General features: G+C 34.1%; 1 protein-coding gene across 1 annotated transcript; it reads right to left on the bottom strand.

The window, feature by feature from the left end:
- Positions 1–22392: 22392 nt before the first annotated feature.
- LOC133326371 (paxillin homolog 1-like) lies at positions 22393–68122 on the bottom strand. The gene is made up of 4 exons (XM_061535022.1): positions 68008–68122; positions 61769–61957; positions 24919–25114; positions 22393–22732 (listed from the first exon to the last, which is right to left on the bottom strand). The coding sequence occupies exons 1-4, from the start codon at positions 68120–68122 to the stop codon at positions 22393–22395; spliced, it is 840 nt and encodes a 279-aa protein (XP_061391006.1).
- Positions 68123–144179: the final 76057 nt, after the last annotated feature.

A 144179-nucleotide genomic window follows, 5' to 3' on the forward strand; every position in this document is an offset into this window, starting at 1 on the left:
TGTGTGAAGTGCTTGTCACACAGACATACAAGTATTGGTGGATATGCTGTATGTATATGAAAAAATCCTTGTTGAGCTATTGAATATGCGTAGAAAAAACCGAAAGAGCTCAGACAACAAATATGGCGTATGTTGCTCCACCGCCCTCAATGTTTCCCTGTCATAAGGGCTTTTGTTACCTTTGGTAAAGAAAAAAAGTTAAGCCTCCACCTCCTTACAACCTCATAAAATTTTATGAAAACAAATGTTAAAAGACAAGTGTCAAGCCAAAAAAAAAAAATCTGTGTATGACAGTGAGACTAAAGGACCTTACTTCATTTGTTTTAAAAACATTTTTCACGTTGTTTCTTGAAACCTCCAGAGTATCCCCACTTTCCTCCCATTGTGTCTTGAAGAAAAAGAAACCATATATTTTCTCTGATTATGAAGCTGATGATGGCATTGATGTTTTAGCTTGCCTCTTTGCAAACTATTACAGCTCATTGAGAATCAACAACAGCAACAACAACATGCAACCAGACATTCATCCATCCATCTAACCCATCAACTATCCATCCTTCCATTCTACTGATGATGACTAGGAAGACTTAGCCAACTATCTACACTTCGAATGGCCTCCTATCTACACGGTTGCCTATCTATCTAGCCTACCTTGTCTTGTATTATGGCCTATCTTTCCTTTTCGTCCGTCCTTTTGTCTGTCTGTCGTTTTTATTACTTATTTGATGTCATTTCATTTTCTTGGTCTCCCGTAGACCATTATCAGCCCCAAACAACCCTTAAGGCCATATCTCCTTTAGCATTCAAAGTTAGGGCCCACCAAAGAGTATCCCAGTCTCAGCTATTGTTGGGAAGTGGAAGGGGGGTCAAACAGCAACAATCATTGTCTTTAAGTTGGTAGTTGTTATTCTTCCTTATTTTTGTTGCCTCTTGTCGTAAAGCTTATTGGGGTTCTTAAACTCAACTTCAGTCATTTTTTTGCTAGCAAAGCACAAACCATTCTCTTGCTGGGGCCAGATAGAAGGGGAGCTGCTGTTCCAATCAGTATTCCCTGTGAAACGATGATACTCTGATTATGGTTATGACGATGATAATGATGATGATGACGGTGACGACGATGAGGATGGTGGTGTGGTGTTGCTTGGTTGGTTGGCTATACTCTGGCTTTGGCATTGGTGGTAATGGTGGCGGTTCGGTTAAATGCGATTTCTTTTATCTCAGCATGAGATCTTTGCCATTGGTTCGTTCGTTTGGATGGTTGGCTGGCTGACTGGCTTTGGCTGTTTATTTGTTGTCTGCACTTGGCTTTGCTTCAATGGCAATTCATGACAACAACAGCAGCAACAACAACAACAAAACTAAAACAAGGCAACACAAAGAAACTGTCTCAATGAAGCCCAAACGAATATTCATATCAAAAAGAAAAAAACAACAACAGAAGAAGAGGAAGAATAATATCAAATGTCTGTAAACGTGCCTGCCTTTTACTTGAGTACTACAAACTTCTACTACAGCTACTACTGGTGGCTTATCATCCAACAACAAACAGCAGCAGCAGCAACAACAATAAGGCAGATACGTGCGATTCCATACAATCATCCATCCATACATAAATATATACATATATATGGACACATAGCCAGTCAGTTATACACCCAAAGTTGATATAGGCAAATACATTTGTCATGGTGTCTGCAGGAAGTTTTTTGTTGTTGTTCTTTTTTTTTGGCAATCTTTCTGTGGTATAATTTTTATCTTAAACCCATGATATTGCTGTTTGTGTAAGTGGGGAGTTGAAGTTTGTATTTTGTATTTATAGGGGAAAAATTAAGGACCTACCATCAGCTGAAAATCGAGAAAGTAGGACTTAGACTTATGTTTCCAATACCAATAATGATGACCATTTAGGCCCGAATTTTCTTTTTTTATTACTAATTAATATATTTTCAGTTCGAAATTTCCTATATTTCTTCACTCCATTGTGGTTTTGTTTTATTTTTCTGTGTTTCTTTCATTTCTCCCTTATCCATTCATGACGCCCTTACCAATGTCTTACTCTCTCACAAAAGAAGATTTGCATATGTTTTATTATAAAAAAAACACGAAATAAAAGGATTTTCAAATGCTGCTGTCTAAACAAGCCTTTTCATACACAAACCTCCATTTGTGTGTATATAAACCTATCGATTTCAAATCGAACTGCTGATCATGATGTTGTAGTATTTTAAATGCTCTGATTTTATTTTCTTGTATGGACATTTGCCATTCATATCCATTGTTGTGGAGGATATTGGAATAATGGCCCTTTTATGCTTTATGACCAAAAATACCAGAGGATATAAATTATTTAAAGAAAAAAAAATCATGATGGCACCCAAATGCAAAGAGATTTTCTTTTAGTTTCCAAGCAAAACTGAAGGTTTTCAAATATTTTTTTGTGAGGGTGAGGATTTAAAAAAAAAATATTTCTTTTTTTACAAAAGCCTTAAAAGACGTGGATTTAATATTAAAATAACTATGTTAAGGCCGAACTAGGGCCTGATTTTCAAAGAATTGCACACGCGTCGGCTTTTTACATTTTTTTCTAGAAAATTTAAATATTTGTAATTTTTTAAAAGCATGGATTGTAAAAAAATAACTTTTTTCGAGGCCTACAAAATGACTTGGTTTTGAAAATATTTTTTCGAGGTATAACAAATACCACTAATATTTATATTGAAAAAATTCACGTGCTCCAGAACCAGAAATTTTAATATATATTATACTAGCATATGCCCTCTACTTCGTTAGCGAATGTGGGAAATACTTAAATATCTATTAACATATTATTTTATTTTCACAGAAAAGTGCATATGCCAAAAAAAAAAAAAAAAAAAAACTAAACAATCCAGACAATAATATCGACCATAAATTTAATTTTAGTACCAAATTTCATGAATCGAACTCTAAAGGTTCACCCAAATCCAAATTTTACCAAATTTAGTTCCATTTAGCACACATTATTTCCATAAGTACCCTCCTCCATAATCCAACAAAACTTACTGCAAACCCCGATCCTACACCCACATAATAATTTCAAATTTCAGGATTCCAACTCTATCGGTTCATTCACAATTCAAATTGTACTAAATTTAGTACACAGTAGTACGAAATCCAAATCCAAGGTTCAAAATTCCAACTGTCGGTTCACCCACAATTCAAATTGTACTAAATTTAGTACACAGAGGTGCCAATTTCCAAAACCAATCCTACACCCCCACAGTGATCCCAAATCCAAGTTTCAGAATTCCAACTCTATCGGTTCACCCACAATTAAAATTGTTTTAAATTTAGTACACAGTAGCACGAATTTCCAAAACCTCCTACATACCCCAACCTTACACGCCAACAGTGATCCCAAATCCAAGTTTCAGGATTCCAAATCTGTCGCTTCACCCACAATTCAAACTGTACTAAATTTAGTACACTTCCTAAATACCCCAATCATACACCTCCACAGTGATCCTAAATCAAAATTTCAGGATTCCAACTCTGTCGGTTCACCCACAATTCAAACTGTACTACATTTAGTACACTTCCTACATACCCCAATCCTACACCTCCACAGTGATCGTAAATCAAAATTTCAGAATTCCGACTCTATCGGTTCACCTACAATTTAAATTGTACCAAATTTTGTACACATTAGTACAAATTTCTAAAACTTCCTACATATCTCTTCCACCTCAACAGTGATCCTGACTCCAAATTGTATGTTTCCAGCTCTATTGGTTCACCAAAACTTCAAATTGTACCAAATTTAGTACCAATAGGTATTAATTTCTTAAACTGAATCCTGACCCCAATCCTACACCCCTTACAATGATCCTGACTCCAAATTTCATTGTTCGCGCTCTATCGGTTCACCCAAATCCAAATTGTACCAATTATAGTACGATTTAGTACTTTTCGTACACATAAGTAAAAAGTTTTCAAAACTACTTACATATCTCAATCATACACTTCGACGGTAATGTTAATTTCAAATTTCTGAATTCCATCTCGATTTGTAGCTCCAAATTAAATTTGCACCAAATATAGTACCATATAGTACTTTTCGTACACAAACGCTTTCAAAACCATATCTTTAGATAGACTCTGCATCTCAACCCTAATTCGCATTCCAAATTTCAAGTTTTTAACTCTATCCATTCACATGCTACGAAATTGTACCAAATTAAGTACATTTTAGTACTTTTCGGATAGTTATAGTTCGAATTTCCAAAAACCCTTTGGTACATCTATCCTACACTCCATCAGCGACCACCAAACGAAATTTCAGAGTTCTAGCTCTACCGGTTCCGGGTCAAATACAAATGGTATCACATTTAGTACATTTTAGTACATTTCGTACCGTTATAGTACGAATTCCCAAAAACCCAGCCTTATCTGTCACCTTTGGAAGGTTTCAAAGACATAAAGGTTTAAAGTTTTTAAAGGCGTAGATTTTTTACAAATATTTTTTTTCCAAAAATTTTTATAGTCTCTATAGTCTTTTTTAAATATTTTTTTTTCAAAGACTTGGGTTTTTTTAAATATATTTTTTTCGAGGTTTGTCAAAGGCGTAGATTATTTAAGAATATTTTTTCCAAGGCTTTTCAAAGTCTTTAATAGTTTAAGTTATCGATATTTATCAGAGTATTATCTTTATTTCGATTATATCTTTCTCCCACATATCCACTTTTTTTACATTACTCCCCCCCGCGTCCCACAAACCATAAAAACCAAATAATGTCAAAACACGCTACCAATGACGTTCGTACGTACTGTGCTCTGACCGAGCACACAACCATATGACGACCCCCAATACGACATTTTCAACATTTGACCTAAGCCACGAAAAAGCCACAACAACAGTGCGTTTATATGTTTGTGAGTAAAATCCAACAGCAACAACAACCAAAACAACGATAATGATGAGCAGACCAGTGTAAAACTGAAGTGAGGTGTTTGAAATGGAGAAGAGGAGATATACACAGAGCTAACACTTTTTTTTATCGATCTGGGGGTCACAGTCAGTCGAATGGATGGTCTCTGGCTTTGTTACATACTGCTACTCCTCCTATACAACAAAAACAACAGCAACAACAATTGTATTGTATTCTGTTATGTGCCACTGATAATGATGATGATCATCATCATGATGTTTATGTTTTACAATGTAAAAGTGTATGTGAGTGTGTGTCAGAGAGGGTACGTGCGTGTCAGGCATAAATGTTACAACATTTCAAATACACCAACACACACTCGTAGCAATATATCTGTAAGCTTATTTCTCCCATTGCTCTGTATGTGTGTATCCTCATCAGTAAAAACGGTTGCTGGCCATAAATGTCCAAAGGTATGGATGGATGAATGCTCCTTATTGTCGATGTTGTTGTTATTGTTGCTGCATGGCATTCAAAGTTTGGTTTTTGTGGCACAGAAATAAAATAACAGGCCAGGACAGTTTTGCAAAACAAAACAACAACAACCTTACAGAAGGCATCACTGTGGCAAACAGAAAGAAAGAAAAAAACGTTTCCACACTTGCTTTACAACATAGCCGAGAATCACACACAATGACCTCAGCTGGTAATGTGGCAGGCCATTGTTGCTGTTGTTGTAGCTCTTGCCTTGGCTGCTGTACAATAAACCTAACTGTTGTTTTTGTTTATTGTGTTGCTGGGCTGTTGTGGTCATTCATCCATCCATCCATTCGTCCATTTATCCACTCCAGTACCATCATCACCGTCAGGCAGTAGCAGCCGCCTTACCATTATTTGGGTGCTTATGTGGGTGTCCATTTTATACGGTTCTCTTCTCTAGCTGGCCATAAAACGTTATGGCTTTCCTACATGTTTGTTGGCAACATTTACAACACAACACCATACCGAACAGCAGCATCAGCCACATCAACAACAATAAATGCCAAAAGCAACAACATTTATGTTTGCCATTGTTGTTTGTGGAAAAAATAAATCGTAAATGGCCAGGAAAAAAAGGAGGCCGCCTCACATAGCTCACATTCGACACTTTGACCATTATTCCCGTAACACACAACAACAACGACAAAAACCCTCATTCACTTGCAGCAACAACAACAAACATTTTTGGCTTTAAGCAAATGATGGCTTTGCTTGCCTGGCCGCCTGGCTGCCTCTTTGTAAAGGCATTACAAGTTTTTTTTTTGCTTTCTGTGGCAATTTTCATGGAAAAATTGTTATCGAACTCAAAGCTGAAATCATAAAGCGTTTGTTGTTTTTTCCGTTTTGTGTTTGACTTAAATAACGCATAAATTTTGTTGCCTCAATAGTTTTTGGGTAGCGACGAATATTAACCACAAAAAGCGTTTAAATACTAAATGCGATTCGATTCTTTGGTTACGCCTTGTCCTCCATAAATATTGGGGGCAGTAATAGAATTTATGACTAAGCTTAGCTACGAGATTTGCTGCGAATTTTAGGTATGGGACAAAAGCTTTAAAGATATCGTTCTTGGGAAAAATAAATAAATGGGAGATATAAAATATATCTCCCATTTATTTATTATTTTATATAAAAAATATTGTGACATTTTTATAATAATAATATTGAAAATATACACAAAAATTTAAATGATTTAGTGAGTTTTGATTATTGTTGCCTTTGTGGCGTATGATTTATTTTAATAACAAATGCAATGAGGCGTATGATTCATATATTAGTTATACGCTCTATAATGTCAGGAATTAAAATTGAGCATGGAAGGTATTTAAAAGGTTTAAATTTTTTAATATATTTGAGAGAATATTCAAAGGCACATTGATATATTTATGAAGGCCTACAAAAAGCCTGGACTTTTGAAAATATTGTTTTTTTTTTCAAATTTTCCCATGGTCCTGAGAGTTTTAAAAACTTTTTTAAAAAACCGTTTTTAATACTTTTGGAATTTTAATTGGTGTCTTCCTTTCATGCCGTTGTGGCGTATGATTTATTTGAATAACAAATACAATAAGGCGTGATTCACATATTAAGTATACGCTCTATATTAAAATAAGTCATAGAAAGTCTTTAAAATGTTTAAATTTTGTAAATATTTTTGCGTGAATATTCAATGACGTTTTTTTAATATTTGCGAAGCCCTACAAACATAAGCTTTAATTTTTTTGTAAACATTTTCCCATTGACCTGCAAGTTTTAATAACAATTTTTAAATGATTTTTTTAGTATTTTATTTTAATTTGCTTATGCCTTCCCAATAAACGGCTATCAAAGTGTTAATTAAGTTTTTATATGAATAGTTTTGGATAATCGATTCTGATTTTTTAATAAAATTTGTAATAATTTTTTAATAGTCATACTGGAATAAAAAAGACTCTCTGAACTTCTAGTGTTTTGGTGTGGACTTGTGAAAATTATTTCCTTTTCAAAGAATATTGCAGAGTTAATTCTTCATTATTATATTGGGTTTGGAGGGTTTGTCTTGAAAATAGTCGATTTGCATCGGGTGCGTATAATTAATATATAGAGTATCCGACTCTATGGGTATTATTTGTTATATTAAAAACATGGAGCGTATGCTTAATATATTATGTGTACGCCGTACTACGTCTTATAATAATATTAAGTATAAGACACAGTCGAAAATATTCTCGGAAATGTTCTAAACTTCTGTTTCTAATATTAAAAAAAAACAAGTATATTTATATTTTGAACAGAAAAATAATAATTTATTAAAAAATTCAACAAAAAATAGAAAATATTATTTAAATTTGTTTACATCTTTTTTTTTAATTTTCCGACGGCATTGTGAAAACTCAAAATCCCATTCGCCCATAAAAACATTTAATTCTAACATCAAATTCGTCCTTTGTGTGTGTTTGTACATTTTTTCTCTTCAATTACCACATTTTGACCATTGTTGCGGTTCAATCATTTTGCCAATTTTTATATACGTTTGTGGTTTTTATTTTCTGTTTATATGAATTTTTTTATTGTTAATTTGTTGTTCAATATGCAAGCAAAGCAAAACAAACAAAAAAGTAAATTTACTGTTTTTTGTTATTGTTATTGCTGTTTGAAACCAGATTTTTACTCTGTAAAGCGATGTTTCTTTGTTTTCGTTTTGCGGTTTTAGGTGTTGTGGTATTATATTTTTTGTTTTCTGTGGTGTATGGCATTTTAGACATGTTTACGGCCATTGTATCAGTTTGACATATTCGCCATTTTTCAAACCGAACTGTCAAAATGTTACACATGCACACGAACACAGTTGCAAATTATCAGAACAAAAAAATTATAACACAAAAGAAGACGTAAATAAACTGAAATATAACAGAACAGTGGGGAACAAATTTCAAGGAATGAAATATTTTAAATATTTTCAAAATATGATGGAATTTTATTTTGAAATTTTATAAGAAAATTTAATTTTAATTTGTAAGAAAAATATATTAAAATGTTTATGGGAAATAAAATAAAAAAAATCCCAAACGGCAAACATTTTTTAATAATATTCTAATGCCTGGATTTTTTAAAAGCCATGGGTTTTTTAGGAAGGCAATGATTTCTATGTATGATTTTAAGGGCTATCAGAGGTAGAAGTGCTATTTTTTAAAGTATTTGCTAGCCTCACAAGCGGTGATTTTTAATATTTTAAAGGACTATCAAACTCACTAAATTTCTTTATCAATAAACTATTTTTCGAGCACTTTCTTTAAAAAAAAACTATTTTTCGAGCACTACCAGAACAATAAACGTGAATTTTATAAAAATTATTTTTCAATAATTATAAGACCATTAAATCAATGATTTAAAAATTAATTTTTCAATGGCATTGGGACTCAGAAGAGTGGATTTAAAAAAAATGTATGGGAGTAACAGACCAATAGGCGTGCAGCTGTAAAAATATATCAAAAGACGCGGTTTTTTGAATGACTGTCAGATACAAAACACGATACTTTCCTTTTTTATAGGGACATGATTTAGTTAAAAAAAATATAGATTTCATATTAGGGCCATAAATTTGGATCTTAAAAACTTTGAATTATCAGTAGGTTTGTTTTTTTTTATTTTTCATGACTATCATAACCATTAGAAGGGATATTTTAAAAAGTATTTTTCACTGGATAAAAAAGCAGGTTTTAGAAATAATTTTTTTTTTTTTTTTTTTTTTTTTTTGAAAACGTTCTAAGCCAAAGATGACAGTTTTAAAAAATATTTCTCAAAGACTTTCTGAGCCAACAAAAGGGGTTTACAAATTTAAACTCAACAACATTTCGGGGATTTTTTGAATTTAGTTTTCAATGATGTCTTTAACTCGAAAATCATTATAATTTATCATTATAATTTACCGACTTCCCGTCGGTTTTTTAGAATTATTTTCCAGGAATGTCATGGCTCAAAGTGGGGATATTTTAAAAATTATTCCGCATATACATCATAGACGGGTATTTATTTTTAATCGCTTCGGGGTATTTGGAGTTCACACACATAAAAATTTAACATCAACGATTTAAAAAAAAATATATTTGTCTATGACTTCAGATTTCTAATATAGGGGTTTGTATGCTTTTGAAATATGAATAGAGCTCTGGCATATTACTTATTTTTCAGAGGATGTACTAAATAGCAGACATAGGGTATTATCATTTATTTTTTTCAGGGCTTGAGTTCCCATACGTTCAGAAGCCCTGAGAACGCAATGGCTCTGACATATATTCTTTTAAAAATATTTTTAAAGTAACATCCTTTTAATGAGGATAATCAGTTCCCAAGTATGGATTTGTTTGTGAAGATTTCGTGAATGGCTGCTTGGAATTTGCTTTATTTAATTTTTTAAGAATTTTTTCCAATCACTTAAGGAGTCATTGAAGTGTGTTCGCATAATTAGTTTTTTAATTTAATTATTTCTACAGACATTTCCAGAGTCTCCATTACCAAAGTTGATTTTTTAAGGCTGTCAGAGACATAAAGTTGCAATTTCTTTATATCGATTTTTTATAATTTGTATTACTGTTTTTTTTATTTACTTCGATGAACTATTTTAATGTATTTATTTGTTTAAGCATTATTATCCTAAATTTAATTCGTTGTTTACTATTATTAATATTTTTCATGAGCTTTCAGTGTCTATTTATAATGTTTCTTTTTTTTTAATTTTTCATAAACGCTGTAATGTTATTAAAAATCCCTTCGGAGAATTTTTATATGGTATTTTTTAATTTTTAAAAAGTTACCGTCGCTTTAACATCGTTATTTTCTTTTCCACTCCATTCAATTGTTTTATCCGTTTTCGTCTAGCTTTATTGAACGATTTCCATGGATTTTCTTTACACACATTTGTCAATGACATATCACACATTTCAATTGAGTATTTTCTTTCCGTTTGTTTCATACAATTTATATTCCTCCTTAGATTTCAATATTTTTTTAACAAAAAATTAATTTTCAACATTTTTTACTCTAAAGAAATTTTCCATTTCACTCCTTTTTCCAACCGCTTGAACGCCACAAGAAAAAAACTGAACACCGATTTTTCAATAAATATAGTCCGTTACACGTAATTAACGCAATTAAAATCAAAACATTAATGACCTTATGGAGTACATATAAAAAATGAACACCTTCTCGACTAATTATGTTAATTGTAAATACATACATTCATCTACATGTATATACATACGTATATAGATATATAAAATATAACATATGTGTGTGTGTCTGTGAGTGAGTGTGTGAGTCCTCACATTTGCCTTTCATCCTTTTGCTTTTCGCTAAATTCAGTTATGGCTACATTGGAGAAAACTTACACTTTACTCCATGCATTGTAATGGTCCTCTAGAGTGGTATATATATGTATGTGTGTGTATCTTAAAATTTCCAATACATACACTATGACGAGAAGAGATTCATAGGGTGCCACTTAAATATTTGAACTCCCACAGAGTTTTATGGGGGAGCAAAAGATAAGAAAAAAAAATTGGTGGAAAATATATAACTCAAGGAAAATCTCCCAATCTCTGAGAGAGTCAAAAGCACTTGAACTCAAAAATAAAAACCATGAAAGGGAGGCTTGACGCCCTCTATTTCAGAAGGGGGAGAATTAGGAAAAAAGCCAGCCATTTTGTTGAAAACAGAGTCCTACACATACACCCACAATTTTTAACTACTGAGAGAGTAAATCTCTTTTAATGCTCTCACTTGATTTTTGGGGGGTTTAATATAAAACTCCCCAAAGAAACCGAGAGTGTAGAGGGGAACTAACCACAAAAGAGAGTCCAGTTTCTCCCAAAGCCAAATAGGGGTTTATTTTTCCTGCGCAGTCTCCAATACGAAACATGCGCTTTATTGTCTCCACATTTTTTGTTTGCTCTCACATTATTCAAGCGAAAATCAGCATCCTCTTAGAGGATTTTATAAGTCCCTACACTTCCCTCCTCCCCTTTTGTGTTAAACTTTAACAAGCTTTAAATTATCGGGTAAAAATTTATATATTTTTTCCACATATTAAAGTTCGTCAATGTAAGGACTTTAAAATGACGAGCCATGGCAATAACAGCAATAACAACAAACAAACACACAGAGGGAAAAAAAGTTTTTTTTTTCAAAGTTGAAGTACTTGCAGAGCAGCAGCAAAAAAAAAAAATAATTTCAATAGCCATGTCTATATAAGTATGAGTATACATGTGGTTGTATGGATGTTTGTAAACTTTAAAAAAGACAGGCAAGCAGGCAGGCTTGCTGGCAGTCAGGTCGGCATTTAAAACCATAACTTTGTCAAATATAAAAGCCATAGAAGTAGCCGAGTAGCAAAAGTTTGCCAAACAATAAAAATCCCACATGTTTGACACCCCGTCTCCATCTCCTCCTCATCATCATCTACATAACTTGTCTATGACATGTGTTAATTCCTTAAAGACTAACATGAATGAAAATTTAAATTTTATTTATAAGATTAAATATTTAATAGCAACAACAACAACGACATTAAGTAAAAATTTTATAAATTTATTATTTATTAATTCAACATCACACTTGTTGGCAACGAAATTCAAAGAGCATCCGAAAGAAAGCCTCAAACCACAGACATTCTAGACAGGTTATGACATTTATGGCAATTTGAGATATTTCTTTGCTATGAAGTTTTTTCTTTCATTCTATTCTCAGGCAACACCTGATGGTCATCAGTTTCTGGAGGGAGGTTTTCTTCGGGGTATATAAAAAATTTATTCAAAGGATGTCGTATTAAAAATTAAATTTTTTTGGGGCATAATTTTCAGACTGTTATCGGGCTTAGAAGGAAATAATCGTTGTTAAAATTTATGAAACTGAATAAAAAAACAGGGTGACGTGTGACGTTAAAAAATTCCAGGTGGCGTATGACTATTTTTAATATAAAAAGCTAGGTGGCGTATGACTGTTTTTAGTATAAGATGCCAGGTGGCGTATACTTTATGTACACAAAACACAACCTACCATCAGTCGTAGATTTTTTTAAATATTTTTTAAACGACTATTATGATGCTTAGATTTAAAATAAACTACTATCACAAGGATGTGCTGTGTGTACATAAAAATATTTAAAAAAAATACGCCTTATGTTAGTCCATTAAAAAATATTTAAAAACAAGTAAGGAAAGTTCAAAAGTCGGACGGGCCGACTATATGATACCCTGCACCACATTGATTACATACAAGAGATGTTAATATATACAATATCCTGTAGATAGAACAGACATAGAATCTTTGGAGGACCATTGAGATGGAATCGGGCGAAATTAAATGTGATATCTAGATAGATTTTGAACCAATTGAAAAAAACCCCTTACACATACCACTCTGAAATCAATGAAAAATTGCATGTCAAACGGCCATACTTGGATTCTTTGGTGTACCATTTGTATGAAATCGAGTAAAATTATGTATGGGAGCTAAACATAAAAACATGGACCTAGTTGAACAAACGTTATACACCATTTGCTTTTTGTTTTCACTCTATATTCAATTTAATACCCTCTGAAAATTTCGTGTAGGCCCTTCGGTCCACCACTTACATAAAATCGAACGAAAATATATATAATCAAAATCTGAACCGACTTCAACAAACCTTATCACACATCATTTCTTTCCTCAATTGCATTCGCTATGCAAAATTTTGCTCAATCGGACAAATATTGAGTGTTTGGTGTATCTTTGACAAAATATCGGACGAAACTATATATGGGAGCCAGCAACGTACACAGGATTTCATTCCGAGGGGGGGCTATATATAAATCTGAACAGATTTTAACAAAACTTCGCAGACTTCAGTCTGGACCTAATTGAATACTCTGTGCAGGATTTTTTCCCAATCGACAAATATTGGGAGTTTGGTGTATCATTGACAATAAAAATATAGGACAAAACTATATATGGGAGCTATATCTAAATCTGAACCGATTTAACAAAACTTCGCAGACATCAGTCTGGACCAATCGGAAAAATGTTGGGAGTTTGGTGCATAATTTACATAAAATCGGACGAAACTATATATCGGAGCTATATCTAAATATGAACCGATTTTTCTCCAATTCGTCCTTGGGCCAAATAAGTGAACTATGCTAAATTTCATCCAAATCGGACGAATTTCATCCAAATCGGACGGACGGACAGACAGCCATGCGTAAATCGACTCAGAAAGTGATTCTATGCATATTCTCACAAGGAACCATGGGCATATCTCGATTCCTTTTGCCTGTTACCCTGTATGGTAGTCGCTTAAAAAATATTTTTTTAAAAATCTACACCTTATGGTAGCCCTTAAAAAATATTTTAAAAAGATCTCCTCCTTATGGTAGTTTAAAAATATTTTTAAAAACTCTACACCTTATGTATGTCGTTAAAAATATTATTGGCAGTCCTTTAAAAAATATATTTAAAGAAATGCATATTTTAATTATTCCCAAGATAGTCATTCAAATTTAAATGTCTTATGGCGTATACATTCTTTCATATAGTATACGCCCCATAAACTTCGTATTAAAATAACTTATACGTCAATGTGCATATATGTAAATGTTTAGTATGTTAACAAAAAAAAAATAGTAAATCAAAATTTACCTTAGCATTTAAAGCTATTTAATCTTTCAGAAAATTGATGTTTGAATGTAAATATTTTCTCAAAATGAATACTGCCTTGAATGATGTTTTCTTCCTCTAACTAACTACAGAAGACTATTTAAAAGTCATCAATTTTCATATCCTGTAGCAATGTTTTGCTTCTTCTTTTGTGCCGCAACAAAAACAAGAAGAACAACAAATACACAATCACATACATACATCTATATATTTCTTTCGGAATAATGTCAAGACAGTATTTGAATATCATTTCCGCTTTAATAAGTTTATGCTCACATTCAAATGCACAAACACGTACACTCCTATATACATCGAGATAGATGGAAAACGAAGGATGTACGTGTCTATCTTGGGAAAATGTGAATAACATAAAGTTAAAAGAAATGAGTATTTAGATGTGTTTGTGTCTAGCTTTATGCATTTCCGTTGCTTTAACTTTGTATGTGACTCGATGTGTGTGAATACAAACAGCAGGCTTCTTCGGTTCTGTTTGTCTACAACTGTCTTGCCAAGCACTGAGGAGTTACTCTTCTCAAGGATTTCACAGCATTGCAAGCACCTTGATTGTACACTCCCAGAAAGTATTTATCTGGATGGTGTATTCGCTTGTGGTAAACATCAAAGCTCTGGCAAATATTTAGCTTCTTAGCAACAACCTAAGATGTTCATTGTTGGTAAGCACAGAGAGGTGGAGATGGAAGTTTTTAGACTTGTCCATCTTTGGCTTTAAATATTGGCATTTTGTTATGGACTCACACACACACTGCCACACACAAGTACCTGGAGAAAAGGATTTCAAATTTTTGTCTCCATTTTTGAATAAGCCACTCATACCACACTTATCGTCCTCTTTGTTGCCTGGATGGATGGGATCTCCACTTAGTATGAGTGGATATTTTGAATACTTTCTGCACACACACACACACACAGACACACTCACACATAGAAGGTATTCAAAGAAGTTTGTTTGCAGCACTGGAACAGGATAAATGTGTTGCATGCTTTCATACGAAGGTTCAGCCAAGTGTGTCTGGGTGTGTGTTTTCTGTTTATGACAAACTTTTACTTTATTGCCTTAATAGCCGGAATCTACTATTAAAATGGTAGGTAGATAGGTATGCAGTTGTTGTTGCTATTGCAAAGAAAAGAAAACGTCTTTACAAACAAACAAATATGTACACAAGGTATACAGGATGCATGCTCACATCCACATATGTATGTGTGTGTGTGTTTACATATATGGAAATAGCTTAAATATTCTAAATCTATGCCATATATAAGTGATGTCTGCAGGAGAAGGAAGGCCGGATTATTTGTGTGCATTTTTGGGTACTAAGCAAATAGTAACAAAATCTTTATGTTATCTTATGGATGGAGTGTGTATTTTAAAATCAGTTGATCTACAACGATAATGTCCCTTAGGTTTAAATTAAATCCTTAGGCGTAGAATTTTTGAAAATATTTTTTTAATTTGTTTAAATGATATTTTAGTGAACTACCCCAAAGCGAGGATTTTTTTAAAATATTTTTTACACAACTACCATAAGGTAACATTTTTAAAAAATGGCGTAGATTTTTTTGAAAAAATGTTTAAGGCATAGATTTTTTAAAAAATATTTTTAAGGCGTAGTTTTTTTAAATATTTTTAAGGTGTAGATTTTTTAAAAACAATTTTAAAGGACTACCATGAGGCGTAGATTTTTTTTGAAATATTTCGAAAAGACTGACATAAGGAGTAGATTTAAAAAAAAAATTTTAAGGACTACCATAAGGCGTTGATTTAAAAACAAAATAAGGACTACCATAAGGCGTAGATTTAAAAAAAAATAAGGACTACCATAAGGCGTAGATTTTTGAAAGTAGTTTTTAAAGGACTACCATAAGGCGTAGATTTTTCAAAGTAGTTTTTAAAGAACTGCCATAAGGCGTAGATTTTTGAAAGTAGTTTTTAAAGGACTACCATAAGGCGTAGATTTTTCAAAGTAGTTTTTAAAGAACTGCCATAAGGCGTAGATTTTTGAAAGTAGTTTTTAAAGGACTACCATAAGGCGTAGATTTTTGAAAGTACTTTTTAAAGGACTACCATAAGGCGTAGATTTTTGAAAGTAGTTTTTAAAGGACTACCATAAGGCGTAGATTTTTGAAAGTAGTTTTTAAAGGACTACCATAAGGCGTAGATTTTTCAAAGTAGTTTTTAAAGAACTGCCATAAGGCGTAGATTTTTGAAAGTAGTTTTTAAAGGACTACCATAAGGCGTAGATTTTTGAAAGTACTTTTTAAAGGACTACCATAAGGCGTAGATTTTTGAAAGTAGTTTTTAAAGGACTACCATAAGGCGTAGATTTTTGAAAGTAGTTTTTAAAGGACTACCATTAGGCGTAGATTTTTCAAAGTAGTTTTTAAAGAACTGCCATAAGGCGTAGATTTTTGAAAGTAGTTTTTAAAGGACTACCATAAGGCGTAGATTTTTGAAAGTAGTTTTTAAAGGACTACCATAAGGCGTAGATTTTTGAAAGTAGTTTTTAAAGGACTACCATAAGGCGTAGATTTTTGAAAGTAGTTTTTAAAGGACTACCATAAGGCGTAGATTTTTGAAAGTAGTTTTTAAAGGACTACCATAAGGCGTAGATTTTTGAAAGTAGTTTTTAAAGGACTACCATAAGGCGTAGATTTTTGAAAGTAGTTTTTAAAGGACTACCATAAGGCGTAGATTTTTGAAAGTAGTTTTTAAAGGACTACCATAAGGCGTTGATTTTTGAAAGTAGTTTTTAAAGGACTACCATAAGGCGTAGATTTTTGAAAGTAGTTTTTAAAGGACTACCATAAGGCGTAGATTTTTGAAAGTAGTTTTTAAAGGACTACCATAAGGCGTAGATTTTTGAAAGTAGTTTTTAAAGGACTACCATAAGGCGTAGATTTTTGAAAGTAGTTTTTAAAGGATTACCATAAGGCGTAGATTTTTAAAAGTAGTTTTTAAAGGATTACTATAAGGCGTAGATTTTTAAAAGTAGTTTTTAAAGGATTACTATAAGGCGTAGGTTTTGAAAGTTATTTTTAAGGTAACCCCACCCATTCTCGATTTTAATTTTTCAAGATTTTCAATGGGCTGGTAAATCAATACCAAAATACCAATGCTTGTTAAGGTTTGTAACTTTGCACATATATATTTGAAGATTTAAAAGAGAATTTACAAAAAATGTTTGTTATTGCTTTGTTGTTGTTTTTAGTAATTAAAGAAAAGTCCTTATTTTTGATGGCGGGCATGATAACTCCTCACTGGAACATCAGAATCCGAAAATTCCAACGGTGTTAGAAAGAGTACATGTCTGGCTCTCGTATGAACTAGGATTATTGACTTCGCTCTAAAATTAACAAAATGGCGGACCTTTGAAAAAATATTTTTGGAAAATCACCGATTTTTGACCAAAAACCAAGTTTAAAAATAAGGAAGATCTTCACCGATGGGCTTGATCCTAGCTATACACTCACAGAGAAACGTGTAAAAATTTGGAATCGATTGGGTTATTAGTTTTTGAGTTATCGTGCCTGCCATTCGCAAAAGAGAATAACGCGTTTAAAGTTTGAGAAGCCCTTTATCCGTCACTTGATGCTGACACAATAAATCGGCTATATCTTCAAGAGTTCTTGAGATTTTCATTTGAAATTTTGTAGAGACATTCTTGAACTAGTGTAGAATCGAATTAAATCGAAAAAAAATTTTGACCCCGTGAATGGGGGGGGTCCCTTTAAAGGTCCACATTAAAGCATCGATTTTTTACAACTATTTGTAATTTCCGTAAGTCTCGAAAAAAAATTATTTTTATGTTTTTATTTTCTAGTTTTGTAAATTTTTCCACAATCATTACTCATCTTCAGAAAAGTATTCTTTCAAATTAGTTTTCAATTTTCCAACTCTTATCTCTGGGATATATAATTATTTTAATTTTTCAGTTTAATTGTTAAATTGTTTAGAGGCAATTATCCGAACGTCGTGCACGGCATTATGACATTTTGTTGTTCTTGTTGTTGGTGGTGGTAATAAAACAAAATCGTTCATCAAAAATTATCATAATTAACCGCACTTATCTAACAACAAAATATGAATAACATGGAACGGAATGGGTCACTAAATTTTGCAAAATGATTTTCATACACCAACAACAACAACAATGTAAGGCTTTATGTGTGGAGAGATAAATGTCGAAATGATGGATCTATGGTATTTTCTAAAACGCCAAACACGCACACACACACTCACATAAATGTATACAAATTGCAAAACTATTATTTGTTACTTTTAGTTGATGTTGTTGTTGTTGTTTTATTTTTATTGCTATTGATAAATATTCCCCAAGTGTTATTTAGTAAAATTGCTTAAATGCGATTTAGCGTCGACGACTAAATGCATTTTATCATAAAACTAAAGCTAAACAAATAAGCCAAACACACGCATGTGAACGTGACGCACACACATACACTCACACACATTATCAACAATAACAATGCAAAGCTAACATTATAAAAGCGTCACACACTAACACCAATAATAGGTATCAGACACGCACACACGTCCACAAACACACGCATACACATTTCATCCACACTGGGAGAAATAGACACGCATATTTGCAATAAAAGTGGGAATAATGTATACATGAATGTGTGTAGGTGTGCATGAATGTATGTACGTGTGTATGTGTGTGTCTGAACATTTTAAGTATTTGTACATTTTGCAATTTAAGGTTGCAAGTTATTGTTGCCGGTATTTATGTTGCTGCTGCTGCCACCATATAGAGAGATGCACTTTACAAATACACTCTCATGCACACATACACACACACTCACTCACACATATTTCAACACAGCCATACAAATATTTGCATGACAAACAAACAAAACTATGAATGGCTAAAAGAAGAACAATGTGATGGAACGAACGAACGAACATCACATCACATTGAATATGTATGTAGTTATGTGAATGTGTTGGTCGGTGTATGTGTGTGTGTGTTGGAGTGGAGCCTTTGTATACATTTCTATGGCATTTACATTTTATATCCACAGTCTCATTCATGGCCTTCTCATGAAGTTTAGTATTGTTGTTATTGCTCTTATTGTCGTTGTTAATGTTTGGGTACACTTTGCATGTTGCAACATTTAAACAACAACAACAATGACAATGGGGTACAGCAACAACAACAACACCAACAACGAGAAGGCTACCATCGACAAACAGTCGATTTAAATTATTAGTTTGGTTAAAATTGTATAAAATCTAAACAAAATTTTACTAAATATTTATCGCAGACACATACACACACAGACTCAAGCATAGAGATATAACGACCAAATAGGCAAAATGTGGGACAGTGGTTTCAAATGTATATGAGAGCCTCAGACTATGTTTAGGCGTATAAAAATATTTGAAATGGTCTAAAATAAGGCGTAGATTTTTTAAAGAGGGTTTCTTAAGGGCGTAACTTTTTAAAACCTTAAAGGCTTAGATTTTTTAAAGAGGATTTCTTAAGGGTCTACCATAAGGCGTAACTTTTTAAAACCTAATTTTTAAAGGCGTAGATTTTTTAAAGAGGATTTCTTAAGGGTCTACCATAAGGCGTAACTTTTTCAAACCTAATTTTTAAAGGCGTAGACTTTTTTAAGAGGATTTTTTAAGGGACTACCATAAGGCGTAACTTTTTCAAACCTATTTTTTAAAGGCGTAGATTTTTTAAAGAGGATTTCTTAAGGGACTACCATAAGGCGTAACTTTTTCAAACCTATTTTTTAAAGGCGTAGATTTTTTTAAGAGGATTTTTTAAGGGACTACCATAAGGCGTAACTTTCTCAAACCTATTTTTTAAAGGCGTAGATTTTTTAAAGAGGATTTCTTAAGGGACTACCATAAGGCGTAACTTTCTCAAACCTATTTTTTAAAGGCGTAGACTTTTTTAAGATGATTTCTTAAAGGACTACCATAAGGCGTAACTTTTTCAAACCTATTTTTTAAAGGCGTAGATTTTGATTTTTAAAGGACTACCAAAAGCCTTGATTTTTAACGGTCTACCAAAAGCCTTGATTTTTAAAGGACTACCACAGGGGTAGATTTTTTAAAGGGCTATGAAAGGCGTAGATTTTTAAAGGACTACCAAATGCATAGATTTTTAAAAGGACTACCAAAGGCGTAGATTTTTTAAAGGACTACCAAAGGCGTAGATTTTTAAAGGACTACCAAAAGCCTTGATTTTTGAAGGACTACCAAAAGCCTTGATTTTTAAAGGACTACCAACAGCCTTGATTTTTAAAGGACTACCAAAAGCAAAGTTTTTTAAAAGGTTTACCAAAGGCGTCGATTTTTTAAGGACTACCAAAAGCCTTGATTTTTAAAGGACTACCAAAAGACTTGATTTTTAAAGGACTACAAAAAGCCTTGATTTTCAAAGGAATACCAAAAGCCTTGATTTTTAAAAATATTTTTTAAAGGACTACCAAAGGCTTTGATTTTTTAAAGGACTATCTAAGGCGTAGATTTTTTAAAGGACTAAAAAGGATTAGATTTTTTGAAAAATATATTTAAGGGAATAAGATGGTGTAAATTTTTTTAAAAATATTTTAGGTGTCTAATGTAAGGCGTTGATTTTTATACCCTACACAACTATGTTGTCAGGGTATTATAGCTTTGTGCAGCCCCAAGAGTTTGTAACGCCGCGAAATGTAGGTCCTAGACCCACCTCTAAGTATACCGATCGCCATATCTCGACTAGCTGAGTCGATCTAGACATGTGTGTCCGTCCGTCTATGAACCAATGTCCGCAATTATGAACAAATCTTCACGAAATTTTGCATGTAAGATGGGTTCTGGCTAATGAATACCCCTATTGTTTTTGGTAAAGATCGGTTAATATTTAGGGCATGAAATGGACCAAACACTTTATATTTGTCTAATTTACTGGTAGCTCCACAGGCCGAATTATGGCCCAAACACCGCGAATTTTTGCATGGAGAAGGGGATCGGGCAGAGAATAAAGTTTTGATAAAGATCGGTTTTGATAAAGATAGGGCAATATTTAGCGGGTCAAATGGACTCCGACTTTTGTGTGAAAAATTACAAAATTTGTATTCTATAGCGTATAGATTTACCCCAAAAGGACCCAGACCCGAGAAGTTGACAATATATTCACGAGGAGTTGTTGGCCTTCAAATTGATACCAATTACTTTGTCTTATGTACTCGGATGTGTGAGTTACACTTAAATGTTTACAGGTACTTACGTACTGAGATATTATTTAGTAAACCATTACCACACTAGAGGTCGGAAATATAGCGCTAATCGCTTTAAAATTGTCCATGAGGATCCAGGTCAAGGACAACGCCTATAATTTCTACGATGATCGGATAATAATATTGGAATGAAGTGGACCGAAAACGTAATTTTTTGTGTTTTTTCGAGTCGATCTATAGGCCACAGTTGAAAGCACAACACAACATAACTCACGGTAAAGGGCATCTGGACAAGTAATTAAAAGAGCTGTACTGAATATTTGTAATATTTGTTGACCTCTAGTCGGCCAAGAGGGTGCAAATATCGCAAAATATTGCCCAAGCTATCGAACCACAGAAAGTTAGATTTTCATGGAAGTTGTGTAGGGTATCATATGGTCGGCCCCGTCCGACTATACTGCTCTGCTCACTGGTTTAAAAATATTTTTTAATAGACTGCCATAAGAGTCAAATTTTTAAAAATGTTTACAAATATATTTTTTTTTATTTTTTTAGATTTAGATTAAAAAAAAAATTGGAATGCAATTTTCCTCTGCGGAACCACAGTCTCATACATAATACATTGTCGTGTTAAGGCATGGTGTGGCATAAATGATGTGGCATGACATCCATCCACAACAACGACAACAATAACTACAACATCATCATCAACAACATCCATTCATGTCTGGATTGTTGCAGCTGAATTCAATGTTGGCAATACACAAACGTGTGTCAGACACACACACACACTTACACAAATGAATTGGGTTTGAAAATGAATGGGAGCATGGCAAACAATAGCATGGAATATACATAACACGCCAACACTTTGATATGAAAATATTTGTTGTTGCTGCTGCTGTTCATCTTTGGATATTTTCACAAAAATATCGGTAAAGATTTGGGTACACAGAACACAGAAAGGCCCTAGAATTTCAAGACGGAACATACAGAGGCCATTTGTGTCTCTATGGGTGTGTGTGATAATATCTACTACTCTCGCTCCTTCTTGCAGCTAATTAGCAAGACGTTCAACTTCAGTGTGGATTTGTAAATATGTATTGGTAAATATGCATCTTGGAATAAATATATGTAAATATCTTGATATTAAAATGGGGTACTTACCGCTCAACGAATTATGGCCACATATCGACGGCGCTTTGCCCAGCAAATAGTCATCCTTGCAGATATATTTATTTTCGTCCAGTACATAAAGCTGTTCGCCGGTACTGAGCTGTTTATGGCAGATACAACATGTAAAACAATTGAGGTGAAACACCTTATCACGAGGTTTCCTAACGAGATCGGAGGGAGCAATGCCTTGGCCGCAGCCACTACATTTTGTGCCATAGCGTCTGGAAGAGAAAGAGAAGAGAAAAAATGGAATACTTGAATAAAATGGATGGAAAAAATCGCATCACAAATCAATCAACACTTCGTTCGAACCCAATCAACTATACATGACACTCATCATTCGATTAAATCCCTATTCTCGATTTAAAAAAATAAGAATCCCATCAAATCATGGCATATCTTGTTTGCAAAATTATTTTTACTTTTTCTTCTCCCCGATTTTATTTAGCATGCGTTTCCAGCACGAATACTGTTGATGCTGCTGCTCCAGCTGATGATGACAATATTGACATTCTCAGTTGTTCAAACAATGCCTGAATTGGAAAAAATAATATTAAAAAAAAACTTAGCCACCTGAATAAAAAATAATTGAAGGACATCGCCATAATATTATTTTTTTTTCTACCTTCTGATATACTTCGTCGATTTTTTTCATTCACAGGTTTAAAATCACACATCCTTTTTTCTAACGATTTTTCTATGTTTATTGTTCGTGTTTTAATTGATTTTTCTTTATTTAACTGAGTTAGTTTTTTTCGATCACTTTTTCTATTTGTGATTGCAAAAAAAGAATAGAAATCATCGCTTTGCATGCAGATGAACAAATAAAACGAAATTAGTTAGATATCTGCGTATGTGTGAGGGTGCTTAAATACTCTAAACAACTATTCAATAGAATTGAAAAAATGGGGTTTAAAGGAAGTGTTTCGATGTAGATTTTTTAAATAGTTTTTAAAGAACTGCAAAAGGCGTAGATTTTTTTTAAAAACCATATTTCGGAGACGTACCTACTAGGCATAGATTTGCTTTCATAAGGCGAAGATTTTTAAAAATATTTTTTAGCCCAGCCATAAGGCATAGATTTTTAAAAAATATTTTTGAAATGAGGCGTAGATTTTTTAAATATATTTTAAAGGTCTACTATAAAGCCTAGATTTCCTTAATATATTTATAAAGGCCTACTATGAGGCCTAAACTTTTTAAAGATCTACCAAAGGCGTAGATTTTTCAAACATATTTTTTAAAGGCAACAAATGTTACTTGCCTACGCCGATGACATCGACATAATTGGTCCAACATTGAGAGCGGTAACATCCACCTTTGAACAAATTGAAAAGAAGTCTGCAAAGTGGGTCTGGCAGTAAACTGCGAGAAGACCAAACTGATGGTATCAACGCGCAAGACATCCAGTAGACTCGGACCAACTGTGGAACTTGAGAACTACAGCTTCGAGGTAGTTAATGATTTTATATACCTTGGTACCGCCAAAAATAAAACGAATGACATCAGTTTTGAAATTCGGAAAAGGATTGTGATGGCCAACAGATGCTACTATGGTCTCAGCAAACAACTCAAAATCAAGGCCACCTCCCGCCAGACCAAACTCACATTCTACAAGACGCTGATACTACCGTAATGTTATATGGATCTGAAGCATGGATACTTCGACAAGCAGATGTGGCAGCTCTTGTAGTGTTTGAGAGAAAAATTCTCCGAAAGATCTATGGGCCGATCTGAGTTGACGGTGAATATCGCCGTCGAATGAACCATGGGTTGTAGCAGCTATTCTCGGACATCGACATTGTTAGACGTATTTAGCTGCAGCGTCTACGTGGGCTGGGTCATGTTGTGAGAATGGATGAAGATGTCCCAGCCCAGAAGGCATATAAAAGCTGATGGTTCTCGCAGAAGGGGAAGGCCAGGAATACGTTGGAAAGATCAAGTCGAAGACAATATCGCCAAAAATTGTCATTTAAATTGGAAAAACTACACAAAAGACCGACGGACCTGGAAAACTTTTCTAAGCTCGGCATATGGAACGAAAGTTCTGCCACAATCCAGCTAATTAAGTAAGTACGTATTTTTTAAAGGCCTAATATGAGGCATAGATTTTTTAAACAAATTTTTAAAGGGCGTAGATTTTTTAAAAATATTTTTAATGGCCGTAGATTTTTGAAAAATATTTTTAAAGGGCGTAGATTTTTTAAAAATATTTTTAAAGGGCGTAAATTTTTTCAAAATATTTTTAAAGGGCGTAGATTTTTTCAAAATATTTTTAAAGGGCGTAGATTTTTTCAAAATATTTTTAAAAGGGCGTAGATTTTTTTCAAAATATTTTTAAAGGGCGTAGATTTTTTAAAAATATTTTAAAAGGTCTACTATGAGGCGTTGTTTTTTTTCTACTTACCTAAAGAAATCATTCCTACAGTATAGTTTCGATTCTCTACTAAAGCATTTATCCGTTAAAGGCTGAAGGCATTCACAGCAGCGCACGCAGGACGCATGCCAACCGCGTTCTAAAACATTTAATAAAAATTTATCTAAAATTGGTTTATTGCAACCAGCACAGGGGTCGCCAACACCGACCGGCGGCTCACTGCGACCTGGAAAGAAGAAAAAATTAAGAAGAAGAGAAAATATTAGAATTTTTGGAAAATAAATTAAAAAGGGATAAAAAAATATTTAGGCATAACTGATGAATATTTTTTTCTAAATTCCTTGGCTTGGATTTTTTATTAGAAATTAATTAATATATATATTATGTAACATCCCACGAATATATATATTTTTCAGTAATCGTAAGCTGGGTTTAAAATAATTTTTTAATAACAAATATTTTACCAATTCAAAGGTATGATTTTTACCAATACAAAGGTATGATATTTTCCAAAAAAAATGAGGCCTGGGTTTTTGAAAAAAAAAATATTTTTTATAAGTTTTTTAATACGATTTTTTTTTAAATATTAAAAACAACAATAAAAATTTGATTCGTGAATTTTTTTCATGAACATATGTTTAAAATTTGATTTTTTTATATCTTTCAAAATTATGTTTGGTGTGGATTTTTAATGAAATATTTTTTAAAAAGATTCCAATAAAAATTCTTGTTGTATGTTCTTTCATCCTGAAAATTTACAACTAGGGATCACATCCATAATTTCCCTCCGTTCATATCGTTTCTTTGTCCAACTTTATTGCCCCCCATATCAAATAACACTTTTGGCTTTTGTTCGAATATTGATGCTGTTGTTGTTGGCCATAACACCTTAAATACACATTAATGAGCATCATTATGTTATTGTGTGCAATCGACACGACTCAGGTCGCTTCGAGATATTTAAAAATTGTTACCAAATAACAACAGCAAAAACTACAACAATGTGTGTGATTGAATCAGGGAGCCCTTTTTGGAAATGATTAACCCTAAAACTACATAAGTGGGACATTTCATCAAACAATTCTGCATTTTTACGAAGACCTCTTTTAATTTCCCCAAAACAATTTCCAAAAATAAGGATTCTGTTTTTCGTTTTTCATAGACCACCATTCATTTGCCTTCCAAGGGTTAATCATATATATCCTTCGTTGCCTAATTAGCTGCAATTTGTGGCATCAAAAACTCCACCTCGTCGTTGCCTGCACCTCCTTCTGATGATGATAATAATAATCGAGCAACTTGAGTATCCGCAACAAGAATAAACAGTAGCTGTTAAGTGTTACGCAAATTTAAACTGTTGGGCCATTTGAACAACATGTAAACCCCAAGAAATGCATACACAGACACACACATACCCAAAAACAAAAATAATGTGGAGCATATACCAAAAAGCTGCAATTACCATTAAATACAGAGAACGTTTAATTTATGCCATTGCTTTAAGCTACACACATTTTTTTGTGAGCAACTCTTCAAAAAGATTCCAAAGCATCCATCATGTGTTGGAGTTGTCCAGCAGTCAGTCAGTCATTCATTCATCCATCCATCTGACCATTTTCATGCTGGTGATGTTGCTGTTGTTCATCAGCATGCTTATAAAATCATTTTAAATGCCAACACCTTGACTGAGAATAGTTTTCAAAGCCAAAAACTGTTTCAAAATGCTGATCTGACGATCTGAGTGAATGACTGCTAAGTGCAGAATTGGACTTCTGATACTTGATGCGTATTATTTACATATACATGTATGAATGAGTGGGAATTAACTTATGTATGTATTTGGGAAATAATAGTCAAACAATGAGCAGCCATTCTCGTTCTAAGGAACAAGCAGAAACCCCAAGAGCTATTTAAAATGGAGGGTGTTTTGTTGAACAGCTTCCACTTTCAGAGCTGGCGGGTCTGAAGGTGGTGGTAGGGAGTAACCGTATTTTTGGTAAAAACACATCCCAAAAGTGCAACCGTATAATGACATGGTGTCAAATACTTTATTTAGCTTTAGCTACACCAAAAACAAAAAACCACAAAAAATTCTTGGTCTTTATCTAACCGCCAAAGGGGCAGCTTCTGTCCAGCATCATCACCCTGGTCATCGTCATCATCATATCATGACTTTCTGATAATACTTTTGCTGACGAGTAGAATTGAGAGCTCTCTGGCGAAACAGAGGGTAGGAAACTCAAGACAACAATGCTGCACACACACCGAAAAAAGCCCCAAGGGTAGTTAATGAATGTGCTGGAGCTCTATGCGGCCACAGAAAGACGTCGACGACGATAAGTCTGAATGGCCAAGGCAACTTCATTTAAACACCAACAACAACACACACACAACCTGATGTTGTTGCTGCATTCTCCTGCCATGGTCATAATTTAAACCATTTGTATGCCAACATTTTATCGCTTTAAGTTTCAGTTGTTCAAAAAAATGAGAAGAAGAAGAAATTTATGATAAAACTTGAAAATTAAAATCACCTGAAGAAACAAAAGCTGAAGGAGCCATTGAAGAGTATTTCGGACCATGGTAAAGTTTTAGAGTCATTTGTTTTTCATTTTTTACTGTTGTTGTTTTTATTTTGTGTGGAAGGGGAGGAGGAAATCATCTAATATTCGTTTTTTTCTGATATCCGGAGTTATGAGTTTTGTGGTTTGGCAATTTATTGCCAATTTGGGGAAAAAAAAATAAATAAAATTTGAAAAAGAGGCGTTGACCTAATAAAACAAATTCCGGAGCAGACCAAATAAAACAAAAAAACAACTGAAGGCTTCGTTAAGTTCGGCAGGGTCACACATATTATACCCTCCACCATGGGATGGGCATTTCAAATACCTGTAATCGTTCGGATCAGCAACGCACACAGGATTTCAGATTTCGCCGTTGCAAACATAAATTTACTGTGAAAAAATTCATTTCGCCGGCCCCACGCTTGCGTCCATATTTCAGATATATGGCGAGCTATGTTATGGTAAAATTTTGGTTGGAAGATTTGACACCCAATGAGAACCGAATTAATGGCAATTGGGTAAACCCTGGCCATAATCTACAAATAACCGTAAAAAGGGAACTATGTTAAAATGGGTCAGAATTTATATTTCATGTTAGGAACCCCTTAAATGAGCATCATTATGTTATTGTGTGTAATCGATAAGACCAGGTTCCCTTTCAGATATTTAAAAATGTTACGAAACCCAACAGCAAAAACTACAACAATGTGTGACTGAATCAGGGAGCCATTATACTTTTAACCCTAAAACAAACTTCCCACAAATATCTGTAATTTCATGAGGACCTATCTTTGTTTCCCCAAAAAATTTCCAAAAACAAGGTTTCTGTTTTGTTTTCTCCGAGGCCACCAATCGCCTTCTATATATCTTTCATTGCCTAATTTATGTTAGGAATATCCCAATGTGAATTTAAAATATAAAACTACAGCCAATTTGGCTGAAAAACCTTCCCAAGCTCCCCAAAATGATAAATGGGAGCTACCCTAAAAAGTGCAACAACATTGATAATTAAAAAAAAAATATTTCGAACTCAATTCTCAATACAGACTCTACAGGAAAAACTGATCTTAAAAGTTTGAAATTTATTTGACAGATCTCTTAGAGGGTGTTTGGAATTTTCCCAAAATTTTTGCCTTCTAATAGGGATACCCAGGAATTTTTCACAAGTAAAAATATAACCGAGAAGTATTTCACATCCAAAGAATATATCCTTGCCTTCACCCCTTCCCTTTCCCCCCAACCCACCATCATCCTGCAGAATATATATTAACTAAGCCAACTTCACAGACATTTTGGGCCATTGTGTAGACGCGGTACCACCCATTTTCAGCAATCAACGAACCAACCGACCATTCATCCATCTATCCTTCATCTAAATTTTGCAACCAGAAGAAGCTCTTTTATATTCTTGAAGGAGTAACGTGAAACATTTCTTTTTTGTTATAGTTTTTTTTATTTTTTTAAGAAACTGTCAAAATTGACGGATGTCATCAATCAAAATGTGTTTTGGCAAATCCATGCTTCAATGTTTTATGGCTGTCTGGCAACGTAAGGCCTCCTATGTAACCTCGTGAAATGAAAAAAACTCGAAAAAAACTCAAGGTTAAACAATGTGAGAAGGCAATCGACTAACAACAGCAGCAACAGCTACAACATCAGCACTTTGTCTACAACAAAGTCGGTAGCAACAGTTTAAAGCGTATATATTTTTATGGCCAGTAATTATCGACGTAGTTTGAAGGGTGCAACAAGAAAAATTACGAACAAATATAAATAAAATTAAACTGGGAACTAACTAAGCTAAAAATGTGGAATTTTTAGGACTATTTTAAGACTTGCAAAGGACTATACGATATTTTAAAAGGACTACATCTCAAAACATTATTTGTGGTAAGTCCAACAAATTATGTTTTGAGCTATAGTTACAAAATAATTGTTCCAAATTTCAAGACATTCTTCGAACACAAAACTCTGGTTAGTCTCTAGTATAATATCTATAAATATTCAACGCTTTACGGGACCTCAGCTGTAGGCTGTTTTGACTGCATGAGGCTGTTTTGACTGCATAAGGCTGTTTTGACCAAAAATAAATATCCTTCAAAAGAATTATGATTCAAAAATCTGCAATAATTGATGTTAATATTTTCTTTAATTATAAAACACGACACTAGTAATTTATGGGAGGACCTGGAAGGTGTCAAATGCTTATAAAGAATATTGACATACCTAACAACGATTTATGAGGATTTTTTAACTACCTTTTGAGACGTATTTTTTAAATTAATTTTTATTGGCATAGTAAGTTTTTAAAGATTTTTTGACCATAACTGAAACCTCATGAAACATTTCATAGCGATCAGCGCTATATTTTCGCCCTCTAGTGTGGTAATTGTTTTTTTAATAATATCTGCATACATAAGCACCTGTAAATATTAACGTGTAACTCCCACATCCGAGTACATATCACAATATAATTGGTATCAATTTAAAGGCCTCTTGGATATACTATCAACTTCTCGGCTATAGAATACAAATTGTGTCATTTTTCACACAAAAGCCAGGGTCCATTTGACCCGCTAAATATTGGCCGATCTTTATCAAAACACGTATGTTTATTCGTTGGCCTAATCCATGTAAAAATTCGAGATGTTTGGGTCATAATTGCGGCCTCTGAAGCGATCAGAAAAACCGATGAAAATTAAGTATTTGGTCGTGAAAATTGGTCCATAACTGTGGACGGACGGACACACATATCTAGATCGACTCAGCTAGTCGAGATATGACGATCGGTATACTTAAAGGTGGATCTAGGACCAATATTTCGCGGCGTTACAAGCTCTTGGGACTGCACAAAGCTATAATACCCTGACAACATAGTTCTGTAGGGTATAAAAATAAAAAATAATAAATTTCAGAAGCTATTCTTCTTCTTTTTTCAAGGCGTGGAATAATATTTAAATATTATTTAAGATTCGAAACACTATTTAAATAACTTTTTGAAGATGCAGAATAATAAAATTTACTCATTTTAAAGGTAACTTCATAATGCCTCTCTCATAGAAGTCCTGCTCTCTATTTGCAAAAAAAAGCTAGTATTCGACTTTCACAATTCTCCATAGATACCAATTTTTTACCATTAAATAAATTTTGCAAACAAAACAGTGCATGGCGGATGCATTAAAACTTCCCAACCAAGCTCTTTAAGTTTCTAGCGATTCGCTGTAGATGGGCGTGACCTAGCGTAGTCCTGGTGGAACACAACACCTCTCCTGTTGGCCAAATCTGGCCGTTTCTGGTCAATTGTAAATGGTTTAAAACAGTTTTATAGGCGATGTTACGACTGCTAACATGCCAGTCAACTTCGATAATTTCTCCGATTTTATCGACATTTTCGACGACCGGCCTACCTGTGCAAGGTGCATTTTAAACATCAAAAATTCCTGATCGAAATCTACGACACCCAAAATTGCACATAATTGGCTGTTACAATATCGGAATCATAAACGCCATTCAAAATTTTATCCACTTGGCGCATTTTCGCCTTTGTCAAAGAAAAATCGTAAAAAGTAGCGAATTTTCTCATTGTTTACTTCCATTTTTAACACCCTGTAACTCACAACTGAATGCACCAAACCAAAAACAAAAAAATATTTTTTTTACTGCGAAATGTCACCCTTCCAAGAGCATCATTCTGAAATTGTTTGATCGATACCTTAAGAGAAATCTATCAGTACAGTCATCTGCCGAAAAAAATAATGGATTTTTTTTTGTCCAACCTAATATTTCAAATATTTTTTCAAGCATGGATTTGTTATAGTTTTTTTTTAAGAATAATTTTAAATTTATTTTTTTAAAATAATTTTTTTTTGTTGGAGCTTGAGTTATTTATAAAAAATATAAATAATTTAGAACTTGTGTTTTTCTATAATTTAAATTTAGACCAGTCCGCGGAGCGGTATAGTCGGATGAGGTTGTTTCAGCGGTTCTGTATTCTAATCAATATTTCGTGATATTTGCACCCTCTTGATCAATTATAGCTCAACTTTCTAATCCTGACATATTTTCCAAATCTTGTTTTCCCGAGATGAATATTTACGCCATGAAAAACTGTTGTTACTTTTGATCACCGTGTAAAATATATGATGTTCTGCATATAATAATGGCCTATAGAGTGACTAGAAAATCTGACAAAGAAATATTCAGGTTATTGTACCACCTAAATATCATCTCAATATCATCAATATCACCTTGACCATATCCGGAACTTCAAAGCGATCCGCGCGAGACTTCCTCCCTCTAGTGGGGTAATATTAACCCAGATAACGCCAGAGATTTTTATGAGTATAGATTATTAAAATATTTTTTATAAGGATCGACGTATTTTAAAAATATTACATTTGAATTTAAAGCTTTGAATTTAAAGCGTTGCAATTTTTAATATATTTGAATTTAATTTACAAATGGTTGATATATATATTTTGTTCATTTCTTTTACTTTCTATACCTACCCCCACTTTTCTCAAAACTCCGCAATGTGTAAATAAAGTATCACAATTGCATCGCATATGCATTATTCATATATTGTGGCCCAGACACCATAAAACAAAAAAAAAACTTGTCGCAAATTGTGGCACAATTTTTGTCTGCTGCTTCTAGCTGATGTTGTTGTTGCTGCTGCTGGTGTACGTCATAACATTTTTCGATCGATGATCAAGAGCAACTAATTTTGCATAATTTTTGGGCTACCGTTTAACGAGTAATTTTTGCAAATTACTTCAAAAAAAAAGAGCCCAAGGGGCCATAACGAAGAATGGTAGCGGTAAAGAAATGTTCCGGAGCACACATAAGATAAATAACAACGAAAATATATGATCATATTTTTTTCAAAAGTTCTTTTGTTTTCCACTTTAAATCTAATGTAAATGACACCCCGACTGTGCTAATTCCCTGTCAAATGCCCAACTGTCAACACATGCTACAGTTGGTTAATTCTTCACGTAAATAAAAAGACAAGAATGGCGGGTAAAAGAAAAAAACTTGAAGACTTTTCATTAAGCCCGGGAAAATAATGCCATGATTTTTTGGTGTGTTACATTTGTGTGTAAGACAAATAGTCAGGGGGATTTTTCTTCTCATTCTGTTGCCACTAAGTCCAAGTGTAGAAGATGTTGAGGAGAAGGAGTAAAGGGAAAAATTATGTAATTAATGTTTAGAAGCTACCAGTCATCATAATAGCCATCTACTTCGTCGTCTTCTTCCATAAAGACAGCTGGTGTATGATTCTTTAGAATATTTTTTTTTAAACCGAGCTTGCATGTCGCCACAGTGCCCAAGCCATTCTCATTTACACCGTTCATCTTTTGAAGCCTGCAATATGTATTTTTCTTCTTCTTCTCATATGCAACTGAAAATGTTCCGCCGTTGCTTTGATTCGTGTGAAAAATCCGCTTGTCTTGGGGTCTTTTCATGAAAACAACAGTCATAATTTACAACAATGTTCGTTGCGGTTTTGAGGAGGGGCGGACGTTTAAAGGGGATGGGAGGTTTATAAGAACGTTGAGGTTTACTGAAGAGAGGCTAGTGGTGTTCTCAAGAGGTCCATGCTTTATTGAAGTTGATATTGTGTCGATGTTGTGGCTGTTTGCCATACCAAACAAATCTCAAGTTCATGATCTTATATTTTTCCAGTCGTTGCTGTTTTTGTTGCTGTTGTTGCTGGCATTTGATGGTGTTACTGCCAGTGAGTGACTCCTCCTTTATTCAGGCGGCTATGCTTCTGTATAGAGATTTTAAGCGGCCGTGCGCATATCTTATTCTTCTTCAACATTGTCCCCTTTGACCAGAACACGTACCACAAATCCACCACACAGAGCCATCCACCATCATAGCGAACAGCAGCAGCAACGTGTTTCAGTTGGTCGGTGGTTACTGTGGCCATACTTATTTTTTGTCATGGGGCCACAGAGGTTCGTAGTCATCTTCCCCTTCTTTTACCTCCCCCCCTCTCTCTTTTTTCCATCGTTTCCACATTACATGTCCATGTATCCATGTTTTGCTTGCCAACCAAACCATACGGTTCGCAATGATGGTCATTGCAATGGCTTTTGTTCGCAAGTCCTTCTGTATGATTCGTTTTTATTTTTTCTACTCTTCTTCTTCTTGGTCGTGTTGTTGTTGCTGTTCTTGTTGTCTAGAGCTTTGTTTGTTGCCTCTGATTCCACTTGAGATTTGTTTGGTTTGATTTCAGGGCACTCAAGTATTCCGCTGCTGCATAGCAATTGGTTCCAGGGGAGAGGGTTTTCATTTCGTGGCACGGCAGCATCAGAAGCAGCTTCTTTACGTTTTTCATATCATATCTGTTTTTAGGTTCGGAATTGTTGCCATTGTTGAATGTTCGTGAAGCAACAGCAACAAAAAAATAATGTAATCCACCCATTTTTGTCCAAAAAACCGACTCCTTGTCTTCATCTTTCATTTTATGGTAAAATTATTCTAGGTCCCCGAACATCTCCCCAACCAAAGCGAACCACCACGAACCGACTCAAACCATTCACATGAATGGATTTGTATAGCGATGTTTTTTGCTGAATGGAGACCAACAACAACAACAACAAAAAATATATATCAGCAGAAATCAACATTACGATTTTTGTGGTTGTTGCTGTTCTTGCCGTTCGTATTCCTCATTTTCTTGTGCTGTTCGTTTTGTATTGGACTTCAGTGAAACGTGACTAAAATGTATAAGCCAGAATTTTCACCAGACAGCCAGTGAAATACACAATAAGCCATGGTAGCTTTAGTTATTCTGTTTTTTTTTTTTTTGGTAGTATCACAGTGCCACCATCTCATCTGCAGCTGCAGCTTCAGAACTTCGTAACATGGCAAGCAAGCAAAACCCTGCTTATTGTCCTGAATGCCAATGCAAGGCTTCTTTTCTTAGTTGGTAGCAGGGCCATCATACCACAATCAGAGGTTTTCCTTCATTTCTATGCTAAACATGGAAGTTGCATGGCTACCAACATCAAGTGAATGCAAAAATTCTCCCCAACATCTATTGGCCGAACCATATCCATATTGCATACCAATCATTTGAAAATACTCATTATCTATGAACGATAAGTGTTGCTGTTACAACTCAAACCAGTTCACAAAAGAAACGATTACAAAAGATTTGTTTGGGTTTTTTCTTTTCAAACTCCCTCTCCCAACCAACCATGTCACAACTGACAAGATTGAAGAGTAAACTTGTCTTAGACTTAAAAGAGGAGGATGACTACCACGAAATTTTTCTGCACATCTTCTATTGATTTGTAATGGTAACGAACGACGATCAACCGACAGAAACCCATGACATAGACAACTCTTGGCGAATTTTTCTTCAAATCATCAGTCACGGCTTGAAGGAAACCGAACCATCACTTCGTTTTTTTTTTCATTTTTGGTTTGAAGACAAGAAGACTTCATGGTTCATCATTCGATGATTTAGGTAAGCACATCTTCAGCCGGTAATGAATATTCTAATGGATGGCGAATAGCCGCCGATCAGCTCGGAGAGAGGCCAAACATATTTACACCAACAGAACAAATGCCGACACCTATCAAAAGACAGCAGTCAGGAAGAAAACAACGAAATTAAGGCGGCAGCATCAGGTGAGTGTTCGGCTTTTATGAAAAGTTCACGACAATAATGACTTGATGATCACGATGATGTCAAGAGCGAGCATCAAACAATTGAAGCCAAGGAAATCAATGTCACAAGAAGGCCAAGGAGTGGATATTTTAGAATTTTATATTTTTTAAATTACTTTCAGAGGCAGAGGGGTTTAATAATATTTAAAAAAAATATTTTCGAGGCCTAATGAAAAGAGAGTAAGAAAGAATTTTGAAAATATTAAAAAAATATAATTTTTTGAACGGCAGAAAATCCCCTGAATTTACATTAAATCGGGCGAAAATATATATGGGAGCTATATCTAAATCTGAACCTATTTTCACGAAACTTAGCACACATAATTCTATGCTCAATTAAGTGCGATGTGCCAAATTTCGTGCAAATCGGAAGGTATAGATGGACGTTGGTGCACCATTTACATTAAATCGGACGAAAAATATATATGGGAGCTATGTCTAAATTTGGACCGATTTTCATGAAACTTAACACACATCATTCCAGACCGAATTCATTACGCTGTGCTAAATTTCGTGTTAATCGAAAGATATATAGGGACATTGGTGCACCATTTACATAAAAGCGGACGAAACTATATATGGGAGCTATATCTAAATCTGAACCGATTTTCACGAAATTTAACACAAAATGGTTCTAGACTTAATTCAGTAAGCTATGCCAAATTTCGCGCAAATCGAAGGATATATAGGGGCTTTGGTGCACTATTTACCTAAAATCGGGCCAAAATATATATGTGAGCTATATCTAAATCTGAACCGATTTTCACGAAACTTAACACACAGCATTCTAGACCTAATTCATTAAGCTGTGCCAAATTTCGTGCAAATCGAAGGATATATAGGGACTTTGGTGCACTATTTACATTAAATCGGACGAAAGTATATATGGGAGCTATATCTAAATCTGAACCGATTTTCACGAAATTTAACACAAATTGTTCTAGACTTAATTCAGTAAGCTATGCCAAATTTCGCGCAAATCGAAGGATATATAGGGGCTTTGGTGCACTATTTACCTAAAATCGGGCCAAAATATATATGTGAGCTATATCTAAATCTGAACCGATTTTCACGAAACTTAACACACATCACTCTAGACTTAATGTAGTACGCTATACCAAATTTCGTGCACATCGAAGGATATAAAGGGACTTTGGTGCACCATATACATAAAATCGGATGAAAATATATATGGGAGCTATATATAAATCTCCACCGATTTTCACTAAACTTAACACACATAATTCTAGACACAATTCAGTAAGCTATGCCAAAATTCGTGCAAATCGAAGGATATATAGGGACTTTGGTGCACTATTTACATTAAATCGGACGAAACTATATATGGGAGCTATATCTAAATCTGAACCGATTTTCTCGAAACTTGTTATACATCATTCTGGATCTAATTCAGTACTCTGTGTTAATTTTCGTGCAAATCGAAAGCTAATTAGATACTTTGGTGCATCATTTACCTTAAATCGGACGAAATTATATATGGGAACTATATCTAAATCTGAACTGATTTTTCTTAATTTCAATAGGGTTCGTCCTTGGGCCAAATAAGTGACCTATGCCAAATTTCATCCAAATCGGATCATAAATGCGACATGTACTTTGTTTACAATTTATCATGGATAGACGGACGAAGGGTCGAACATGCATAAATCGATTCAAAAAGTGATTCTATGCATATTCTCAAAAGGAACCATGTGTCTATCTCGATTCCTTTTGCCTGTTACGAACATACGCACAAAGACATAATAACCTGTATCACAGTGTGGTGAAGGGTATACAAATTTAATATCTACCCAATATTTTTGAGGTTGAGGTTTTTGGTTGGATTTTTTGAAAATAGTTTTTGTAAGCTTTATACCAAGCTTGAATCTGTTGAAATAAGTTTTCAAATTCAATTAAAAATTCAGAGTAATAGAGGCCTGTAATGATGTTCAAAAAAATATTTTTCAAACTCTAAGACTCGATTTGAAAAATTTGATTTATTTTTAAAGACATTTATTAACAACCATAACGATAAAGATTGCATATATTCTCCAGAACAAAATTTTTGGACTTGAATGGTGTATTTACAACATTTTAAGGCCCTGATGACCCCCGTAAGCCCCAATCCATAAAATCAGAGTTGAAACAGTAGCAGCAGTCGTTGCCTTGAATTTTTTGTTTGTCTTTACATTTTTTATTTGGATTCCGTTTAACAATCCATACAAGAAAATGCATGTTTTGCCAATGATAAAAATGGTATGAAGTAGCAGTAAAAGAAGAAGAAGAAAACACACAACAAAAGGGAAACAACATGAAGAAGAAAAATAAACATTTAGATGTAAGAGAGATATTGGAAGTCTCTGTACAAGGATATGAAGAAAATAATACAAAAAAAAGGCAAGGTATGGAAAAGAAAAACACTGGGTTGTAGATATGAGAAAGAAAAAAAAAACACTGAATTGTAGTCACAATATAAATAAAGGAGTTGTACCCCAGTACTAAGGGTTTCGAAGAGTTATTTAAATAATAAAATTTACTTCTGTTCAATAGAAATGGTAATCTGTTTTAGATTAAATTTATATTTGAATTAAAAAAAAACTCCAAAGCAACCAAGGATATTTTTTATCAAAATTTCCATTTTATGGTTCGATATGTAGTCGAATTTCTTTATGTGATTCCAAGAAAACCTAAAGAGAGAATAGACCACATATCGAACCATAAAATGGAAATTTTGATCAAAAATCTCTTTGGTCGCTTTGGAGCTTATACAAGAAGATGTACATAAATGCTTCTTAATGTAATTTCAAAATTTAGTATTCTTTTGCTACTGATTTCTGTTTAATATAGTTGGATCTTAAAAAAAATATTATTTTATCCATTTTCATAACCCTACAATTTTCCGACAACCTAAAATCTAAAGGAACACAAGGAAGGCGTTACACATATGTTTGCTGATATGAATGGCGAACATGCTTTTGTTGTAAACTTTGTATTTTTTTCTGTCGTTGGTTGGTTTTTTTTCCTTCTCCTCAACTTGATATTGCACTGAACAAACAAATGGCAGTCGAAGTCGCTGTTTATCGAAGCTATACGTAGAAGATAAAGGCAAATGGCAAAGCCATGCAATGTGCAATGAACCAACCAGCCAGAGCGATAGGAGGATGTTCGTACTACTTGGTTCCTTACAATAACAACAACAACGACAATATACAAAAAAATGTATAGCCAACAAATGTAAGAGTGTATGTGTGTGTGACGTTTTTTCTTCCTCAGAACTGAAACTACACGTACAAGCCCAAGAAATATTGTGTGCCAAGTTCTTGTTTTTTTTGTTCTGGAAAAAGTTTCTTGAACGTAAGATAAGCTTTTGCAGCACAGCAAACATTTGAACGGAAAACAGAGCACATACTTGGTTACTTTATATCTTTCAAAAAAAGGAAAACACACACACTCACTCACCACCCTGTATAGCTCTTTGCATACGCAATTGGAGGACACATACACACATATAGTTATTTATATATGTATATAGGTATGTGGCATATATTTTAAGCAGCCACAAATATATATTCTTTTACAAATGGCAAAAATGGAAAATGCCATTTAGACAGTCATACAGACAGTTTCAGTTTATGATGAAAAAAAAAATAAACCGCAAAAGCTAAAATGTCGACAATCTTTGATGGTGGTATTCAGATCAAACAAAAAACGAATACAGCAACAAAACATTGTTATTGTAGGCTACAATAACAACTACTGAATACCAACAATGATGATGGCAAACAATGAAAAACAAAAAACAACAAAACTCATTTTTTGCCATTGTCTTAAAAAGTTGTGTGACAATGTCTGTGCCTATTTAAAAAAAAATGTGTATGTCTCATGTATCTGATGTGTGTGTGTGTGAGTTAGAACAATCGTAAGCCAAGACATATCATTTCTTGTGATTGTAAGTTTCGGGAAATAAAATGGCGTTTCACATTAACGATAAGGTATGGGGAACATGTTAAAACCTTTAAGCAAATTATATGTAAAATATCTTCTCAGTGTGCGATGATATTAATACAAACTTCGAAATCGAAACTTGGTATCGAAATTTGTATTGGAGGGCTTCCAGATATGTAAAGTTGGGGAAAAATAAATCCATTAGGCTGGTTCGTTGGAAAATGTCGATAAAATCGGAGAAATGATCGAAGTTGAACGGCATGTTAGCAGTCGTAACATCGCCCAGCGGCTAAAAATCTACCATAAAACTGTTTTAAACTATTTACACAAAGCTGGATGTTTTGGTGCCACTCTAATTAACCGAAAAAAATAGAATGGATCGAATTTCCATCTGCGAAGCCTTGGCCAAACGGAATGAGATAGACCCATTTCTTAAACGTATGGTGGATGGAGTTAAGAAAAAGGGATCTCATACGATAACCCTGTCCAAAACGATCGTGGTTAAAGGGCGGTGAAGCACCTCAAACGGTGGCCAAACCAGAACAAACGGCCAGAAAGGTTCTACTAAGCATACATACAATTCGTAATAAAAAAACAGTGAGCGGAGCAGTATAGTCGGACGGGGCCGACCATACGATACCCTACACTACTACCACGAACTCTAACTTTCTGAGGATGTTTATTCCGAGTCTGAGTAATATTTCGTTATATTTGCCCCCTCTTGCCCGATTAGAGGTCAACAACACCTCTTCCTTACTTTTTCGAATATTCAGTACAGTCATTCTAATTACTTGTCCAGATTATCTTCACGGTGGGTTGTGTTGTGATTTTCGGATTATACTCGACTCGAAAACACACAAAAAATTAAGTTTTCGGTCCATTTCATCCCAAAATTTTAATTTGATCATCACCGAAAATTGTAGGCGTTGTTCTTGACCTTAACTGGAACTTCATGAAAAATTTTAAAGCCATCAGCGCGATATTTCCTCCTCTAATGTGGTAATGGGTTACTAAATAATATCTGAATACCTAAGCACCTGTAAATATTTGACTGTAACTCCCACATCTGAGTAGATACATCACTATATTTAGTATCAATTTAAAGGCCAACCACTCCTCTTGGATATACTATCAACTCCTCAGGCCTACATCCTCCAGGAGTAAATATATATGCCATAGAATACAAATTTTGTCATTTTTCACACAAAAGTCAGGGTCCATTTGACCCGCTAAATATTGACCGATCTTTATCAAAACATGCATGCTTATTCTCTGGCCCGATCCCCTTCTCCATACAAAAATTCGCGGTGTTTGGGTCATAATTGCGGCCTCTGGAGCGACCAGAAAAACCGACAAAAATAAAGTTTTTGGTCCATTTCATCCCCTAAATATTAATCGATCTTTTCCAAAAACAATAGGGGTCTTCATTGGCCAGAACCCATCCTACATGCAAAATTTCGTGAAGATTGGTCCATAACTGTGGCCTGTATCGTGTTTACAAATTTTAATGGACAGACGGACGGACGGAGGGACACACATGTCTAGATCGACTCAGCTAGTCGAGATATGACGATCGGTATACTTAAAGGTGGGTCTAGGACCAATATTTCGCGGCGTTACAAACATTTGGGGCTGCACAAAGCTATAATACCCTGACAACATAGTTGTGTAGGGTATAAATATAAATAAGTTTTGCATTTCAAATCAACATAGTATTGTTAGTCCTGTGAAGAGTTAAATCTCCAAAATTGTTAATACAAATACTCCATTTCGATAAAAATCAATATTATTTTCAACACCTTTTGTTACTGCTTATGAATACTTTTTCTAAATAATCTGAGATTATTTTTCCAATTTTCTATTTTTTCGAATTTTTTTCACACACAAAAATTATAAATAGGATTAAATGCAAATATCCTATCAATGGTGTCATATATACACATAACAAAAAATGTACATATTTAATTCAAAGAAGACACATCACAAATATTTATTATATTCTATAATAAATACATACATATATTTATTTGTGATTCTTCTATAAAATTTTGACGCTCTCTTAAGGCAAATTCTTTGCTAATATTATCAAGTGATGGCGTTCTTATTGTTGTTGTTTGCTGCTGCTACTATATGTCATTCAAGCACAACGAAAGAAAAGTATTTTGACACATTTGATTGCATAAATAATCAAGCTAAAACAACCAACCAAACAAACATACGTATATGACAGCCAGTCAGCCTGATGGCCTAGCAGCCAGTAGAAGAGTGAATTCTATAAAATCGAATAAATTTCAATTTTTAAAACACATGACATCTAACACCATTGATATATAAAGTAAAGTAAATATATATATGCATATAAATAGTAGATTTATCTTTTGTGCATACAGCACACATACACACAAACTCATACATATATTTGTACATAATATGCGATTTTTGTCATTGTGTTGATTTATGTTTATTTACATGTCTGTCTGCAAAATCAGCCAGCCAGCCTGGTTGGCTAGCTTGGCTGGCTGTCAGACTCCCTGTTTTTTTGTTTACAATCATCAATAAGTTTATGCAAATTTTTCATCAAACAATAATATGGAAATGTGACAATATAGAGACTTTTTCCAATTCGCACACACATATGTATGTATAAATACATATACGTATTAATATTATATATGTATATCACTCGTATATATAATGGTGTGAGTTTAAATTTTTGCAAGCATTTCGATTTTTATTGTTTTTTCGATAATCCATTTAAATTTATTTTATTTTTTTTTTCTGGTTGTTTTATTTTATTTTCGACAACAAAACTGTTGAATAGTTAGTTTGACAATAAAAACAAATAAATAAAATACACACAAAATTTTTGTTTACAATAAGATTAAATATTTATATACAATTTCAATAGAGGAGACAAAAAAAAAAATGAAAAGAAAAATAAATAACAAAAATTTAAAGTTTAAATAATAATGCAAATAAAAACTAGAAAAATAAATAAAAAGTATCAGTAAACAGAAATCAGAATGAGAAAATATTATATTTCTTAAAAATAAAAATAGATGAAAAATTTCAAAAATAAAAGTTTAGAAAACAACTAATTTTTAAGAAAAAAATAGTGTTAATATATACACAAAATGTATATAAAAAATATATAAATAAATTCAGTGTTAAAAATTAAATTATTAAAAACAAAACATAAAAAATTAAAAAAAACAATTAAAGAAAATAATATAATAAAATAAATGTTACATTTTCATTATTTTAATAAAAAAATAAATTTTCAATGCATACATAAAAATATTAAAATTATACATTAATTTAATTATAAATTTTTCTGAATAAAAATAAAATATATTAAAATTAAAAATACATTTTAAAAATTGAAAAAAAAAATACTTTAAACACCTGAAATGGGACAGAACAAATATATGGAGGCTATATCTATACATCGATTTTTATTGAATATTTTCTGCAAACATGTTTTTCACCCCGCCTTTGTGTTGAAAACACGGTCCGACATGTTTTTAGTCCATTGTAATAAAATTTAGTTTCGAAGTGTCCTTCAAAGTAACTAACTGAACCAAAAGGCGGATTTAGACCTATATTAATATTCTCAAGGCTAATTTTAGGCATGCAATATTTTATTATATCTTAGATAGGATAGAAATATAGAAAATAAAAAAACCCAAGTACGTTATATATTAGGTTGGGGAAACAGAAATCCATTATTTATATATGAACTATAGGACTTTATTTAACATGCTTCGGAATGTCCGATTTTGGCCATATATGCACCGTTTTGTTGTATGATTTGTTTCCATTTTAAAGGTAACTTCATAATGCCTTTCTCATAGGAGACCTGCTCTCTATTTGCAAAAAAAACCCTAGTAGTCGATTTTCACAATCCTCCCTAGATACACATTTTTTATCATTAAATAAATTTAGCAATGCAAGAAAAAGATGCATTAAAACTCCCCAACCAAGCCCCCGAAGTTTCTGGCGAGTCACTGTAGATGTGTGTGGCCTAGCGTTGTCCTGGTGGAACACGACACCTATTCTGTTGGCCAATTCTGGCCGTTTCTGTTCAATTGCTATCTTCAAACGGTCCAGTTGTTGACAGTAGCATATGGTCATATGGAAGCAACTCATAATAAATAATTCCCTTCCAGTAATTTTTAATAAATAGGGGTTTGGATTTAAGAAACCCTTATTTTTTATAAAATAATTTATAAGAAATTTAAATAATATGACAAGTCAAAAAAGTTCTCAATTTTTATGCAACATTTTCATATTTATTTGCCGTAAAATATTCTTTCCAAATTGACTTTCAAAATAATTTGTTATAAAATAGTTTATAAGAAATTTTAATTATTTGACAATTTAAAAAATCTTTAATTTTATGAAATATTTTCTCTGCCTACTAGCATTGCCATTTATCTGCCCTTAAATATTTTCCTTACAAAGTATTCCCTTTAAAAATGTACCTTTTTAAATAATTTCCTTAAATATGCCACCCACTTTTGTGTTTGTTTTTTCATTTTGCTTATCTCTGTCATATTTTTGTGAGCTGTGCCGCTTTGACCCTTTTCTTGTGCGTGTGTACACATGTATGGCTGTCTGTCTGTATGTTTAGATATTTTTGCACATTTATCAAAGTTCTTCTGCTCCTATATATAATTAAGCAATTAATATGCAAACAATCTTCCGATATATCGTTGATTTATGAGCGCGACTGCCTTTCAAGTGGAAAGTGTTAAACGTATTTTTTGTTGTTGTTGTGGAATTTTTCTTTCAGCTCTTCATTGTCATGGCATGACATGTAGAGTGAGCAACATGGTAATAATATGTCAATCGTCAAAGAAGGTTATTGCGGAACATATTACTAGATGACAGTAACAGAAGTAAATTTCAGAAAAGAATATCAAATCATATTTTAGATGAGATTTTATCTGAACCAATTTTACAAATTTTGAAGGATGAAATTCCCACACTACATTCGGCTTATCCTATTTTCAGTTTCCATTAAATATTTCGATTTGTATATATAGGTGGTAAAAATGCCGATTAGTTCGGTCGAACCGGTCTTCTAGGAGGAGATCCTTCAATATACTAAAATTTGATATGCAGAACAAGGAGGGATGTTAAAAAAATGGATCCACACTGAATAGTTACTTTTCTTTTTTATCTCGAAATGTACAGAATCCAAAAAAAAAAAATTAAATGTGGACCTATTTTTGCAAGAACATTTTGTTGAGTTGAAAATAAATTCTGAAGCATTTAATAGACATTAAATAAGATGAACGTTTTATATGGAGGTTACCAAAGAAGAAACATTGCTGTTTAATATGTATTTTATCGTCTAAAAACCAGAAATGCCTACTGATAGTCATATCGGTTGAAAATGCTGCTACAGTTACTTCAGAATATTAGGTGCCTCTGCAGAATTTCTGCGAGAAATATTGTAAATCTCCACGAACCTGTAACGCCAAATTAAAGCCACTTCGGTTGGAAAATTCATTTAAATCCTTGAAAATATCGAAAATTAGGCGATAATTTGATATGGATACACTTCATTTTATGATGGAGGTATGAAAATTCAATACTCTATATTTCACGTTAATTTCGAAAATATTAAGTTTTACTACTTTAAAAATATATATTTTTTATTTGACGCCGTTAAAAAAATATATTCCACTACCAACCATGCATATAAATGTGCACAAAAATTGTGGGTAAATTGTTGTTGTGTTTAAATTTTCTTTGTTCACACTGTATGTATGAAAAATGCAACAACAACAAAAACAATTTTGATAAACACACAGACACAGATGTGTACAAAACAAATGTACATACGACATGTATCAACACATCATAATAATATACTTATAAACATATAAATATTTTTATACATACATACATATATGTACTTATGTATAAGTAATGCATATTATTGTATATATGTGTATGTTTGTAGTATAATACTGTCTGTGCAATAAACTTTTAATCGCATTATAATACGGCTTTTAGAGTACTTAAATAAATAGTGAAGGAAGGAGAGAGGGAGAGGGAGAGAGAAAAAAGAGGATATTACTGCCAAAAGAAATCAAAGACAAATGACATGTAAAGGGAACACAATTTTTTTATATAAAAAAAAAATAAATATATATATAAACTACAATTTATATATTTTTTCTGAAAATGCAAAACAAAGAAAACATTAGCTTTGATCCTTAACATTTTGAAAATACAAAAATTACTAAAATTTGCCAAAATCATTATGAATGTGGAAATATACTCGAAAATGTCGGAAAGAGATAAGGTAAAATTTTAATAAGAAAAATTACCCTCATACTAATATTTTAAATACGCCATTGATGATTAGTGATCACATTAATTCCCTTTTGGACTTTCCCGTCCTAATATGCGATTTTAACTGTACTTATATTGCATTTTTCGTATTAAATTGGTTGTATTATTTTTTTATTTAAATTTAAAAAAAAACGAATTTGTTTATTTATATACCTTGAATAGAAAACAGCTAACAATTTCTTAATTTGTTCCTTACTTCCTGAATAAAATTTCCTTCTCTCTAAAACCTGTAGAAATTCGTTATTCCATTTCACTTAGTTTTTAGCGATCACAATAAATCGCTTTTGGACTTTCCCACCTTAAATCTCAGTGGTTAGAATAAAACCACAAAGAGGCTTAAAGTATCGTCACCCCTGCTTCAAAAAATAAGAGGACAGGATTAAGAGCGATTTTGTATGGGATTACAATCAGTGCGGTCATGTAATCCCCTCCTTTAATCCTCTATGTGGGGTTTTCCGTAAGGTTTTCACTTTTAGGTAATCTTAATCTAAAACCGCAAAAGCGAGAGAGTGAGAAGGTGTACTAATAAATGGCTTGACAGTTTTGCCCAAAAAGGTTTGATAGGGATATTCAGAAGGGATCGTTTTTTGTTGGTGACATGGATGGAGGTTAAAAGAAATGAGGTTAGAAAGTGAATGGCTTTAGAGTGGACTTAGGTAACTGTAACAGGTGACAATCAACAGACAATCGCAACTAAAAATGAGGTTTGTATCGGTACACCAATGCTACAAAATATTATGAACAACAAATTCTCTGAATATGTGCATATTTAATGTTTTTCAAAGAAGAATCAATGCTATATTCAATGAGAATTTTTATAGTAGAATACTTTACTCCTAAAAGTAGACATTTTTTTAAATTGTTATTTATCTTATAAAAAATTGACCCAGACTTCAGAATATTTATAGGTTATTCCCAATTTCCCCCCAAAAGTATGTACTATTAATAAATCGGTTTGCCTTTTTTATTTTTGTAAAACATATATTCCAAACACCAAGATCTTAGAATATTGATATGTAATTCCCGATTTTCCCCTAAAAGAATACGTTGTTAGTGGATCGGTTTGTCTTTACCTCATGGTATGAAATGTGAAATATTCCTTAGGGGGTGAAATTGCTTGCAAGTTTATTATGACCCTTTAGAAGACATATTTGTAGTCAAATCGAAGTTTTATGGCGAATGCATTTTTTGCTGATATCTCTAAAGTCCATGAAGAAAACCCCTTTTTCGAGTCCTTGTACAAGATACACAAAACTTTTTCGAACCCCAAATATTCTAAAAAATGTCGGTCAATATTTTAGATAAGGTCTTTAAAGACGGGATAACGATATTCGTATGTTTTTATCATTTTCATCATTTTCCAATTTTGACTCTATCCGTCCTCACGAAAATTTACATCTACGATCGTTAGTGAATTTTTGATTAGGATTTTCGATTAATAAAACCAATTTTTGTACCTGGTTTTAAGCAACCGATTAAACGTAATTGCACCCACACAAAAGTTCCGCCCATGTTCGATATTTAAATGCTACAAAAATTTGACATTCCAAATTTTTGGAATTTTGTCTGCGACATATCGACCAGGGTTTTGACATATAAAGGTCCCCGCATCATTATTGGTATAGTCCAACCGATTTGGCTGAATTTTGGCATTCTTGGAGGCTGACATACATCAAACAACATAGGTCAATTTGCTGACATAGTCCCGACCCTTCTTTGGCATTTTGACGAATTTAAACCGCATATTCCCACCAAGAGGGCTGTAATTTGGCATTCCAGATTATAGGTTTACACACAATATTGCTAACATTTTTCAATACAGGTCCATGGTATTTTGAAGTTCGAAATCTTGACGAGCAATATTTTTTTGTAGAAATATCGCCTCCATATAAAGGTCCCTCCTCTTTGTTGATTTTTTAAGGCTTTAGCCGCATTTTCCAACCGGTATCTGCAATTTGGCATTCCAGAAGGCTGAAAAACATCTATACAGAACATTATTAATATAGGTCCATGTGTTGGCATATCCTCCATATAAAGATCACGACCCATTTTTGATATTTTAAAGATTTGAAACCCATCAATCAATAAATAAGCATTCCGAATTCTTGGAGGATGAAAAACATTATTACTAAAATATATGACCACGCGGAAATTTCACTTCCGTATAAAGGTGCCGCCCTATTGTTGGTATTATGAAGGCTGTATCCGCATTTCAAAACGTAGTGGCTGAAATTTGTCATTTCACATTCTTGGAGGCTGGCATATTTAATACAGAAAATTATAAATATAGGTCCATCTTTTCACATATCCTCCATATACAGGTATTGATCGATTGTCGGAATTTTGAAAAATTTAAACACATATTACCATCAAAGTGGCTGTAATTTGGCATTACGGATTCTTGGAGGATGGAAAATATTATTGCTGACATTTTTCTATATTGGTCCAAGTTTTAACATAGCCCACATATAAAAATCTACCATTATTTTCGGCATTTTAGAGGTTTTAATCGAGTTGTCTCCACCGACAAGAGAGTAATTTTGCAATCGGGATTGCTGGGTAATAACAAAAGTACATATGGGGAGGACTACTAAAAACAAAGGACCTTTTCTGAAGTTCTTAGTTTTTAACCTGAGTGTGTGTAATTAGGTATTTTTATAAAGGTTCCGCCATTTTTAGGGATGATTGAATGCACACCACATGTTGAAGGGTATATGAAATTCGGCCCGCAGAACATAAGGACTTTTTCATTTATTTTAATGTTTTATTTCGGTTTCTGAGGCCAATCATATTTTCCTTATTGGCACATTTTTGAATCAAATTTATTTTTTATACTTTTTTGGTGGAACGGCTTGCTGTCATCACCCAAGTTTTTTCCAAGTTCCCACACATTCGCATTTTCCCACCGATAAGATTTACGAGATTAGATTTTCATGATTTAAATATTGAGAACAAATAGTTATTTTGTTCTTTTTTGTGTGTGGCAGTAAAGCGATTTATATTTTCACACCTCAGTTGCAAATACTAACCCACTAGCATCCCCTATCACAACGAAATTCAAAAAACTTTTTTTTCTAAGTTCTAGAATGTCACAAAAAAACAAATTTTTCTGGGGCATCCAAAAAAATTAACCTAAAAAACTTCAACTCATTACATCCTAACCATTTTCAAAAAAGTAAAGAAATCACAATCACTTTCACAATTATAAAAAAATACCCAAAAAATCTCAGTTGTCCATCATCCCAAAAAACCATTTATCTGAAATAAAAATCAAATCTTTACGGTTGTGCTGGATGGCTGGCTGACTGACTGGTATTATAACTTCCTGCCATGATCATAAAAAATAAACACAACCGGATAGGGTGGCACATTAGATACATTTTAGTAGTATTTATAAAACTTCTAAGTACATATTTGTTTGAACGAGAAAGAGAGAGTGGCTGTGTGCCTTGTGTGTGAGAGTGTGTGCGAGTGTCATCGTGAGATTGTTCGCATTTAAGCCGTGTTATCAGATGTTGCATAAAAACGCGTAAATCTCCTGTTCTAATGGCCTCGTTTTCTCAACTGCAGAATTTTGTCCTATACACTAAACTTTGCCCTTTTGGTGTCACATCCCAACAAAAACAAAAACACCAAAAAATATTATCTTCAAACCAACACTGAATAGTAGATAAGTTGTGTGCCATTATTGTTGTTGTTGCTGATGCTGTTTAAGCTTGCATAGAAAAAAGGCCTAACATCAAACTATGCCAGAATCACCCTTTATTTCTCACACACTCTACCTCAATGTAATGCCGACTTGAGATTCCCCTTCCCACGATTACCACCGTTCATTGAGATCAGAAAGGCAAAAAAATGAAAACCTAAACGACCACCAATTCCATTGTAAAAGGCAACCAAAACCAAAAACCCAGCCATGTCCAAATGCTTGGCGAGAACGTGTGCTTGGACCTGGGTGTGTGTGTGAACGACTAAGGTTTTTAGTTTGGTTTGCTTTTCGGGGGTATTCGGTTTTTATTTTTTGGTGTGACCGAGTGTTTGTGTGTGCAAAAGTCAACTTTCTTATCGGTGACATTAAATCTCTTTAACTACAATTGCGGCAGCTCAACTTCTGGCTGGTTGGCTGGCTCGGATGGATGTGCCGGCTGGCTGAATGTTTGAATTATATTTTTTTGTGTGTTTGGATTTTTGTGTGTGCTGCTGCCTTCCAACCTCCGACCATTGTCGTCATTTGTATTTGCACGAATGTTTTGTTTCTTTTCTCCATATGAAATCCAATACCACTTCAAAGCCAATGATAAAGACCCGGCCGGATAGAAAGAACTACACTTTTTTTAATGTCGTTGATGTGAATGACATGTCCACTGGTGTTACGCCGCTGCTGTTGTTTCTTTCTTTCTTCTTTTTTTTCTGCTAAATGTCCCCATTTGTTTTTTTGTTCTTCTTCTGCATTGTCGTGGGGTTCTTTCTCATTTGACAAAGTGACAAAAAAGGAAAAACCCCAACATGATCAGTGTGACAGTGACACGTTCACATAGAGAGTACACATTGTCATTGTCAGAAAAAAGAAGAAGAAAAAACAACAACACCAACTAACAAATATATATTTGGAAATTTGATAGATTGCGTTGAGAGGTAGGTAGGGTGTTTTGATTACGTGGTGGATTAAGGTGACTAATCACTGAATTATAATCAAAATGCAAGGTTGCCTACTTTTGGGGATAAACTCATGGAGTCAAATTTATAAAATAAATAGGGACAGAAAAATCTAAGTATGAAAAATTGTGATGCATACATTGAGGGGTCCCAATTTATATTAAATACAAAAAATATGGTGCCTACTTTTCATAAATTTTTGATAAGTATTATTTATAAGAAAGAGAGAGACAGGATGAAAACAAAATTGGAACATAACATATCTTTATTATGAACAAGAATATGATTGTGATGCATAGCCTTAGGGGCCCCAGATTATATTAAACACACAAATTATGAGGCCTACTATTGGTATATGATGATATTTTGCTATGAAATGTTTATAAGAAAAATAGAATCACGAAGAATAAAATTTGGACATAAAATATCTAATTTATGGCAAAAATACAATTGTGATGCATACTTTTAGGAGCCACTGTTTATATTTTTGAAAGATTCTAAGTCTGAAAATAATTATATTTAATAGTGAAGAAATGTAAAAAATGTCACATATTTTTAGGATCCATGACTATTAATTTTGGGAATGTAATTCCACATGTTTATTGAATCAGTACTGTTGACTTTTAGGATGTAATTCCAATTTTTTTGGCATAAAATTAATACATTTTTAAAATAATAATCAGAGACTGCCGTAGAAGACATGGAGAAATGCAGTTCCGGGAAGAAATTAAAATTTAGCAATATGTTGTGGTGCATACATTTAGGAGTTCTTGGTGGTATTTTAAAAAAATGACTTGGAATGATATAAGGAATTAAAATGGGGCATACTTTTGGAAATCCGGTCTATTTTCTATCCAAATTTTGTGGATATTATTTCCTATAACAATATTTGTGTCCTTAAAATATAATACAATCAGCTAGGACAGAACAAAAATAGAAAAAGAAAATAAAATTTGGATAAACAATTTGGTGCCTATTTTTAGGAGTCTCATAATGAAATTTGAATAAGAAAAATTTAAAAATCTTGGATTAAAAAGAAACTGAAATGATTATGAAATCTTCTACAAATACATTTTCATTGAAAACTTTAAGTTAGAACCATTTGGTGATTCCTACATTTAGGCGCACCTTAAGAGAACCTTGAAACAAGTGAGGTATGATCCCTTTAAATAAATATAATAAAAACAGACTGCGGTTATGTAGGGTATAACTATCAGTGATTTTTTAGGAGCTAAATACCGAGCCTGGCAAATTTTGCAAAATTTGCCGATGTTCGTATTATATTTTGTTTAATGGTTATATTAAACCATATGGTTTAAGAGGAAATTGTAGACCCTTTTATAGTATATCTCTCATATCCGTCCAATGGAATTGAAATCTGATCAATTTATACACTGGCAATGATCGTCCGACTAACAACCGTATTATTTAATTAAGATGCTTAACGACATTAAAAAAATTGATTAAGAGTTTCGAGATGAAAAATATAAATTGATTTTGATGCCTATTTTAGGAATCCCTCCACGATAAACTTCTTAACTATGCTTTCTTAATGCAATATCATGAAGAAATTGTCATCGATGGTGAACACAAACATAAATTATTGCAATCTTTTTTTAATTATTTTTTTTAATTAAAAAAAAAATAATTTTGGTGAATATTTTTAGGTGGTCTCGAAGCTTAAGTATTAACGAACCTCCTATTAGAAACAACTTTATTTGAGATTTATATAAAAGGGAGAGAAGAATTGCGGCTTACATGTTTTTGGAGAGCAAAAACAGAGTTTAGAAAATTAATGCATACTTTTAGGGGTCACAGTAGGAGTAGCAATTAATATGCCTACTTTTAGGTGGTCCTGCCTCACTCCACTTCTGTTTTGAAAACAAAAATGTGAGTCGTCACTAAATATTTGCTTAGTTTTTTTTTTATTCACAATCCATTTTGCGTGTGTTTCTTTACTTCTTCTTTTTTTCTAAAACATTTCAACTCATTTCACATAAAAAAAAACAAAAACAACCAACAACGCCTCTATGCCTGCTAGGTCGCGGTTTGCTTTTGCTGAATGCCGATATTCAACAAGTTGTAAAAATATCAATTAAGTAATTTTATGATTTGGCATTAATTGCGTGTCACTTGAGCTTTGGAGGCAGTGGTGGACTTGGTGGCTTAGAGTAACTATTCAACGGATGGATATTACGATTCTTGGTGGTGGTGTTGTTGTTGCTGTTCAGCGGCTTGTCATCGTCGTCTTGGTCATAATTAAGGAATTAAATGAAGGCGGCAGTCATATCAAAGCTGAAGTAGTAGCCACGCTTTGAAAACTAACAAAAAATGAACTCCAGTGGACACTAATAAACAAATGGTCGGACAGTCCATATGAATAGGCAGAAATTACAATTCGTTTATCAACATTTAAAAAGTCGCTCGCCTATATAAAGTGGTAAAATTGTTTGTTATGTTAGTGTTTTTGTCGTTGTAACAAATGAATAAAATTAACATATGAGTTGAGTTGTTAACTACAAATGGAACAAAAAACGAAAAAAGAAAGAATAGAACCAATTATCATTAAGAAAATACACATGTTAACAAGTTACACGTGAGTGAGCGAGTGCGTCCCGACAGCCATCCAATGGTATGTTATATGCCTAAAGGGAAGGGGGTGTATACCAAAGGTAAGGTTTTTTTGTTACATTTTTATTCAAATGTGTTTTCTTTACTTTTTTTGGTGTCTATGGGGGAACGTTTAAAATGTAGGCAGTAGTTTATTTGTCCTAAGTATTTGTTAAGGTGTTAATGCCCAGGGAACGCAAGTGGCACTTGTTTCTTTTTCACAAAATTTTTATATTGAAATGTCGAGCGTGGGAAGTTGCTGATGCGGGAGAAAGGAATTAATTTGGAAAACTGAAAATTTATTAGAAGAGAATAAAATAAAGAATTATGAATCTTAGGGGAAATATTCCAAGAGTGAATTTCTTAAGGATTCTCAAAAGGGATCAGGTCTTGTAAGAAGTCGGATAAAAAATATCACAAAATATTTGATGTCCTTGTTATGGGTTCCATTATTTATGAATATTTACAAACGTTATTTCCGCAATATTTTAAATATAATAATAGGAAAAATATAATCCGCATTTTTGGCAATGGTGTTGCATACTTTTGTGATGAGTTTTTAAAAAATTAATAAATTTAATTTTGTGTAATGTAGCACTGAAATTGGATGGTGAATCCTGCTTCGCTTTGGAGTAATTTAGAATAGACATAAAGTATGTCATAATGCCAAGTCAGTACTGTATGGCGGATGCATTAAGACTTCCCAACTGAGCTCCCGAAGTTTCTGGCGAGTCGTTGTAGATGTGTGTGGTCTAGCGTTGTCCTGGTGGAACACGATACCTCTCCTCTTTGCCAATTATGGCCGTTTCTGATCAATTGCTTTCTTCAAACGGTCCAGAATTTAGCTTTTGGCCATATAAATAATTCCCTTCCAGTCCCACCAAATGTGTAGCAGAACCTTCCTGGCCTTTAGTCCTGGTTTAACTACCGTTAGAGGTGTTTCATCGCCTTTTGACCACGATCGTTTTCGGTTATCGTATGTGAACCATTTCTCATCTCCAGTCACTATCCATTTAAGGAATGGTTATACCTCATTCCATTTGGCCAAGGCTTCGCAGATGGAAATTCGATCCATCCAATTTTTTCTGTTAATTGGTGCGGAACCCAAACATCGGGCTTCTTTTTTAATCCAGCTCGGTGTAAATGGTTTATAACAGTTTTATGGTCGATTTTCAGCTCCTGGGCGATGTTACGACTGCTAACATGCCGGTCAACTTCGATCATTTCTCCGATTTTATCAACATTTGGATTTGTTTTTGTTTTAATTATTTTCCTAACATTACAATTATTGAAATTTAGTATTTTCAGATTTTTTATTTCATATTTTTTAATAAAAAATAAAAGTTAAAAATAATTTTTATTTGTAGGGATCCCGTTTTTTAATCACTTTGTTTGCTGGGTTATTTTTTCGAATGTACACAAAAACGCCACCTCCATTATTTAGTTAGCAAACAAATTGTCACGATAATCCTTTATGGGTTGATTTAGAGCAGAAAATATCATCATTACTAAAAAATTCAACTGCTCCTTTTAGTTCTCTTAATAATGCCCCAATATTCGTGGACTAACAAACAACTTCATGGATTTTATGACCGCTATGAACAAGCGATTTCACATGTTTTGTGTCACCAGAGGAATCTCCTGCCTCTGTCTCGATCCGTACTTAAACATCGTAAAATCATACAAATGACAGTGATAACAATAAAATTAAAAATTGTCCACCAATAAAAATGCATAACAAATGGTCAAGCGGTGACTTTTGGGCCACAGCGCCAGGCCAGGATAGGCCGCTGCTACACATGCGCAACACAACGGAGTTTTGAAGTAACCGGTATGGATGGGTAGGATAAAAATTGTTATAGGAGAGGGGGAGATTTGAGGTTTTGTAGTTTACCGGCTAACTGGCTGCCGTCGGTTTCTTTGCTGTTTTCCTTTTGTATGGTTGGCCTTTTGTTGTGTGAAGTGTTTTGTGATATGGGGGGCCAAAACGAAAGAAAGGTCACTTGTACGCTTGGTGTTGGCATTACACGCATCATTATATTGACAATGGCCAAGAGACTACAACAATAACCATGGCAATGGTCCACTGTGTTTTTTTTCTCTCCGTCTTGATTTTTTTATTGATGAAGAGCTGATCTTTGCTAATCCCTGACAACAACAAAAATTCTTTGCCACACATTATTAATGATCATTAGAGTGGGGAGACCAAACACAATCAAGATAATGATGTGCTTGGTTCGGCTTGTCATAACGACAAATTATTTTGATGTTGGCTATTCTTTAAGTTTGTGTTTTTGGTTGATCAAACCAAATCGCAGTCGATCCATTCAAACTGTCTACAAGATTCTCTTTACCGGTTGTTAAAAATCCATTTTTGTTGGTTGTAGATTTTTTTGTTTCGGTTCCCGCTTAAGCGAGAACTACTGCTGTGACTTGACGCGTTTTTGTCTTTTTTTGTATTTTTTATAATTGTTGTTGCTGTTGTTGTTATTATTATTTTTTTCATTGTTCAGTGTCGAGTATACGTAACGAATTGCATTTCGTTGCGGTCATCTGTCCAGCAACAAAAACACAAAAATTCAAAACGAATGATGATGCCTGAAAAAAAGTGTTGATGAGCGGCAATTCAAGATTCGTCGTTGTCGTCGTCGTTTCACAATGAGATTAGGGATTTTTCGTTCGTTTGATTAGTCGAACGAACATTAAAGATTATCCCATCCCATGGTGTTATGCCACGCTACGGTGCATGATGTTTGATGGCATACATCCAATCATCCATCGGATCCATCTATCGTTAGCTGATTTAACTACGGGGACCCCCATCCACATCCAATCACTTTGGTGTTGAATTTTATTCATTCTCATTATCGAAAAAAAATTTTTTTCTTAAACACCGAAATGCAACACTTGTGTGTTGTTGTTTTTTTTTGGGAATATGTTGTTTGTTGTATTAGAAACACTTCATCTCATTGGAAACAAATCAGCGACGGCAGCAACATCATTAGCTGGGCCATACGACTACCGAAACTCATTTGTTTTTCGATCTTTTTTTTTTTTTTTGTAAATTTTTGAAGTGTGGAATTGTAAAGTCACGCTGATTATTTTCTTTAGATTTTGGGATATTTGAATTTTAGTTTCTTGTGTTTTTGTGGATGGGGGAAGAATCGTAAAATTTTATGATCTTGAGAAAATCGACAAATTATGATTTGGCTGTGTTGTTGGAAAGCAACAGGTGTCAAAGAGCAACACTTTAGATCCAAATTGTTACTATAGTTTATCAGGAATTAGGGGTGATAATTTTGTGAAATTAAGGGGTCCGATAGTTTTGTAAAAAAATTAAATTTAAATTAAATAAAAAAATATTTGTGCTTTAAATAATATTGAAAATAATTTCGTTGGAATAATATTGATGGAAAAATAAAATGTTTACCCTCCACCATAAAATGCACGGTATATTAAATTTATTATACCCTGTGATCCGAATAAAAACTATGCCATCTGTATGTACTCGCATGTTGAAGCCATAATAGAGCTCAAAATACTTAAGATAGGCTCTTGAAATCTTGCACATAATCTGTTACTCCTCCCAAGATATTGAAAATGCCATAATATCGATCCTTGCTTTTGCACAGGCTCCCTATAACGGTACCGCAACATTTTGAGTATTGTGATGATTTCAGCTACTTTTTCCAAATAAAATACCTGGTAATCAGGGAGCATGAGTACTTACGCAAGCAGATGAGCCAGCTATTGAAAAATTCTCCGGAAGATCTATGGACCGATCTGTGTCGACGGTGAATATCGTCGACGAATGTACCATGAGTTGTACTATCTATACTCGGACATCGGCATTGTTAGATGTATCGAGGCAGTAAGCGATTACGTTGGCTAGGTCATGTTGTGAGAATGTATGAAGACGCCCCAGCTTAAAATGCATATAAATGCGTACCAGCTGATGGTTCACGCAGGAAGGGAAGGCCACGAATTAGATGGAAAGATCAAGTGGAAGACAACATTGCCCAACATGGTCTTTCAAATAGGAAGAACTGCGCAAAAGATCGATGTGCCCGGAAATATTTTTTAAGCTCGGAACAACCGTTCTGTAACCAGCCAACTCAGTAATCAATCAGGTAGCTTGGAGGGTCATCTGTGCAGAACATTTTTCAATATGGGTTCACATTCAGATATATGCCCTATATATAAGGTACCGCATTATTTTCGGGTTTATTTAAAGGTTTTAAACGAAGTCATTTCTATTTTGATAAATATTTTTCTTTAATAACATATTTTCAATATCAGGTATAGTTCCCACATTGAGGTCTGAACCCATTTTAGGCATTTTCATTGTCCGATGTCTATTTACCAACCGATCTGGTTGTAATTTAATATTCAGAGTGAAGGTCCGAGTTATAGTGGAAGGTCCGAGTTATAGTAGTTGTGATAACCTCCATACGGGCTCTTTTTTAGTACTTTCAGGGTCCAATCGAAGTGGCTATTACGTGGTATTTTTGGGTCCTTGGCGAGTATTAAACTTATCTCAAACGAATTTAAGTATTCTCCTCGCAAACGAAATACAAAGACCTCAGATTAGGCCATTTTTCCAACCAAAGAGGCTGTACTATGGCATTCATGGTTCTTGAAGGGTGATAAACATATGTTTTATAAAGGTCCATGATCTGACAATGCCTACATATGGAGATCCGGACCCATTTTAGATTGGATTTTGGTCGTGGGTTCATTTTCCAACCGGGTATTTCATGGTGTGTAAAGTTAAAAAAAATAATATTCAAATTTATATTTGTTTCCACAACTAAACAAAATGTGTTCATTATAGAACCAAGCTTCGATTTTTCGTCAAGAACAGTTCAGGATATTTTTGTATTGTATTTTTAAAAAATCGGTTGCTATTTCATTGTCCCTAGTTGTATTACAACTAGCCCGCAAACCTCTTTCTAAGAAACTTTGCATATATACTCGCACAGCCTGTCACAAACTGCTAGGCGACTACTGGTATTGCTGCTGTTTAAAGTTTTCAAAAAAAAAAAAAAAAACTGTAGAAAACTTTGCGACATTTAGTTGAAATCAAATGTCAAAAACAATTTCTAAAACGTTTTGCCTTTGGCAGCATGCGTTTGAGTTGCGTTATGCGGTAGTCAATGACAGTCAGCGAGTGAAACATGTACTTGAAAAAACTACAACAACTACTATTAGAAATGATGCAACTCTGGAAACAAGTTTTGAAAATTATTTAGGAATATCATATAGATGGTCAACATACTCTCAGTTAAAAAAAAAAAATAAAATCCACAAATCTTTTTTATTTACTTGAATTTTGTCAGCCTAAAAATCCACAAATCTGTAATTTTTTAACCTAAAATTTTTTTAAAATTCGTTGAAAATATCTGAAACACACATATTCTTGAAGAGGGGGTTTAAAAATGTTCGATGTTATATATTTTGTGATAACAAACTAGGCGATAAAAAGAAGCATCCTTCGCTATGAGCATTTACTTAATCGGGGTCTCGAATTCCTTTATAAGAGTGTCGGGGCATTTTGGCACTTTTACATGGTGGAATTTGAATTTTTTAACCGATTTTCTTTACAATCATATATTTTAAAAATATTTAATCATTATTTATTCGCGCCCTTGAGCATAGCTTATTTTTATGTCCAATTTTCTTGTTGTCTACAGGAAAAAAATCCTATGCCCCCTCAAAGAGCGTCCAAACAATAATTCCATCTTGGCAATGATGCATTGAACAGTTGATGGGTTACTGGTTTGCAGCTTCTGGTGCTGTTCATTTTTTTCCACATAAAATTTTGTTTACAACTTTTCAACAGTAGGAAATTTCAAAGTTGTTAAACATAAAAAATATGTAACTGACAATAGCTCAGTTGTGGGGATTTGGTTTTTTTTTCATTCGTTTTTTAAGAGATATTTTCTGACATGACCATAATGCTAAACGAAATTTACGATTTTCCTTTTTGAAACGTTGGTCATAAACATTAAATGCGCAAAAAAGAAAGAAACATTATTCTGTCTGTAGAGGAAGAATAAAACACGTAGAAAGATTTGCATTTCAAGATTTTGTATTTCAAAACAGAAATAAATAAAAATGTATACAATAAAATATAAAGCATGTTCCCGAGGACATTTAAATTTAAGATAAAAATAAAATATTTTGTAAATATATATTTTAATTGGGAGAAAAATTATATGAACATTTATATTGGGTTTCAATCAATAAGTTATATCCAGAAATCTAGGTTGGAAAATTCCTTGAAAAATGTAAAGGAGTTATTTAGAATAATTTTAAAGGAGTAAAGCAAAAACTTGATTTTTTTCTTTCAAAATTTCTTAAAACTTTCTAAATTATAAATTGAATGAAGGGTACCAAATACAGCTATTGTTACAGAGGTCGTGCTCAAAGTTGACTTAAATGAAATATTGGATAGGGGAATTAGGTTGTAACTGACAGAATAACTGCTTGGTAAAGACTAAAATAATGAAATGTAGACAAAACCATGGAGCGGAAGGATTCTAATATCCCTTTTATATTATTATAAATAAAAAACTTCCTTAGCGTATTAAGCTTGTCTGTTGTAGTGTTAGAAATTCTTAGACTAAAGTGTACATTCTGCTTTTGTACTTGAAGTACTAATTAACGTTCCCAAGCCTGTTTTTTTATTTTAAACTCCTAATTCATAATGTCCTTAAAATATAACTAATGACCGAGTGATCATTATTCCCACCCCGTCATATTTTATTGAAAAGTTGATTTAAAAAATGTCATCCGAAAATATTGCTCTCAGACAAGTAGAAACAATTCTGAACTTTAAAAATAAATTCCTTAATTTTTTTAAGGTAAATATATTTTTTATCATAAAAAGTATTATTTTATAATTTTTTGAAATACAATTTTTATTAATATTAAAATTTTACGGATGTTTTTTACACCAATAATAATAATATAATTTTATTTAATTTCCATATTCTATTTTCGTTTCAGATGCAGCTAACTTCACTCTATTGTTACATACTATTTTAATACTAATTATTACAACTGAGAAAATTCAGCCGATTCAGTTCAACACTCTCCGAGCTCCATAGAATATAAATTGAAACATGTAGTGTTCACATACACCACAAGTTTCAATGTAGTAGGCCATTTTTCTCGAAATAACTTCTGATGAAATTAAAACTGTCAACCGAAAATTATTCTTCAGGACGTTCAGGGGTTTCTGAAGTTTTAAATAAAATGTATTAATATTCGGGTGACAGAAATAAATGATTTTCAATTCGGTGGTTATTTTTCAACAATAATAATGTTATTTCATTTAGATTCCTTATTCTATTTTTCGTTTTAGCTGCAGCTAACTTCACTCTATTGTTACATACTATTTTAATACTAATTATTACAACTGAGAAAATTCAGCCCATTCGGTTCAACACTGTCTGAGCTCCATAGAAAATATATTGAAATTTGTGTGGTGTATGTGAAAGGAGTTTCTGATATTTTATATCAATTTTCAAATAAATTCTGACGAAATTAAAACGTTTTCTTATCTCCCAACCGAAAATTATTTTTCAGTACATTTATTAACATTTTTTAAATTTATAATTTTTTTCGGATTAACGGATTTTGAACCGATAGACCTAATGCTATGTTCAAGTTGATACATTTCAACAGTGATTAATAAAGATTGATCGTTTTCTATTTTATCTTTGGTATTCAGACAAATCGAAACAAACTCTGAAGAAAGTCTGAACCCTATATATGGAATTTTCTCTAACTTGTAAAAACAGCTTGTGCACATTTTAAATAATTTTTTTTTAAATAAATGGAACTATTCAAGCCTATTCAATGCTAATGGCATTTTTCGGGTCAATTAAGAACACTTCTTCAAAACTGTTTAGTATTTTCTGACTAAAGTTGTGCTTGTACTCAAAATTTCTGAATTTGATACAGCATACTAAGTCTAAATTTTGTACGATTATTCTGATTATTTCAAAATTATATATTGTGTTTTGTTGGTCCTACTTCCTATCCCAAATCCGTCGAACTATGCTAAAGTGGTCGAATTAATAATCCAATTTAATATTTTTATTTAATTTGAAATATGTCAAAAAATTATTCCTAATCCTCTGTTGGTGCTAATGCTATGTGGTCGCATTAATGCGTCCAAAAATTATTACAAATCTCCTATTGGTGCTAAATTATTAACCCCAACTGCAATCTATTTACCCCAAACTAACGTAAACCCAACAAACTTTATTTTTGCAAACAATTCAAAACATCGTCAGCAAAACTTTATGAAAAAGCCATTGTCCGCATTTATTGCCAACAGCAAAGCCTCAGTGCCTCTGAAGAGGACTTTGTTTTTTGAAAGAAGCCCCATCAATAAAACACAGCAACAACAAAAACAATTGTTTAAATGTCAAGTTCAAAAGTTTTGAACAGTTAAACAAAAAAAGTCCAGTTTTCATTTTGAGAAAAAATAAGGCATCAAAGAGTTCAATACCAGAACTAAGGAAAAAACTAAATAAAAATTCAGAAAAAAAATATTTAAGATGTTCAAAAGTGGAATATTTAAGAGATTTGGCTTAAACACTTAATGAAGATTGATTCACAAGGACTTGAGATAGGACCTTTATATCCTCGGCATTTTTTAAATATTTAGTTTGAAGAAAAGTCTTTGTGTAGATCTGCATTTAATTAATTTTTATTCGCATATTTTGCTATTCAAAAAAGAAACTTTCCAAAAATAGATAATTATGATGTTTGTCTTTGGATTTGTCGGAAATTATTTTTTACAATTTTTGCGACATGTAATTTTTTAAAATTTTATTTTGAACCAAATTTTTAATTTTTACAATCCTTCGAAATATTTTCCCATTGAAGATATCCGTCAGCTAGTTTGTGCTTTTTTAAGAGTTTAGAATTTTTTCTCCTTAAGAGAGCTTATAATGCTTCTAAGATCATGTTATATGATGAGCCCACCGCTAAACATAACACCTACTCTACTGTTTATAGCTCCGACTTACCTATATTGTGCTGATTATTGTGTAAAACTGAACCGAACGCCATTAGATCCTTGACCGGCGGTGCTCTCGTACTGAGGGCGGCGAAGCCGTCGCCCAAAAATGACGCCAACGCGACAGCCCTAAGGGGCGCTTTTGATACTTCGGTAAGAATTTTGTGATTGTCGAGAATGGCGGGCGCTTGAAAAATTCCTGGGTGTGGGGCGGCAGGGTATCCAACAGGAAGGGCAACTATAACTATTTTATTTTTTCAATGGCAGTTGAGGATTTCACTTCTGACACTTCACTTCGGTATAATTTATTTTCTATTTTTATGCAATTTTTTGAAGGTCACCACGCAACATTAATTTTTAGGTTTTTGTTTTAGAAATTTTTCCAAAAAAAAAAAAATTTAAATTAGAGAAATCCAACAGGTTGTTTGCCAAAAATTCAATTTTGTTGTTTAATAATAACGACGGCACGAGATTTTTTGTTTTTTCAAAACACCATGCAGAGCAAAAAATTTGAAACTTTTTTGACGTTAATTAGCGCGCGCAAAATTTTTGTTTTTAATTTTTTTTTAACTTTCAGTAGCAAGCGTCAGAAGTTGCAACTTGTGGGGGTTAGCAGCAGTGGGTTGCATGGATGGGTTGGTATGGTCTAAAACTGAACCAGGGGGGCCAGCAGCAGCGGCAACGTTCGTTGCGTATTTAATGCATAGAGAGCGAGCAAAATACGAGTATAATTTAATTGTTGGCTCGTTGTTGCGTTTTGTTGCTATTGCTGTTGTTGTTGTTGTTGGTTACTCCACGATGTGATGGTTTAAATGGGGTCTTATGCTTTCATGAAAGGATTAATGACTTAATTTCTTATATGATCCACAGACAAAAGCCGGTTGGTCTAAACGCAAACACACACATACACGCACACATAAATATGACGAAAGATATAAAGTACTCGCCAAAGCACCTACGGCAATTTTTTAACACTTGTGATAATAATAAAAGGCAGACAGACAATTTGGCGGTATTATTTTTTGCACTTTCACTTATTTTCGTTAGTCAGTCACACATGGGGGACAGACAAGATGTACACACACGAACAAGGTGAGGGATTTTTGGGGAGGTCACTTTTGATAGGAAATAATAATTTTTTATATGATTCCTTTAATCCACTATATTTTTTTCTTAGAGCGCCATTGGTAGTAATCCTTTAAAGCCTCCGTCGTATCCTTTAATATTTGTTTAAATTCCAAAATAATTTGTTAATCCGTTCGTTCCCTTTTTTGTGAATTGATATCGCAAATTCATTTAGTTATTTATTTTAATTCATTTCCATTCATTCACGTAAAATTTTCGTTTTGATTTCACACACAAACAAATTGAGATTGCGCTGTGTTTCCGCTACGCACTTCAAATAACCACGTAAACACTGAGCGAACGTCAAACGAAAACTAAACATGCCAGGCTTGATTTCAATGCACACAGAGATGGATGCCTTAAGCAACAACGGCACACACACAGCAAATACAACAAGAACATTACCAATAATAATAACAACAACAACACTCATGTGATACAGCAGCAGAGCAGCTGTGTAGTAGTGGTGGTACAAGAAGGGTGATGGCACAAGTCTCTCTCAACACACAGCAGGTATAACAAAGCAACCGGTTTCCACACACCAACAACAACACTGCTACAATGGACTCTCATTCAAAAACGGAGAGCAGAGAAACACCCATCACAAGTACAACCTCTCAATTAACGGAGAGTCATATTGCAATGCCTTGCTTGCTTGCCTGCCTTTTGTCTTGGCACAACACAGCACAACAGGAACAAAAACAAAACAGAGAGCCACACATCATTTCCCCTTAAAATTGTGCTCACAGAGAGACTCTCACAACAAAACTAAACCAGTCATTTGCCTTTGTTAAACAAAGACAACCCTATTATCTTCTGTTTTTCTCCCTCTCTCTCGCTCTTTGGCATTACTCTCCTTCATCCAAAAAATCGCAATGGAGTCTGTTGATGACATTTTCAATTCAAAAAGTTGACTTGTCTCATATGTCGCTACGGTTACATCTGCCCAAGACGGAGTCATCATTTCTGTGGTTAGAGGGCGTTGCTAAGCAACTCTGGCATCAGCCATCGTTGTCGTCATCATTGGCAGCAGCGGAAGGCAACTTGTTTTACAGGGCGACAGCAAGTTGTTGTTTTTTTATTCCTCAACAATGTTTTGGTTTTTTTTTCTTGTTGTGCTCCCCAAACTCTCAGTTCTCATTTGAACAGCAGAGAGACACTTAACATAGCAAGATAGTGTGTGTGTGTGTTCCACAAAACAGCAACAACTGTGCCCTCTCGTCGTTCACAAAGAAAAAAGATGGTGCGAAATTTGGTTTGTTTCATTGCAAAAGGAAGAACCAATGGCATTTCAAAAGTGACATTTTGCTCGCTGGCTGTGTTAGAGTCTCATTTTCGTTTCAAGAAGGCATGTTGAAGAAGAAGAAGAAATACTCTTACACATTGTGGGGCTCCCCCACCCCCAAACCATTCAATACAATGTTTGTGTGTTTAACCATTGGATTGGTTTGAATGTTTCGTTCCTACTTTAAGCTTTTGCCGTGGTGGTAAATAAGTGAAGGTGTGTTTTTGTGTGCCTCAACGTGTATTGTTGTTTTTGTTTGTTGCTGGTTGTCATTGCTGCTGTTGTTGTTCTTATACTTGGTTTATTTATTGTTGCTACTCCATGAACTTTTTTGCTTCTTTTTTCCCGTCCGTCTTCATATTTGTTGTTGTTGTTGTGCTTTACTTGTCCATGCCTCGTTGGCTCGCTTGCGGTTGTGTGTATGTGTGTAAGAGTGTGTTTCTCTGTGTCTGTCTGTTTGTTTGTGTTCATGTGCTTTTCCAAGGTAAAATGTCAAATACTTTCTGTTGTCTGTCATTTGTGTTCGGCTCGGTTCAAGTGCAAAACATGAAGTTTTGCTTTGGCTTTAACTTAAAGTGTTGATGGTTTTTGTTTGGTTTTGTGTATTATTGTTGTTGTTCTTGTTGCTGGCCCCAAATGTGATTCCTTTGCCTTTTTTCTCCATAGGGAATAGGAATAACAGGGAATAGGGTTAACTATTTCGCAATAACAGGGAAATTTATGGGGATTTTTTTGGGAAAAAGAAATATGGGAATGAATCAATTACTAAAAATGGAGGTTTGTTAAAATAAAATATTTTTCTACACTGGAATCCTGTATGGGATATGGAACAAATGCAGAAAATTCAACCAAAATTTATAGTTCTCCTGAATATTTTGTAATGTGTAAATAAATGAAAATGACGTTAAGTTCGACCAAACCAGGTATTTTATCGCCTTCAACAGGAGGTTAGCATTCATTATACCTAATTTAGATCCTGACGCTTCATGACCCTATATGGTAGATGGTTTGGGACCTTCTAAATATTCTTTTAAAATTCGGGTCAAGTGCTCAGATGATAAAGAAATAATAATCCATACAAATCAAAATGGCTCTTTGCTTGTGTGGCAAATAGCGACGCCTTAATGAAGTCGGACTCCGTCTAAATAAGTCCAACCATACAAAACATTATCTGTCGATGATTAACGTAACTATGGATCCAATCGAGAAGTCAATTTCAATAACCGCACCAAACAGTCACGGAGTACTCATTTCCAGCCAGGTGGAAATGGAGCCTTTATTTATCAGTCCCGATGATTTTTCGATGTGTTTTTAAGGAATAAATGAATTGAAAGGCCCCGTAAGGACACGACGTAGTTCATGATCGGCCGTTGAGACTATTTAAAAAATGTGCAAGCCTATCAACATTTTTTGTTGAAAAAACAATAATAATAAAAATCCTTGTAAAAAGTGCGGTTCAGATATAGATATAGCTCCCATATATATTTTCGTCCGATTTGGCATGGCGTACTGACTTCAGTCTAGAATGATGTGTGTAAAATTTCATGAAAATCGGTTCAGATTTAGATATAGATCCCATATATATTTTCATCCGATTTAATGTAAATGGTTCACCAAAGTCCCTATATATATTTCGATTTCCTCAAAATCGAAATATATATAGGGACTAGAATGAGGTGTGTAAAATTTCTTGAAAATCGTTTCAGATTTAAATATAGCTCCCATATATATTTTCGACCGATTTGGATGAAATTTGGCATAGCGTATTAAATTAAGTCTAGAATGAAGAGTGTTAAGTTTCGTGATAATCGGTTTAGATTTAGATATAGCTCCCATAAATTTTCCCCTGATTTAATTTTAATTTGAACGAAATTAGTGTAACATAACAACTCTCAAGTTTTGCTGAAATCAGTTCGGATTTAAATTTAGTCCCCATATAAATTTTATTCCGATTTTAAATAAATGGTGCACCAAAGACTCAAAGTTAGGTAGATTGAGACAAACTTTTGCACAACGTACTGAAAATAGTATAGCCAAACGTGTGTCAAGTTTTGTTGGAATCCATCCAGATTTAGAGGTAGCTCCCATATAGTTTCATCCGATTTTAAGTAGTACCCATGGACCCAAAATATGTTCATTAGAAACAAAACGTGCATAAATTAGTCTAACCTAACCTTTGACAAGTTTCGTTGAAATCCGTTCAGATTTGAATATAGCTTCCATATCTATTTTCATCCGATTTTAAGTAAATGGTGCACCAAACTCTTTTATGTTTTTCAGAATAGAATGACGTAATTGCTTGTAGAAGTACTTTTATATTTATGGCCGACTTCGTGTTAATTGAGCTCCAAATATCCGATTGATGTTTGCTTTAAATCGATTTATATAATTTTGTCCCATTGTAAAAAATGAATGACATTTCACATTTAGATAAAGGTCACATATTAGTTCATCCAATTTCATGTTAATGGCCATTCTGTTAGGATGCATATTTTTAATATAAACTTAGTGGTGTAGGTTATCATGTAGTCGGCCCCACGCCTTCAAAAAGTCCTTTAAAATATTTTTAAAAATCCATTCTAAGGTTTTTAAAAAATCTTGTGAAATGCCTTTAAACCAAATTTTTTTAAATCCACGCCTCCAAAAAGTCCTTTAAGATATTTAAAAAAAAAATCCATTCTAAGGTTTTTAAAAAATCCTGCGAAATGCCTTTAAAAATATATTTAAAAAATCCACGCCTTTCGAAAAGTCTTTAAAAAAATATTTTGAAAAATCTATTCCTTTTCTTTCCTAAAATATTATCTTAAATCCAAGCCTAGGCTACGGTATGTGCTTTCAAAATTAGATTTAAAAATATGTTTGCAATCTTGTCCCCATAAATTCCTTTTTTTAGAGATACATGGCATCCCTTTTCCTAGAACTCTGTAACAATACACCTTATTTTTCTTTTTCTCTGTTTCTTTTTTTATTTCGCTGGCTCTCTGGTTATTTCTTAGGTGACAACCGAGAAGCAAGCCAAGAAAAAAATCCGCCCCTTTGGCAATTTTTCGCGGAGACTTTAATAACAAATGGTGCAGGTCGGTTGGACTTATTTTTTCATTTTTTTCGATTTGTCTTCTTCTCCACACCGCGTGTTTCCCTTGGTGTTGAATTGTTGTTATCCTTGTGCCTCGTTCTTGTTACCTATCTGTTTGTAATACTACTAGACTTTCAAGTTGTCAAGTTGTGGTATGGCGGAATGGCTTGTGGGTGGGGTTGGGTTGTGTTAGTTCCCCCAGTTCGTGCTCTACATGACACGGTAATAAGCCAAAGATCAAAACCTTAAAGTATGGCCAAAAAATATGAATATAACAGCAGCCGACGATGAGAGTTTTCAAGTTTTTTTGTTTTGTTAGAAAAAAACAAAGAATTCAGAGAAAAAATATGGGAATGTTCCCAAGGTAGAAGAACATATGAAGGCAAGGCGAAAAAAGCGAGAGTTTGTCCCCCGAACCAATAGTTTTGTTGGCTGCCTGCTTGGTGGGTGGGGTGTTATTTGGCTGTATGAGGAGAGTCTGTCTAAAAATGGCTGTTGCCTTTGCAGTCAGCCAGCCAACTTGTGTGCCATGTTGTGTGTTTTTGTTGTGTAGGTGAGTGGGTGGGTGGTTATGTTTGTTGGCAGAATGAGTTCGATGTCAGCTGAGCGAGGTGGGTGGATAGGTTGGTTGGTGTGAATATTTGTGTGCCGTTTACTTGTTGTTATCCCATCCGATTCATCCATCCAACCATCCACCATTCATTCAAACACAGTTGTGCGGTGGCACACACAGCAACGTTCACTCACTCAGCCAGTCACTCACTTACTCGCTCGTGTTTTGGCGTTGTCAGTTGTATTTGTCTCTTGTCTCGGCCCGGCTCGGTTTGGCTGCCTGCCTTTTGCCATGAATTTTCTTTGCTTCGCTCATTCCATAACATTTTGACACACAAAATATTGCACATCAGAGTGTTAAGCTGTGAAGTATGCTGTTGTTGGTGGTGGCGGTAGAACTTTTGTTGTACTTTGGTTTATTTTTTTTGCTGCTGCTGTTGTTGTTTCGTGCCATTCAGTTCTGGTCTGTACCCAGGGTACTGAGTACTTGATGTCGAGATGTCGTTGATATTTTTTTTTTTGTTCAACTCAACTTTATTTGCTCTTGGTGACACATACACAACACACACTCACATGTATGCCTATGGAAAGCTTGGTGTATGAGTGTGTGTGTGCAGGTTTGTTGGTATTATAATCTACATGATGTTCCTTCAATCTCTGAGTGTGTTGTTGCTGTTGAATGTCCTTTAACCAGCCATTCCCTCAACCAAACCAGGCAGCCATTCAGCCAACCAAACAAACAGATAGACAGACAAGTACAACGATTTGTTGCTTTAGTTTGGTTATGTCTTCAACTTTTTTTATAGTTCGGTGTATCCACCAGTTATTTGCTGAGCACACACAAAAATAAACGTTAGAACTAACAAAAGAAAAGGAAAAAGTTTTTTTTTTCGGAAAAAATAATACAACTGAGAAGTAAAAAAAAAATAACAAATATCACAGCAACAACAATGCCATGAAAAAAAACTTCCGTTCCGTTTATGTTTACGTCAAATTAAAGGACATCACATTTATTACGTTACACAAAACGTAACTTGATGTTCGTTGGTGCAATTGTGGCACGCACGTCAGGACTCATGCCTTTAGTTTGGGTTTAGGGGTGACAGATAACAAGACCTCCCTCCATAGTGTCATTTCACAAAGCTATTTGGAATTGGCTCTAGTTTTTTTTTCGTTTGGCCAACCTGATGACCATCACATCTCACGTTGTCAGTTGGACATACGTTCTGATTGACTCCTTTGTAAGTTTTGGTGATGCTGTGATTACAAAGTGCATTTGGTCACAGTGATACATTCACATGTCCTTGTTTTCCCAAATAAAAATAATAATGGAGGATGTGTTTCATATTGGATTGTAGGATGAACACTTCATTGCTTAACATGGTTAGTAGTTGAAGCGAAAATATTCTTTAAAAATCCACGCTTAAGGACCTAAAAGACCTCTGAAAAATATTCTTTAAAAATCCACGCTTAAGGACCTAAAAGAAAAAAAAATTTTAAAAAATCTTCCTCGGAAAAAATATTCTTTAAAAATCCACCTTGAAAAAATATTGTTTCCACGCTTAAGGCTTTAAAAGACCTCTAAAAATGATTCTTTAAAAATCCACGCCTAGAGTTATGTTTGGGCTTGAAAAATTCTTATTTAAAAATCCACGCCTAGAGTTATGTTTGGGCTTGAAAAATTCTTCTTTAAAAATCCACGCCTAGAGTTATGTTTGGGCTTGAAAAATTCTTCTTTAAAAATCCACGCCTAGAGTTATGTTTGGGCTTGAAAAATTCTTCTTTAAAAATCCACGCCTAGAGTTATGTTTGGGCTTGAAAAATTCTTCTTTAAAAATCCACGCCTAGAGTTATGTTTGGGCTTGAAAAATTCTTCTTTAAAAATCCACGCCTAGAGTTATGTTTGGGCTTGAAAAATTCTTCTTTAAAAATCCACGCCTAGAGTTATGTTTGGGCTTGAAAAATTCTTCTTTAAAAATCCACGCCGAGAGTTATGTTTGGAAAACTCTTCTTTAAAAATCCACGCCTAGAGTTATGTTTGGGCTATAAAAATTAGTCTTTAAAAATCCACGCCTAGAGGTCTGTTTGGGCTTGAAAATTTATTCTTTAAAAATCCACGCCTAGAGTTATGTTTGGGCTTGAAAAATTCTTCTTTAAAAATCCACGCCTAGAGTTATGTTTGGGCTTGAAAAATTCTTCTTTAAAAATCCACGCCTAGAGTTATGTTTGGGCTTGAAAAATTCTTCTTTAAAAATCCACGCCTAGAGTTATGTTTGGTGGACTTTTAAGTCTTTAAAAATCCACACTTACAGGTTTCTTTAGGCTTTAAACATTATTATTTAAAAATCTTTGCATAGTCTACTCTTAAAGTTGACTTCTTTTAAATTATTTAAAAGAAATCTTAAAGCTCTTCGACAAGACACACAATTCTGCGTAGCACAAATATTTGCACATTAACGGCAATACCAATCCCTTGTAAAATGGGATAACTTACTTATGCAAACATATTCATGAGGATAAGGAATATTATTAGGACAATTGTAAGTAGTCCGTTCTCCAATTTGAAAATTATTCTAAAATCTGTACATAACCACTTTTGCAAAACACCTACCAGGAAATGGTTATTTGTTAAAGACGTTAAATGAAGTGCATATCAGTTGGCGCAAAAAGTGAACCATGTTGCCGAAGTACGTGAATCTATGTGAATTGCTTTTCAGTTGCCTTACGCAAATTCACGTGAATGTGTGAGTGCGTGCGTTTGTATATCTTCCTGTACAGCTACTGAACTCAGCTACGTTCTGCCATTGTGATAAATTATTTTTTTCCTGCGATCCCCAAGTAGAACAAGTGTACATATGTGTACATGTGTGTGTGTGTGATTTCTCACACACATTTGCAACCTGACTTGAAGGAGTAACAAATTCAAGGCATTTATGAGTCTTTTGTTTTTTTTTTTAATTTTTTTTTCGTTCATTCTGAACAGCTTCCTGCCCGCCTTCTAATTGCAAAACAAGCGTATTCGGCGGTATCATCATGATCATCATCAGCATCATCGGTTCCAGCTTCATTCTTTAGTTTCGGTAGTGACTGCAATGATGTTTTTTATTAGTTTTAGTTGCTGTTGTTCTTATTCTTTACCGGTTGTCTTCTGGTTTTATGTTCTCCATTTTTTTAGTACTTTGCGTTTACTTTTAAGTTTTTTTGTTTTATGATGAGGCCAAGTTGCAATCTCATACTGCCATCCATTCCATCTCCCTACCCTGCCTGGTGCGTTCAATTCTGGGCATACGCACTTGCTGCCGATGCAACTGCTTCTTGAGTCCTTGGTGGATACTTCTTAATATTTTTTTTCTCATATTTTTCTTTTTTGCTGACGTATTTATCTTTCCTTTCTTACCTGTCCATCATTTGTTGAAAGTTATTTTATTTGGTAGTCATTTACTTAGTCATGCCAACCAGCCAGCCAGCCATAGCCATCCATGTTTGATGTGCAACTACTATTCGTTCGCTAGGTCATTCATCCACCTATCCATTCAACCATCCGTCTATCTATTTGCGCCTCCTTTGTTATGGGTTCATCCTTCGGCATTTTTACAGCCTTCTCTCCTTGAGTCCGGTGAAGTGTTTATGTCCGACAGTACAACAATTTAACGGTTATGATTTATTGTGTTTTTTGTTGTAGCTTGAACAGCGATTGTTGCTTATATCCGCTGATAAATTCAGAAAACACAGTATGGACATGGAATATTTGTTCAATGAAACTAGCTTCTGTTCTGGATCATAAAAGATATATGCACCATAAAATTTTTGAAGCCCAAACTGAACTCTAGGCGTACATTTTTAAAGACTAATTTTTGAAGCCAAACACAACTCTAGGCGTGGGGTTTTAAAGACTAATTTTTAAAGCCCAAACAGTCTCTAGGTGTGGATTTTTAAAGACTAATTTTTGGAAGCCCAAACAGTTCTATAGGCTTGGATTTTTAAAGACTGATTTTTAAAGCCCAAACAGACTTCTAGGCGTGGATTTTTAAGACTCATTTTTAAAACCCAAAAATACCTCTAGGCGTGGATTTTTAAAGACTAATTTTTGAAACCCAAACACAACTCTAGACGTTGATTTGTAAAGACTTATTCTTAAAGCCTAAACAGACCTCTAGGCGTAGATTTTTAAAGACTAATTTTTGAAGTTCAAACACAGCTCTAGGCGTGGATTTTTAAGGACAAATTTTTGAAGTCCAAACACAACTCTAGGCGTGGATTTTTAAAGCCAAACAAACCTCTAGGCGTGGATTTTTAAAGACTGATTTTTTTAAGCCCAAACAAACATCTAGGCGTGGATTTTTAAAGACTAATTTTTGAAGTCCAAACACAGCTCTAGGCGTGGATTTTTAAAGACTAATTTTTCAAATTCGTGGATTTTTAAAGACTAATTTTTGAAATTCAAACACAGTTCTAGGCGTGGATTTTTAAAGACTAATTTTTGAAGTTCAAACACAGCTCTAGGCGTGGATTTTTAAGGACAAATTTTTGAAGTCCAAACACAGCTCTAGGCGTGGATTTTTAAAGCCAAACAAACCACTAGGCGTGGATTTTTAAAGACTGATTTTTTTAAGCCCAAACAAACATCTAGGCGTGGATTTTTAAAGACTAATTTTTTAAGTCCAAACACAGCGTTGATTTTTAAAGACTAATTTTTGAAGTCCAAACACAGCGTGGATTTTTAAAGACTAATTTTTGAAGTCCAAACACAGCGTGGATTTTTAAAGACTAATTTTTGAAGTCCAAACACAGCTCTAGGCGTGGATTTTTAAAGACTAATTTTTGAAGTCCAAACACAGCGTGGATTTTTAAAGACTAATTTTTGAAGTCCAAACACAGCTCTAGGCGTGGATTTTTAAAGCCAAACAAACCTCTAGGCGTGGATTTTTAAAGACTGATTTTTTTAAGCCCAAACAAACATCTAGGCGTGGATTTTTAAAGACTAATTTTTGAAGTCCAAACACAGCGTGGATTTTTAAAGACTAATTTTTGAAGTCCAAACACAGCTCTAGGCGTGGATTTTTAAAGACTAATTTTTGAAGTTCAAACACAGTTCTAGGCGTGGATTTTTAAAGACTAATTTTTGAAGTCCAAACACAGCTCTAGGCGTGGATTTTTAAAGACTAATTTTTGAAGTCCAAACACAGCGTGGATTTTTAAAGACTAATTTTTGAAGTCCAAACACAGCGTGGATTTTTAAAGACTAATTTTTGAAGTCCAAACACAGCTCTAGGCGTGGATTTTTAAAGACTAATTTTTGAAGTCCAAACACAGCTCTAGGCGTGGATTTGTAAAGACTAATTTTTGAAGTTCAAACACAGTTCTAGGCGTGGATTTTTAAAGACCAATTTGAATACTTTTTTATATATTATTATTTAATGTTGCAATAATTTAAATAAAGTTTTTTATTTATATAAAAAATAAATTTTTCCCAGTCCACTTATTTTCCAATTTTACTCTTTAAGCGAACAAAGTAAAACTTTGTAGTTATGCGCCATCAAACAAAAAAGTTATGAAATATAAAAAATGAAAATAAAATAAAAAACCCGAGCAAATAAACATAAAAACCCCCACACCGAAACATAAAAAAGCTCATTTGTTTGTTTATGCTTTGCTGTGATGTCCAATCATAAAAAAGCCAAGTAAAAATAATGCGAAGTTTTGGCATGGAAAAAAATATATCCTCATACTTTTCACAAAACTCCCAGAATTGCAAGTCCATCAACAGGAACAGTGACGTTGAAGTGACAACACACCGCCAACAACAATCGTTGTGTGTGTGCGCCTTGTGACCATCAACGCTGCTTATGTTGATGTCATCATAAAGCCCTGGCCATGTTATTTACCAAACGCCCGTGAGTGAACTCATAATTTCTGATCAAACGCAGTCATACGGCTGCAATTTTCAGTAATTCACGAGAACTCATTGAATGATCCCAACACCAACAACAACAATACCAACGTGCAATTTAATATTAATTCGAAACTATATATTTTCTATATTTAATATCAAAAAAATTATGCTTGTGAATTAAGTAAGTTGTTAGTGGGTGTAGTGCAAAAAGGGTTAAGTGCAAAAACAATAATTGGACTTCTTAATAATATTTTTTAAAGCCCAAACAGACCTCTAGGCGTGGATTTTTAGAGAACATTTTTAACGCCCAAAAATACCTCCAGGCGTGGTTTGTTAAAAAATATTTTTTTAAAGCCCAAACAGACCTCCAGGCGTGGATTTTTAAAGAATAATGTTTAAAGCCCAAACAGACCTCTAGGCGTGGATTTTTAAAGAATAATTTTTAAAGCCCAAACAGACCTCTAGGCGTGGATTTTTAAAGAATAATTTTTAAAGCCCAAACAGACCTCTAGGCGTGGATTTTTAAAGAAGACTTTTTTAAAGCCCAAACAGACCTCTAGGCGTGGATTTTTAAAGAATAATTTTTAAAGCCCAAACAGACCTCTAGGCGTGGATTTTTAAAGAATAATTTTTAAAGCCCAAACAGACCTCTAGGCGTGGATTTTTAAAGAATAATTTTTAAAGCCCAAACAGACCTCTAGGCGTGGATTTTTAAAGAATAATTTTTAAAGCCCAAACAGACCTCTAGGCGTGGATTTTTAAAGAATAATTTTTAAAGCCCAAACAGACCTCTAGGCGTGGATTTTTAAAGAATAATTTTTAAAGCCCAAACAGACCTCTAGGCGTGGATTTTTAAAGAATAATTTTTAAAGCCCAAACAGACCTCTAGGCGTGGATTTTTAAAGAATAATTTTTAAAGCCCAAACAGACCTCTAGGCGTGGATTTTTAAAGAATAATTTTTAAAGCCCAAACAGACCTCTAGGCGTGGATTTTTAAAGAATAATTTTTAAAGCCCAAACAGACCTCTAGGCGTGGATTTTTAAAGAATAATTTTTAAAGCCCAAACAGACCTCTAGGCGTGGATTTTTAAAGAATAATTTTTAAAGCCCAAACAGACCTCTAGGCGTGGATTTTTAAAGAATAATTTTTAAAGCCCAAACAGACCTCTAGGCGTGGATTTTTAAAGAATAATTTTTAAAGCCCAAACAGACCTCTAGGCGTGGATTTTTAAAGAATCATTTTTAAAGCCCAAACAGACCTCTAGGCGTGGATTTTTAAAGAATCATTTTTAAAGCCCAAACAGACCTCTAGGCGTGGATTTTTAAAGAATCATTTTTAAGCATCATCTGAGGTCTAAGCGTGGATTTTTAAAGACGATTTTTTTAAGCATCATCTGAGGTCTAAGCGTGGATTTTTAAAGCATCATTTGAGGTCTAGTCGTGGATTTTTTAAGCATTATCTTGTCCTTTGCGTGAATTTTTAAAGAATATTTTTAAATGCTGGAATACATTTTAAAGCCTCTTCTGAGGCTTAGGCGTGGAGTTTCAAATAATTCGTGGAATTTTCATGGGAATGTGAATTATGAATACATATTTATAATAATTACGAAAATTGTGACTTATATCACTTACCAAATTATCCGCAGCCATCAACAAAAATTCCAGCAACCATTGCATCATTTAATATTTGTAAAAATATTCCGACTCGACTTTTCAACAAAAATTCAGCTGAGTTGTTGTTTTATTCCAGCATATTATTGCATATTTCGTTGTTGTAAATTTTAATATTGTTTACATTAAAAATTACAACAAAATATTCGCACATTCTGTACAATCGCCAACAAATATGGATGACATGCGAATGTAAAGAATTCCAATCTGACTGCATTTGACTCCGTCGTAGTCGTCGCTGCAATCCAATGAATTCTGGGCGTTGAGCATTTTTTTTCTTGTTTGCATTTATGGACAACAAACAAATATTGCAATATTCAGCATGGATGGCACAACCTGAAAAACAAAACAAAAATAAATAAATAAATGATAGCAATAATAACAAAAACAACAACAACGACGATGATGATGACAAAAAACATGACTTTGATTATATCGATTAACTGTGTGAGCGGCGCATAAAAATTCAAATAAAATTTTATGTTGGTCGTTTTCGGAATCATCGTCTGAAATGGAATTGCATCGGAGGGAGAGACAACCAAGTTACACAGGGAACTGCGTTTTGAAATAGTTGGCTATCATGTATTCTGATGCAGATTGAATGGACTGTTTCTTCCATCACCTGTCTGTGAATATACCGGACATTCAAATTAAATGTGAAAATTGTTGGAGTTTTTTTTTTAATTCTGAGCTGTTTGGTTAAAATTGGAAGTTATTTGTTTTGCACCAATAACAACAAGGATATTATGTCCTGTGGGGAGGATGAGTGGGCTTGGAAATAAGTCACAAAAAAAGAGGAGGAAATAGAACACTCAATGTTATTATTAAAAATCCACACTAAGGCATACAAACCGTTAAAAAATATTTTTTTAAAAAATCCAGGATCTTGGTATGCTTTTTCAAAATATTTTTTTTTTCAAAACTAGACACCTTTTGGTATGCCTTTTAAACATATTTTTTAAAAAGTAGACGAAAAATATTTTTAAAAAATTCACGGATCTTGGTGTGTCGTTAGAAATAAATTTAAAAAATATATATTTTATGTTTATATTCAATTTTAAATTTTAAATATTTATCGTGTATATATTGGCTTCTAGTGAATTTACCCGACAATGTTTGTCCACAATTCCTGTATTGAATTCTATCCCTTATGTCCACAACAAAAATATGTTGCCAAACAAGCAAATAGGCTAAAGCGTTATAGGCCATAATACAACCAGTAAGGAAAGTAGTAAAGTCGGACTGGGCCGACTATATGATACCCTTCACCACTTTGGGTATATTTTACATATGTATCCGAAAAGATGTCGCTGTACTGTTTAAAATTTAATCTCAATCAGACACCCATTGAATATTTGGCGTACAATTAACATAAATAAGTCGAAATTATAAATTGGAAGCTAAGTTATATCTATATCTGAACCGATTTTAAGGAAACCTGCCAGAGATCCATACCAATCGAACTATGGTATGGATCTTTAGTGTACAATTTGCTTAAAACCATCACATCATTCTAGACTTAATTTAGTACGCTATGCCAACATTCTTGCTAATCAAAAGATTTGCAGGGACTTTGATGCACCATTTACCTAAAATCGGGCGATACTATATATGAAAGCTATATCTAAATATGAACCGATTTTCACGAAACTTAGCACACATCATTCTAGATCTAATTCAGTAGGCTATACCAAATTACCTATATACCAATATAAAGGGACTTTGGTACACCATTAACCCAAAATCGGGCGATACTATATATGGGACCTATATCTAAATCTGAACCGATTTTCACGAAACTTGGCACAAGTCATTCTAGACTTAATTCAATACGCTATGCCAAAATTCGTACAAATCAAATCATTTTCAGGGACTTTGGGCACCATTTACCTAAAATCGGCCGCAACTATATATGGGAGCTATATCTAAATCTGAACCAATTTTCACGAAACTTAGCACACATCATTCTAGACCTAATTCAGTTGGCTATACCAAATTTCGTGCAAATCGAAAGTTATGTAGGGATTTTGGTACACCATTTACCCAAAATCGGGCGATACTATATATGGGAGCTATATCTAAATCTGAACCGATTTTCTCGAAACTTGGCACAAGATAGTCTAGACTTAATTCAATACGCTATGCCAAAATTCGTGCAAATCAAATCATTTTCAGGGACTTTGGTGCACCATTTACCTAAAATCGGCCGAAGCTATATATGGTAGCTATATCTAAATCTTAACCGATTTTCACGAAACTTGGCATACATCATTCTAGACCTAATTCAGTAGGCTATACCAAATTTCGTGCAAATCGAAAGATATGTAGGGACTGGTATAACATTTACCCAAAATCGGGCGATACTATATATGGGAGCTATATCTAAATCTGAACCGATTTTCTCGAAACTTGGCACAAGATAGTCTAGACTTAATTCAATACGCTATGCCAAAATTCGTGCAAATCAAATCATTTTCAGGGACCTTGGTGCACCATTTACCTAAAATCGGCCGAAGAAATATATGATAGCTATATCTAAATCTTAACCGATTTTCAAGAAACTTGGCATACATCATTCTAGACCTAATTCAGTAGGCTATACCAAATTTCGTGCAAATCGAAAGATATATAGGGACTTTGGTACACCATTTACCTTAAATCGGACGAAAATATATATGGGATCTATATCTAAATCTGAACCGATTTTTCCCAATTTCAATAGGGTTCGTCCTTGGGCCAAATAAGTGAGCTGTGCCAAATTTCATCCAAATCGGATCATAAATGCGACCTGTACTTTGTTTACAATTTAACATCAACAGACGGACGGACATGCATAAATCGGCTCAGAAAGTGATTCTATGCATATTCTCAAAAGGAACCATGGGTCTATCTCGATTCATTTTGCCTGTTACAAACATATGCACAAAGACATAATACCCTGTACCACAGTGTGGTGAAGGGTATAAAAACAAGCATGCAAACAAGAAAAAAAATAACAACAACAACCAAACGCTTTTCGATATGTAAACATAGTTTATAATTAATATTTTACATAGCTGATACATAAATAGTTATGCGTGGATTTATGAGTTTGTGTGTGCGTGTGCGTAAATACACCTATTTATGGCAATTTATGCCACTGTTGTATTGGACAGATATTTTAAATATTTTTAATTTAAAATATATTCATTACAAAAAAAAATAGATTTTTATGATTTTATTAGGATACAGAGCTAGAGGTGAGGTTTGAAAATCCAAAATTATTCCGATGACAGATATAGGTAAATATTTAATTCTCATAAAGTTACTCTACAAAATTTAGACATCAGAAATTGACTTTAATTTAAATTTTTGCAATATAAAATATTTGTCAATAATAAAAATGAACATTTTGAATAATTTTATTAAAATTAGCTTTTAGAAGGTTCCTTTATTTTTAAAGAGTTAATTAATATTCGAATTGATTTGTTGGCCGAAAATCGGAAATTAAAACTACATTTTTTAAAAAATGTTCTTTTTTTAATTTATGCTATCAACTTTTGTGGTCTATGCTTTAAATGGCAAAACATTTATATTACGAGTTTTTTTACAGGAAACACCAACAACTACAACTATACCATTGATAATTATAATAATATAGATGCATATGTCAAACTGACATTGACATCATTTATATGTGTGAATGTCGTTTTGGTTTATAACAATTTACGTGCAAAACAGGAACAAAAAAAATACACCGACATTACAAAAAGAATATATGGGCAATATTGCCAATTTTTTAATATTCCATTTTCAAAAAATCAGCTTTTTTGTTTTTGTGGCACATCAATGATTTTTGGTACATATATAGAGAAAAATGTTCTGACTCCGAAACCGTTCGCGATCAAATTTTTGGTTGATGCGCGCAAAAGTTATCGAGATTTTAATTTTGGGCATAAGAAAAAAATCTTAAAATTACGCCGTTTATTATATTGACCAAAAACGTTGATATATATCTTCCTCCGTAAAATAAGAATATGAATATATTATAATAATCGCGAAAAAGTTGCACATCTTCGCGAAATATGAGAAAAATAATGAAAATATAGGAGATTACGTAAATATTTTCATTATATTAATGACATATACACACCTAAAAATTAATTTAAACATATCTACATAATCTAAACACCATGATGAATCAAATGATATCAAAATCACACAAGTCCGTGTAGCGGTTTGTAAATCACAGCGACAACAAAACAAGATATTGAGGAAAAATATTTGTTTTTGGTTCGAAAAAATAATGTCATCACATTTATTATTTTAATTTTTTACAAGAAATTTCAGAAAAAAATGTTGCAGTTATTCTGCTTTTTTACCCGAATTTCGCCGAAAAATTGACATATATAAAACTAATCACTTTTTGTGTATAAGTATACGCCTTGCGGATTATATCAAGACCCTTCCGATAAATCTTGGGGTTCTATAAAGAGGAATATATCTTAAAATAAAATAAAATTATGAAATATACATTTTAAATTGCGTGTAAATCGCGTAATTCTCAAAATCATTTGATGCGCATGCGGTTTCCAGGAAGTACCGAAGTTTATCTTCCAATCCATACATATTTTGCGAAATTTCATTTGACTGCTAAGATGTGCCACAAGTTGCATTGAAGTATCCAAAAAATCGTAAAACGCCAATAATTTCCGAAAACTCCATATGCCATTAACGCGCATCCGATTTCGGTGTGCACCCTAAAAAAATACATCGATCTATACCAATTTCAATGTGGTCCATTAAGAACCACGGATGTGCCAGCAAAATCTATTTTTGAGATAAATTGCGTACATCTCTCTTTCGACTGAAGTTTTTAAAGTTCTCTTTTCGAAAAAGATCAAAATCCGTATGAGGTCATTTATTGAAGCGGAAATGATACACAGAAAACGCAAATAAAACCGCGATATTTTCAAAAACATTTTTTGCCAAATTTCGTGTTTTTGGAAGGCCAGTTCCCGCCGTTCTAGTAGATGGATTTTCACGAAGAAGATTTTATATCATCCGAAACGTAAAAAACCTTATTGATCGCGGGTACCCATATCATTCAGTTGACAGAATTAAAAATTTGGCCCGAAAAATAGGTCTTTTAGAAATTTGATCGCACAAAATTCGCACCTTCGGATGAGTATTACTCTGAAGCTGTGCATACTACATACACAAAATACATATCAAATTACGCAGATTCGCGACTACAATAATCTTATAATCGATTTTTATAAATCCCTGTTTGGGTATTAAAGCTAGAAAGAGAATTAAAAAAACACTCAAAATCGAGCTTCAAAATGTCAGCATCATTTAAAGGTAGATGCAGGTAAAATTTTGAAAAATGATACATAAGGGGCGTAGTCCCCATTTTGTTGGCTTCGAGTTTTACTTTGACACGAAGACCGTGCAATGAGTGGCTTAGTCACAAATCGATAGAGAACATAAAAAAACTGTTTCGCCTCAACCTGTTTTTACACATTTTTTTACATTAAAGTAGACACAGCTTCCACCAAAAAAAAGTTTGGAGGTCTATATCATAAACAGTTTGCAACGACAGATCAATTAACCCAAAACTATTCACTTTTTTTCATATACTTAAGTAGTTCCCGAGTTATAAAGGGGTGAACCTCCGCTTCAGCTATGTTAAAAAATTGGCAATATTGCCCATATATTCAAATCCAAATAGAAACCTGGCAAAGGATAATAAAAAAATGTGATAATTTGAAATCACAAAAAAAAGTTTTACGCATAATTTACATTGGAATGGGTCGAGAATCGCAAAATATAAATTACTAGCAAAGTGCCCGCTACTTCGTATGCGGAAAGGGAATACAAAAAAAAATCATATGGAAATAGTGAATACTGTATAATTTGTTGTACTATAGTTCTGAATTCCACCTCTTTTCCTACATCTAATATCACGTTTATAACAATTAAGTACTCTTCATATACATCAGCACTATTTTCCGAAATCTCTTTCTTATTTCCATCACATAGATTAAAAATAGATCAGAATTTCAATTACATACTTTAGCAGAAACGTACAGGTTTCACATTCAGTTCCATTTAGAACTTTTCGAACACATAAGTAGGGGAGACTGGGGCACCTTCGGCACTTTTTTTTAGAGCTCTATATCTCAGTACTTATTCAACATATATAACAACTTTATGGCTGATTATTGTCCTCTGACACTTAATTATAAAAAAATAGTACCAAAAAGATATAAAAAAATAGTATTAGTTAAAAATTTTAAAGTTTTGTAAAAAAAGTCAAATTTGCCGAATGTGCCCCAACCCGGGGTAGCTTCGGCATTTGATGGGGCACATTCGGCACCATAGTCATAGCCGGGTAATTGTCATCGCTATCAGTCTGGTTGAAATTCTGATCCTATAAAGGCTCTATTTGATTTTAATACGCCACACAATGTTTGAATTTTAGGGCTATATTTTCTAGCGGCGGACGTTTACATCTCAAGGTCGCACACACCATCAGAAATAGAGGTTTCTATCGCATTTTCGTCAATGCAATCACGTTTGATCTTATATATGCAATTTCGAGCCATATTAAAGGATTAGTTTTAAAGACAAACTCAAAAATATTTTAAGGAAATAATACTGCACAATCTGTATATGGCCGAATGTGCCCCACTTTAAAATGCCGAATGTACCCCGAATGTACTTTTTATAGTTTTTTCATTTTTTTTCGACCTGATTTGTAAAAATATTATATTTTTAAATATTTTTATAATAATACACATCGTAGTTAACCACTTTTTAAAAATATTTTCTTTAAAATTTTAAAAGTTTTATCACGAAATACTTACGAAATGGAATTGAAATATTACATAACATCTATAAAAATACAAAAACCTATGTATCTAAATAAGCTTATTAGCTAGAAATTTCAAATTTTGTGTCAGTTATTTATTTCGATATTCGATACCAATATATCGAAACTAGTGATGTACGGTGAGAGCTTCATATCGAAAACGCGATTTCCGAAGGTGCACCGATGCCGAAGGTGCCCCAGTCTCCCCTACACCTTTTTCAAGACAACCTTCATACCATCACCACCACTAAATTTAGTACCACTTAGTACCAAATACCCTTTAGCACTTATTTTTAACTCTCCGTTAGTGACACACATTTTAAATTTTAGGTTTCCAGCTCTTCGTTACCCAAATCCAAATTGTTCCAAATTTAGTGAATTTGCTATTCTATTTACTATTTGTACACATAAATTCGAATTTCCAAAGTTGTCTTCATAGCTCAATACTACACTTCAACAATAATCTAAAATCCAAATCTCACGATTGAACCAAATCCAAATTGTTCCAAATCTAGTATCATTTAGAAATTTTCATACTCATAAGTAAGAATTTCTAAAACTACATCAATCCTACACTCCAACAGTAATCTTATTTCCACCAAAGTCCAACTTGTACCAAATTTAGTACTTTTCGTACCAAAATTATATCAGATTTGATACCATTCTGTACGTTTTGTACCCGTATTCCAAACCTATCTCAATATTTCAAACCTACTTTCAAATATTAATCGTTAGTCAAAATTTAAGAATTCCAGCTCTGCATGTTCACCAAATTGTACCAGATTTGGTACCATACTGTACATTTCCTACACTCCCACAGTAACCTAAGTTGCAGCTTTCAGGATTCGAGTTCTACCCGTTCACCAAAGTCCAAATTGGACCAAATTTTGTGCTTTTCGTACCCAAAGTACGAATTTCCAAGACTACCTCAGTCATGCACTCCAATAATAACCATAAGTCTGCATTTAAAGATTCCAGCTCTATCCGTTTACCAAAATCCAAGTTGTACCAAATTTAGTACCATTTGTTACTTTCCCTAGACGTAAGTACGAGTTTCTTAAACTTCCTCAATTCCACACTGCAACAGTAACTTTTAATCATAAGTTTCAGGATTCCAGCCCTATACGTTCACATAGATCCAAATTGTACCACATTTAGTACCATTTAGTACTTATGAGTTCAAATTTCCAACACTATCTCAATTATGTCCCATAGCACTAATTTTATTGTTCTCCATCCCTAAAATTGTACTAAACTTAGTACCATTTAGTACACATACTTACGCATTTTTAAAACTACCTCCATGTCCCCTTCCTACACTCCAACCTTCATTTTAATTTCAAATTTTAGGATTCCCGCTCACAGAAATCGAATTGTACCATATTTAATACTATTAATTGTCCATAAGTACGAAATTCCAAAACTACCTTAATGCTGTAATTTCCCTTCCAATCTTAAGTTTTCCATCTCTATCCGTTAACTCTAATCCAAATCGTACCAAATTTTGTACCATTTAATACACATAATGACAAATTATCCAAACTACTGACTTATCTCAATACTGCACTCTAACTGTAATACTAATTCAAAATTTCAGAATCTAAGCCCTATCCGTTTACGCAAAAACAATTTGCAAACTATTTGGTACCATTTAGTACTTTTTGTTTCTGTAATAAAGAATTTCCTAAACTATGTCAATCCTACACAGCAACAGTAATTTTAATTCTAAAATTCTGGAGTCCAGATCTATCCGCTCTCAAATAATCAAGTTGTACCAAATATAGTACTATTTAGTACACATAAGTACTATGCTTCCATATCTCAATTCTATATTCCAACAACAACCATTAATCCAAATTTTAGGTTTCCAGCTCTTTCCGTTTACTCAAATCCTAATTGTACCAAATCTAGTGCAGTTTAAAACTTGAATTTGCAAAGATGTCTCTATAGCTCAATCTTCAACAGTAACCTTAATTTCAAATTTCAGGATTTCAGCTCCAACATTTCAAGCAAAATCAAAATTGTATTAAATTTGGTACCACATAGTACTTTTCGTACCAATAAGTACGAATTTCCTAAACCAACTCAATTCTTAACTCCAACAGTCATTTTAATTCCCAATTTGAAGACTCTAGCTCTATCTGTTCACATAAATTCAACTTGCACCAAATTTAGTACCATTTAGTACTTTTCGTACACATAAGTACAATTTTTTTGAAGCTACCTCAATCCTGAACTCCAATAGTAGTCCTAATTAATCTTTTCAGGATTCCATCTCTATACACTTAACTAAATGCATATAGTACCAAATTTAGTACCATTTTGTACTTTTTATACACATAAGAACGAATTTCTCAAACCTTTTTCATACATCAACACCACTTCTCATAAAATTTAAAAATTCTAGTTTTATATGTGCAATATACAATCTATACTAATAAAAGAGTAAAGTGATTTAACGATTAATCAACGCCCAGACGAAACGGCTGAAGCTAGAATCTTGAAATTTTAGGTGAGGGTCACTCTTGGTCCAAATGTGACAGATAAGGCTCGGTTTTTGGAAATTCGTACTAGAACGGTACGAAAAGTACTAAAAAGTACTAATCTATACTAATAAAAGAGTAACGATTACTGATTTAACGATTCATCAACGCCCAGACGAGACGGCTGAAGCTAGAATCTTTCAATTTTGGGTGAGGGTCATTCTTGGTCCAAAGGTGAGAGATAAGGCTGGGTTTTTAGAAATTCGTACTATAACGGTACGAAAAGTACTAAATGTGACACCATTTGTATTTGGCGAACCGGTAGAGCTAGAACTCTGAAATTTGGATTGGTGGTCGCTGATGGAGTGTAGGATAGATGTAGAAATTCGAACTATAGGTACCCGAAAAGTACCGAAATGTACTAAATTTGGTACAATTTCATAGCATGTGAATGGATTGAGCTAAAAACTTGAAATTTGGAATGCTAATTAAGGTTGAGAATTAGGGTCGATATGAGGAGAGTTTGGAAAGCGTTTACTCATGTGTACGAAAAGTACTATATGGTACTATATTTGGTACAAATTTGATTTGGAGGTACAAATCGAGCTGGAATCCTGAAAATTGAAAGTAACATTACAGTCGGAGTGTAGGATTGGGATATGTACGTAGTTTTGGAAATTTTTTACTTATTTGTACGAATCGTAATCGATTTAGTACTTAATCGTACTATAATTGGTACAATTTGGATTTGGGTGATCCGATAGAGCTGGAACAATTACGTTTGGAATTAGGATCATTGTAGGGATGTAGGATTAGGGTCAGGATTCAGTTTAACAAATTAAAACTTTTGGGTACTAAATGGTATTACATTTGGTATAATTTTATTTTAGGTGAACCAATAGAGCTAGAATCATGAATTTTGGAGTCAGGATCACTGTTAAGGTGTGGGATTGAAATATGTAGGAAGTTGTAGAAATTGGTACTAATGTGTACTGAATCTGGTTCAATTTAAATTGTGGGTGAAGCGATAAAGTTGAAATCATAAAATTTTGATTTTGATTTCAGTGACCCACATTCCAAATTTCAGAATTCTAGCTCTTCCCGCTCGCCTAATACAAACGGTACCACATTTGGTACATTTTAGTACTTTTCGTACCCTTCTAGTTCGAATTTCTAAAAACCCAGCCTTATCTCATCCATTTGTTGTTATGTCCATGAAAAAACAACCCACACTCAAAATTTCAAGTTTCTTTAAAAATTCACGCACGTTATGAGTCTTTGAAAAAATATTCTTTAAAAATGCACGCCCTGTTTTAGACTTTTGAAAAAATATTCTTAAAAAATTAACGCCTTCTTAAGGGCATTAAAAAAATAATTTACAAAAAAATCTCAAAGGACATTCTAAGTGGCGTGTATTTTTTTGAAATATTTTAAAGGACATATAAGTGGCGTGGATTTGTAAAAAAAATAATATTTTAAAGAATATAATAAGAGGCTTTTAAAAATACGTTTAATGCATGGATTTTTTTAAAACATTTGTTCTTAATAGTATCAAACGTGGATTTTTCAAAATATTTTTTAAAGTAGAAATTTTCAAACAAAATTTTCCGAAGTAGGTTGTATCAATGTCTAAAAATTTTAATATGTATTATGAAATCGACTCATCTCGATACAATTCCGTTCAATAACATAATCACATACATACTTATATTTATAAGTTAAACATATGTATGGATTGCACAAATAAATATATGCGTACATACACACACATGCTTATATCGTTATAATGTCGGAAAAACGGTTATCGCTTCAAATATTTGCATTTTTATTGAAAATTAAAATAATTTTCACCGCAGACGTCAATTTAATAAAATATTTAAATTAAAATAGAAAAATAATTGACAACAAAACTGTCAGGCCATCAACTAAACTCATCGGATGCAACAGCAACAGAAGCAACAGTCATTGCGTCCGTCATCCCAGCCAGCTAGGCTGACTGGCTGTCAGTCATTCTTGCATATAACTGCAATGACATGGGGACATCCTCAGCCTTACAATCCAATACAACATCTGCCTCTTTGGGTAACACCTACGATTTGTTAGTATTCACATCCCCACCTACTTATATGCCAACATCACCGATTCGTTGTCGTTGGATACTTGGTGGCGATGGTGATCTTTGACACTCCCAACATCAATCAAAAAATCAAATTGAGGAAAAAATTAAAATTTGAATATTTTCAAAACACACATACTATGTATTCAATTCAGTGATGGAATTCAAACAAATTATAAAATTGAAAATAGAAAAAAACCAACGACAACAGGAAAGATTTTTCTAATGAAAATGTCGGAAAACTGTTTTCAAATTTCAAAATAATACAAAAAAAATATTGTTGAAGTTGTCAGTGTTACAGATGATTGACCATCGTTGGAATTTTTCACCACGTAAAATAAAATGACAACTAATTTCGTTGTAAAATTGACACATCAATTTTAAAAACAATATAAGATGTGTTTACAATTTATTGTTGTTTTTTCCGTTAGCTATGTGCATATTTGTTGTGTTCTGTGTGTATTATTTTTTCAAACGTAAACAATTATCCGGTATATTATCCAATTTATTTCATCTATTACGGATTTAAAAAAAAAAATACCTTAAAAAATCCCCGCCTTGTGAAAAACTTTTTTTTTAAAAATCCATGTGTTGTTATGTCCATGAAAAATATTCTTTGAAAACACTCGCCTTGTTAAAGCCTAGGAAAAACATTCATTAAGGGAACCCCTCCCATTCTCGATTTTTTATTTTTAAGATTTTAAATGGGCTGGTAAATGAATACCAATGCTTGTTAAGGCTTGTAACTTGGCACATATATATTTGAAGATTTAAAAAGGAAGAAAAATAATTTACCAAAATTTGTTGTTGTTGTTGTTTTTGGGGTTCAAAGAAAAGTCCATATTTTCGATGGCGGGCATGATAACTCCTCACTGGAACATCGGAATCCGAAAATTTCAACTGTGTTAGAAAGAGGACATGTCTGGCTCTCGTACGAACTAGGATTATTGACTTCGCACAACAATTAACAAAATGGCGGAACTTTGAAAATCGCCTATTTTTTATCACAAACTAAGTTAAAAAATAAGGAAGATCTTCACCGATTGGCTTTATCCTAGTTCATACGAGAGCTACACACTCCCAGAGAAACGTGTCAAAATTTGAAACCGATTAGATTATTAGTTTTTGAGTTATCGTGCCCGCCATTCGTTTTGAGAAAAACGCGTTTAAAGTTTGAGAAGCCCTTTAGCCGCCACTTGATGATACACAATAAATCGGCTATATCTTCAAGAGTTCTTGAGATTTTCACCTGAAATTTTGTAGGAACATTCTAGAATTAGAGTAGATTCGAATTGAATCAAAAAAAATTTTGACACCGAGAATGGGGGGGGGTCCCCTTAAACATCCACGCCCTGTTTTGGTCTTTGAAAAAAATGTCCAGGCCCTGTTTTGTTCCTTGAAAAAAAAAAAAAATATTCTTTAAACATCCACGGTCTGTTTTGGTCCTTAAAAAAATATTCTTTAAACATCCACGCCCTGTTTTGGTCCTTAAAAAAATATTCTTTAAACATCCACGCCCTGTTTTGGTCCTTAAAAAAATATTCTTTAAACATCCACGCCCTGTTTTGGTCCTTAAAAAAATATTCTTTAAACATCCACGCCCTGTTTTGGTCCTTAAAAAAATATTCTTTAAATATCCACGCCCTGTTTTGTTCCTTGAAAAAATATTCTTTAAATATCCACGCCCTATTTTGTTCCTTGAAAAAAATATTTTTTAAAAATCCACGCCTTGTGTAAGGCCTTAAAAAATATCCTTTACAAAATCCACGCCTTGTGTAAGGCCTTAAAAAATATCCTTTACAAAATCCACGCCTTGTGTAAGGCCTTAAAAAATATCCTTTACAAAATCCACGCCTTGTGTAAGGCCTTAAAAAATATCCTTTAAAAATCCACGCCTTGTGTAAGGCCTTAAAAAATATCCTTTAAAAATCCACGCCTTGTGTAAGGCCTTAAAAAATATCCTTTAAAAATCCACGCCTTGTGTAAGGCCTTAAGGCCTTTAAAAAATCCACGCCTTGTATAAGGCCCTGAAAAAATATTCTTTTAAAAATCTTTCAAAAATCCACGCCTTGTAGAAGGCCCTGAAAAATATTCTTTAAAAAATCCACGCCTTGTGTTAGGCCTTGAAAAAATATTCTTTAAAAAATCCACGCCTCGAACAATTATTTTAATCCATTTACATTTGAGGTTGTTATAATCTCCAAAAATTCCTTAAACTAATCCGCCTCTTAAAGGCCCTCATTAATCACACTTTTGCCTATTGTCTAAGTCGTTGACTAGTTCTTAATTCATTAAACTCTGCACTAGTTCACAGATTTGCATTTACATGTTACCACTTTCCCAACAACTACAGGTACACACAAAAAAATTAGAGCACACTACCAACAACAACAACAAGAACCATAAATTACAGGAGTCCCACCAACTACTTACAACACTTTTACGACAGCATTTACGGCCACCTACAACCATAAAATAATGATTGGTTTTTAACACCTACACTCGTGACTTAGTTGTCACAGGGTGGGCACAAAGAAGGATGAATGTATGGATGGTGGTTTGCGGTTATTGTGGCCTTAAAGGGATCTATGGCCACACTTAGAGACTGAGACACACGCTTCTCCTGGCAAGTACAGAGGAAATACCACTTCGTTACTTTTCTTCAAAACATTTTTTTCTGGACAGCTCAGCACAAATCTAGGTGAGCTAATCCCAAAAATGTCGAGAAAAAAGTGCGACGACCTTTCCGTCACAAAATTACAGGTAAAACAAATCGAACAGCAGTAACAACAACAAAAATAATAACTAACCAAACAGATGGCTGAGGTTGCTTCTCAAAAACCAAAAAAGGATTTAATAGAGCGTTTAAGTGAATGGTTGTCGTCATCTCTGTCGCTGTCCTCTTCGTCCACAATGTGGTCATCTTTGGCCTGTCCCGAACCCAACAAACGCAACAGGGAGGTGTGTCCGGTGATTTACACAGCGCGTAACCGCACATGCGGTTTTATTGTTTCCCACAAAATCCGCTCAACATTCATGCTCATGTAGATTGACTGACTGGCTGGCGGACTGGCTGACTGACAAACAGCAGCATCACTGGAAAACGAACTCCAAGCTATGGCTCAGAGTAAGGCCATCAGTGCCAATACTAGATTGGTGTGGAGCCGTCAACATGTTGTGTCTACGGTCCGTCATTGAGCTGAGTTTTGAGAACGACTTAAGCCGTTGCTGATTCATTTACGAAGGCAATCCATCACTGAAGCTAAACGTCAGTATGTCGAACAACACCAGCAGCAGCAACATTAATGCTACCTCTAAGGATTAGCGATTAGCCAAGTGATAATGGCGAATAGGTTCGAAAACATTTGTATAAGGCGGTTATTATGCAAAGTGGACTAAGTCCAATTAATTTATTTTTTAATTTTTAGTATTAATCAACGATTTGTCAAGGTGTTGAAAAAATATTTTGTAAAGGTATTGAAAAAATATTGTTTACCACTTGAAAAAATCCAGGTCTTAAAATTTTTTTATTTAAAAAATCCACGCCTTGTTAAGGGTATTGAAAAAAATATTCTTTAAAAAATCCAGGTCTTAAAATTTTTTTCTTTAAAAAATCCACGCCTTGTTTAGCCCTTTGAAAAAAATCCAGGTCTTAAAAATTCTTTCTTTAAAAAATCCAGGTCTTAAAAATTCTTTCTTTAAAAAATCCAGGTCTTAAAAATTCTTTCTTTAAAAAATCCAGGTCTTAAATTTTTTTTCTTTAAAAAATTCAGGTCTTAAAATTTTTTTCTTTAAAAAATTCAGGTCTTAAAATTGTTTTCTTTAAAAAATCCACGCCTTGTTAAGGTATTGAAAAAATATTCTTTAAAAAATCCACGCCTTGTTAAGGGTATTGAAAAAATATTCTTTAAAAAATCCACGCCTTGTTAAGGGTATTGAAAAAATATTCTTTAAAAAATCCACGCCTTGTTAAGGGTATTGAAAAAATATTCTTTAAAAAATCCACGCCTTGTTAAGGGTATTGAAAAAATATTCTTTAAAAAATCCACGCCTTGTATTAGGCCTTGAAAAAATATTCTTTAAAAAATCCACGCCTTGTATTAGGCCTTGAAAAAATATTCTTTAAAAAATCCACGCCTTGTATTAGGCCTTGAAAAAATATTCTTTAAAAAATCCACGCCTTGTATTAGGCCTTGAAAAAATATTCTTTTAAAAATCCACGCCTTATTATTAGGCCTTGAAAAAATATTCTTTTAAAAATCCACGCCTTATTATTAGGCCTTGAAAAAATATTCTTTAAAAAATCCACGCCTCGTATAGGCCTTGAAAAAATATTCTTTAAAAAATCCACGCCTTGTATTAGGCCTTGAAAAAATATTCTTTAAAAAATCCACGCCTTGTATTAGGCCTTGAAAAAATATTTTTTTAAAAAATCCACGCCTTGTATTAGGCCTTGAAAAAATATTTTTTTAAAAATCCACGCCTTGTATTAGGCCTTGAAAAAATATTCTTTAAAAAATCCACGCCTTGTTTAGCCCTTGAAAAAATATTCTTTAAAAAATCCACGCCTTGTATTAGGCCTTGAAAAATATTCTTTAAAAAATCCACGCCTTGTATTAGGCCTTGAAAAAATATTCTTTAAAAAATCCACGCCTTGTATTAGGCCTTGAAAAAATATTTTTTTAAAATATCCACGCCTTGTATTAGGCCTTGAAAAATATTCTTTACAAAATCCTCGCCTTGTATTAGGCCTTGAAAAAATATTCTTTAAAAAATCCACGCCTTGTATTAGGCCTTGAAAAAAAATTCTTTAAAAAATCCACGCCTTGTATTAGGCCTTGAAAAAATATTCTTTAAAAAATCCACGCCTTGTATTAGGCCTTGAAAAAATATTCTTTAAAAAATCCACGCCTTGTTAAGGGTATTGAAAAAATACTCATTAAAAAAACACGCCCTTTAATTACTTTGAAACAATATTTTTTAAAATATTTAGCCTTTGAAAATTATATTTTTTAATCCAAAAAATATTTTATATTTACATATAATGGACTTAGTCCATTTTATTTAAATCCACAGTCTCTATGGAGACGACGCTTTCACATCCCATTCACTTCTTCGCTTTACTCGAACAGATGGATGGGGTGATCATTTTAAGCTTTCCTCATTTCACCTTCTGTTTCAAACTTCTCCAAGCATCTGTCACATACACCATCATCAATGGTGAACATGTTAGCCGATCTGCTGCCTCTGACCGTCATCCAACTCAGGTGAGATTTCAGATTGGATTTTCTTCTGTTTAATGAAAAGCTGTTTTCATAATCGCACGGACCGCGATAAAACAAGTTGCAGTTACAAAAAATATTACCTGGAATAGAATGCAAATTGTATTGCTGCAAATATTCAATTATGAAATATGTTTTCGCGGATTTTTCGCTAAATTACTCACTCGCTCATTAAATGCCTCTTTAAGAAAATGCATCCGGCTAAAGTGAGTTGACAGAGCGTTTTCAATTACTGATTGAAATATGTTTTGAAAATTAATCTCCGAACAAATATTTCAAAACAGTCGGTGTCGAAGTCTTCACACATGCAGGAAGTATTTTTTCAATCAATTTGAGGGGAATTATTTGTTCGTAGGTGGATAATGGAAAATTTTGAAGTCATACCATTAGCTTTTTTTAAATCGCCTTTTAATACTTTTTTAAAAAATCTACGCCTAGAGTTAGGCTTTGAGAAAATGTCGTTTAAAAAATACACGCCTTGTGTAAGGCTTTGAATAAATATTGTTAAAAATCCACGCCTTTGTTGGACCTTGAAAAATATTTTTTTTAAAAATCCAATATTTTTGTGTACCTCCTGCAATCTCTATAGAATACTTTCCCCATTTTATTTCAAAACCACATGAAAACTCTATGAGAACAATGCCTCCTCCAGGAACCATAAAAACAAATAAGATAACATTTTTAAATAAATGAGTTAATTTGCACAGGAATTTATTCCCGCTGCAGGACACATATAGTCTAACCGCAAAATACGACAATGCATTTGATGACCTTCTGACCTTAAATATCTAAAGAAGAAATATATATGGAATACCTTGCAATTGCTTCGATTGTTTTCATATGCCATCCTGGCTTTGCTCTCTATGATTGCCCTGCAGGACAAAACTATGACTTACAGGCAATATTTATTTAACATGGCCATGTTGGTAAATACTCCCATGTACATTCATATGTACAACTGAGTATCTGTGTGTGTATGTGTTGTTAACCAAATATATGTGTAGCATTAAAACAAATTTCCATTTTGGGCCAAATATTGCCAATGGCAAAATTCAGGCGAACTGAAACCTGAAACCCTCGATTGGCCAAGTCAAATAAATGAAAAATACGCATTCTTTTACAAATGTCTTCGGCTATGAGGGACGACGAACATCGAATTTCGGTAAGCCAAAATAAATATGCAAAACGCATTTTCAATTTGTTTGTTAGTGTTGTTGTTGTTGCTGTTGTTGCACTGACAACATCAACTTCTTTGGCCATTTGAAAGTAACAAAAAAAGTTCCAAACTTATAGTCGTCTATAATTCACCTTTAAAGTTAACTTAGAAAAAAAAATGTCGGTATATCTATCTGTTTGATTGTTGGCTTGACTGAATGAGAGTGTGTGTGTGTGTGTGCGATTGTGCCCATGTAATAAAAGGAGTTACCAAGCAGTGGGGTTCAAAAATATTTTTAAGGCCCTACCAACAAGGTATGGATTTTTTAAAACACTTTTTCCATATCCTAAAAAGGCGTGGATTTTTTAAAGAATATTTTTTCAAGGCCTTACACAAGGCGTGGATTTTTTAAAGAATATTTTTTCAAGGCCTAAACACAAGGCGTGGATTTTTTAAAGAATATTTTTTCAAGGCCTAAACACAAGGCGTGGATTTTTTAAAGAATATTTTTTCAAGGCCTAACACAAGGCGTGGATTTTTTAAAGAATATTTTTTCAAGGCCTTACACAAGGCGTGGATTTTTTAAAGAATATTTTTTCAAGGCCTTACACAAGGCGTGGATTTTTTAAAGAATATTTTTTCAAGGCCTTACACAAGGCGTGGATTTTTTAAACAATATTTTTTCAAGGCCTAAACACAAGGCGTGGATTTTTTAAAGAATATTTTTTCAAGGCCTAAACACAAGGCGTGGATTTTTTAAAGAATATTTTTTCAAGGCTTTACACAATGGCAACTCTGTTCAAGAACTCAGTGCCTGTCGTTGTGCTTGTCTTTGCTCGTCGTCCGTCGCTCCATAAACAATTCACATTGAGTCCTCGGCTATGGCTCTACGTAGCTGCGTTAACCTTTCCAGTCAAACAAAATGCCATGGTGGCTGTTACGTTGAACAAATGAATTGGGAATTGGAATTATATGGTCAGACTATGAATGGATGGACGAAGGTACGTATATTGGTGGGGTTTCCCCTCCTTTACCACTTTACCAACCATACGACTGTTGCAAATCGATTCAAGAACAAATTAAAACATTTCAAGATTTATTCGCCAAACTGTCAAAAGTTCGTTTGGCGCTCATATAGAATAAGAAATACGCTCGATTTAAGCGTAAGTAGATTTTTTTCTGCAAACGGAATGAATGGAATGGTGCGGATGGAGCCAATGGAGTGGATGGACGTATGACTGGCTGGCTGGTTGGGTTGGATGGTTAGACGCACAATTTCTGTTGTTTTTTGGCAAACATTTTGCCATTCACATTGGTAAAGTTTGTCTTTTTGGAGGTTCCCAGCTCGGCTCGGTTGATAGAGCCGCAAGTGGAACGCTATTCCCTGCTGTGTCGTATATTTGAAAGTTGTTGCTCGCTTGTTGGCTGTTATTTTGTTGTTCTTGTTGTTTTTGCTGTGGTATATTTTTAATAAGTCATGTGTTTTGTGTGATGGTGCTGCCGTTGTTGTTGTTAGGAGTTCAGAGATGCTGTTGCTGGATGGTTGGCTGGCTGACTCGCTTTTTGTATTAAAAGACTTCCGGCGTTATGTTTCATTGTTGGTAGGATTGTTGTAAGAATTTGTGTCTGTCTGTCTTCCTGCGTCAGTCTGTAGGTTCTTCCTTTGTGTTAAACTGCTTTAGTTTTCATTTCGATTCTTCTTCATTTTTTTCGCTGAAAATTTCATTCAATTTGAATAAAGCAGACTGAACCAATTCCCTTTTTCGTCGTTTTATTATTCTTCCTTTTTTAGCTCACGTTGAAAAATATCGTCTGTCATAATATTATGGATATCTTTTTGTGTGCGTCTGTGCGAATATTCAGCAACAACAATAATCAAACAATGTTCATTTCATTTGACTTGACTTCACTCCATTTCATTTCATTCACTTCACTTCATTATGGTTTGTTAATATTTCGCAGTCATTCTTAATATTTCCGAAACAAAAAAGGCAACAACAAAAATTTCATTGAAAAATAATATTTTTGGCAAGTTTTGTTTTTTTTTTGTATTTTTTTATTCAGTCGTATGCCCTGCAGCATATGTAGATGATCTTTTTTAAAATGTTATCTTAGAAAGTATATTCGTGCCTTATGAATTAGTTATGTTTTTGAAAACTAATTTTCAAATTTCCGCTTCAAAACTACCTTAAAAAATAGTGTGCCTTTAAAAATCACTTTCGTATTCAAAGTCCGTGGAACTATTAAAAAAAAAATATTTTTGAAAGACTAACAGAAGAATTATTTTGTTGAAGTTTTAACACAAGTGTGGGGAGAACTAATCACCGTTATTGAAGGACCATTACAACCAAGGATTTTTTGAACACATGAGGCCGGTCCTTCAGATTGGAGGTATTGACCAAACATGAACCTATAATGATAATTTTCTGCGCCGATATATAACAGCCTCCAAAACCCCGAAATGCCGAATTATAGCCCTTACGACATACAATTTTATTCGAGTGAAAATATGGAATGAGACTCCATTTTTCAAAAATGAGTGTGTTTTTTGTAATTTTTTGAGGCTGGGACTTTTAAAAAATAATGTTTAGGTCGTAGTTTTTATTAAAAATATTTGTTAAATATTTGTAGGCATATATTTTTTAAACAATATATTTTATAGATTTGTTTTTTAACATTATTCTTCAGGAACATTTTTAAGGGCTAAAATTGGTTTCGTAGTATATTTTTTATACCCTACACAACTATGTTGTCAGGGTATTATAGCTTTGTGCAGGCCCAAGTGTTTGTAACGCCACGAAATATTGGTCCTAGACCCACCTTTAAGTATACCGATCGTCATATCTCGATTAGTTGAGTCGATCTAAACATGTGTGTCCGTCTGTCAATTATAATTTGTAAACACGATGCAGACCACAGTTATGAAACAATCTTCACGAAATTTTGCATGTAGGATGGGTTCTGGCCAATAAGGACCCCTATTGTTTTAGGTAACGATCGGTTAATATTTAGGGGGATGAAATGTACCAAACCATTGGTTTTTGTCTGATTTTCTGGTTGCTCCAAAGGCCGCAGTTATGGCCCAAATATCGCAAATTTGTACATGGAGTTACATTTTTAGCCGTTACATTGAATTTTGTACAAATCATTTTTACGAAGACCGTGGCTTTGGCCTTCTAATAGATTGTACACCATCTAGTAAAGATGAGGTCAGAGTAGCAATTAGTCGACTGAAGAATATTAAAGCAGCAGGCACCGATGGGCAACCAGCCGAACGATTCAAGACTGATCAGGAATATATGCGTCGGGTGATTAGTACAACTTGGTAAGAGGAATTCTTGTTCAATGGTTGGAACCTCAGCATCCTGTTCCATCCTGCACAAAAAAGGAGACAAGACGATATGTGACAATTATAAAGGAATTAGTCTCCTTCCCATCGCATATAAATTGTTATCTAGCGTGCTGTGTGAACGACTAAAGCCAACGGTCAAATACATTATTGAACCCTAACAATGCGGCTTCACATCTGGTAAATCCACTATAGACCAGATTTTCACACTATAATGCCGCATTCGACAGCCCATACCGCTCAGAGGTCTTTAAAGTCATGTCTGCGTTTGGCATTAATATGGCTATGCAGGATAACTTTAACTGGTACAAGGCTAGCAGTTAAAGTCAGAAAAGACCTCTCGGAGCCCTTCAATACCAAAGAAGGATTCTGACAAGGTGATAGTTTGTCGTGTGACCTTCCAAACATCCTGCCCTCCAAACAAATCATTTTACTCACCTACACCGATGATATCAACATAATGGGTCGAACATTGCGAGCGGTAACAATCACCTTTGAACGCATTGAGAAACGGAAAGATAGATTTTAAAAGATTCTCGGAAAGGTCTATGAGCCGATTTGCGTCGACAGTGAATATCGCCGTCGAATGAACCATGAGTTGTATCATCTACTCTCGGACATCGACATAGTCAGACGTATTGGGCTGCAGGACTACGGTGGCTAGGTCATGTTGTGAGAATGAATGAGGATGCCCCAACGCAAAATGCGGTAGTATCGAGGTCTATTGTTTAATACTTTTTCTCAACTACCAGCAGATGTGAGGATTTTTTAAATAATTTATTTAGTTGCTTTCTTTCGAGTTGAGTATAATGATTGAGGTTATGTAACGGTAACAAAAGCCAGAGACAACCTACACACCATTATGAGGTGCGTTTCTCGGCTGATTAAGCGGAATTTTGGGCTATGTGGCTTTACAAAAGCCGTACTTATATCGAAGTTATTGCGAAATCGCATCTGCGAATTAAACTCAAGAGTATCAATATTCGACATTTTGTCTCAACATTGTATATTTGTCCACACACACACACAATTGCTTCATTTGAAAGTGTGCTTCTCTGGAAATGTAAGATCGAATCCGATCTTTTTAGTTTTTACCGAAGATCATTGTACAATTTTTATTTAGTTGTTCTCTTTCCAGTTGAGCTTAATGATCGAAGTATTTTAACTATTTGATATGTTTAAGAACACAGAATAAAATAATTCCTAATAATAATGAATAGTGTTCAGAAAGTGTTGCCAATGTACGGATTTCTGCATTTTATGAATGCAATTCATAAAACTTTAAATACTGGGTTCTTGTCAGATAGAGAGAGAGAGAGAGAGTGAAAAAACACATTTGGTGGACGCAAGGTAGATATACAAGGTAGCCGCATCGGCGAATTTCTACAACAAACATCGGTTGTTGTATTTTGATATGTCAAAAATATTTTGCCAAAACAAACAGATTGACAAAATTTTTTTACACAAATTTTTGTAGAAAATGTTAATAAAAGTATTGCCAAAAAAGCTCTTCGAAATTCGGAGATTTTCATTCATCATTTTGTTTTTTAATTTTTTGGTTCAACATTACAACAACATTTTTGACATTTATTTGTCCAACAGCTGGGCCGATGCGGCTACCTTATTAAATATACCTTGGGTGGACGGGTTTTCTATGGCTAATGCTGGGCAAGCATGGGAACTGGTGCCCTTGTTTTCACTACACAGTCAGGCGAACCACCGCACGCGTGCACTCTCGCGAGAGTAAATATCATTATTCTTTCACACACATTCAACTGAACCAATTGAAAAACCATTGACACACATACAAAGACAAGTGCGTGAGAACAGAATTTTTTATGTTCTGCCCGTGTCTGTTTCACTATATCAATAAGTTCGTTCTCTGCGTTCTCTCTTTGTAAGACATTTCATATGGCGGTTTCCCCTGTACTCTCCTCTCTTTTTGCACATCAATTCTTTGTAGTTTTCATTTTTCTATTTATACCCTTCACCTCATATGTATGTGGAAACGAGATAGACACATGGTTCCTTTTGAGAATATGCATAGAATCACTTTCTGAGTCGATTTATGCATGTCCGTCAGTCCGTCCGTCTGTAGATGTTAAATTGTAAACAAAGTACAGGTCGCATTTATGATCTTATTTGGATGAAATTTGGCACATCTCACTTATTTGGCCCAACAACTAACGCTATTGAAATTAAAGAAAATCGGTTCAGATTTAGATATAGCTCCCGGGTATAAATCGGTTCAGATTTAGATATAGCTCAAATATATAGTTTGGTCCGATTTTATATAAATGGTGCACCAAAGCTCCTATATATCATTCGATTTGCACGAAATTTTGTATAGTATACTGAATTGTCTCTATAATGATGTGCGTCAAGTTTCGAGAAGATCGGTTCGGATTAAGATATAGCTTCTATATATTTTTTCGTCCGATTTAACGTAAATGGGGGATCAATATCCCTACATATCTTTCGATTTGCACGAAATTTGGCATTGGGTAATGGATAATGTCCAGACTGATATGTGCTAAGATTCGAGAAAATCGGTTCAGATTTAGATATAGCTCCCATATATAGTTTTGTCGATTTTATGAAATGGTGCAGCAAATTCGATATATATATCTTTCGATATGAGTGAAATTTTGCATAGTATACTGAATTGTATCTAGAATGACGTGTGCCAAATTTCGAGAAAATCGGGTCAGATTTATATAAATCACACATATATATTTTCGTCCGATTTAAGGTAAATGGGGCTCCAAAGTCCCTATATATATTTCGATTTGCACGGAATTTGGCATAGGGTACTGAATTAGGTCCAGAATGATGTGTGCTAAGTTTCGTGAAAATCGCTTCGCTAAATCTAAATTTAGCTCTCATATATATTTTCGTCCGATTTAATGTAAATTGTGCACTAAAGACCCAAAGTTTGGCCGACCGACACACAATTTCGTACAATGTACTGAAGTTACTATAATCGAATGTTTTGTACATTGAAGTATTTCTAACATCCTCTTTCATATATTTGTTCGCTAATGACAAGTGTATTTACAAAAATGTTGTGGTTTTTCCATATTTTTATTTACACTTGATGTTGTTGTTGTTCTGCATGTTCGTGTCTTTGAGAAAAGGCGACGTCTGTCAGGATACATATGTAGAATATATTCAAAGTGGTGAAGGGTATTATATAGTCGGCCCAGTCCGACATTATTACTTTCCTTACTGGTTTTATATGAAAATATCTCACTCTGATATTCTATGTTATGATTATCATTTGGTATCCACTTGAATGATTTTCCTCTGCTCTCGAGTGTCCTGCGTGAATGTATTTACCAAATTAGGAAATTATCTTCAACTTCAAATATTATTCGGACAATACTGGAAAGCTCGATCCCGCATATAATTGGTCGTAAAAGATTCAAGTTAAATAATTGTAATTATAGACTTATGTGATGCATTATTTGCTGGTAACTCTAATGTTCATGAAGGAGAGGCTTTATATCTTTGCCTGAGTCTATTGCAGATCATTTTGAGATTATGTGTTTTCCGTCAAAAGAAGAGAAGACGAGTTTTTTTGGTCCCAAAAAATATTTTGCAAAAATTGCTCTCATAATATTTTAGAAAGGGTCGTCAAGTTAAAGAAATCTATGGTTGTATGTTATCATCGTCCGTTTCCACCTTTACCTCGATTCTTGCTTGGAAAATATTCTTTCTTCGAATAATAATAAGTTTCGAATTGTAAATTGTACTTCATGAAGTAAACTGTCAGATTCGTCTAAAATATTTACCATAAATATGTCTCATTGTCTCACACATGTTAAAAACATTTTTTTGCGGAAACCCAATATTTTTGAACCAGATTTTCAGACCGATTTCAACCGATTATTATATGAAATGACTAGCTCGTTCAACAATTGACTGCAGCTGGTGCTACAAGAAATCCATTTCGGCTAAAGTTTGAAAAACATATACTACACCTACAAGCCATAAATCTTCATTTGGAAAAGTAATTCTTCTAAATACACTATTATAGGGACCATTATCCACTGGTTATTGGGTCCTCATATATAGGTTCAATTGTATATTTGAAGTACGATTTATACTTGTTTTAAAATGAACCTTAGCGTTTTTGGTGCTTATTTCGAGACACATATTATACCAATCCTCAATAATTTTTTTCCTTGTTGCAGGATATGGGAGACTAATTTTTTTTTCTAGCCGGGAAAAACGTGGTAACTGTTTCGGATAAGCGCTTGGGTGCACCTGTGTTATTTTTTAGCTGCTGGAAAATATTAACAACCTTCACCTTAAAAGTGTACGAAGTCAAACAAACGTTTATGAAAAAACCCGCATTTAAGATTTCCTTCAACGGATTTATATGAATGAACTTTGCCTGATAAACGCCGCAGAAAGCAACGTATGTGAAACATTTGTTTTATCTCTCACACAGAAAAATTCACATCCGTTGAGCTTTTTGGATGATTTTTTTTTCATTTCTGGTAGGTGTTCACCTCTCCAAAAAAAGACAACATTGCAAAAAACTATTCCCGCATTTTAAAATCTCCTTTTGCTTTAGCCGTGAGTGCTGGTGTGTGTGTGTGTCTGTGCGCGCTGCAACATGTGAGAGAGTGTGGGTGTGCTTGCTGGTATCCACCCACTTGACTTCTGCAACCCAACCTAAGAGGAGCATCGTTGACGCTTGGGAATCATCATTATCGGTCTCAATCTCTCAATCCGTAATAAATGGGTTGCAGTTTTTCGTTCGTCTGCTCGTTGTCTTTCCTGTTTTTGAGCCTTTCCTTGATTTTTTCTGTTCGGTGTTCTGTGTGTGTCTTCGTCTTCTTCCTGAACTGTATGCAGTAATTCCCAAGGAAATTCATGATGTTCAGTTTTTTTATTACTACTTTAATGTTACGTTTGTTTTTGGTTTCGGTTTTTGTTCTGTGATTGTCAGTATACGCCAAGGAGTATTGTAACTGTGTAAGGGTTATGAATGCTGCAGTCAAAGCGCCAATATTGAGTAGGTTACATTTCAATATTTTTGATCTAGATTTTAAAATCATGGAGACATCATATCGTAAGTCGTTGAGGTAATTAGTTAATTGCAGAACCCACATAAAAGAAACTGTCGTTAAGTAAGTTCATAATAATTTATATTAACAGTAAGGATTTTAATTCGATATTCTAATATTACTCAGCTCTATTTTACAACGAACGGCAATTCCGGCTAGTTAACTACATCCGGTAGTAAAACAATAGAACTGTTTTGCTGTACAACTTTTTACGACTTCGAACGACAAATAGTTCTATTATTCTACAATGGATCCAGTTGCTCCAGAAATGGATCTAGTTGATCCACAAAATTGTTAGCTTTCAAATTACATAATTTAATCGATTCAAAAATTGTGTTGACGTGTTTAGATATATTTAAGGTAAATATGTCAGACGAACCCGACACCTCTTCAGAATGTACAATTTATTCAAAATTTATTAGTGTTCGAAGATATAAGGTTTTCTGATCTAGGATCGGTTAAAAGTGGAATACCGATTTATTATCTCTAGGGGCCCTATCTATAAGCGTATAAGCGATATTTTTGTCGAACATTTCAAAGTCAAGTCAACAAATCTCGTCCCGTTTATCTATACTAACAAAAGAGTAAAGTGATGGACTGCACCTTGAATTTTTGGGGTGAGGATCACTCTTGGTCCTAAAGTGTTAGAAAAGACTGGGTTTTTGGAAATTCATACTAGAACGGCCCGAAAAGTACTAAATTTGGTACCATTTGTATTTGGCGAACCGGTATAGTTAGAACCCTTAAATTTAAAATGAGGGTCACTGATGGAGTGTTTTTTGGACATTCGAAGTTTAGGATAGCGATATGTAGAGATAGTTTTGGAAATGTGTACGAAAAGTACTAAATGGTACTATATTTGGATTTGGTGAAACAATAAAGTTGGAATCCTGATATTTGGAAATAAGATTGCTAATTTTTTGTAGAGTTGAGATATTTTGGTAGTTTGGGAAATTCGTACTTATGTGTACTAAAATTGGTACAATTTGAATATTGGGTAAATCAATAGAGATGGAATCCTAAACTTTAGAGTTAGGATCACTGTTGGCGCGTAGGAGGTTTTGGGAAACTTCTTATAATGTGTTGTAAATGGTACTAAATTTGGTAAAATTTAAATTTAGGGAGAACCGATAGAGAATCCTGTAATTTGGATTCAGGATTCCGGTCGGGTTTAGGATTGGGATATGTAGGTAGTTTTAGAAATTTTTACGTATGTGTACTAAATAGTACTAAATTTGATACAATTTGGATTTAGGCTATCCGATAGAATTGGAAACCTGAAATTTGGAATTATGCTAGTGGTTTAATAAAATAAGGATGAAAAAGATATTCCTCTAAGTTCATATTATACTAAAATTGTGGATCTGAGTTTAACTTGAGCGTTACCGTCAGTTTTGTCCATATCGATTTATATTTAGTTCCCATACATAATGTCGGTCGATATCGTCTAATAAATAAATAAGTCAATGCTGGGTAATTTTTGATTCCTAGTCCTAGGTCGACCCTTCACTATACCGATCTAGACTTTCTGAGTCTATTTCTATTATTTACGGACCCATATTTATTTTTTGCGAGCCGTTGGGCTAAGACCTTAAAAAGACGGACATTGGTGTGAAACTACTTTATGAGAAAGGTTCTGGTAGGATGTTTTTAAGCCCTAAAGAAGCTGTAATGAAAAAAATTTGACTTTTTCCAAATTATTGACCGTTATATTCTATTTTCAGTACAAAACATCCCAGGCGTTGTGTATGTGTTTTCTAAAATTGGAAATGGCAAATTTTGCTGTCATTTTATATTGAAAACAAATGTTTACTATTTTAAGGAAAATGCATTACATATTGTTTTTGAACAATTGGAAGTATGTCTGTTTGTTCTCGAACAGACATACTTCCAATTGAAGAGATGAAAAATAAAATTTTCCGACGCGAATCGTAACAAATTCTAATTTGGTAAGGGAATCGACTGCTTGTGTTTGCCGATATGTTGCTGTTTTAGTTATGAATTATTCGCCCAAAAGTATGCTATATTCTGCTGCACTAAAATATAAATAACGCCGTTCCCAGTGAACAGTTCGAGTGTGTTTGTTCGAGTTATATCGTTATCAGTAAATGTCTAGGATGGATGTGTTTAATAGTATTTCGTAATAGCAAATACAACAACCCAATTCTCATTTTCTAATTTGAACGTTGTTGTGTCATTCGATATATAGAGGGCTGCATTCAACAACGATTTTGGTTTATTTTTTGATTAATTAATTAATTATTTTATTAATTTAAATTAATTATTATTATTGCGGCTTACATTAAATATAAGAAATGCAATGCAAAAGCAATGAAATTCAAACTACTGGAACAAATATAATAAGTACGATGTACACCAATTAGTGAACATTTGCCATTAAAAAAAATACAATTGAGTCGTTTATTTTGAAAGTGGTTTAAGTTCATTTTTACGTATATAGAGATTTTAAACAATTTGGTTTTTTATTGGTTTAAAAAATGTTGTGACATTTGACATGATCAAATATAAAATGTAATATGGTTTGTAAACTTTTCTAGAAAACCAAGATTTGCATCAGAATCTAAAATGGAGATAAATCACTTTCAAAATAAACGACAATTGATTTCGAAAACGGTATCCCGAAACTTTTGAATAAACTAAATGGGATTTATAGTTAAGCAAGCTTTAGATAAAAAAAGTTCATCACATCTTTGCATTTGGGATCATAAACATACCCAAATTGTATATAAATACATTTTACCCTCCATTAAATCTAGTACTGAATTTCTGGGCTCTACCCCTACCAATCAACCAAATGCTGATTGTACTAAAGTAGATCTTTTTCGGGCACCGAATGCTATTAGTAATTATCATACTCTCAACGTTATGGCTACACGCTATTGGTTTTAGATCGCAAGTTTCTTGGACCAAATCCGTTTCTGGAAATGTAGAGTTGATTTACAAATGTCCGTAATAGGAAGTAACCGATTTTATCCAAACTTTCACATCATAATATTTCTTAAAAATTTAAATCAAGTTCGAAGAAGGGGAATTTTGGTACTCACATTCTGGTGCCTCTCCCATAAAATGTCAATTGTCTGCTTATAATTAATTTTATAAGATCATGCAAACGTAGTATCCGATTTCCACCAAAATTTGCACAATATTTTAACCAATCCTTATAATGTTTAAAGATAGGACCCACAAGCGGCAACATTTTTAAAATTGATAAATATCATACCAAGCCTAGATCCAGTCTTCGAAAATTGTTCTGTCTTAAGATGGGACCATCGTACCACACTTTCTAGTATTTTGAAATCTTTAAATCAGTGACTTCGAGAATTATTAGTCGGTTTTTTGCAACTAGATCTCTATCTCTATTTTGAAGGTTTCAGATGTATTTTCTGGGTTCTTGTTGGATAAGATACAATAATGCGGACTAGTTTGGACATTTCCCCCATATTTGCGTCCTTTTAGGATTTAGAAACTTTTCCCCGTTGAAATGCAATTTAAAAATATTTTTTTAACAATTTTCCGATGTAGGTCCATCATTTGACATAACCCCATTATAAAGTGGGACACGACCCATTTTCTGTACTCTGAAGTGTCTATATTTTGAATTTGGATTTTGGACATCGTTCCCATACAAAGACCCCCTTAATTTCGTTTTTCAATTAACCAAAAACTAACCTATTAGCAGGCGATGCTATACACCTTTCTCAAGTGCTATTCAAAACATTTCAATTGCAATTTGTAATTTGAAAACTCATTTTGCAATTCATAACATTTCACTTGTAACTCGAGTATGTAATTTGTAATTCACAACATTTCATTTGTAATTTTAAACTTTTCGTATGAAATTCAAAGAATTACATTTGAAATTTAAAAAATTTCATTCGTAATTCGAATATTTCAATTTGAATTTCGTAGAGTTTCATTTGAAATTCAAAGAAATCCATTTGAAATTCAAAGAATCCAATTTGAAATTCATAACATTTTACTTGTAATTCATAAAATTTCAGTTGTAATTCATAACAATTCATTTCAAATTCATACATATTCCTTTTGTGTTACCAATAATATTTTTCGAATTAAAAATTAAATGTTATGATAAACAAATGGAATGCTATGTATTTCAAATCAAATGTTAAGAATATCGAATGGAACTATTTAAATTTCAAATGGAATTTTATTAATTTCAAGTGGAATTTTATGAATTTCAAACGCAAATACTTGGAATTTCAAATGGAATTCTATGAATTTCGAAAGGTATTCTAGGAATTACAAACGAAATTCTCGAATTACAGCTGATATGTTGTGAATTGCAAATGGAATTCTCGAATTGCAAACTATATGTTGTGAATTACAAATGGAATTCTCGAATTACATTTGATATGTTTTGAATAACATGTGAAAAAGGTGTAGTAACCATATGAAATACTCGATCATTTTTTGAGAAATTTTTAATACACTCCACATTGTGCGGGGTATAAAAAAATTTGACTGCCCGAACTTTAAGACTTCTTACTATTTAACAGATGTACTGACAATTTTTTAACATTGGAAATACAAACTCATTGCGTGAATTATAAAGACATTTTAATTCGTCTATGTGAAATCGAAATAATACCCAACATTTTAACAAATTCTAAAAAAAATTCTAAAAAAGGTGATAAGTGTTAGATCACTTCTTTTTGTGCTAAACGAGTTTGAAAAGAGCTAAATCTAGCACTAAAAGTACTAAATTGGCAACACTGGTTGTGACAATCCTCACGGAGGAAGGCTGGCAAAAAACATCAGTTCGTAATAATTAACAAGTTGTCAGAGAATAAAAAACACCCATTTTGGTGAGAGGGTTATCGTTGGATATAACCTCAAGAACAGCGGGTAGACTGTGGTAACAGGTCTACATACATGGAAACTGTAAAAAGAAAACATTTATTTTCTAAAAAGAATCGGAAAGCTAAATTGGCTTTCGCAAAAGCTCATATCAATTTGAATCCGACTCAGAGGAGAAATACTATGTTCTGGGATGAATTAAAGTTTAATATTTAAGGCTCAGACGCGAACAAATTTGCGGTTTAAATATAAAAGACTCAGACCTCAGTATTGCAAGGGTACTGGGAAACATGAAGGAGGGTCAATAGTGGCATTTGGCTGTTTTACTTTTTATGGTGTTCGATTTATTTTCGAGCTTTATGAAGTAATGGATCGGATTGTTTATACAAATGTATTAGAAAATGCAATGGTCCCCTTCGATGAAACAAATATACAGATCGTTTGTGTGTTTTAGCACGATAATAACTTCAAACATACATCGAAATTTATCAAAAATTGGTTGTGGGAGGCAAAAATCAGGGTTTTGTAATCAGATCTTCCACCTATAGAAAAATCATTGTGCTATCATAGATTGCAAAATAAAAAAAATAGTTTCAAAAACAAAAAGACAGAACCTCTTCTAAATGGTTCAGGAAGCGAAGAATAGTATACCCAAGGATCAAATTGAGCATTTTATTTATTCAATGCCTCGTATGTGTGCTGCCGTAATCATAAATGGTGGTTATGCTGTCGATTACTAGCACAATTGGCATATTTATAAGAAAAAAATCGAATCACAAAGGTAGTATTTTGTACTTTTCGTACATATGTAGTAGAAATTCCGAACCTACATTGATCAGCACAACATTGGTTCGGATCCAGATTCCAGCTTCTGCCGTTTCGTCTGGGGGTTGATGATAGATCAGTCTAACTGAACTTTAGATCCAAAAATACATCATCAACGGAATTCCTTTAGATTCTAAAGGAATCCTGTTTGTGTAATGTCTATATAAACGATTTTCTTTTTCCCTATTTTGGAAATTCTATATTTTAAAACAGCATATATTTTATAGACCTTCTAAAATAGAATGCACTCTTTTAAATGACTGCCTAACTGAGCAACTTCCTCAGTTCATACTCTGTCTCTCCCTCCCGGCCAGCGGCTAATAGTATTTCTCGTTTTTAGTTTACGTCAGCGCACATGCCAACTTCCCCAAAGAGCAGAGACAGAAACGCACACACACTCACCCACCGATTGCCAGCATAGCATGCATGGCTCTATGCTTGCGCGAATGGTATTGGCATTTCTAGTTTGGACTTGGCTTAAAAGTAGTCGAAGTAAAATTCAGTTAAAATGCGAAATGGAAAAATAAAAGAAAATTCGAAAACAAAACAAAAAAAAAAATCAACCACCAAACAAATAAACACACATCACAACACACATACCACGGAGTTTTGGGTTTGCGGGGAGTCTTCTATACAGCTCTGTTTAATAAATTAGTAGCAAAGAGGGTGTCGAAGTAAAACGTGTGTTTGGGCATTTTATTTGTATTAAATAATGCGACAATATCGTGTCGTTAATAACACAATTTGCGGGCTCTACGTTTTGTTTATTTTGTTTTATTTTTTCATTATTAACCGGCAGTGATTATTTTGATTTTGTCACGAACAAGCGTTTTTTTTTCTCGGATCTGTGTCTGTTTAACAAGCTTTTAAATCGTGTTTTGTTTCGAAATTTTTACATTTTTTGTAGACATTTGGGAAATTGACAAAATTAGTTCTGTATTTAAATTTGGGATAAATTTTTGGAATACTTGAAGAATTTAAATATAAAGAAAATTTTTGAATGATTTTTTAAGGGTATGGAGACCTACATTAGTTGTATAATTGAGGGTGTTCGTTATAGAAGGGAAAGTAGATTGAAGGGATCATGTAAAACGCATATACGTATTTAGCAACATATCGGTTTAACGACGTCCTGCTCCTCGCTTATAACGGCTATCACATATTACGTCCTATTTGACCACTCACTTGTATGTCTTTATAAACGATTTGCACTGTATCTTCTAGTCTTCATGAGCATTCATACATATTTACGTGACCAGTCAAAAATTTTCCAAAATAGGAAAGTTTTTAAATCCTAAAAAGGTTAGGACTTTTAGCTAAATATCATTTTTCATGAGAGTCCACAATCACGATAATAAATGGTAAAAAATGTTCTTATATTAACGTTGAATGGCGATTGTATGACTTGTGGAGGAAATATGTAAAGGGTAAGTATCTCTGTTTTATTGGCATCGAAGGAGATCTCAAAACTCTTTGGCATAATCAAATCAGCGGAATGAACTAGAACGAAATAAATTATTCCACAAGTGGAACGATCGGTACTAGATCCGAATCTTTCGTTCATCTATTTCCTTTGTTCCAATCGCTTCTTTTGATTTTCGTTCACCTAGTTCCTTTTATTTGAATCGTTCATTTAGACCTTATAGTTTATTAAGGGTACCTCCCCCCCCCCCCATTCTCGGGGTCAAAATTTTTGTTGATATAATTCGAATCTACACTGATTAAAGAATGTCTCTACAAAATTTCAAATGAAAATATCAAGAACTCTTGAAGATATAGCCGATTTATTGTGTCAGCATCAAGTGACGGCTGAAGGGCTTCTCAAACTTTAAACGCGTTTTTCTCTAAACGTTTTTTTTGCGAATGGCGGGCACGATAACTCAAAAACTAATAATCCAAACTGTTCCAAATTTTGCAACGTTTCTCTGGGAGTGTATGGCTCTCGTATGAACTAGGATAAAGCCAATCGGTGAAGATCTTCCTTATTTTTTAACTTGGTTTTTGGTAAAAAATCGGCGATTTTCCAAAAATAATTTTTCAAAGTTCCACAATTTTGTTAATTTTAGAGCGAAGTCAATAATCCTAGTTCATACGAGAGCCAGACATGTAGTCTTTCTAACACCGTTGGAATTTTCGGATTCCGATGTTCCAGTGAGGAGTTATCATGCCCGTCATCAAAAATAAAGACTTTTCTTTAATTACAAAAAAACAAAAACAAAATAATAACAAAAATTTTTGGTAAACTATTTATCTTCTCTTTTAAATCTTCAAATATATATGTGCAAAGTTACAAACCTTAACAAGCATTGGTATTGATTTACCAGCCCATTGGAAATCTTGAAAAATTAAAATCGAGAATGGGTGGAGTTCCCTTAATGGAACTACTGAACTAAATGAGTGACCGCTTTATGAACGAGATTGCTCAACTCTAAAGTCCATATATCATGCTCTCAATAATACCGGATTATTATTATATGACAATTCAGATGGGAAACTCTTAGTCCGAAGGTGTCAGATAAGACTACTTACTTAGCTGGCTTGTGACAGAACTTTCGTTCCATAAGCCGAGCTTAGAAAAGATTTCCAGGCACGTCGGTCTTTTGCGCAGTTTTTCCAATTTGAAAGACCATTTTCGGCGATGTTGTCATCAACTTGATCTTTCCAACGTATTTTTTGGCCTTCCCCTTCTGCCTACTGGGCTGGGGCATCCATTCTCAAAACATGACCTAGCCAACGTAGTCGCTGCAGCTCAATACGTCTAACAATGTCGATGTCCGAGAATAGCTGATACAACTCATTGTTCATTAACCGTCAACGCAGATCGGCCCATAGATCTTTCGGATAATTTTTCTCTCAAACACTCCAAGAGCTGCCACATCTGCTTGCGTAAGTAACCATGCTTCAGATCCGTATAACAGCACGGGTAGTATCAGCGTCTTGTAGAGTGTGAGTTTGCTCTGGCGGGAGGTGACCTTGCTTTTGTGTTGTTTGCTCAGACCATAGTGGCATCGGTTGGCCATCACTACACTTCTCCGAATTTCAAAACTGATGTGATTCGTTTTGTTTATGGTGGTGCCAAGATATATAAAATCTTTGACTACCTTGGTCTTCTCGGCGTTTACTGCCAGACCCACTTTGGCAGACTCCAAAGCGGCTGTTACCGCTCTCAATGTTCGACCCATCATGTCGATGTCATCGGCGAAGGCGAGTAACATGTGTTGTTCGGTGTACAAAGTACCATTTCTGTTCACTTTTGCCTCTCGCATGACCTTTTCCGGCAGTATGTTAAAAAGGTCACACGGCAAACTATCACCTTGTCTGAATCCTCGTTCGGTATTAAAGGGCTCCGAGAGGTCCTTCCCGACCTCTGCTGATCTTGTACCTATTAAATTTTTCCTGCATAGCCGAATTAATTTTACAGGAATGCCAAACGCAGACATGGCTTTCTACACCTCTGAACGGATAGGGTTGTCGATTGTGGCTTTATAGTCGACGAATTGGTGGAATGTGTCGATGTGTTTTTCGTGGGTTTTTTTCCAGGATTTGACCATTGGCAATACGCTGGATAGCACTTTATATGCTGAGGTTCCAATCATTGGGCATACATTCTTCTAATCAAATTGTACTAATCATCTGGTGCATGCTCCTTAGTCTTGAATAGTTCGGCTTGTAACCCATCGGCACCTGCGGCTTTATTATTCTTCAGCCGATTCATTGCTATTCTGACTTCATCTTGGCTAGGTGGTATAAACTCTATACCGTCATCTATTATTAGTTCTGGGGTATCCATTTCACTGCTATTATTTGATACCAGAAGTTTTTCAAAATGCTCCTTCCAGATCCTCAACACGTTGTCTGTATACTACCCGTTGGTAGAATTTTCGGACTTCATTCTGACTCCATATAAGACTTGGTTTTTGAAAATTTGTACTAGAAAGGCAGGAAAAGTGCTACCATTTGTTTTTGGTGAACCGAGGGAGCTTTAACTCTTAAATTTGGGATGAGGATCTCTGATGGAGTGTAGGGTAGATGTATTAAAGGTTTTTTTTTTAAATTTAAACTATAATAATACGAAAAGTACTAAAATGTACTAAATTTGGTACAATTTCGTAGCAATGGACGGATATATCTAAAAACTTGAAATTTGGATTGTGAATCAAGGTTGAGAAGTATGGTCGATATACGGATGTGGTTTTGAAAGTGTGTACTCATGTAAACGAAAAGTACTAAGCGGTACTAAATTTTTTACAATTGAAGCTGGAGTCCTGAAATTTGAAATTAACATTATTGTCGGAGTGTAGGATTGGGGTTTGTATATACTTTTGCAAATTCATAATTATGGGTACTAAATGATAGTAAATTGGGTACAAATTGGATTTGGGTTCTATCGGACTGGAATCATGGAGTGAAGATCATTGTTGGGTTGTACGATTGAGGTATATAGGAAATTTTGGAAATTCATACTAATGTGCAAATTTGGATTTGGGATAGGACTGGAATCATGAAATTTTGGAATTAAGATTGCTGTCGAAGTGTTGGATTGGAGTATGTAGGAAGTTTTGGAAAATCGTACTAATGTCGTACTAAAAGGTACTAAATTTGGTACAATTATATTTTGGCGAAGTGATCGGACTGAAATCTTTAAATTGGGAAATATTATTTCTAATGGAAATTTGGAATTAATTTTTGAAATTAATACTACAAGATTACGAATCATACTGAAATTATTATAGAGCCGGATTTGTTGTTGCAGTCAGAATTGGTGTGTAGTGTTGAGATATGGAGGTAAATACGTACAATAAGAGAATGGTACTAAAATTTTAATTAAGGTCAATATTAGTTTGTAGGTTGATTAGCTCTTATTGGGCCTTGGCCTTGAACATACGAACAACATGGACTTATATTGAAAATATTCTGTGTAGAAGATTTTTACCCGCCAATATTCCGGAACGCAAATTTACAGTCACTTCGTAATAAAAAAGCTCGTCTCAAATTACCCAATATTGGGGATACGGTTATGTGGAGGTAATAACAAAATTTAATATCCAAGGAGTAGTAGCAATATATGTACAAAAAATCGGGATTCAAAATAGAATTATTAATGGTCACCCTGGATTAATGGTCACCAGGGAATCTTACTTATGCTGTAAAGAAAAAATTTTTACAAATTTACACAGTTTCGATCCGTAGAATCTGAATGTTGCGGAATTATAGATTCCGCAACATTATCTATGTTAAATATATTCTTCTTCAGGTACACTCACAATTAAGAAAAAATTAAAAACCATCACAACTGAATGAAGCGACATTGTGATATCATTGTAGACTGCTTTTTTCCCGACTCTTTCGTTAAGAGTCTCGAAATCAAATCTTTTAAAATAGCCGACCTTTGTTAGACTTTAAAGAACTTATTTTAATAATCTAATACTTTGTTTGACCTATAAAGGACTATCAAAAATAGTTTAAAAAACTTGACCTTTATTAGACCTCTAATAATATTATTTTACAAATCTACGTCTGTAAAAACCTCCAACGATATATTATGCGGCTATAATGTGGCATTTCAGTTTTGAAGAGAAAAGTCTATTGAAAGTTATTTTGAAGCCCCTCATAACGGAGGAGTGGATAAGAAATTCGCCTAGCCCAACATTTTTTCTGGTTAGGATTCCAATTATTTTGTCTTCAGCGGTCTTTATTTGTGTTCCGACAATCAGGTGACAGTTATGGTCCAGTTGTGACGAAATTTTAAAGTTCAGTTTCTCAAAAATTGGTCAAAAACTTAAGTGTTGTCTATTTACTCGATTGTGGCTCCTCTGACTCCTTTTTTCTTTACCTGTTGTGTTTACATAACGTACTGCTACTGCATTGAACACAACTGTTAAATATGCTTATCTATTAACAGAAATTGGCAAAAAGAAAAGGAAATAAGCAAGCATAAACAAAACAACAAAAGAAAACAACACACAACATAAAAATAATAAAACAAAAAATGTACAACAACAACTAAAAAAATAGATAACAAACAGATTCAAAACGAAGATACAACAACAACTCGTTTCAACAAGTGATTTTTCAAGTCGCAGCAATGCGCGATGGGTTGCGAGGCGATGCGATGATACTCTCCACACTCTCAGCAACAGAAGCCCCCCAACGAAATGTGAGTGAATGACATACATACATGTGTATCTGCGCCTGAGCGTCTGTTCGTTGTATTGGTGTTGGCAGTCCATGTTTTGAAGTTTGTGTCCGAAGTCTTTCGTTATTTGAATTCGAATTCAGTTGCTGCGCGTTTCTAAACGAGAATGGTTGTGAACGACGGCTAAGCAAACGTTGAGCATTGAACAACAAACGGGCGATAAAGACATCAAGTGAAAATAACAAAAACAACAACAACAAAACTATAGAGTGAACAAAACAACAACAAAGTTCATAATAATAATAACAGTAGTGAAAGAAAAGAAAGAAAGCAAAGAAATACTGCCAACAACAACAAAAAAAGTTGAAAAAACAACAACCTCTACTCTTCCATTAGTAGCTGGCTGGCCGAACCATAACATATAGCACCCAACAGAGGAAAAAAATAAGGCACCCAGTCTTTCACATATGCAAGAAAACAACGAAAATATTTTTTTTTGTTTAATGAAAGTCCAATGTGAATGTGTTTGAGTTCGAGTTCGAGAGTGTCAAATCTGAAAAACAAATAAAAAAAGTATTCCAAAAATATTTTTTATGTGAAAAAATGTAAGAATTAAAAAAAAAGAAAAAATCACTTTAAATATTTTTATGCCGATTAGAATCATAGAATCTTGTACTGGAAGAAAAGAGATACAAAGAGAATGTAAAAGAACCAATAAATGCTATAAGAAAACAAGAACAAAACACAGAAAACCAGATTCTAAGCAATTGATATTCAATATAACCAGTATTTTGCCCCAAAAACCCCACCCCGCCAAAACATAGCAAAAATACCCTCAATCGATGTCCAGTGGCCATAATAAACAAAATGATTGGAATTCTTTTCCTTCAAAACAACAAAAAACCAATCAAACCAAACTGGATTTTTTAGAATTGGATTTGTGGAGATTATTTTTCAAAGATTAAAAAATATATGAATTTAATTAAAATTAAAAAAATTAATAATTAATTAAAAAATATAAAATAAAAAAAAAACTTTAATTGAGGGGTTCATCACCGAACTTTTTATGGCTTCCCAATACAGACTTTTTAAATTCTGCCAAAAATTACAAGTTTTTAAAGGGGGACATGAAACACCTCCACCTCCCGGATATTTGTTTTATATACTCTACCATCTATGACATAAATATTTATCAAAAGAATTCATCGACAACAACACCACCAATGACGACTTCAAATTTACTCAATAATCATGATGATTGTGACAAAATCGAATTGAAGATTTTTTTTTTTTTTTGACAAAAAGAAAAATAAATAAAACGAAGAAAAAAAATAATAAAATAAATAAATTCTATAACACATTACCGCTAACGATCTGTCTCTATACAATGATTCGGAATTTATTTTTTGTGTCATCAGAAAAGAAGAAGTAAATAAAATCGCATCATGTCATAATTATACTTTGCTTGTGAGAAATATAAAAAATAACCAGTGAGCGAGGCAGTATAGTCTGACGGGCCGACCATATCATACCCTACACAACTTCCACTAAAATCTAATTTTCTGTGGTTCTATATTCTGAGCATGGAAAATATTTCGCTATATTTGCACCCTATTGTCACCAAATATTACTAATATTCAGTACTGCCCTACTCATTACTTGACCATATTCCATTCACCGTGGGTTGCGTTCGGCTTTGTATTGCCTATAGATCGACTCAAAAAAAAAAAAAAAAAAAACACACACAAAAAGTATGTTTTCGGTCCACTTCATCTCAATATTATTATCTGATCATCACCGAAAATTATAGGCGTTGTCCTTGACCATACCTGGACCCTCATGGAAAAATTCAAAGCGATCAGCGCTATATTCCCGCCCTCTCGTGTGGTAATGGGTTACTAAATAATATATGAATACGTAAGCACCTATAAATATTTAAGTGTAACTCCCACATCCGAGTACATACGACAATGTAATTGATATCAGTTTAAACCACCGACCAGAAAATCAGACAAAAATAAAGTTTTTGGTCCATTTCATCCCCTAAATATTAACCGATCTTTACCAAATAGGGGTCTTCATTGACCAGAACCCATCCTACATGCAAAATTTCGTGAAGATTGGTCCATAACTGTGGCCTGTATGGTGTTTACAAATTGTAATGGACAGACGGACGGACGGACACACATGTCTAGATCGATTCAGCTAGTCGAGATATGACTATCGGTATACTTGAAGGTGGGTCTAGGACCAATATTTCGCGGCGTTACAAACTCTTGGGGCTGAACAAAGCTATAATACCCTGACAACATAGTTGTGTAGGGTATAAATATTTTTTTCTCAAACTTATCGCCAATCGAGAAAACAAAAGTATATATTTATCAAACCAATTGAAAAAATTCCGACCTGTCAAGTGAACAAATTTTCGATACCATTTTTGTGATATCGATCACCACTTCTTTCGAAGAAAAATTCTTTCCACCTAGCATTCTTTACAGATATGAAAACAGTAGCTAGAGTCAGATCTGTAGAATATGATGGATGCCTAAGCTATTCAAAGCCCATTTCATGGATTTTTAATCGGTATATTGTCTTGGTAATTTGAGGGCAAAACAAGTACAACTTTCGTTAATTTCGGTCAGGTCGAACTTTTATGTCATCTAATATGGATATACTAAATCTGACTTCCACGTGAACTCGAAATTTCAAACTACAGACCCTCAGTTTGGGCTAGAACCTTGAACATGCCGAAAACGACGCGTGACGGTCGAAAGAGATCTCTCCAAATAGCCCCAAATAGAGGCTATACCAAATGGAAGGAAGATGTCGCATCCAATGGTAATATAAAATTGCAGCCAATATTGTTGAAAAATATGTCCAAACTCCCAAAATGCCGGGAGCCATTCCAAAAAGTTGACCAACATTGTAGTTCTTCGTAAGCATATTTGCTTGCTTCCAAAAATATCGAATAGTGGACTGATATTTTCCATCCTAGATGTCATTGCGATTTCTTTACAAAATTTCAGAGCTCTTTTTTTGAAAAATTGTGATCTCTATCGTAATCTCAATAGGCAGACATGGCTAATTCGACATAGAATTTTCTTCTGGTCAAGGGTATACTTAATAGGGCCTCCGATGATTAGTTAAAATGTAATATTCACTCTACATAGGAGGGTATACAAACACGTATTAAAAAATCTGGGCCTATTGTTAGATACTTATTTTTTGAATGACATTTTACAGTTACAACTTCTTCAACAACTTTTTTCGCAGCTAACATTCTTCAGATTTGCAGATCTCCGCTAGCCTTCTGGCCAGATCTGGAGAATACTGTGGATACCTAAACATTTCAAATGTCATTTCATGAATTTGCCCACTTTATTAGTCTTCAAATGTGGCCGTTTTGGTCTGCGATTTTGTGACCCAATAACACTTTGTAATACTCTCAGCTCATTTATTTGGGCTAGGGGCAAACCCTATTGATATGGGAAAAAATCGGATCAGATTTAGATATAGCTCCCATATATATATTCGTCCGATTTTTTAGCAAATGGTGCACCAATGAGCCAAATTTAGTCCGATTGGCACAAAATTTTGCACAACGTACTGAAGTGCCAAGTTTTATTGAAATCCGTTCAGATTTACATATAGCTCCCATATATATTTTCGTCGGATTTTTTGGCAAATGGGGCACCAAAAATTCACATTTAGTCCGATTGGCACAACGTACTGGAGTTGGTGTAGCCTAAAGTGTTCCAAGTTTTATTGAAATCGGTTTAGATTTAGATATAGGTCCCATATATATGTTCGTCCGATTTTTAGCAAATTGTGTATCAATAAAGGGTGTACTAAATAATGTACTGATAATTGTGGATGAACTGGCATCACGTGTTGTAGCATCACGAATAGTTTGATTAAAATCGATTTCCATAATTTTCTAAACGAATCTAAATCTGCCCTAATTACACGTACTTTGGCATAGCTTACCGAGAACATGTGTGTGGATTGATGTACCAAATAAGAATCCATTGTACCAAATTTCACCGAATCCGCTCAAGAACCCCCTTTGATACCCAATAAAAACCTATTTTTATACATTGTTATACCCACAGGTTTATACAACAAACACCTCGAAACATTCATCGCAAACCTGGCATGGACAAAATATTTTTAACAAAGCCTTGCCCATGTAAGATTCGTGAAGAAAACATTCTTTAAAAATGCAAGCCTATGTAAGTTTTTGAAAAAATATTAAAAAATCCACAACTTTCTTGAAAAAATATTTTTTAAAAATCTGTGTACGGATCTTAAAAAAATACAAAAAAAATATTTCCAGATATTTTTAAATTATTGTATACGGACTTTAAAATTTTTTAATTTTTCAACAAACAATCAAGCATAGAATTACTTTCGAAAATAGATTCGAATATACTTTATTTTTCTATTTTTTTATAAATACGACTATAAAAATGTTTAATCCCTAGAGGGTTTATAGGTCCTCTATGTCCTGTTGATTGTCGGAGGGCTTCAAATTAAAGTCATAATAAATTTTGATTGAGGAAGAACCTCTGAAGGCTTCTAATATATATAAGACAGTAGGGTCAAGGGAAGACCATATCTATATGGTAGATTCACATGGGGTTCTATATGCATAAAAATCTGAAGAAGTATTCAGTTGTAGAAGACCTTCCGATGGGCTACCCTCAAAGTGTATTTTGTCTATGGAAGATACTGAGAAGGCTTTAATAAAATTTACTTTATTTTTACAGTTTTTTTTTTACAAAGACGACTATAAAATATAGCGTAAATTTCCATATTTGAATTTTCCAATTAAAAAAAAAAATATATATTTTAAAATATCATATCAAATTGTGAAACATTTTTAAAGAGGCTACCATGTGTTGGATTTTTAAATATTATTTCAACAGACCAATCACATTGGTATTATAAGAAAAAACATATATCAGGGTGAACTAAAAAAAATTAGCGGGATTACTTCATATGGACAACATTTTTTTATTCAATGCATGTACCTTTTTAAGTTCTAAAGCTTAGTATTACAATTTCCATGTATTTAAAAACGAACTTATTTATTGAAAATATTTTTCAAATTTTATTGACTTAAACTGGGCGTCAATAATTAGTATTTGCAATATGCAATTATTGTACTTATCTACTCTGGGTAAGAAGGGCTACCCTCATAGTGTACTTTGTCTATGGAAGATTCTGAGAAGACTTATATTTATAAGATTTTCAATCTAAAAAATCGGAGAAGGTATTCTACGTTAGGAAGATTCCTATAGGGTCTAGAAAAGATCCTGCACCTATTGAACACTCTTAAGATAATTCCATGAATAATTCATAAAATTATAAAATAATCTTCTTTAAAAAATTAATAACATAGAATGCCGACAATTTTTTATTAACTCGCTGACTGATTTTTTTATAAATATTATTGTCATAGAAACATTTCAGAACTTTTGAAATATTTAAAATGTTTTTGTTTTAACTCTGCCGTCTGAATTTCTATGGATTTTTGTTGAAAATAGTTTACATTTTTCAAATTACTTTGAAATGGTTTAGTTTCGTTCAACGATTACTAAAAGGCCTGAGGAGGTACTCTGGCATTGTCATCAGTGTTAGAGCCGCTGCTATTATGGCCTTCGTTTGTATTGGCAAATTAAACTATAATGGCATCATCATCATAATTTTAATCATGTGAAGCAGCATAAAATAAAAAAAAACGTGGGGATTTGCTAGGAATTTCAGGGTGATCAAAAGAGAATTTTCAATTTCAAGTGTTCTTAAAACACACCCTTCAAAGAAATAATCACACTTTAAATGTTTGAAATCCATATCATATCTTATGACCAAGATTTATTTCTTTTTTTTTTATTCAAAAAATGCACTTGCATGACATAACAATCTCAAAAATCTCCTCTACATCCACATAAGAATTCTTTACACCAAATATTCTACAACACCCCACGCACTTTTTTTTGTCAAGTTAAACCTGAAGTAATCTAAACCAAGTCAAGCAGCTATCATCTATCTACCCATACATTCGTTTGATCGTTTGTCCAATTCTACCTTCCTCCAACCAAACATCCCCAACTCAACCAACTATTCCGTCTAGTAAATGTATCTGCCACTGCTGCCAGTACTGGTATTAGTAGTTCCGCTACGTTAACGTATTACATCTCGTGTCTATCTTGTTTTAGTTTCAGTTTTACTGGTCCGCATTTGATTTGAGACAATTCTTCTTTATTTTCCTCTTCGTTGTCATTATTACACTACACAACAAATACAACAACAACAAGAAAAACACACAAAAGTGTTGTTATCAGAAACGTAATTAAGGTGGAAAAACAACTACAACAACTGCAACTAAAATGGAAATGATGATTATTATCGTCATCATCAACGTCATAATTATGATTATATGTGATTAAATATAGATTTCAGTGTGTGCGGTACCCCTCAGACTTTTCTTTTTGATTGTAGTGGTGATCTCTATGAGATTAAAAAAAGTGGAGCATTTTCACGAGGTGGCTCGAAAAGAGAAAAATATCGTTTGGTAGAGTATAACAGACAATTGTAGAGAGAAAGAAAATAGAAGACATTTTAAGAGATTTCAGAGGTAGGGAAATCCTTCTGTTTATAGAGGAACCTTAGATGTACTTTAATATGCTGGACCCTGTTAAATGTTCCACTCTCACAAAGCTCCATGGATGTTATGCATAGGACACATTTTGAGGTATAAACCCTACTTCCATTCCATTCCTCAAAAGGTATTTGATCTTTTGAAAAACCTCAAAAGGCTTTGTTGAGCCATCTTTTTAAAAACACCTCAGAAGGTCTTCATTGTTCCGGAGATTTTTATAATGTTGTCTTTTAGGAAAATTGTCTCTCTATACATGGCACTCAAGATAATCCCTTGAGAGTTTATAGGTGTTCTAAGTCCTGTTGATTATCGGATGGCCTCAAATCAAAGTCGCAATAAATTGTGATTAATGAAGGACCTCAGGAGGCTTCAAATATATGTAAGACTGTAGGGTCGACTCTATCTTCATATAGAGTCACATGGGGCTTTATATACATAGAAATCCGAAGAAGTCGTCAATTATTGAAGCCCTTCCGAACAGCTACCCTTAAATTGTATTTTGTCTATGGAAGATCCTGAGAAGGCTTTAATAAAACTTTCTATCTGAAAAACCTAACAAGGTATTCTACGTTTAGAAGACTCCAATAAGGGGAGTCCTTTGAAGACTCTCAAGATATTTCCATGAATACTTCTTAAGGATAGGCTGGATTCATATTACAATCGGGAGTTATGTTAAGTATATACACCATTTGAGTTTAGAGGAAGTCCACGAAGTCGCGAATAGAAGGCACTTCGGAAGTACTAAGTTTTCGATGTACAGAAAATCCTCAGGCGGTCTTCAAAATGTAATAGGAAGTCATCTCTGCCTAGAAGATCTACTAGGTGTAGTAGTAAAGACCATCAGGATGCCTTCTGTATATCGAAGATCTTCAGAAGGTCTTCTATGCTTTCAATACACACCGAAGGTCTCAATGTAAGCAAGAACTTCTTTGTCTTGAAGACCGTTAAGATCCCTTCTTTGCCTAAAATATCATTAAGACGTGTACTGAGGATCTTCAGGAGAATTGAACTACTCCCAAAAAATTGTCTATTTATATAAGACGTTCATGATGCCTTTAGAATAACCTCAAAATGGTTTCTATGTCCTGAAACGCCTCAGAGTGACTTCTGTATCTTAGAGACTCTCAAGGGAACTTCCACGTCTAAAAGAATCACAGGTAGTCAGCAGGTTGTCTATATCTAGATTGTCTTCAGAATGCTATTCTATGTCTAAAAGACCCTCAGAAGATCGTTTATGTCTAGAAGATCTTCTAGATCTAATTGGGTTAATATGTTGAGAAGATCGTCAGAGGGTCTGCTATGTTCTGAAGACGCATTAAAGGTGTTCTATATCTGCAAAACCGTAAGCAGGTCTTCTATATCGGATTAACATATCAGGAAGCCTTCTTGAGGCTGTTCCTCTATTTTTGAAAGCCCTCAGTAAGTATTCTATGCCTAGAAGTTCCATGGGATTTTTTTAATGGTACTTGCTATTCTTTTTATCATAAGAACTTCCATGGCGTATAGAAGTACACATAGGAGACCCCCATAAATATATCTCATGTCTAGAATAATCTCGCCAACATATCTTCTATGTCTGTATTACCCTCAGGAAAAATTGTATGTCAGGAATATTCCACGGTGGTCCTCTATTTCTTCATGGCCTCAGTAAGTATTCTTTATCTCAAAGTTCTTGAAGCTGTGAAGCTTTTGATGTCTCTCAAAAGATCTTCCGACCACAGAAGACCTTCAGAAATTCTTAAATGTAAATAAGACCTCCAACTGGTGTTCCATGTCTGGAAGACTCTCAAGAGACCTCCTATGTCTAGGAGACTTTGATAGGATTCACGAGTCTGTCTATAAAGTGTCATCAGAAGTCTTTAGATGGTTTTCAGGAGATCTATATATCCCATTGGAAAACCTTTCATCTTTAGAAGGTACTCGGAAGGCTCGTATCTATAGATGGCATCCAGAAGATATTTTGTCCATAGGTATTCCTCGGAAAATCTTCTGTCTATGGAAGGTCCACAAGAAGTTTCCAGAGAACAATCTGTAGGCCTTGAACACCTTCTGTCTATACTAGACCTTGATAAAGTATTTTAGCTTTAGATGTCCTCAGAAAACCTTTAAAAAATATTTTATCTTTACAAGATCCTCCAAATTTTCCAACCTATATATGGCCCACAAAAAATATTTTGGCTGTAGGACTACTCCCTTTAGTAAGTCTTCGATGTATAAAGATGAGAAAGAGATCTGTAGAAGGTATCGCAAATTGTTTTTCTTTTCAATATAATATTCTTCCCTGGTGTCTCTGGTAGATCATCAATTTTGTATCGATAGAATTATGGTAAATAATTTCAGCGGATCGGATGGAGAATTTTGAATTAATTATGTGATAGTAGGAGTTCTTGCTTTGGCAGGTTCGAAAGTGTTCGGGGAATTTTAGGCCCACAACAGATCTTCTGTCTGTAAGTGTTCTCCCTTCAGTAAGTCTTCAATGTATAAAGATCCGCCAAAGGTCTTGGGAAGGTAAGCCATTTGTTCTTTTCAATATAAAATTCTTCCCCTTGTACCTCTCCCCTCTTGCCCTGCTGGAGAAACCTTTATCCATATATTTTAACTCTCCCTCAGAACCAACTACTTCTCTAAGTTTTTTTTTTTTACCGAACCAACGGGTTATCTCTTAAAAGTCATGACTATCGTCATCATTATTATTATTATTGTTTGTCGTCATTGCTGGTGTTGTTTTTGTTGTTATTTTTGTTGTCAGAGATGTGTGGTTTAAGATGTTGGCTGTCGACTTCATCACACCACAGACCACAATAGTAGAGCGGATACAACAAAAATCTCTATCAAAGTCTAACTAAATAAAAATTATTTTAGACGCAGTGGCAGCAGCAGTTTCAGCAGCTAACAACAACATTCGGATCTTCATTATCATCTTCAGCTACAACAACAATAACGTGAACAGAGCAACAAAATAGAAAACAACAAAAACAATAGAAAAATAAAACAAAAAAAGAAAAACGTTAGTTTTTCTCAGACTCTTTTGTGTTTTGGTTTTGTGAGATTGTGAAATATCAGAGAAACAAAAAGCTGAAGAAGAAAGAAAAACGAAAAGAGCAACAACGAATAACTTGAACTGAAACTACAACTAACGTTCGTCAACATCGTCATCATCATCTCCAGCGTCGTTGTCTTCGACGTCTTTGTGTGAGAGAGTCCACCAGGCAAGTCTATAACTAAAGTTAAGCCTCAACTGGCATCTAAGCTGGAATCTAAGACGTTGCCACACTGCAGCCACCACCATTAGACCATCAGTCTGTCAGTCATTGTACAATACGATCGCCTGTAACCCCTCAACAAACCCCCGTCCAAAACGGGTGGACACACAAATTGTGGATACTCTACTCTTTAGTCAGGTAAGTTTAAATGTTGTTGCAGTGGCTTTAAAAAAATAATACCGTTTTATTAGTTTTTGGGAATAACCATTTGAGACGTGCCAAACCTCTTTGACGGAGGGGCATTGCACAAACAGACAGGCTAGATAGCCAGAGCTATGGAAGCAGTCAGGCAACCAGATAGCCAGACCAGGCCAGGCCAGTAATGCATTTCATTTTGGCCATTTCTTAAAGACGAGTTTCACTTGGAGTTCGTCTTCGTGTTGGTTCATAAGCCATTATTTGTTTGATTATTCTCAATAAATTTCAGTTTTTTTCTTGGCAATTTGAACATTTCCCCCCTTGTTGGAATTTTGCAATTTCGATTGCAGTGCGCTATGCGAGCCAAAGCTTATTTCTACACATAGTTTTGTGATATTTATTTTTTTTCTTCGGTGGCCAGTTAATTTTTTGTTGTTGTTTTCTGTTGATGGCGAAAATAAATCGCCAAGACTAAGCCGGAAGGCCCATCGTATTTACCTTTGTGAGTGTGTATGTATGTGTGTCTGTTGCAACGTGTGTCCTTATTTAATTCAACAGACTTGGGAAATGATTTGCATTTCTTGGTTGTTGTTGTAGTCGGATTTGGCATTTTCTTTTGTTTGGGGGAGCGTGTTAATGATCTTCAAAAAGACAAACAGGTGCCAATTTTGTTGTCAATTTTTCCTGATGATAGACAATCAATTTTATATCGATGGAATTATGCCAAATAATGTCAGCGGATCAAAGGTTCGATATTATGATTGACAGTATATTTAATGCATTAACTTTGTTGGCATTGAAGGGGTCGGTAGTGAATGAATGGATAATTTAAAATTAATTATGATGAAGTGTGACAGTAGGAGTTCTAGATTCGGGTGTGAAAGGGTGAGTGTTCGGGGAATTTTAGACAACTGAAAACCGCTTATAAATGGCAATTCTGTAATAGAAGTACGCAGCATAAAACGGTGTGAATATGAATTGAGGTCTTTATGCATAAGAGACCCCCACGCGGTCATTTAAATATATATCCTTACTTTAAATGAAGGCCGTTTTGAAGATTGTTATGTACAAAACCCTTACATGAGCTTCGATGTATAGAAGACACTTAAGAGGTTTTCTATGTACAGAAGACCCTTGCGAGATTTTCTGAGCCAAGAAGACCCTCACATGGTCGTCTAAATCTAGTAGAACATCAATAGGTATTCTATGTATATAAGGCCCTAATGAGTATTTAAGAAATTTAGGGGGCTTCTATCCTTAGGTAATCTTCAAGAGGTCTTCATGTTTAAAAATCTTCTGTATTTAGTATAAGGTCCTCTGAAGGTCTTTTGTGTATGTCTTCCAGATCCTTAGCAAAAAAACTCTTTTTTATTTCTGAGAGACTTGTAAAACACTTAATTTGATTATTATTATTTTTATTATTATTATTATTTCGAGTATGATTAATATTAATACATATAATAAAATTAATATCACTTATACGTTACACACACAATATTAAAACGAAATAAAACTGATGAAATAGAAACTAAACGTCTTCTGCCTTTAAGCGACCTCTGGAAGTACTACAGCAGACCTTTAGAAGATTGCCTGGCTGCAGAGGTCCTACTATAGAAGACCTTCAAAAGTTATTCCATGTGTATGTAAGACCTATGAAGGCTCTCGGGAGATCTACTATGCGGGTTTTTTTTGAGGGGGTTTCCTGTCTATATTGGACCCTAAGGAGTCCTCAGCAAGTCTTCTCTTTTTAAATTCCCATGGAGGATATTCTGATAGCATTCAGAGTTCTCTGTATATATGAGAACTTCAGCCAGTATTTTGTCTTTATAGGCCCTTAGGAAATTGTCGGAATATAAAGTTCTTCTGTTTTGAAATTACGTTTACTAGGAGATATCTCTAGAGAGTCTAACCCTGTTTTATCTATATAAGAGGTCCTCCAAAAATATTCTGTCTATATTTGTCTTAGCTATAAATATAGGTCTTCGAGAAATTCTTAGGTGACATTCAGAAAGTATTTTGTTTATTTTGTTTAGTAAAATTTGAGGGGGTTTTCTGTCTATATTAGATCCTAAGATGGTCTCCTACCCTGACAACATTTAGAGTCCTCTATATATAGGAGACCTTCAGCCAGTATTTTGCTTTTATAGGTCCTTATAAAATCGTCGGCCTATAAAGTTCTTCTGTTTTGAAATGACGTTTATCTTTATAAGAGGTCCTCCGATAGTATTCTGTCCATATAAACTCTTCGCTTATTATTTTTTTGTCTGTAAACGACCGTTAGAGGCCTTCGAAAAGGCCATCTTTCTTAGGTGACATTCAGAAAATATTTTGTTTATACAATCCGCAAGGAAATCTTCTGTCTATAAACAACCGCTAGAGGTCTTCGAGAAGGTCATCTTCCTTAGATGACATTTAGATAGTATTTTGTTTATACAATCCGCAAGGAAATCTATTGTCTATAAAGTACCATAAGAGGTCCTTCTGTCTTCAGATGTTCTTCAGAAGGTCTATATACCCCTTTAGAAAATCGTTCATTTTTATACGGTACTCAAAAGAATCGCATCTATAGAAGGCCTCCAGAATATTTTTCTGTCCATAGAAATGTCTCGGTAAGTCTTCTGGCTATGGAAGGTCCACAAGGAGTTTCCGGGGAACAATCTGTAGGTTTTTTAATGCCTTGCATGTCTGTACTAGACCGCAGTAAGTATTTTGTCTATAGAGACCTTCAGAAAATCGTCCATCTATAAAAGATCCTCAAATGGTCTTTAGATGGCTTTTAGGAAGTCTATAACTATACTTGAAAAGTTTTTTATCTTCAGAAGGCGACCAGAATATCTGTTGCTGATTGAAATTCCTCGGTATTCTGTCTATAAATCCTTGCAAGGGTCCTTTTGAACGTCTCTTGTCTATATTAGACCTTAAGAAGGGGTTTTATTTTTAGATGCTCTCAGAACATCATCCACCTATAAAGGATTTTTACTATAGATTTTTCAGTTTATATTAGTCCCGATTTGCATTAGGCAATTTTCAGTTTATACGCAAGAGAAAAGTTTATATTTAAAAATAACTCATAGAAGATCCGCAGATTGTAGAAGAAAATGTATAAAAGATCTAATATGGATAGAAAATCTTTCTATAAAAACCCTTTTTTACAATTCTTTGTCCTAAAAAATCTCCGAAAGTTTTTTAGTCGTTAAAATGCCTTTAGACAGTTTTATATTTATAAAAAACGTCCGGCGTATTCTATGATTATATAATAGAATTAGAACAGGTCTTCTGTGTATAGAACATTTGGAGAAGGTATAACGTCCTCGTGAAACCTATAAAAAATCCTTTCAAAGGTATTCCTTTTATGGGAGAATATCTATAGAAGTACTCTACAAGATTTTATATCCATAAAGTGGTATCGAAGGTGGCCTCTTGTAGAAGATGACGTTTCGAAACCTCTGGAAGAATTTCTTATAATCAGTCTCTATGAGGTCTTTGGAAGTATTATCGCTCAACGAAAAACTGTAGGGGACTTCTGTTCCCAAAAGACTTTGTTATAGGTTCTTTGACTTCCAGTCCACAGAAGGTCCTTGGAGGTTTTCTGTCTATAGAAGATTCTAAGATGTCTTGTGTTCAGAGAAGGCCTTAAGAGGTTTTCTACCTATAAAATACCTATAGAATAGTTGTAGAGGGCGTATGTGTATATCAGACCTTCGAAAGTATTCTGTTTAAAAATAACCTTTAAGATATCATGTCTGTAGAAGACCTTCGACGACTTCTATTAAATATCTTTTGTCTATAGAAGACTATTAATGCTCTTCTGTCTTTAGAGGACTCTTTGAGGTCTTCTTTTTGTAGAAAAGCTTCAAATGGTCTGTTGTCGAAGATGAGGTTTCAAAACCTCTAGAAGAATTTCTTATTAGTCTCTTCGAGATTTTTAAGGTATTTTCGCTCAATGAAAAACTGTAAGAGACTTCTGTTCAAAAGAGACTTTGTTATATGTTCTTTGGTTTCCAGTCCACAGAAGGTCCTTGAAGATTTTCTGCCTATAGAAGGTTCTTAGAGGTCTTCTGTCTATAGAAAGCCTTAAGAGGTGTTCTATCTATAAAATACCTTAAGAGGTCCTCTGACTATAGGATAATGTTTAGAGGTCGTATGTCTATATAAGACCGTTTAAAGAAGACCTTTAAGGTTTCCTGCATATAGAAGACCTTCGAAGACTTCGATTTAAGATCTTCTGTCTATAGAAGACTTTTAATGCTCTTCTGTTTTTAGAAGACCCTTTGAGGTCTTCTTTTGATAGAAAACCTTTAGATGGTCTGTTATTGAAATGAGGTTTCGAAACCTTTAGAAGAATTTCTTCCTATAGATAAACTCTATAATGTTGGTATTTTTTATGATGTGAATTACAATTTAATTTCGTGTTTAGAAGCGAAGTATCCAAAATGTTGTTTTTACTTACCCTGACTTTTAATGCCGGTGGATTATTTCTCACAGGCAACCTGGAAGAAAAATGTGAATTTTTAATTTAATTTTTTTCAATTCATTGGGTTCCCTAAAGGTACAAATTTGTCATTGACTTAATTTTTTTTTTAAGATATGGTATGAGCTTTATTATTTTAATATTTCATCCTTTACATTTCAACTTCGAAGTTCAGCTATATATCACCCAGTAATTAAAATTCAATAATGAAATTAAAAATTGTGATACTCACGTCATATGTCCACACCACAATGCATTTAACATAAATTCCATTTGTTATCGAATATTTGTGGTCATTGTTTTTCGAACACTTTCGAACCATGCCAATCAAAAATTTAATTCATAATCGCGCCCTCAAAAGACAATGGCCTATTATACTCTAGTCAATAAATCTAACAAAACGATTTACATATAAATACACAATTAGAAACAACAACGTTTTATTTATTACATTTGAACTTTCTCCTCTAAATGGTGTTGTGGAGTCAAAGTCGCAGTTAAATATGGCGTTTGACAGACATGACCTTCTACAAGACAAGAAACTAAACGGGGAAGTCAACGGTTAATATAGGTGTATGACACATAGACACCACCAATAAAAATTCAACAAGACAGGCATTTCAATTAAAGCCGTTGGGATAAACCTTATCGCACAATAACAAAAACGACAAAAGGAATTGATTTGAAGTACCTACCCTTTTTACACTTTCGAGGTGTCAGTGAATATTCTCTTTTTGCTTTTATTTTTTATTTTATTTATTTTTTTTTTTTTTGCTATAACACGGATTTCAAAATCCAGTCTCTAGAATAAAACACACACAAGGTCAAATCACCACATCACTTTTATTTTATGGACATTTTGTTACTGGTTTTTTAAACTTATCGTTTAGCTCCAACGTTGTCGTTTTTTATTTTTTATTAAAAAAATTAAAAGAGAATAAAAATAAATAAAAATTAAGCTAAACTTGTTATTTAAGGTAATTTTTTAGTGAAATACCATTTGCTTGAAATCATAATTAATTTAGTTATAGAATTCTGCCACACTCCCACTGAGACGAACACGGTTCTAATGAGCAGATATGAGAGATCAAATACCAACTAAGAGAAGTTTTTAAAGACACGTTGAAGGAGGCTCCATATAGACGAGGTAAAGTGTGTCTTTACAGAAAGAGTCTATACTGACGAATCTTCTCAGACAACTTCTATAGAATAGCCGAAGGCAGTCTTCTTAGATAAACTGAATGAAGTCTGGTAAAGACGAACTTAAGGTAGTCTTTTATAGACCTGATATAGGGAGTCTTCCATAGACGAGCTGAAGGGAGTCTTCTATAAGCGAGTTAAAAGAAGTTTGCTGAAGCTGAGCTGAAGAGAATCTTCTAAAGACGAGCTGAAGGGGGTCTTCTATAGACGTGATGTAGGGAGTCTTCTATAGACCTGATGTAGAGAATCTTCTGTAGACCTACTCTTTATAAACGAGCTGAAAAAAGTTTACTAAAAAGGCGATGAAGGGAATATTCTATAGATGAACTGAAGGGTGTCTTTATAGACGATCAGAAGAGAGTATCTACATACGACCCGAATACAGTATTCTTACGAGCTGAAGGGAGTCTTCTCAGACAACATCTATAGAAGAGCCAAAGGCTGCCTTCTTAGACGAGCTGAAGGAAGTTTTCTAAGTACGAACAAAATGAGTCGTTTTAGATGAACTGAAGAGTGTCTTCTATAGACGAGCTGATGGTAGTCTGTTATAGAGTTAAAAGGAGTCTCTATAGACCAACTGAAGACAATATTTGATTGATGATCAGAATCTCTAAAATCGACCCGCAGCAGGGAATATTACATAGTTGCGCTATACAGATCTTCCCTTAAAAAAATCCATCTTCAATGGTGTCATATGTACTGAAAACTTGCAGACGTTCTCTGCAGGTTTTCAATACATAGTCGTCCCAAGACTAGAAAATTTTTAGGCCTTCTATAGGCAGAAGACATATAAGAATCTCTTTTAGACAGAAAATTTTCAGGGACCTTCTCTTGACTGAAAACAAAAAAATCTGCAATCAGGATCAGAAGATCGTAATATTTTTCGTTGGACGTCTCATCTAGGTTAATTATAAGGAGGTAAGACCTCTATTGGTATAGACCGGATAAAAATCTTATGCGGGTGAAAGACTCCTAGAAAGCCGGACAGAAAAAGAAGATTTTTAGAGGTCGTATGTCTATATAAGACCTTCGAATGTCTTCCGTTTAAAGAAGATCTTTGGGGTATCCTGTCTATAGAAGACCTCCGAAGGCTTTGATTAAAGATATTCTGTCAATAGAAGACTTTCAAAGTTCTTCTGCCTTTAGAGGACTATTTGAGGTTTATTTTTTGTAGAAAACCGTTAGGATTCTCTATAGGCGCTATTCTAAAAATCCATCTAAAACGGTGTCCTGTGTACAGAAGATCTTTTTCTGTCCGGCTTTCTGCCTGTAGAAGACCTTTAGAGGTCTTCTGTCCATACAATACCCCTAGAGGTCTTCTGTGTATAAAATACTCTTAGAGGTCTTCCGTCTATGAGAAACTCTTAATCCTTAGAAGGTATTATTTCTGTTGAAGGCCCTTAAAGGTCTCTAGAGACTCCGATTAAATTTATTTTATCTATGGAAGTCTTTCAGATCCCTTCTGCCTTTAGATGACCCTTAAAGGTCATCTGTCTATAGAAGACCTTAAGAGGTATTCTGTCTACCGTCTTTAAACGGCTCTTAGAGGCATTTTGCTTATAAAATACCATTAGAAGGTATTATAGAAACCTATATAGACTTTGATTAAAGGCCTTCTGTCGATAGAAATCTTTCAGAGCCTTTCTGTCTTTAGAAGAACCTTTAAGATCTTATGTTTGTAATAGAAGACCCTTAAAGTTCTTCTGTGCATAGAAGCAATTATTTTTGTCGAGGTCTATGGAGATTTCTCTTAAAAATTGTTTGTCCAAAGAAGACCCTCAGAGGTCTTCTGTCAATAGAAGACCCTTAAAGTTCTTCTGTGCATAGAATGTATTATTTCTGTAGAAGGCCCTTAGTGGACTAGTTTTTTTTTTCGCTTAAAGTTTTTTTCTGTAGAGAGACCTTCAGATGTCTTCTGTCTATATAAGAGCCTTAAAGTTCTTCTGTCCATTGAAGCTAATATTTCTATAGAAGACCATTATATGTGTATGGAGACTTCGCTTAATGTCTTTTTTGTCTATAGAGGACCTTTCGAACTTTTTGTAAATAGGAGACCCTTAAAGTTCTTCTGTTTGTAGAAGGTATTCTTTCTGTTGGAGACCCTTAGAGGTATATGGAAACATCGGTTAAATGGGTTTCTTTTTGTCTATGGAAGACCTTGAGAGGTCTTCTGTCAATGGAATAACCTCATTTAGAGGTACTCTTCCCGTAAAATACCCTTAGATATTTATAAAGACATCCCCTAAAGATCATGTGGTTTTAGAGGACCTTGAGTTTTTGTTGTTTTATGGTTCATTTGTCTACCTAAGGAAACGCTTAAATAGTTTTTTGAAAGTCTGTCCATTATAACCATATTCCACTGTATTGCAAAATTCAAACCAGATGTCTGAAACCATAAAATACCAGTCTTCGCTGTGAGCAAAAAACAAAACGATGGATAAAGAGGAATTAAAAGAAATATGACTAAGTTATTGATTCTGCTGCTGCCGCTACTTCTGGTGTTGTTGTTCTTGTTGCCTAATTAATACATCAAACACACCAAACAAAGAATCTCGCAGCCATGGACCGCTCCTCAAAATGATTATTCATAAATATCAACAACAGCCAGAGATTTATAATGTCATCGCTTTACTGATGCCAAGAAATACAATAAAAAACCAACAGTCTCAGTTGTTGAAACTACTGCTGGTAGGACACTCCTTATACTGAATACCTTGAATTAATAGATTAGATAACATGGGGTACATTTCTGAGGGCTTAAATGAATATTTCTAGGAACTTCGAAAAACTCTAAATCTTCACCCTCCCGCAATGCAGAAGCACTAGATTCCTCATAATACACCCTTTGAAGTTTTTTTAAATAAATCCGATTTTTTGTTCTATTCCATGTTATTTGTGGAATCTTATTCCTATATATAGAAGGTCTGCTCTATAACACAACCACAACTGTTCTCGGGTATTATTATACCGACATATATGAGACAACATTTTGTTTGTTTGTCTGTCGGCGAATTGCAGCGCACCAGCAACACCACCAAGTGCAGTGATGTGAAACTGGTATTGATCATATTTCTGAATGTAAACCAATAACAAGAACAACAACAACGAGTAGTACTACAACTATAAATAAAAATAACAACATCAGACAAAAAACAAAAACGTAACAGTCGAAACAAAAAAATGTTGTACTTCGTACTCGATTGCAAGTAATATCAACATTCTCAAAAGCAAAGAACGGCAGCAGAAGCAAAAAATACCAACAACAAAAACCATAAAAATCAATAATGGGGAAATAATGGAAAAAATGTACTTAACTTGTTTTTTTTTTTGCTTCGTTATGCATAAAAGCCAAGATGCAAAGGGGTAGCAACAGCCCCTTCTGTGGACCCACAAACAACCAGTAAACTACCCCAAGAGACTTAGACCCAGTGGTGACAGATTATAGCTTCCAATTGTTTTGTTCTAACAAGGAAATATTTTGTGTTTTGGTATTATTTGCTTCTTCTTCTTCTCTTTCGTGTTTTATTTATTTAAAATAGGTAATCAGGTAAATGGTAACGGTGTTATTGTGTTTCGAACAAATTTGTGCAACACTTGCTGGACATATTTTAATCCTAAAGCCTACTGAAAAACAAATACACAAATTGAAATGGGAGTCTAAGAGGAGAACCTATAGGCCGTCTGTGGCGGGTCTCTACAGACGAACTGAGGGGAATTTCTATAAATGATAAAGTTTTTATAGACGAGCTGAATGGGGTCCCTATAGACTCTCGAAAGGGAATATTCGGAAGGGAGTATTCAGGGACAAGCTGAGGGAGGTATTTCATTGAAGTGTTGAAGGTACACTTTAATAGGCAAGAGGAAGGAAATTTTATTTGACTACCTGAAGGGAATTCGTATAAAAAAGTTCAAGGGATTTTTATAGATTTCAGCTGAAAATGCATTTTTTTTAATTAAGGGAGTTTTTATATAGGAGTATTCTATAGACGAACGGAAGGAAGACTCCTACAGACGTGATGAAGGCAGACTGGAAAAAATATTCTATGGATAAGTTGAAGAGTGTCTCAATAGGCGATTTGAAAAGGTATTTTTTTTTAAATGAAGTCTTTTTAGACAATCTGAGGTGTCCGTTTTACAGACGAACTGAGAAGAAGCTATCATTGACCTAAAGCAAGGAGTCCTTCATATACGATCAGAACAGCGAAATAGTCTTCCTCAGACTAGGATTTCTGCTTATGTTTAGCCTTCAGTTCGTATAAAAAAGTGTCGTCAGGATGTAGCGTAGCTGTATGCCACTCCAGCTCTTGTATAAAAAATCTCTGCTTCAGTTCGTCTAATATAATATGTACAATTTTTTAGGCGAGCTGCGAGGGTTATTTTCGTAAAATATTTTTCGATATGTTTTTCTTCAGTCTATCAGACGTCGATAAGTCCATAGAGGACCACTGCTGAGGGTTTTCTGTGGAATACCTTAAAAGATATTCTGTCCATATAATCTATAGAAGACCTGTAGATGTTTTCTGTTCACCGAAGGCCTTAGAGGTTGATTGTACCTTTGTAGGTATTCAGTTTATAAAAGGCCTTAAGACTTTTTTGGTTTATAGAAGACCTTAGGTCATCTTCTCCTCTTTGAAACGGACTTCCTGCTTAAGCCTAGCTTTCAACTCACTTCAAGAAGAATGTACTGTTGGTTGGTATAAACCAATTTCTTCATTCACACCAAATTGGAGTCTTTGGTTGGCGAACTGAAGCAGGAACTCTTAAACGCAATTGTGTACAGAGGACCTCTTGAAAAGTGTTCCGTCCATAGAGCACATTTGGAGATCTTCCATTTATATCATAGAAGACCTGTAGAGGTTTTTTGTTAACCGAAGACCTTATCGGTTGCCTGTATGTAGATGACCTTTGTTTATAGATATTCATATCTATAGAAGGCCTTCAGACTTTTTTGGTTTATAGAAGGCGAATTTGTGACTCTTCTCCACAGAGGATCGTTGGAGGCCTTTAAATATCATTGCCAAATAGAGGATTCTTAGATGTTTTCGGTCTAAAGTAGACATTTACAGATTTTTATAGGTATATAGAAGACTTTCAGATATCTTCTGTTTATCGAAAACCTTCAGAGATATTTGGTATATACCTTGTTGAGCCTCTTGTTCAAAGAAACCCTTTAGAGACCGTAGTCTTACTTGAGGGTCCTTACAGGTGTTCTGTCTTTAAAAACGTCTTAGAGATCTAGAGAACGCATTTACCGGTCTATTGAACATCTTTAAATGCCTATAGAAAAGTTCCAGAGATATTCTGCCCATTATAGACCTTTAGAAATGTTTTGTACAAAAAAACCTTTCCTCCTGCCTAAAAGAGGTATTTTGAGGTCTTTTGTGTATTGAAGTTTTGTGGAAGAATGATCTTCAGTTCATGAAGATGATCTTCACTTTTAGTGTTTTCTTTTATCCAATGGAAGACCTTTAGAGGACTTTAGAAAATTTTCACAATGGAGACAGAGGTTTTCTGTCATTGGATGGCCGTTAGCGGTCCAAAGAAGGTATAATGAAGACATTTGGAGGTCTATTAAAGTCTTCTAGATGTATGCTGTCTATAGAATAACTCAGAGATTCTCCCTAAATAAAATACCTTTTAAGGATAATTTGCCAGTGAAGACCCTTAGACTTCCTTCCAATGAATTCCTGTCGATATTAAGAAGTAAGACATATAAACTTCTTAATATTGAAAGAATTTAGAAACCAATAATGGCATTTAGAGGTCCATAGATAGTATTTAGGGGTATATAAAAGATCTGGAATACATTTAGAGGTCCATGGAGGACCAGTAGAGGTCTATTGAAAGTGTAATAAAGAGTTTTGACGGTCTATAAACGACTTTTAGATTTATTCTGTCAATAGAATAACTCAGAGGTTTCCCTAATATAAAAAAGCCTTTTAAAGGTCATTTGTCAGTGAAGACCCTTAGACGTCTTCCGTCCAATGAAGACTTCTGTCAATAGATTTCCCTGTGTTCCAAAATATAATTCAGCTCTGAAATGCCTTCTGATACTTGAGGATCGATGAAAGATTTTTAGAAATGTTTATGTAGGCTATAGAGTGTCATATATCGAAAACCTTTATCTTTAAAGAATACATTCCGAGACTATCTACAAGCTGATAATTTTTCTCAATAGAGAACACCCAAAAGACCATAAAAGTACTGCCTAAATGTACAGACGCCGTGTTACTCCTCTTGGAAGCATAGGGCTTAAACAAAACACAGTCATCTCACTCGGTTAGTTGCCGAAGATCCAAAAAAAATGGCAACAAACCGAGTAAGATGGCGGTGCTTTATGGAAGCCCTCTGCTCCCAATAGGAGTAACAGGATGGATGCTCTTCAATAGGCCTCAGCCATAATGTGCTTCATTGAGGAGTCCTTTATAATGTATACAATCTACCGAATATTCTTTTGTATAAGACCTATAGACCCTCTGCATAAAACCCCTACGGAAAACATATTCCTACAGAACAAGGTGAAAACACCTCCTCTTATAGAGGACTTGTTGACAATTTTGTCCGTATGACCATTATAGGGAAGGCCTGCAGTAATATACATTTTTTGGAAGACAGTATTCGGTCTCCATATGGAAATACTTCTAACTGCATAATTTCTTCAATATTTTTGAAATTAATTGGTTGGTTTTTTGTACATAAAAATCATTGCCATGTGGAAGCTCTACTATCTATTTATTTATATTACATAAAATAACTAGGAAGATCTTGGTGTTTCCTATCCACAGCCCACACACACACCTCACCTATCAAAAATCCATGACTTATCCATTAATCATGTCAAGGATGTGTCGGTTGGTTGTTTTGTCTTTCAAAAATTTGCCATGCAGTGTCAGAGCTGCATAGCAAATTTCGGTCAATATGATGAATATGCAATGCATTATCATCGTCGCCAACATCATCTCCTCATCAGCATGACAATCGCTCAGCCATCCATCCATTCCGCAATTCGCCAATATTCGCCAGGCAATAAATTTGTTAAACAAATCGTCAAACTTTTTTTATTCAAAGTCATAAAATAATACAGGAAAAATTTGTTAAATGCATGTAAATGTCTAAATTATGTGGAGACATGTTTTACATCCGCGCACACACACACACTCACACATGGACCCATAGACATATAGAGGAGGTGATGGATAACTTTCATTGATTGATAATTTTTTAGAAAAGCGTTGCGGAGAAAAAAGTTCCGATGACAATTTAGTGAAAATAGGAAAAACACAACATAGTCTGCTATTTTAATAGCCCCATGCTGTAGAAAAAAATTAATTTTTATTTTTTTGCTGCCGATACATAATTGTTGTCGTCTACCCACCTCTGTTGTCATCTCCCTCCCCTTCGATTTTCATATGGGTATTGTTTTAGTTTTGCTATTTCTGGTTGTTTTTGTTTTTTTGCAAAAAATGCTGTTGTTGGAAAGACACAGCGAAGCAGAGTACAACACTATTATGGTATCTTTTACCCCGATATCCATTGTGCTGTACCCATTCGTACTAAGTAGTTGTGTAGTAACAACGACTTTGAACGACTAATGGTCAAACAGGCAGTCAATTGGACAGACAGGCAGTCAGTCAGCCACCACTCAAGCCAAACGGCCTGACATATATGAACCGCTAAAGCGTTAATATTTATGCTGACTTGACTTACTTCCTTTACCAGCAGCAGCTATCAGCTAACCGCTTGTTCGTTCGTTCATTCGCTCATTCCTTGACAAACTGCTCGCCGAACAATGACAGTTTCTTTTAACAGCAGCAGCAACAACGAAGGCAACAAAAGGCAAAAACACAAATCAAATACCCTATTTAATGGTCAACACTTAATGACGTTAAGAGTTGAGGTAGTTCAAGGGAGCCGAGAGGGGCGTTGATGCTGGAAATAATTCCACCTTGCTCGCAAAAGTAAAGCAGTTCGCTGAAAATACCATTAGGTGCTTTGACTGGCATTATTTGGGGCGGGTGTTAATAACCTGTCACGATGTAGTATATTGTGGCATACCTACCTACATTGTTTGGAGAATGTTGAGAAGCCAAAATCCACTAATTACGGGTAAATTAAAAAGGAAATAGAAGTAATTAAACTAAAATTTAGGAAATGTCTCAAACATAAGGGTAAACTTATTTGGGTAGTCCACATACATAGTCCCAAACCCACAGAACTTCCAAAATTCTCTGGAACACCTATAGAATTCCTTCAATTAAGGATTAGTAAAATATCTTAAACATGTTTAAGAAGGCCTTATATCTATAGAGGAGCTGTAGAGGGTCAGATATAGAAAAGATTATAAAAAATATTATAATCAGAGATTATCTAAAAGCCTACTGTCCATATAGGAGGGAATAAAAAATAATAAAGGAAGAACAAATAATGAAGCTATGATTTTGAAAATCTGAAACTTAGAGATACGATATAGGAGAAATATCACAAAATTGTGACCACAAACTCAAATTTGTTTATTAATTTGTGTTCAAGTCTAGACCGCTGAAGGTCCAAGTAGAGTTTAGGTATTAATTGCTATAAAATACCAGTAAACATGTTAATAGAAGACCTATAAATGGCATCACTGAAAGCATTATGAGGCATTTTGAGGTCTATGGAAGACCAGTAGAGATCTATTGAAAGTCTAATGAAGACATTTGAGGGTCCTTGAGATATATTCTGTCTATAGAATAACTCAAAGGTTTCCCCATATAAAATTTCTTTTAAATGTTATTTAGCAGTGAAGACCCTTAGACGTCTTCCTTCCAATGAAGATCTATAGAGTATTTCTGTGCTCCCGACCTTTGTAGGCCTTCTGTCTATAGAGAATCTCTGTGTATAAAAAATCTCTATCTATACAAGGTTTTCAGATGTGCAGAAGCTCAGTAGAGAATAGAATTTTTTTCTGCAAAATATTCTGCCCCTTGAACATCTATATGATGTTTGCATTCTATAGACTGCCTTTGAAAGTTATCCATAGTTCGGCGAATGATGAATACCAGTAAAATAGGGATATGTTAACAGGACAGGTAGAAAGCTAAATTTTATATAGTTGAAAATAATACCATATAGTTGGGATTATGGTGGCGTATTAATGATGACATCATGTATACGCTCCTTGTGACCATAAACCACAATTTATTTATTCGTCTAGGCCGCTGAAGGTCCAAATAGAGTTTAGGTATTAGTGGACAAGTGGAGATCTACTAAAGACATTTGAAGGTCCTCCAGATGTACTCTTTCTATAGAATAACTCAGAGGTTCCTCATATAAATGGCCTTTTAAAGATTATTTGCCAGTGAAGACCCTTAGAGAATATCTGTGTATAAAAAAACTCTATCTGTACAAGGCTTTTAGATGTGCAGAAGATCAGTAGAGGATAGTATTTTTTCTGCAAAATTTTTCTGTCTATGGAACATCTATGTGATGTCTGCATTCTATAGACTGCTTACTGCATTTAAAAGATTCATAGTTCTCGTGATGATGAATACAAGTAAAATAGGGCCTATAAATTGTATATAGTTGAAAATAATACAAAATATTTGGGATTATGGTGGCGTATAAATGATGGCATCATGTATACGCTCCCAGTTTTACCAAATAAGAAAATAAATTTTATTCAGTAGTGTTGGCGGGTTATTTTGGATACCATTTGTATTTTGTTTTTGCAAAATAGTCAGGCTGAATCCCAGTTTGTTGTTTTTATAAAAAACGAATATTTATTAGTGGGGAATGTATGTCAAGCGCTAACGAACTTATCATTGAGGTCGTATCGCTGGTAACGTATGAACTTCGATTTGTTATAAGAGACATTTGGGTTGTAAAGGTTTTTTGTAAAGAAGCAATAAATAGCTTCTGAGGAGAATATCCCAACAAAAACCTAAGGGAACTGATGAGGATCAGTGTCGAGATCAGAAACTATATTTTCCCCTGCCTTTCCCCTCGGCGAACAATGCCATTCCCCACTAATAAATAGTTTTTTATAAAAACAAAAAACTGGGATTCAGCCTGACCATTTTGCGAAAATAAAGTGTATAGAATATATTTAGAAAGTCAGATGTTTTATATCTATATAGCGCCTACAGAAGGACTTCTCTATGTCTAGCGGGGATGTTTGATTTATGAAACATATGAAAAATAAGTGACGGAAAATGTCTCTAGTTTTTAGAATGTATGCGGACAATGTGGATGTGGAAATTGTTGTATTGGTTGCAGGTATGCCTGTGTAAAAAAAATCCATTAGCCCGGTCGACGAAAATGTCGATAAAATCGGAGGAATGATCGAAGTTGGCATGTTAGCAGTCGTACCATCGCCAAAGATCTAAAAATCTACCATAAAACTATTTTAAATCATTTACATAAAGCTGGATTCAAAAAGAAGCTCGATGTTTGGGTGCCACACCAAATAACAAAAAAATAGGATGGTTCGAATTTCCATCTGCGAAGCCTTGGCCAAACGGAATGAGATAGACCCATTTCGTGAACGGATGATGACTAGAGAAATGGATCACATACGATAACCCTGTACGAAAACGATAGTGGAAGATTCTGCTATGCATTTGGTGCTATGCTATGACCAGAAACGGCCAGAATTGGCCAATAGGAGAGGTGTCGTGTTCCACCAGGACAACGCTAGGCCATATACATCTACAGTGACTCTCCAGAAACTTCAGGAGCTTGGTTGGGAAGTTTTAATGAAATTATCATATATTTCATCGACTACTAGATTTTTTCCAAATAGAGAATAGTATTTCTATTAGAGAGGCATTATGAAGTTACCTATAAAATGGCAACAAATTATACAGCAAAACGGTGCGGATATTCCGAAGCATATTAAATAAAATCCCATAGTCCATAAAAATAATGGATTTCTTTTTCTTCTTCAAATGCATCCAAAAGTAGATTGAAATAAATATATGTACTTACTTATGTGGGCTCTTGTCTAATTGTTCTTTTAGTCTTGTGATATTTTTATTAGCTGCTAATTAAATATGCAATACAAAGATGTCTTTTAATATCCTCAATTAATTTTCGTTTATTTTTTGCCTTCAACTCCATTTGTGCTAAACTTAAATTCTGCAACTGATTCTGCTGCTCTGCGACATGGAATTATATTTTAAGTATGTCATTTATTTTTAAACATTCAGTTTTTTTAAATGTCATCTTTAATTTTTTTTATTGCCTCCGGTAATATAAGGCTTGATTTAGTGACATTAAAATTGTCATAAAAATATTTCAGTTGGATGTTTTTTAAATATCCTTCACAACAACATACAAAAAAAAAGACAAATGTACGAATGTAGGTGCAGTGCTGTTAAGGTATAAAACTCAGTTGATGACAGTTGTTATGTAACCAACATCTGTATGTATTGCAAAAAACCTTATGTCAACTGACGGATTTTTTGCAGAGTTATTTTTTTATTACAATGCCAATCAAATGGTCGTAATTTACAGTAATTTTGAAAAATATGTTTTTTCGGACATTTGTTGTTTTTTTATTATAATTGTAGGTCGTTCTCAATGCTTTATATTTGTTGACCCACAATTGAAGGTAGTTCCCACAATTTGTTTTTTTTTCCACTTGGTCAATAGGTCATTTATTTTGTTGGTCCGAACACAAAGGAAACGACAATAGAAAATTCTTCCCAAGCCCATCGAACGCCAAAAAATTAAGAAATTTTAATAATTAATTGCCCATTGGTTGTTATGATTCCAATGACCCTGAAGTGAATAACCCCCTATCTTGTGTGCGGCTGTATCTTGTGTTGCGGATAATTAACAACAACACCACCACCTGTACAAATTATGATCTTTTCCACTTAACGTTTTGTTGGCTTTAATTTAATGTTGTTGTAATAACATTTGTATGCAAATTATTATGGTGGAACTGAAAATTTTAAAAGACCATTGGAAGACAAAAATATCCGGTGACAGTATCGTTAGGTCTCAAAGAATAAAAATAATGGAATAAATGTTACAACTCCGAAAATGGGAATAAACCAGAAGATAAGGATATCTGAACCCATGAGAAGATAAGTCAACATTAAAGGTAACGATCAGTGATCTCCTATAGCCTATCAAAAGGGGAGGGCAGGGAATCTTTGTAAACTAGCTGTAGGGAGTGTTTTGTAGACGAGCTGAAGGGATTCTTTCAAAGAAGAGCTGAAGGGATTCTTTCAAAGAAGAGCTGAAGGCAGCCATTATAGACGAAAAGACAAGTTGAAAAGAGTCTTCTGGAGACAAGTTGAAAAGATTCTCTATAGACAAGGTGAAGGATGTCTTCTATAGACGAGCTAATGGGAGTCTTTATAGATGAGCTGATGGCAGGCTTTTTTGACGAGCTGTAGGAAGTCTTCTGTAGACGAGCTGAAGGGAGTCTTCTGTAGAAGAGCTGAAGGGAGTCTTCAGTAGACGAGCTGAAGGGAGTCTTCAGTAAACGACCTGAAGGGAGTATTCAATAGACGAGCTGATGGGAGTCTTCTCTAGACGGGCCGAAGGGAGTTTTCATAGAACTGAAAGGAGTTTTTCTTAGATGAGCTTAAGAGAGTCTTCTACAGACTTTGCAAACGAACTGAAGAGAGTTTTCCATAGACTAGTTTAAGGAAGTGTTGAGAAACTAGACCTGGAGGGAGTCTTCGTAGGCGAACTGAATGGAGTCCTTATTAGACGAGCTTAGGGGAGTCTTAATAGACAAGCTGGAGGTAGTCTTTCATAGAAGAGCTGATTGGATTATTTTTAGACGAGCTAAATGGAGTCTTTATAGATGAGCTTGCGTGAGTCTTTCATACACCAAGAAGTATTTATAGATGAACTGAAAGGAGTCTTTCTTACACCAGCTGAAGATAGTCTTTATAGACTTGCCAAACGGAGTCTTTATAGACGAGGGATTCTTTATAGACGAGCTGGAGGGAGTCTTCATATACGAACTGTAGGGAGATTTTCTTAGACAAGGCGAACTGAAGGGATTCTAGCTTTATAGACAAAGTGAATGGACGTGCTGAAGGGAGTCTTTACAGACGAACTGAGGGGAGTCTATATATGCGAGCTGAAAATAGTCTTTATAGACGTGATGAATGTAGTCTTTGTAGACGAGCTGGAGGGAGTCTTTCATACACCATAGATTCTCCATAGACGAACTGAAGGGAGACTTTCTTAGACGAGTTGAATGGGTTGTTTGTAGACGAGCTTGAGGGAGACTTTTTTAGACAAGCTGCAAGGATTCTCTGTAGGCGAACTGAAGAGAGTCTTTCTTAGCTTTATAGACGAAGTGAATGGAGTCTACTACAGACGTGCTGAAGGGAGTCTTTACAGACGAGCTGAGGGGAGTCTTTATATGCGAGCTGAAAATAGTCTTTATAGACGTGCTGAAGGGAGTCTTTGTAGACGAGCTGGAGGGAGTCTTTGATGCACCAGGGATTCTTCATAGACGAACTGAAGGGAGACTTTCTTAGACGGATTCTTTGTTGACGAGCTGGAGGGAGTCATTCATACACCTGGTCTTCTTAGTCTTCATAGACGAACTGAAGGGACATTTTCTTAGATGATGGAGGGAGGGAGGTTGTAGAAGAACTGAACTTCTTAGAAGAGCTGAAGAGAGTCTTTCATATACGAGAAGAAGGGAGTCTTTGTAGACGAAGTGGAGGGAATCTTTCACAGACGAGGGTCTTTCGCAGACGAGCTGAGGTGAAACTTTCATTGAAACATGGAAAAAAGTCTTTCATAGAAGATCTGGAGTGATTCTTCGTAGACGAGCTGAAGGAAGTCTTTCATGTTCGAAGGAAAACTTATGAAGTCTCTGCTATCTACAGATAATCGAGGAAACCCCACAAACGATTGACCTAATTTCTACCTCTACTACATAGACGACAGGTACAATGCTTTACATTTCAATTCCATTACGACAGCAAAAAAAATAATTTAAATTTACTCGACAGTGGTCTGCAGTTATTTTTTTTCTATTTCAATTTGTCTTTAATTTTTCTTGTTGCTATTTTTTGTATTAGGCTTTGTCTAATCTTAATAGCGGTCGGAATATTTAAAATACAACTAAAACTGAAATTATAGGTTTTGGGACAAAGGCAGTGAGTGACTGATTTTTTTTGTTTACTCGCCGCATTTGACTTCGACTAAGCCGCCTTAGTCGCATAGACCTGCTGTTGTTTTATTTCTTTGATTTTTTTGTTTTGTATTTCTTATAAAATTCACTTGGTATAAAATTTTGAAATAAAAATTTTGCAATAACTTAAATTTAAAAAAGAAATGACGTAATGATAATGGCCAATTCTTTGTTTTGGTTTTTGGGGTTTTCTGTGGATTTTTGTTGTCTTTTGTTTTTTAGTTTTTTGCGGTGTTTTAAATTAATCGCGATTTTCAAGTATGATTAAGCCATACAAGCAAACACTGACATTAAGCCAAACAGAAAATGAAAGAAAAAAAACAAAATGCAACAAAAACAAACAACACGTAAAACAAAAAGGGTACAACATATTTGCTAGACCAACAGCCAAAACCACAGCCAGGGGCATAATTATAGCACTCACAGAAAAAACACACACACACACGCATCCAAGATTTATGGGTTTCTCTTATCGATTGATTGGCGAAGTTCCGCAACATTGTTTGGTAAAGTGAGAGTTAACAAATTAATTGACAAATGATTATTCCCTACTGCGTGGTTTTTCTGTGGAATTGGCAAACCCAACTGGCCATCGAAGTACTCTCACTGCTGCTACATACCTCACATGTAATGTATATCGTACAGACACTACGCCAAGCGTCGTCAAACATAGTTGGCGTGCATGGAATTGATGGTTTTAGGTTTTTCGTCGTCAACTTTGATGTTTTTCGTTTTCATGTTTTTTTTTTATATTTGCGATTTTTGTCTACCGACATTTCGTGGCCATTGTTGGTGTTAAATCAAGGTATTA

This window comes from Musca vetustissima, unplaced genomic scaffold (genome assembly GCF_032173495.1).
Source record: "Musca vetustissima isolate MV318-11 ecotype Yass unplaced genomic scaffold, APGP_CSIRO_Mvet_v1 utg25321, whole genome shotgun sequence".
Lineage (NCBI taxonomy): Eukaryota > Metazoa > Arthropoda > Insecta > Diptera > Muscidae > Musca > Musca vetustissima.

Coding starts and splice junctions, on each gene's coding strand:
- LOC133326371 (XM_061535022.1), bottom strand. CDS start 68,122: ATGTTATGGAATGAGCGAAGCAAAGAAAATTCATGGCAAAAGGCAGGC. Junction 61,958..68,007: donor GCCAAAACACGAGCGAGTAA/GTGAGTGACTGG, acceptor CCCCACACCCAG/GAATTTTTCAAGCGCCCGCC. Junction 25,115..61,768: donor CAATAATCAGCACAATATAG/GTAAGTCGGAGC, acceptor TCTTCTTTCCAG/GTCGCAGTGAGCCGCCGGTC.